The sequence below is a fragment of the Chanodichthys erythropterus genome, chromosome 17 (assembly GCF_024489055.1).
Source record: "Chanodichthys erythropterus isolate Z2021 chromosome 17, ASM2448905v1, whole genome shotgun sequence".
NCBI classification, from domain to species: Eukaryota; Metazoa; Chordata; class Actinopteri; order Cypriniformes; family Xenocyprididae; genus Chanodichthys; species Chanodichthys erythropterus.
In genome coordinates this window covers 32,240,503-32,362,234 of record NC_090237.1, presented here as the reverse complement: position 1 = coordinate 32,362,234, position 121,732 = coordinate 32,240,503, and the positions used below count along the sequence as shown (strand labels likewise).

Genomic DNA, 121,732 nt, shown 5'->3' with positions numbered 1-121,732 from the left:
TCCCTACATAGTTAATAGCATTAGCAGAGATCTTTTTTTATCCTTAAGAAACTTTTAGTTATAATTTAATTTAATATATTTAAAGACAAAAACACAATTTGTTCAGTAAACCACTGTTTAATTTAAAAAAAAGAAGAAGCAATTTTATTTTTAGTTTTCTCTTTAGCGTTTGTTTAGTTTTATGTTTAGTGATTCAAAACCGAGGTACGTACCGAACCGTGAGTTTTGTGTACCATTATACCCCTACCAACTATGGTCGCAAGTTCTGATGTTAGTTCAACGTTTCTGTTTCCTGAAAACATAGTCCCAACGAACACTCAAAAGAACAATTCCTTTACCAATTGGTGATTGCTATTTTTTTCTCACAAAAAATCCAAAGACCAAGGAAAGATGTCAAGATTATTAGTGAATCACGACCAATAAGATTTTGGACGGTTCTCACAGTCGTATGACTTTAGCAGACTTGGAATGTAGTGCACAAATTGTATAGATCACTTTTAATACACTTTTATGGTGTACTTTTTGAAGCTTGAAAGCATCAGTCCCCATTCATTGTAATTGCATGGAAAAAAGAAACCGGCACATTCTTCAAAATTTCTCTTTTTGTGTTCCTTGAAAAAAGTTTGTAATACACATTTGTTAAAGTTGTTAAATGAACAAATGTAACAGAGACAAGATAGTAATAGCTGTGCAAGTAAACCTCACTCCCCTGGTCTCAAGAGGTGTGCTGGCGACTGACTCTGGAGACTGTGGTCTTTAGCGTCCTTGTTAGCGCGCCCGCATCCCATGCCAGAAATCTCTCGGAACGTGTCGAGTAGGACTGATTACATTTGGTGCCGTGACCCGGATGGGAGTGGGGTTTAGGGGGGTGAGTGTAATGGTGGCAAGCTATTAAGAGCTGTGCAAGTAAACCTCACTCCCCTGGCCTAAAGAGGCGCTATAGCGACTGACGCTAGAGGCTGTGGTCTTTAGCGTTTTTGTTAGTGTACCCGCCTCCCATGCCGGTGAGGCAGGTTCGAATCCTGCTCAGAGCAGGTAAAGTAGGACTGGTTACACAAACATGATCCTACATTAGAGAGAACAGATAAAGGAACATTATTCTCCTTTCTTTGCTTTAAGACTTTATCGTGTCCATCACAATGTTGTGCATTATGATGTTTCACAGGCCATTTTGAAATGTACCTTTTTTGTACCTTCTATTCTGATGGATTTGGCTTTTGGGCTTGTGCTGAGGTTTTCTGTTTGAACAGGACATCATGGTGTTTGTTCTCCAACCTTTGCCTATGGTCTCAAGCTTTTCCAAAGATTGATCAGGACGACATATAGACAAGTTTTACTAGGAATATTTGCCTTTTTCAAAGGAAAGCCACCCACCAGCAACCTTCTGTGCAAGCCGAGGCATTACTGTACTCAACACACTCAACAGGAAAACACAGGCTTTAAAGGCAAGTTTAGGATGGACATGTCATTCAAATGAGGTAAATACTTTGTCAAAACAGGATGCCAACTAATAGTTATATAGTATAGGTGGTTAAATGTTGATGCAAACGTGATTTTAACATGTACTTACACTTTTTATGGTGGTTCATCCACATGTTGTAACCACTCTACAAGGATGCTAATATTAGCATGAACTGACAATGCAGTAGTGTAAACGACTTACAAAACTTCAACCTGCCGTCTTTACCTTTGCCTTCTCAGTCATGTTTTTGAGAGAAAAGATCCTCATGCCTTCATCTCAACTATCCTTGTTTACAGAAATTTCCAGAATGCATTACATAAGAACTGCCTGTAAACTTGACGCCATAGGTCTCAGTCATGGCTGTTTATGTCCCTCTCCTCTGTACAGAATGTATCATAAGTCTTCCGGTTGCTCTAACCCAGATAATATGCTTAACTGCATTCATGTGGACACTACTGAGGGCTTTTGCCCTACTTTGTAGAGACCTGGCTACATAATATTACACTGACAGGTTTGCGAAAGTACTACAGAACATAACGTTAGCATTTTAAGTTAGCAACGCACTATCATGAGTACCTCACTTCTTGAAATGAAAACGCAGGACTCTACAGAGATTTCTTGTGTATTGTAATACATTCAGGGTCTACAGCGTCAAAGCCATGGTCTCAATACAGGAAGTTCTCTAGTCATGTATAAGAACCAGAAAGTATTCAAACTGCACCTGTGTTTATCTTCCCTGAGTGTCCTACAACAACTTGTATATTAGGTGGATCATTTGTATGTATATATGCATTTGCATTCTTGCTGACGTTGAGGTAAAAGTCTGGATTCTATCTATGGGAACAGTAGATAGGAAGTCATATTGTTCATGAATGTTCCATTACTTAATGTCTTTAGGGGAATATATTTTATTTTATTTTATGTCCAAGTGTACTTAGTAGTGCAGCTATTGGTGATTACATTTTTGTGAGTTACTCAAATGACCATGGATGATTTTCATAAGAACATAAAATCATTATTAGTTTACGTTATTCAGCCTTAACATTTGTGCAAACAGAGAGTAAAAAATGGCTGTTGCCATTACAAACCATGATGGCTGATACCACTGAACTGGTGAATTTTATTTCCTGCTCATTCTCAGAGTATCATTACCTCGCGTCTCAGTCAGAGATCTAGCTCAGGTTAGGAAGGTGCGTTACAAATGTCATTTCACAGTACATAATGTAAACTAAATGATACATTTGAAGGTTGGTGTCAATGGAATATCAGACTTGTAAATGCATTTCACTCATAAAGCAATTAATTCGAAAGCTCTGAATGAAATATTGAAATATCAAACCAACTACCTGTCTGCAGAGGAACATGCTATCCTGTTCCTTGGGTGTCTGCTTGGATTATATTCATCTTTAGGGTTAGCGAATGAAAGGAAATGTTCAATCAACTAGGTTGTGAAATGCACTGATATTTTTTTTTCCTTTTTTTTTTTTTATGTGTGTGTCCCATGGACATGATTTTGGAATTTCTGAATGTTTCTTCGTATTCTTAAAGGAATAGGTCAGCCAAAATTAACATTTACTCACTCTCATTTAGTTACAAAATCGTATGTTATTTTTGTCCACAAAACATGAGTTTTGAAAAATCTTACCCTTGTGAAAAAGAAGTGCACTTAATTGTATTGGATGTGCACTTGTAGTGTAGTGTGCTTTAAATTTTAAAAGTATATTTAAAAAAAAAAAAATCTGTAATTGCAGAGAATATAAATAAACCACTTAAGTGTACTTAAATAAAAGGCCACTTAAGTGTACTTAGAGAGTACACTTCTGTTACTATTTTTCTTAGCATACTCAAGTGCAATTTTAAACATTTTACTTTAAAGTTAAGTGCTGACAGATCGATTAATCGCGTCTAACAAGTTTGTAAATGTGTATGTGTGTGTATATATATATATATATATATATATATATATATATATATATATATATATATATATATATATATATATATATACACACTCACACACACACATTAAATATTCACAAACGTTTGTTATATGCAATTAATCGTGATTAATCGATTTGACAGCACTAATTTAAAGCACATTTTAAATCATTTGAACAATCTTTTGTCATGCTTTAAAGAAGTATACTTATTTAGATGTTGACAAACATATTAAAGCACATGTACTTGATTATAATTTAAACTATAGTGTGTTAATTATTTAAAATTGATATATTTGAAATAGCAACTTCATATAAATGTGTAATTATAAATATATTTAAATTAATGACATACAACTTTCAGTAGAAATGACAAAAGTATATTTTAGTTTACCATAAACATTTAGTTTGTCAGTACTTTCGGCAGTAAACTTTAGCTGTATTTCAAAGACAATAGAATGATTAATTTATATATAAATATGTACTTAAGTCCTACTTAAGGGAAAAGCTTTAATGCATTTTCGTTTAATTGCAAATAATATGTCTGAAAACATAATTCAGTTCACAAATAAAGTATATGTTTTTTTTTTTTTTTCCATAAGTACTCTTTCATTGCTAATGTGCACTTTTTCACAAGGGTATGTAGCGTTTTCCCATACAACAGTTTATAGTGACTATAAGCTGACTATCTCCAAAAAAGATGTCAAAGCACCATAAACATCATAAAGAGTAATACATATGACCATGTTGATGATATGTTCCAAGTTTTCTAAATCCATACTATGAACAACCATTGTATGGACAAAAGCTGCATGAAGACTTCACAACTCTTCTTTTGTGTTCTGCAGGACAAAAAAGAACAGCATGCGAGTTTGATACAATTTAAAGGCCTGTTCACACCAAGAGTGATAAATATAATAATAACTATATTAGCGTCCACACCAACGCACAATATTGTTCTGTTTATTCTAAGTGCATGCTGCAGTTTTGTCGTCTGCCACTTTAAATGTCCAAGCTCTTTAAAGCAGAATGGATTCTGATTGGCTGTCAATGTTTTCGGGAAAAAATAGTTCTGAAAGTGATTCAAATGGTATCGTTTCTCTGTGCCGTTACTGTTATAGTGGTGTGGACTCTGCTTTTCTTTTATCTTTAGAATGGTTTTTAGATCTACATCTTTATCGTTATCACTATAATTATTGTCCTTGGAGTGAATGGGCCTTAATGGTGTATAAATAATGACACAATGTTAATCATTTGATGAACTGTTCCTTTAAATTGAATACAAACACAACTGTCTGTTATCGTATATTTAAGAGAGGATTGTACCATGATTGTGTTACTGAAATGTCCTCTTGTTTTTTTTCTCTTCTCCTAATTTGTGTTGTACAGCTTGTATGAGCTTTATGTGTGATCTGTGTTACAACACGTTAATGGAAAAGCATGTCTTAACGCTGTGATATACAGTAATTTATTTGATTCAAACCTTGTTAGTGTAGCTAATCACTGTTGTGATGCATTCAGAAACTCTTTTGATGATTTTGTTGCACTTTATTGCACTTTGGGTTTATTAAAAGATCATGTAAAAGCATCCTGTTTCTTACTTTTAAATGAGCTGAATGTCAGCTACAAGACTTTTGAAGGAAATTAATTATTTTTAGTCTGTTAAAGAGTCATAGATATGAACTATATTTCACTACCCAGTTAATTTAATGGATAAAGGCTGCATTGTTTCTCACTGAATTATGTTTCACCTGGAAATGTCACATAACTTTCTAAGAACACGAGCAGTGGAGCTTTAATCTCGATTCATCAATCTCTTTTAGATATGAAATGCTGAATGATATCAATGGGCAAGGGGAAGATAATGGTGGAGTTTCTTTCTGCTGCGATGTTGTTCAGAGTCTGGAGGTATCGCAGCTGAAGAGCTGATGGAGACTCAGCCATCACCAGAGACGCTTCCTTCAGGGCCCGCGAGGCGTTCATCTCACCCTCAGCTGCAATCACCTACACACACATACGAAAATAATACACTTGAGCCACATGTGTCAAAAGTTGTGTCTGATATATGGATTTTCCTCAGCGTAATGTATTCATCTCAGATATAATATTTGATTGTAGGGCTGTTATTTAAATTTCCTCTAAACGATCCCTGAAGGCCCTTAGAGCCTTGAGAAATCTCAATCATAATAAATAATTTAAGGGGGAAGTGTGTGTGTATTTTTTGTCATATAAAAGTAATTTTTCATATCCCAGTTTATAAGGGGGTGCAAAATAGCGCCTGAAAACAAAATGAAAAAAAAAAAGTCACCAAAGAGGTGCTTAACCTTTAGAAAATGTTGATCGTCAACCTCAAAAGGTCTAACTATAAAATACATGTTTTATTTTTGGTCACACTTCATATTAGATGGCCTTGTGCTAACATTAAATACCTACAAGACAATGGCTTTACAATATGTAACTGCATGTTATTTAACTACAAATGTAACTTTTAACAAATTTAAAAACAAATTCCCACATTTAGTGCTAATGAGTTTGAGGTATGGTTGTGTTTAAGATAAAGAGTAGGGTTAGGCTTATAATTATAGGGGTTAGAGTTACGGTTACAGTTGTTAGGGGTGAAGTTAACTGTAACTATATGTTAATTAAATGCAAGTACTTTAAATGTAATTACAACGCACCATTGTATGCAAGTCAAAATCTGCTAGGGGTAATAATGAAACAGTTTTAGAAAGTGATTTTCACTATTATTTACAATAGGATCTGCATTTGCATGGGTTTAAATGAAAGATCTTTGTTATAATAGACAATAAAAACAACTTTGTGCATCAAAACCACTCCTTTTCTTGGTAGGCTAAAAGAAAAATATGAACTTGATTTTTAAGTCAATTAATTTGTGCCAGCTGAATGTAAACATTTTTGACAAGCCAAACATATTAGTCTCAGAGTAACTATTTATTTAAGCCACGGCCCACAAAATAAACTTAATTTCATAAAATAAGTATAATGAACTTCGAACATCTCCAGCATGTTTTATAATTACCCAAAAATCAAACAGTTCTCCCCTCACGCATGTTATCATGTCCATCAAAAAATCAGGTTGAATGTCGGTTGGAATATTAGAACTAAAAACATTGACACACTCATAGGCATCAATCACTTCACTGAATACTTGCTAAGAAATAAATAATTATTACTACTTTACGAGTAGTAATTCCATTTTCAAATACACATTTAAATACCACAACATTGATGTATATCAAAACAAAATGTGCTCAATACACGGTAATATATTCATTAGGACCATGCGAGGTCACAGTGCTTTATCGCCGCCATTTTTGTGCCCGGTCACAGCTGAGTGATTAGTTTGAGTACGAGGTCTCTACGGAACAAACATTTGTGGATGTTTTCAAACTGGTGGGTGTTTATAAATCATGCAATGAAAATGATCCCCTTCACCCTACCCACACTCTGACGTGGGCAAATCAGGTAATGCTCTCGATGATCTGGTAACACCTATTACTGTCCTGCAGAGACCTATACTTTATCAGTTTCGATCTATGGTCATTACAACTACCAGAGGAAGATCAACGAAACACTCCCAGAAGGTTCACACAGGGTAACAATATATTATGCTGCTAGCTGTAACAACAGTTGTCAGAGAAACCCAGAACTACAATTTTATTAGAACTCAAAGGAGTTAGATTGGCAGAAAAAATGGTTGGCTTCAATGAGAAGGGACACTGGCAGCCAAACAGCAATGCACAACATTAATAACTACTGGGACTGTCATTTACATAACATTATAATGAGAACACTATTGTAATAAAACATTGTGAATTCAATGTGTTTATTTGTTGTTTCATCACGTTGTTGTGTGAAGAGCTCATCTACTTCAGGAGTTAAAAATTCTGGGGTGCGTTTCCCAAAGCAAACTATGGTCGCAAGTTCCGCAATGGGACTTACGACCATAGTTGGGTAACGATGTTTTCGGGAAACTCACCTCTGATTAGCACATAACTTAGTTCAAGCTTGTGCATTCACATCATTTTGTGCAGATATAAGTCATAATATTAAATTTATGTAGTATAAATATCTGATTAATCTCATATAGTATGCGTTTTGTTGAGGTAAATAACTTTAGCTTCAGCACAAGCTCTCAAACGGCAACGCAAAACATTAATAACTATGATTGGGGCTGTCATATGCATATCTTTAAGGATAATTTATGATGTACGCTGCCACTGTTTGGTGTAGATTGCATATTTTTGCTAAGACAATGCATTGCAACAAAATAAGGCTTTGTGGATCTTAGTTTCCATTATTTGTACAACCTATATTAAATGTTGTGCCCTTTATTTGGGCAGTATTGAGCTGACTTTCATAATTGAATACCAGCACAAGAAGCATTAGAGTTGGTTGTGGGAGTCTCACCTTGGCACGGGCTTCTCGAGTTGCTTCAGCCTCTGCAGCCATGGCTCTCTGGAGCTGGAGAGGCAGTTTAACATCCTTTATCTCCACTCGCTCCACTTTAATGCCCCATACGCCAGTGGCCTCATCCAAGGCGATCTGTCATCAAGATGATACAAAGCTATCAGGATCCATGAGTACGATTCAGCCGTACAGCTGAAGCATCAGTTTAACAGCAAAGAAATAATCCTGGGCTGTGTTCAAAGTTGCCTCCTATACCCGTAAACGCTGTACTATTTGCTCATTTAATATTTAGCGATTTTTTTAAGCTTTTGCTACTTTTCATTTAGTCGGCATGAAGTTGTGATAGTGTTTTCTTCTCTATTTTGATGTATATCCAAGTGAAACAGTTTGTCAAATAGGATCAAATGTAGGACGGGACTTGATTTTGTCCATGGGGAATTGATTGGATTGTTGTGGTCGATCTCATGTGAGTGACCTGGCATACACATAACACATTATCAATTTATGTTTTCAAATCCAGGATTGTTAGGCTGCATAAATTAGGTCAGCCAGAACCGGGAACACTTCCTATAACACCAGATGTACTCGTTACATCAGAAGAAGAATGGCATCTACTCTAATATTAGTCTCTCTGTTATCCCGGGCCGCATCCAGGTGAGATCGAGGACATGTGCCTAGACATGACAACAACACAGCTCTGAAGTGTCAGCAGAGATTGTGTCAACTCGATCATCCACTGTGAAGGCCTCATCAGCACGACAGCTCCTCAACAAACTATCCCATAATGGCGTGATGAATACGATCTTCGACTAAATGGAACTGGAATAAATACTTTGACTGTTGCGAACCCAATCGGACTTATGAAAGCTGCCTGAATCATAATCAAGCACTGTTCGCTGTTGGCCAGAGGAGAACTGGCCCCCCGTCTGAGTTGTCTCGCCCTCGCACCAGTAAACATGTGGTCAGAGAAGAGAGTTCTTGTACCTGCATGCTGTTTGAGATGCCCTCTCTGTCAGACAGCAGCTCAGACAGGTTCTTTGTGCCCAGGACGTTTCTCAGGGTGGTCTGTGCCAACAGCCGTGTTGCGTGGTCTGAATTGGACACGTTGACCACGGAACAGATCGGGTCAAAGACACGAAAGTAAACCACTCCATCCACACTCACGGTCACAGAGTCCTTCGTCAGGAACTGTTCTCACATAAACACATATAGATACTCATCTTGTCATATTGATCTAAACCTTTATGAATGATTTATTCAGATTTAGCTTGCCAAATCGTGTTGATTTAACATTATATTGGAATGACTGTTTTATTTGGCAAACTTTGGGTTGTCTTAAGGGGTACATACCTGTAAATAGTTTTGGGGGTAATGCATTACAAGTAATGCGAGTTATGTAATCAGATTACTTTTTACAAGTAACTTTCCTCAGAATGAATAAAAACAGTGAAATGCAAACCTGCTATTATTAAATGTAAAATCACACAAATATACTTTATGTATTTAATCTCACTTTATTAACCAAGGTCTTTGCTGCTGACCTTTAAAGATCCAAGCCCACATCGAGCACACTAATAAGTAAACATTACTTTGAATAAACATTACATTTGTTTTTCATTTTTTTGTTTGTTTTCATTGTTAAAGTCTGTTGAACTTTCTTCTCCTGCATCCTATTCTTCTGCGATCAAGAATGGCAGCACAGCTGAAAGCTTAATTTGCATTTTCTTCAGCCTGAGGCTTATTTCAATTTTGGTGTGAAAGGCCCTTTACATTTGTCAAAAATAGAACTTTGCTTTTTTGCTATTAAAATGTTTTGTTATTTTCCATTTGAGAAAATGTAAAGCAAAAGTAACGTAACATTACTTTTATAAAAAAATCAACTAAGTAACACACTTTTTAAGGGGGTAACACAATATTGTAATGCATTACTTTGCCCAACACTGTCTGAAACCCTCTATCAGAATATATATGGTGCCATTGTTAACTAAAAGTATAAAAAAAAATATTCCTTTATTGAAATAAAGCAAGATTTCAAAGATCAACAGTATTTCTCAAAAATCGCTTACTGCACCTTTAAAAAAAAAAAAAAAACTATACTGAAAATTTGTAATATTGCCTAAAATAACTGAAATAAAAGTAAGTACTAAAATTACTAAATAAGCTAAATTGAAATATTTAAAAAAAAATACAAAACAAAACAAATAAAACAAATACCTCTTACCTCTTGAGCAGGAATATCAAATGTCACAGTTCTCAAGTCCACCTTCCTGAATGTATCAGTGCATGGCAGCACAAAGAAAATTCCTATAAAATAATTGTATAAACAATATTCAAACGTAGACAATTATATATTTAAAGAAATATGAACAGGGATTTTTTTCTATTAATGAATTATTACATTATATAAATATGTACAGTCATGTGAAAAAGAAAGTACTCCCTCTTTGAATGAACAACAACACATGACATATTACATAGTGTCATTTTTTATTTAACAACAAAAAAAGCCAAAATGGAGAACACGAGTGAAAAAATAAGTAACACCCCATGATTCAAAAACTTGAAGTTATCGTTTTCTTATGTCTTTATCAGTCTCTCACATTATTGTGGAGTAATTTTTGGCCCACTCTTCTTTACGACATTGCTTCAGTTCATTGGGGTTGCGGGCATGTGTTTATGCACAGCTCTTGCCACAGCATTTCCATCAGGATGAGGTCTGGACTTGACTGGGCTATTGCAACACCTTGATTCTTTTCTTTTTCAGCCATTCTGCTGTAGATTTGGGATCATTGTCCTGTTGCATGACCCTAAGCTTCAGGACAGATGGTCTCACATTTGACTCAAAAATACTTTGGTATACAGAAGAGTTCATGGTCAACTCAATGACTGCATGGTGCCCAGGGCCTTGTGGCTGCAAAACAAGCCCAAATCATCACTCCTCCACCACCGTGCTTGACAGTTGGTATGAGGTGTTTGTGCTGATATGCTGTGTTTGGTTTTTTACCAAATTTGGCGCTGTACATTATGGCCAAACATCTCCATTTTGGTGTTTTCTGTCCAAAGGACATTGTTCCATAAGTAGCTGTGTGGTTTGTAGTTAGGGGTTTGTTCAGATGAAACATTGCAAACCTAAGCCGTGCTCTTTTTAGACAGAAGAGGCCTTCTCCTAGCAACACTTCCAAACATGCCATACTTGTTTAGTCTTTTTCTAACTGTGCTCTCATGAACTTTAACATTTAACATGTTAACTAAGGCCTGTAGAGTCGGAGGTGTAGCTCTTGGGTTTTTTGCAGTATCTCTGAGCAGTGCACAGTCTGACCTTGGGGTGAATTTGCAGGGATGTCCACTCCTGAGAAGACTGGCAACTGTCTTGAATGTTTTCCACTTGCGAATAATCTTCCTCACTGTAGAATGATGGACTTCAAATAATTTAAAATAGCCTTTTAACCCTTCCCAGATTGATAGGCAGTAACAATTGCTTCTCTAAGATCATTGCTGATGTCTTTCCACCTTGGCATTGTGTTAACACACACCTGAATACTCCAGATGTCACGGCTATGTCATGTGCTGTTGTTCATCTTAGGTTGTATTTACCTAATTTTAAGACATGCTAAGGACAAGATTATTATTATTTTTTTTAATTATGTCCTGATATGTAAAACCATTGAATTCAAAGAGGGTGTACTTTCTTTTTCACATGACTATATTATTTAACAATTTTGATTCCTTTGATTAATGGGACCCAGGTGTTAAACAGATTCCAATATGCTGAGACTGAAAATGAAAACCTTTTCATACCAGGTCCTTTTGGTTTCTTGTCCACAATACGACCTAATCGAAAAATCACGGCCCTTTCATACTCCCTCACAATCTAAGAATGAGCCAATGAGTAAATTGTATGTACAGTCAGTCATCATTTACATTGATGATAATTACTGTGTTGAACAAGACATTGATTTGTTTATGGAAAATCTATCATAACAGTCTTCTTAAAACACAACATACCTTGATGCACATAAAAATGGTAATAGGAAGCAATCCAATGGTGATAATGATGGCGATAAAGATAATGAACCAGCCGAAGCATCCCAGTGATGGTGATTTATCATCTGAAAGACATGGAGCCAACATTTTGTGGGACTTTCCATGCATGGTTCAACCTCGATTGTTTTTAAAAGCATAAGAGGCACAAATTTGTGGGAGATCAATCAATCAAATATGGAAACCTTTCTACAGCATGATGGAAATACAATGGGAAATAAAAAAAGTTTAACAATATTTATTTCAAACTAGCTAACCCTTTCTACTTATTACTTATTACCCTTATTACTAACAACACTGTTACATTCTGTTGTTTTGTGCATTTGATTTTTTTCCCCTGTTTGAAAACCTCCTGAGTTGGATAATGAACATTTTCTGAATCTTTTGTGTCTTACGTCAGTGACCTAAAATGGCTACAAAATTAAACGTATAGCTGAAACACATTTAAACTTTATTAAAGAAGCCTCTTGCAGGTTTACTGGCAAAGGTTGTGATACATAGAAACCAGACAATGAGATAATGCCCTGATAGTTTAATCAATGGGATATTAAATTTCTTTTTATCCCTAGATTACATGTCAGGTAAACATATCAAATTCCACAGAGACACTCCTGCTGACTTATCACGTGCTTACGATCACGCATACAATCCCTCACTGCATGTATTAGTATCACGGTCCTTAAGAACTTAAGTCATGTACAAAATTGACATAGACATTATTTGCCATGGAGTATTGTTATGATACAATAAATATAAACCCCTTTTTTTCATTTTATTGACAGTTTTGTTAATTATTACAATTGCAGTTAAAATAAAAAACATATTTTAGTAATGTTAGGAAATTTTTAACTAAGATTTTACACAGGCATACCTTGTGTTATATGTCTGCCACTCTCAGTCTCCCGGTCTTGAACCCGGATTACGGTGGTCATCTTGAGGAGCGACACAAGCATAAGATGTGTTATGGCAGATGGCAGGTAACAGAAGCTTTTAATGTGTGCTCATCTTCCCATGAGGGTGTGTCCTGCCTCCCGCTAGACCACAACACTGGAGGAGGGGAGCATTCGGACTCATTTGATATCTGTGAATGCCATGAACCTGAATATTGTGTGTGGTGCAAAGTTATATTTTATTTGATCAAATATTTTTATCAAATATTGTTATTGTTTTAGCTGTAGTGGGAGATTTATAATTCAAAGATTTCTGCACCATCACAAGGCAGGAAATCTGGGATGTGTAATCACATATCATACCATCACACATGAAAACTGTTTACATAAGAACAGATATGACCTGTGTATTATGTCTGCTAAACTAAAATTCCAAGATCATATTTTTTGCTGTAGTTGTTGGTTAAAGGGGCCATGACATGGATTTTTTATTTTAATTTTAATATCTTCCTTGAGGTTCAATTATAATTCACTTATAATAAGTTATTGTTGCATATATTATATATATATATATATATATATATATATATATATATATATATATATATATATATATATATATATATATATATATATATATATATATATATGGAAAAAATGTTTCCATGAGATGCACCCTAAGGACTGTGGATAGATCCCAGGGCAGAAGTGTAAGGGGGCAAGGCAGATTCAGTCTTTAGGTCTTTAAGGAACTTCACAATTACGCCTTCCAACTGATTGAGCAGCAATAGGGGCGTGGCGCACCATGATGGCTGCCACATACACTTTGAGCGTAAATGGGGTGAACAAAAGGCTACCTTGGTTCCAAATGCTGTAACTTTTCATGACTTTATGCTATCACCACAAAATTTGATCCAGATGCAGCTCACATGTATGGGAACTTCACTAAAAAACCTTACTACCTTATTTCCTTCCTGAGTTATTGCATGTCAAATAAGAAAGATATGTAAAATTATAATAAAAAATTACAGTATATATTTGTTTTATTTTATCAGCAGTTTCTCAGCAAGAAAAAGTCCAAATGTAATAATTTTTTTCTCTAAAATTTTCAGAAGTTTTCTTTCAAACTATACCTACCTTTTGACTCTCCTTGCTTTATAGACTCTTTATTTTTGTGTTATGTCACTCAGAAAAAGAAAAAAACAAAAACAATTGAGAATATTATAAAGTGTTACCAAACATTTATATTACTAAATATTGATACTATTACTTTGTAAAATATAAATATCTCTAAATATTTAATAAATAAATATTACATTTTTAAATAATTAATTTAGAATTAATTAATGTTTGTAAAATCATTGAATGACATTTATTTGGCATATGAGGCACTGCAACATGAGTGTATTTTATGTCAAAAACATTACAAGCGTAGCAGGAAAATACAGTATTGTTTGTTCACACATTTATCACACAAATGACTATTTAACCTTCAAAGTTGTTCAGATGAATAAACCAAGACCTCATTATAAGACAAACAATAAAAGCAGAGCTTTGGGTCTCTGGAGAACCGAGTGTAACATGCAATCAAGAGCTACTCACCATAGAGACAGGCACAGATCAACTCAATGGAAACACTGAGCCACCATTACAATATATGTATATGAATTTGGCCATTATGACATACTGTAAGCTGTGTCCTGTACTTTATTTCAGTTTTTGTTTTTATTGATTTACAGTTAATAACTTTAGTGGTTCAACTTAAACTTATTTCAGTGTATTTGCCAAAGCAACATTTGTCTGTCTAGTTTCTTAAACTAATATTTATATTTTATTTTATTTCAGCTTTATTTCAATTAACACGTTTTAAAAGTTTTCGTTAACAAAAATAACCCTAGCTTGGAACATCGATTTTCAGAGCCATTTCATTAATTTAAATATTCTTTCTCGCACATAAAATATTCAAGATGCACATAATACACTTAGGTGGATAAAATGTCCACAAGGCAAGTTCTCAATGCAACTGAAAACTCAAGATGGGATTAAAAATTTTCTGAAAAACTCCAGAGACTGAGAGATGGACTCAGTGATCAAACTGTTGCATCATGATCTTGCGACTGACTTCATAGGCCAAAAAGAGCGCTCCATTGGCAGGAAAAGTTCGGATCATAGTCGGGGTCAAACCAGAATACAGAGGTGCCACTCCTGTAAACAAGACACCAGAATATAACATGCTGCAATCCAAGAATAAATTGTTTTGTTATATACTGAAACCATTAATTGTTTAATTGTCTTTCATTAAAATATCAGCACATGCATGTTCAATAATAAACACAGACCCCCCCCCCCCCCCCCCACATTGGGGTATATTTTTATAAATCATTCATCTATCTATTAACATCATTTTCTCAAATTCATGTGCCCTTGTAATCTTTAATCAAAATATCTTCCTCTCCCTCTTGCAGCTCATCTCTTCTCTTCTCTGATGACGTGTTTACTGGTTTGAGGGTGGGACAACCTGTCAGTCACATGAGATCCACCAATAGCAAACCACAACCATTCAACCATCAAATCAATTCCCCATGGATAAAATCAAGTGCGACTCTACATTTGTTCTTGTTCGAGAAGCCATTTCACTCAGACATACACTTACCAGTCACTTTATTAGGTACACCTTGCTATTACTGCTAGTACTTTAAGTGGTAGAACTGCGGGACAACTGTGATTGAGGTAATTTTGTCTTAAATTGAAAGACAAATTATTTTAAAGATCAAAAACATAAAAAAGTACTACGAACTTAAGAATCAGTAGTTTCAAGTAAATCTACACAAAAAGTACAACTCGCTAGTATTGGGTTGGACTCCCTTTTGCCTCCAGAACGCCCTTAATTCTTTGTGGCACAGATTCAACAATGTCCTGGAAACATTCCTCAGAGATTTTGGTCCATATTGACATGAGAGCATCACACAGTTGCTGCAGATTTGTCAGCTGCACATCCATGATGTGAATCTCCTGTTCCTCCACATCCCAAAGCTGCTCTATTGGACTGAGATCTGGTGACTGTGTAAGCCATTTGAGTTTAGTAAACTGATTGTCATGTTCAAGAAACCAATGTGAGATGATTTGAGCTTTGTGGCATGAGGTGTTATCCTGCATCCATCAGAAGATGGGTGCACTGTGGTCATAAAAGGATGGACATGGCCAGCAACAATACTCAGGTAGGCTGTGGTGTTTAAACAATGCTCAATTGGAACTAAAGTTCTCAAAGTGTGCCAAGAAAATATCCCCACACCATTATACTACCAGTAGCCTGAACCGTTGATACAAGGCAGGATGATCTTTTGATCTTTCATGTTGTTTACACCAAATTCTGACCCTTTCATCTGAACGTCGCAGCAGAAATTGAGACTTATCAGACCAGGCATTGTTTCTTCAATCTTCTATTGTCCAATTTTGGTGATCCCATGTGAATTGTAGGCTTAGTGTCACCAGTGTGTCTTCTGCAGCTGTAGCCCATCTGCTTCAAGGTTGGATGTGTTGTGCGTTCAGAGATGTTCTTTTGCAGACCTTGCTTGTAACAAGTGGTTATTTGAGTTACTGTTCCCATTCTATCAGGTCTAACCAGTCTGTCCATTTTCCTCTGGCATCAACAAGACTCTTTAAATTCTCTGTAAACCCTAGAGATGGTGGTGCATGAAAATCCCAGCAGATCAGCAGTTTCTGAAACACTCAGACCAGCCCGTCTGGCACCAACACCCATGCGGCAATCAAAGTCACTTAAATCAACTTCCTTCTTCATGTTGATGCTCAGTTTGAGCTTCAGAAGCTAGTATTGACCATGTCTACATGCCTAAATGCATTGAGTTGCTGCTATGTCATGCCATGCCATGCCGATTAGATATTTACTTTGACGTGCAGTTGAACAGGTGTACCTAATAAGGTAGCCAGTTAGTCTAAGTCACAATAGGGAATTAAAGACTAACACAAATATATTAAGATATATTACAGATAAATGATAATTTTGTATATCATGCCATTAGCCCAGCAACATGAAAGCTATAAATTCAAATCAACAGTTGACTTTTCTGTGCCAAGTGTTTGAGTTTCCCAAATTAGCCACTAATGAGGTTCCAGATCACAGATAGGATGTTGGCTATGTGTTGCTATGTTTTGAAACAAGGACAAATGCATAAATCTCACCCTCATTTCGTAAAATTCCCATAAGAGTCTTGAGGAAGCCTTCCTGTTTCCCTGCTAAAGACAGAACCTGGATACGAGACTTCACACAGTCTATGGGGTACACAACCAACCACAGGCAGGCTCCACCGAAACCACCGCTGAACATCAACGGCACGACACCTGTCAGAAACACACGGATCGTGAGGAGCATATCCTGTTAAATACACTGAAATAAGTGAAAAGGCTGTGTCATTTATTTAAAGTGCATTTTATATTGGTCTAGTAAATAATAGTCCCCATCAGTGGTCACATTAACCGAATATATTCTGTCAATTTATTTAGCACTGACAGAAACATCTGAAGGTCGTCCGTCATTTTGACCACTGCTGCTTCTGATTGCTTTGAGGGAAAAGCTGCTCATAACTGCTGGTCTAGGATCAGTTTTCTCTATAATGATAGCATATTGGTGAAACAGTTTTGGTGTTTGCACTCTTGAGAGCCCAAAGGTCTCTATTTACAATGTGTTTTGCAGCGCTGAGCAATCACAAACATATCTGTTGATTTCTTGAATGCAATGGCAACTCAGACGTGTCTAAGTTAGAATCCACTCACTACTCAAAACGCCTGAGTTTTTGTCCAGTGCTGAGCTCTGCATGCTCGCAAATCCTCTCTGTATAAGCTAATTTATAACAAACTGAGACATTACGTAGGCTAAATAAGAGATTCATTGTGCAGTCAGGTTCATTGATTATGGCAGAACTTTGTGTGATCTCAATGAATTGAAATGAGTGACAGCTTTTTAGTGATTATAGAGGGAGAGCTCTTTGTGCACTTTCTAGGCAATATATAATTCAGAATTTGAATAAAACGTTTGTTTTGCTGCATTTATTTATGGTAAGAAAACTAAATAAAATTGACTAATAAAATTCTTTAAAAGTGAAACCTTCACATTATAGCTAATTTAGCTTTTGTTTGAAATTAAAAATAATTATATTGACCTTCATTATATAACATTTGGCTTGTTTAAAGAATCAATATTTAAAATATATATATATTGATTAAATTCGGTAGACTGGAAAAAATGGGAAAACGTAGATTGTCTGATTTACTCATTCATATTATTTGTGATCTACACATCAAAGTTGTGTTTCCTTCTCCCATCTCCCACACAAGAAAGAATGTTATATGAGTTTGGAATGACATGAAGGTGAGTATAATGTTCTTCCTGTGGGCTGACCTATGTGCTCTTTGTCTCTGCCCATGTGGTGGGCAAACATGGAGCGGCTGAGTTCATATCCTCCAAAGAAACAGAAGTATCCAGGTATCTCACGGACTATAGTGGTGGTGAGACCCTGATAGAAACCCAGAGGACCGTTTGTCCACAGCACATTTCTCACAACGGACCACACTGTGCTGAAAGACAGAGAGGAACTTCAACAAGATATGTCAACTGTAAGTGGTAGAACTGCAGGATAGCTGTGATTTTAAGGTCATTTTGTCTTAAATTGAAAGTTCAAAAGCATAAAAAGTACTAAGAACTTAGGAACAGTAGTTTCGAGTAAATCTACACAAAAAGCCACAAAACACACACAAACAACATACAAAACATCACATATCTCTTGCAAATGCCAACACTTCATTCAAAACTATTTTAAAGGTGCTGTAGAACGTCTTTTTAAAAGATGTAATATACGTCTTGTTGTCCCCTGAATGTGTCTGTGAAGTTTCAGCTCAAAATACCCCATAGATTTTTTTTTATTAATTTTTTTAACTGCCTATTTTAGGGCATCATTAAATATGTGCCAATTCAGGCTGCGTCCCCTTTAAATTCTCGTGCTCTCTGCTCCCGGAGCTCACGCTTGCCTTAAACAGCATAAACAAAGTTCACACAGCTAATGTAACCCTCAAAATGGATCTTTACAAAGTGTTCGGCATGCAGCATGTCTAATCGTGTAAGTACAGTGTTTATTTTGAAGTTTACATTTGATTCTGAGTTTGATAGTGCTCCGTGGCTAAAGCTAACATTACACACTGTTGGAGAGATTTATAAAGAATGAAGTTGTGTTTATGAATTATACAGACTGCAAGTGTTTAAAAATGAAAATAATGACAGTCTTGTCTCTGTGAATATAGTAATAAACGATGGTAACTTTAACCACATTTAACAGTAGATTAGCAACATGCTAAAGAAACATTTAGAAAGACAATTCACAAAAATCACTAAAAATATCATGATATCATGGATCATGTCAGTTATTATTGCTCCATCTGCCATTTATCGCTATTGTTCTTGCTTGCTTACCTAGTCTGATGATTCAGCTGTGCACAGATCCAGACGTTAATACTGCCTGCCCTTGTCTAATGCCTTGAACATGAGCTGGCATATATGCAAATATTGGGGGCGTGCATATTAATGATCCCGACTGTTACGTAACAGTCTGTGTTATGTTGAGATTCGCCTGTTCTTCGGAGGTCTTTTAAACAAATGAGATTTACACAAGAAGGAGGAAACAACTGTGTTTGAGACTCACTGTATGTCATTTCCATGTACTGAATTTCTAAGAGATTAAATTAGGTATATTTACACTATAAATAGAAATGCAAGAGCTGTTTTGAGTTTTGAGTGACAGGTCTAATGTAGAGAACTGTGTTTAGAATATTGCAAAAGGTTGATTCTACAATTGCAAACTGAGAATAAAGCAGATAATGTGCTTGCAGTTTTGCAGACTTGGTCTAAAGATTAGGTATATGAGTGAATAGTTTCATTAAGTGGGCCTCAAGTACCACTTTTAGTGTCTTCATTTACTCACCCATTTAGGTCAGCATAAACCTGAATTAATTTCTTATTTCTGTGGAACAGCTAAAAAAGGGGGCGGGCACTGTTATACTCTATTGCAAAGTATTTTTGCATCATGGTAGTATTGTACTGTACATTAAAATATTTGATTTCTGATTTCAATTGAATGGAAAAAAAAAAAACAGTTTAGTCTGAACACTGTTAAAACAGAATAAACTCATTTACTTAAAAAAAAAAAAAAAAGTAAATATTTCTAATAATGACCAAATTATTTGATTAACCCTGTATCATCCCTTTCAAAATGGAAATAAAGTTACACAACATGCCTCATTTCTCATTTTCAACTACCAAAACATCCTCTGTCCAAACAGACCTTTTCTGTCCACTGGCAATCTTGCCGGATGCCTCCATTTCATGCATTGCCTGCAGTCGACATTTAACCAGTTCAGTGGGGCATAAAGCCAGAGAGGAGAAGATCGAGGCAACAGAACCTGAACAGGCCTTCTGAAAATCACTGAAAACAAACACACAAAGTTATTAATATAGTTCATCATTTCATGTCAAATCAAATGTAATATGAAGGACTGCATTTGAATCAAGACTATACTGTCCGACCAAACTAAAGTAATACTGACAAAATATATACATACAGTGTGTACGGAAAGTATTCAGACCCCCTTAAATTTTTCACTCTTTGTTATATTGCAGCCAAAGGGTCTGAATACTTAGGACCATGTGATATTTCAGTTTTTCTTAAATGCAAAAATGTCAACAATTCTGTGTTTTTCTGTCAATATGGGGTGCTGTGTGTACATTAATGAGGAAAAAACTTAAATGATTTTAGCAAATGGCTGCAATATAACAAAGAGGGAAAAATTTAAGGGGGTCTGAATACTTTCCGTACCCACTGTATATACACAGTGCACAGCATAAATAAGTACACCCCCTCTGAAACTTCTGAAAGTCAGCAATTACTCAATTACTTAGAAGACATGTCGGGGTTCTTTAGAGATATAATGCTCCAGCAAGTCTGCTTTTTCAAAATTATTCAGGAAAATAAGATTTTCTTATCAAGGTGATAAAATGTTGTGTAGCAAAAATGAGTACACCCTCCTAAAAGTTACTAAATAAAATGAAATTAAAATTTTATGGTGTAAGTTTAAGGCAATGTTTGATCAACAGGTAAGTATGTTGAACCAAAACATTTAAAGAGAAGTAATTTTTTGACAATTAAAAGTGTTATATAGCCCACTGAATCATTCTCAGACTTAATGCTGACAACATTGGAAGCATTTGGGAGAGAAATGTCAGGAGACTTATTTCTTAGCACAAGAGAGGAGAGTGGTTCAAGAGAATTACCAAATCATTGTTTTGAAAATATAGCAAAAGTAACAGAAAAAAAAAAGGACTTGAAAAATCAGGCCTTCATTTTAAGCTTTCATTTAGTGATGAGGGATTTTTTTGCTAGACAAAGAGCAGGAGAAATACCAAGTGAGTGTCTCAGAGCCAGCAAAATCTATGAAAAGAGTGACTGTTTATCTCACAGAGTAAGATGCAGCCTGCAGAAATGACATGCATAGTTATTGTTCTCACAGGAATTACCTACTGTAGCCAAAGCACAATAAGGTCAGTTAGCCATTTCCAAAGCCCATATTTACAAAATATAGATTCTGTGAATCAATTCTCTGGTCTCATGAGACCAAATCAATCATTTTGGATCTAACAGCATCCATTGTTCTGGTGTTGCTAGAGGAGGAGTACAGTGAGAAGTGCCTGGTTCCCACAGTAAAGTTCTGTGGTAGTAAAGCTCTTATATAGGGATGTATGAGTGCTGACGGTGTGAGGGAGTTGTGCTTTATCAATGCTGTCATGAATTCCCACACCACTGTGTAATTTAATACACAAACTTGAAACAGAAGATGTTACCCTTTCCTCATTCCCAGCATTGTTGGGCATTTTTTCAACATGACAATGAGGATATGCATTCTCCCAAGGTGAAAAAACTTCTGTGGACATGTATTGCACTCAATCTTAACACTCTTGAGCGTCTGTGGGGGATTCTGTAGAGACGAGTTGAGCAACATTCCCCATTAAAGATCAGGGCATTTAAGGAGCTCATCATCCAGGAGTTAAACAGGACAGATGTGACAATTTGTCATGAACTTGTACACTCCGTGCCAAGAAGGGTCAGGGCAGTATATTCAAAATTATGGAGGGCATACTAAGTGCTAGAATATTATACATTTGTACTAATTTCTGCAATCGTTAATTTAAACTAAATTGTCTAATTTACTTATTTTATGGCTATTAATGGCATATATTTCTCAGTTTTTATTATGTATATGTTTAATTTTAGTTTGAGCATTTTAGTTTTGCCATCTTTCCATAAATTGTATTAATGATCATAAAGAAAAGACATCTTTTGTATTTGTTCAGAGGGGGTGTACTCATTTATGCTTTGCACTAATTATATATATATATATATATATATATATATATATATATATATATATATATATATATATATATATATATATATATATATATATATATATATATATATATATATATATATATATATATATATATATATATATATATATATATATATATATATATATATATATATATACATACAGTGGGTACAGAAAGTATTCAGACCCCCTTAAATTTTTCACTCTGTTATATTGCAGCCATTTGCTAAAATCATTTAAGTTCATTTTTTTCCTCATTAATGTACACACAGCAACCCATATTGACAGAAAAACACAGAATTGTTGACATTTAAAAAAAAAAAATCTGATTTATTAAAAAAAGAAAAACAGAAATATCACATGGTCCTAAGTATTTACACTTAAGTATTTACATTTAAGTATATACTACACCTTAATTTGAGTCCAGCTGTGTTTGATTACACTGATTGGACTTGATTAGGAAAGCCACACACCTGAGCAAATGAGAATCATGAGGTCAAAGGAACTGCCTGAAGAGCTCAGAGACAGAATTGTGGCAAGGCACAGATCTGGCCAAGGTTACAAAAAAAATTCTGCTGCACTTAAGGTTCCCAAGAGCACAGTGGCCTCCATAATCCTTAAATGGAAGACGTTTGGGACGACCAGAACCCTTCCTAGAGCTGGCCGTCCAGCCAAACTGAACTATCGGGGCAGAAGAGCCTTGGTGAGAGAGGTAAAGAAGAACCCAAAGATCACTGTGGCTGAGCTCGAGAGAGTTGCAGTTGGGAGATGGGAGAAAGTTGTAGAAAGTCAACCATCACTGCAGCCCTCCACCAGTCGGGGCTTTATGGCAGAGTGGCCCGACGGAAGCCTCTCCTCAGTGCAAGACACATGAAAGCCTGCATGGAGTTTGCCAAGATGGTGAGAAATAAGATTCTCTGGTCTGATGAGACCAAGATAGAACTTTTTGCCCTTAATTCTAAGCGGTATGTGTGGAGAAAACCAGGCACTGCTCATCACCTGTCCAATACAGTCCCAACAGTGAAGCATGGTGGTGGCAGCATCAGCTGTTTTTCAGCTGCAGGGACAGGACGACTGGTTGCAATCGAGGGAAAGATGAATGCGGCCAAGTACAGGGATATCCTGGATGAAAACCTTCTCCAGAGTGCTCGGGACCTCAGACTGGGCCGAAGGTTTACCTTCCAACAAGACAATGACCCTAAGCACACAGCTAAAATAACGAAGGAGTGGCTTCACAACAACTCTGTGACTGTTCTTGAATGGCCCAGCCAGAGCCCTTACTTAAACCCAATTGAGCATCTCTGGAGAGACCTAAAAATGGCTGTCCAACAATGTTTACCATCCAACCTGACATAACTGGAGAGGATCTGCAAGGAGAAATGGCAGAGGATCCCCAAATCCAGGTGTAAAAAACTTGTTGCATCTTTCCCAAAAAGACTCATGGCTGTATTAGATCAAAAGGGTGCTTCTACTAAATACTGAGCAGAGGGTCTGAATACTTAGGACCATGTGATATTTCAGTTTTTCTTTTTTAATAAATCTGCAAAAATGTCAACAATTCTGTGTTTTTCTGTCAATATGGGATGCTGTGTGTACATTGAGGAAAAAAATGAACTTAAATGATTTTAGCAAATGGCTGCAATATAACAAAGAGTGAAAAATTTAAGGGGGTCTGAATACTTTCCGTACCCACTGTGTGTGTGTGTGTGTATATATATATATATATATATATATATATATATATATATATATATATATATATATATATATATATATATATATATATAATATATATATATGCAAACTATGTACACTACCGTTCAAAAGTTTTGGGTCAGTAAGATTTTTTTAATGTTTTAAAAGAAGTATCTTCTGCTCACCAAGCCTGCATTTATTTGATTAAAAATACAAACAAAAACAGTAATATTGTGAAATATTATTCCAATTTAAAACAGCTGTTTTTTTATGTCAGTATACAGTAAAGTGTAATTTATTCCTGTGATCAAAGCTGAATTTTCAGCATCATTACTTCAGTCTTCAGTGTCACATGTTCCTTCAGAAATCAATCTAATATGATGATTTGATGCTCAAGAAACATTCATAGAAGTGACAGTTAACATATTACAATGACCTTTATACAATAAGAGTGGGAAATGTTTAAAAAAATAATATAATTATTTATATATATATATATATATATATATATATATATATATATATATATATATATACATGATATAGTAAATATCATGGTTATAAATATGTAATCAAAGCACCATGGTAATCTATATCAGTGTACCATAGCATTGCCATCTGATCCCATTAGCAACTATACCATTTACATAGAGGTAAACGAAAGAATTCCCTGTATTGACTTTAAACGTAATGTTTATGGAGTCAAGAAAAGCGCTCTGAACATGCAGGCAGTGGGTCACATGACACAGCTTGTCCTTGCGGATTGAATTGCATCATGAATACTGAGTGGACTTGTGAAACATAAGCACATGAGAATTACTGTATGTAGCAAAAGGGGGAAGACAAGTGTTCAACGCTTTAACACATACCATTTAAATAACATAAACCGCCCACAGGTCTAATAGAGCTTCATGTTTTCACTGTATCATGACAGTTACTCCAGCTTATGACAAGCACTAATGTGGCTGTTTCTTCAACTATGGCAACTCTTGGTCCTGTGCACTCTTGAAAATTCCCACAACAGTATAATTTCCACCTTGACAAATTATATATAAAGTGGTTATATAAATTATATAATTATGTGGTGTAAATTACATTTTTAATTGTTTTTTAAATATTAATCACTCTTTTGTCTCGCTAAGGCTAATTTCACAGCTAGCATGTTATGTTATCCTAAATACACACAATTAAAGGTACACTATGTTTTTTTCTTCAAAATGAACAAAATATAAATAATGAGTCAATATTTAATTCACTATAGTAAGCAAAACACCTAAAAACACCCCTTAACCTCATAATTTCAAACAATAAAATTAATTTAAATAATAATACCTGTAAATAAAACTAAATACTTACGAACGTTAGTACCTGTAACGAATGCTGACTCATGGTAAGATCCATTTGCAAGCTTTATTAAATGTGAGCATGGTCGTACAGGCAGGGTTAAACAGGAATAAACAGGAATAGCAAGGGACAGGCAGAATCGTAGTCAGGATACAAGCAAGAGGTCGAGGCAGGCGGCAGACAGGGATAAACAGGGTAACAGTCCAAACGGTAACAGGCAGAACAGACAGGGAAACGCTCAGAAATGCTACAATAGTAAACAAGACCTCGCGGTGAGGTGGTGTGAGTGAAAGTCCTTTATAGTCCTGTTAATGTACTGCAGCTGGGTGTGGTGATTAGTGATAGTGATTGGTGGAGTGAGTGCAGGTGATTGGCAGAGAGGATTATGGGTAATGTAGTCCGGGAACTGACAGGAACAGACGGTGATCATAACATAACGCCCCCCTCCCGGAAGGCGCGTCCTTGCGGCGTAAAAGGAACAGCTAGGGAGGGTGGGTGGGTGCATTGGGACCTGCATGCAGATAGGAACAGTGTCCCCAATGCAGGTCCAGGAACTCAGGCAGCCACGGAGGGTCAGGAGCCACGGGCAGCCACGGCGGGTCAGGAGCCACGGGCAGCCACGGAGGGTCAGGAGCCACGGGCAGCCACGGTGGGTCAGGTGGCTCGGGCAACCACGGCAGGTCAGGAGCCACGGGCAGCCACGGCGGGTCAGGTGGCTCGGGCAACCACGGCAGGTCATGTGGTTCGGGCAACCACGGCAGGTCATGTGGTTCAGGCAACCACGGCAGGACAGAGTCCGAAGATGAGCACGGCGGGTCAAAGTCCATTAATGGCCATAGGGGTTTATAATCCACGGGCGGCCCTAGCAGTTAAGAGCACGCTGATGGTTGCGGCCGTGCAGGGTCCCCACCCACAAGCTCCCCACCCTCTGGTATATGGCCCCCCCAAAAAAAGTTCTTGCGGAAATCAATGGTGGCCATAGTCGATTCGTGGACAAAGAGCTTGTGGGGAACCGGCAGGGCAAGTAGCACAGTTTCTGGAGCGGACTCGATGGTTGGAACATCCCCTATGTTCCTTGACACCGAAGGGGCGGCCATCTTGCCCGTGGGCACTGACGAAACAGCCATCTTGTCCATGGCATCCAGAGAGCCGAGGTGCGTTGCAACCGGCGAACTTGAGAGCGTTGCGACCGGCGAACTTGAGAGCGTTGCGACCGGCGAACTTGAGAGCGTTGCGACCGGCGAACTTGAGAGCGTTGCGACCGGCGAACTTGAGAGCGTTGCGACCGGCGAACTTGAGTGCGTTGCGACCGGCGAACTTGAGTGCGTTGCGACCGGCGAACTTGAGTGCGTTGCGACCGGCGAACTTGAGTGCGTTGCGACCGGCGAACTTGAGAGCGTTGCGACCGGCGAACTTGAGAGCGTTGCGACCGGCGAACTTGAGAGCGTTGCGACCGGCGAACTTGAGAGCGTTGCGACCGGCGAACTTGAGTGAGTAGCGACCGGCGGGCTTGAGTGCGTAGCGGCCGGCGGGCTTGAGTGCGTAGCGGCCAGCGGTGCAAACGGCTGCTCTGAGACGGCAGCGGGCCGTTCTATGACGGCAGCGGGCCGCTCTGGGACAACAGTGGGCTCGGGCTGGCAGACTGCTCCCAAGTCCTTAGAGCTCAAGTACATCCTCCACGCACACATGACAGCCAATACATAAAAAGTGAAAACAGCCCTCTTGGCCATGACAGAACTGACAAGGAGAGAGGGCTGCTCTGGAACAACAGCGGGGACGTGACGTGACTCTGGGCGATCAGCGGAGACGTGACGTGACTCTGGGCGATCAGCGGAGACGTGACGTGACTCTGGGCGATAAGCGGAGACGTGACGTGACTCTGGGCGATCAGCGGAGACGTGACGTGACTCTGGGCGATCAGCGGAGACGTGACGTGACTCTGGGCGATCAGCGGAGACGTGACGTGACTCTGGGCGATCAGCGGAGACGTGACGTGACTCTGGGCGATCAGCGGAGACGTGACGTGACTCTGGGCGATCAGCGGAGACGTGACGTGACTCTGGGCGTTCAGCGGAGACGTGACGTGACTCTGGGCGTTCAGCGGAGACGTGACGTGACTCTGGGCGATCAGCGGAGACGTGACGTTGCTCTGGGCGATCAGCGGAGACGTGACATTGCTCTGGGCGATCAGCGGAGACGTGACGTTGCTCTGGGCGATCAGCGGAGGCGTGACGTTGCTCTGGGCGATCAGCGGAGACAGGACGTTTTGTTGCGGCTGCCATCGTATGCGTGTTCTCGGGTGTGGCAGTCATTACGGGATTCACCATGGTGTCGGAATCCTCCGCGACACCCACAGTAAAACGCGAACCAACAGTTAACAAGGCAAAGTCCAGGAATTCCACGAACGACCCTCGGGGACCATTGGTGAGTACACAGTTTTTTAGTGGTTCGTTTAATCCATAAACGAAGAAGTCAATGAGGGCACAGTCCGGCAGATCAGATGAATGGGCAATATCCAAAAATTTCTGGATATGTGCCTCGAGGGTACGGTTACCTTGACGCAAGCTGACGAGACACCATGCTGGGTCCATGCTGAGGCTGGACATGCTCAGAAAAGCTGCTGGATCTTGGTATGGCGAGGTCTTCTGTAACGAATGCTGACTCATGGTAAGATCCATTTGCAAGCTTTATTAAATGTGAGCGTGGTCGTACAGGCAGGGTTAAACAGGAATAAACAGGAATAGCAAGGGACAGGCAGAATCGTAGTCAGGATACAAGCAAGAGGTCGAGGCAGGCGGCAGACAGGGATAAACAGGGTAACAGTCCAAACGGTAACAGGCAGAACAGACAGGGAAACGCTCAGAAATGCTACAATAGTAAACAAGACCTCACGGTGAGGTGGTGTGAGTGAAAGTCCTTTATAGTCCTGTTAATGTACTGCAGCTGGGTGTGGTGATTAGTGATAGTGATTGGTGGAGTGAGTGCAGGTGATTGGCAGAGAGGATTATGGGTAATGTAGTCCGGGAACTGACAGGAACAGACGGTGATCATAACATAACGCCCCCCTCCCGGAAGGCGCGTCCTCGCGGCGTAAAAGGAACAGCTAGGGAGGGTGGGTGGGTGCATTGGGGACCTGCATGCAGATAGGAACAGTGTCCCCAATGCAGGTCCAGGAACTCAGGCAGCCACGGAGGGTCAGGAGCCACGGGCAGCCACGGAGGGTCAGGAGCCACGGGCAGCCACGGAGGGTCAGGAGCCACGGAGGGGCAGCCACGGAGGGTCAGGAGCCACGGAGGGGCAGCCACGGAGGGTCAGGAGCCACGGGCAGCCACGGAGGGTCAGGAGCCACGGGCAGCCACGGAGGGTCAGGAGCCACGGGCAGCCACGGCGGGTCAGGAGCCACGGGCAGCCACGGCGGGTCAGGAGCCACGGGCAGCCACGGCGGGTCAGGTGGCTCAGGCAACCACGGCGGGTCAGGAGCCACGGGCAGCCACGGCGGGTCAGGTGGCTCGGGCAACCACGGCAGGTCATGTGGTTCGGGCAACCACGGCAGGACAGAGTCCGAAGATGAGCATGGCGGGTCAAAGTCCATTAATGGCCATAGGGGTTTATAGTCCACGGGCGGCCCTAGCAGTTCAGAGCACGCTGATGGTTGCGGCCGTGCAGGGTCCCCACCCACAAGCTCCCCACCCTCTGGTATATGGCCCCCCCAAAAAAAGTTCTTGCGGAAATCAACGGTGGCCATAGTCGATTCGTGGACAAGGAGCTCGTGGGGCACCGGCAGGGCAAGTAGCACAGTTTCTGGAGCGGACTCGATGGTTGGAGCATCCCCTATGTTCCTTGACACCGAAGGGGCGGCCATCTTGCCCGTGGGCACTGACGAAACAGCCATCTTGTCCATGGCATCCAGAGAGCCGAGGTGCGTTGCGACCGGCGAACTTGAGAGCGTTGCGACCGGCGAACTTGAGAGCGTTGCGACCGGCGAACTTGAGAGCGTTGCGACCGGCGAACTTGAGAGCGTTGCGACCGGCGAACTTGAGAGCGTTGCGACCGGCGAACTTGAGAGCGTTGCGACCGGCGAACTTGAGTGCGTTGCGACCGGCGAACTTGAGTGCGTTGCGACCGGCGAACTTGAGTGCGTTGCGACCGGCGAACTTGAGTGCGTTGCGACCGGCGAACTTGAGAGCGTTGCGACCGGCGAACTTGAGAGCGTTGCGACCGGCGAACTTGAGAGCGTTGCGACCGGCGAACTTGAGAGCGTTGCGACCGGCGAACTTGAGAGCGTTGCGACCGGCGAACTTGAGAGAGTTGCGACCGGCGGGCTTGAGTGCGTAGCGGCCGGCGGGCTTGAGTGCGTAGCGGCCAGCGGTGCAAACGGCTGCTCTGAGACGGCAGCGGGCCGTTCTGTGACGGCAGCGGGCCGCTCTGGGACAACAGTGGGCTCGGGCTGGCAGACTGCTCCCAAGTCCTTAGAGCTTACCAAGATCCAGCAGCTTTTCTGAGCATGTCCAGCCTCAGCATGGACCCAGCATGGTGTCTCGTCTCCGCTGATCATTACGGGATTCACCATGGTGTCGGAATCCTCCGCGACACCCACAGTAAAACGCGAACCAACAGTTAACAAGGCAAAGTCCAGGAATTCCACGAACGACCCTCGGGGACCATTGGTGAGTACACAGTTTTTTAGTGGTTCGTTTAATCCATAAACGAAGAAGTCAATGAGGGCACAGTCCGGCAGATCAGATGAATGGGCAATATCCAAAAATTTCTGGATATGTGCCTCGAGGGTACGGTTACCTTGACGCAAGCTGACGAGACACCATGCTGGGTCCATGCTGAGGCTGGACATGCTCAGAAAAGCTGCTGGATCTTGGTATGGCGAGGTCTTCTGTAACGAATGCTGACTCATGGTAAGATCCATTTGCAAGCTTTATTAAATGTGAGCGTGGTCGTACAGGCAGGGTTAAACAGGAATAAACAGGAATAGCAAGGGAGAGGCAGAATCGTAGTCAGGATACAAGCAAGAGGTCGAGGCAGGCGGCAGACAGGGATAAACAGGGTAACAGTCCAAACGGTAACAGGCAGAACAGACAGGGAAACGCTCAGAAATGCTACAATAGTAAACAAGACCTCGCGGTGAGGTGGTGTGAGTGAAAGTCCTTTATAGTCCTGTTAATGTACTGCAGCTGGGTGTGGTGATTAGTGATAGTGATTGGTGGAGTGAGTGCAGGTGATTGGCAGAGAGGATTATGGGTAATGTAGTCCGGGAACTGACAGGAACAGACGGTGATCATAACAGTACCTCACTCCACAGAATTTTTTTTTTTATTCATAACAGATCAAGAATTTGATTGAAACACAAATTAGGCTATAGTGGCATTCATTATAAAGCAGAAATGAATTTATTTAAAGCAAAACTGAATTGGGCTCTCATTCGGGAAGAATCCAAACATTTCCATATTCGTGATGTAACATTTATTAGTTGCTGAACTACTGTTTATTATGTAAAAAAAGCTTTCTATTTCACTCTTGTTTCAATATCCACGTAAAACATCATCCTTCGCATGCGCAAAAATGTATTTGGATGGGCGTTGAACGTGCCGACTGGTACAGATGTACTTGGACCATTAAACTGAGCAGTGTTAACTTTCTCCGCATTTAGTTTGCTGATAGATGGCTGAAACGTAAAGTTAGCAATGCTAGAACTGATATTTTGCGCCAGCGTGTGAGTGAGGCGCCCGTGCTATCAATTGGATTTAATCAAATAAAAATAAATATTTTAATATAAAGATAAAGAAAATGAATACAAAGCGTCAAATGAGCATAACCCTACTTGATGCAGTTTTTCTCTTTTGTTTTGTCAATCTGTTAAAAATTTTAGTGATATTTCATGTAGTCCTATTTTTTTTTTTTTTATTCCTTTATAGGCTATGTTTTCTGTTCTCTGCACGCATCTATTCTAATTAAATTTTAATTTGACATTTTAATCGTGTCGTTTAATGGTTAAAGGAAAATAATCTTAATGTTCACATATCAGTTCTCCACAAGATTTATTATGCTGCACGCAAGTTCCCGCTGACTCAAAAACGTGCGTACACGAGCTGAGACTTGACGTGAGATTTGATCGTAGCTACCGCTTTTGCGTGGAAACGAGCATGCGCATAGTTTTCTGGCGTACGATCATTTGATAAATGAGAGCCAATGAAAGTTTGACAAGAAGCAGCTAAATCTCCAACCTCAGGGGACAACCCGTTTGAAAAAATGAACAGAGGAGAGTCTGCTGAAAAAGAGAGAATGCGACAGAGCTCGTAATAAAACAAGAATCAACACTGTCTTGGCTTTTCAGAGATTTAAAATGTCATATTTCATATATAATGTCATTTTTCATATATACATATATATATATATATATATATATATATATCAGTGTTGTTTTAGTATTATTTATATACTATTATAGCATTTAATGTTTTGTATTTACTTTTATTTTTATATTTTTAGTTTTCATTTCAATTTTACTTTAAGCTATAGTAAAATGGTTACTTTAGTTTAGGTTTTTTTATTATTATTTCTAAGTATACTTAGCTTTCATTTATTTTGATTTCAGTTTTACTTTTAGTATACTTCAACTTATTTCAGGCAACACTTTTAATAATTTAATTTAATTTTCAATTACAAATATATATATATATATATATATATATATATATATATATATATATATATATATATATATATATATATATATATATTTATATACATATATATATACCATTGAGTCACAGAGGTTGAGATTCACTCTTCACTAATTCTGGTGTCTCCTTGGTAAACAAGCACACTAACTTAACAAAAAAAAAAAAAAAACTTTCCATGACAAAATTGGTTGGTGTAGTTGAAATGACTATAAAAAATTTAATCTTTTTCACACACACACACACACAAAAATAAAATAATAAAATTCACTATTTGCTTAGATTTTCATAGTTGTTAACATGTAATAATTTGCATTTTTATCATGGATTTTTCAAGTGCCCAAAGTTTAACGTTAAAAATACCCCACCTGAGTTCTGTGCCTCGGGCCACTCCTGAAACAAAGCGCACTACATTCTGGCAGAAGCCGTAGCTCATGAAGAGTACAGCGTTTTCAGCAATGTTGGCTATGAGGGCAGGTGTGGTGCCCTGATACAGGCCTCGCAGTCCAACCTGTTTGTAGACGGACACGAAGCAGTGGACAAAGCTTCTGTACAAGCCGGGGAAAGTCTGCATCTTCACCTTGGCTGTATCAAAGGGCTGCCCACTAAACACACACGCAATCCCACCTTACAAAGACAGAAGAGATGAAAACAGAACATGCACTGCAGAAAATGCTTAGATGTTTTCAAATAACTGATTCTGCCTTGTTCCTTACTGTAAAAAAATTCCCATCATCATGCAAAATTTGTGCAAATCAGCCTGTCAAAATGACTCTTTTTTGTGTAATCGGTCAAATAGGTTTGTAAAAACGATCCATTTGAACAATTCACTCACACACTGAATCATTTTCAGCAGTACCCACAACGCTTTGGGATACTTTATAAGGCAGAAAACAAGAAGAACACAGGATCATCACAGAATGTTCCCAGAGAACGTGTTTCCATACTTTTTTATGTAAACATGCACTAGACTGATGTCTTTTACCATTGCACTCGTGCCTCTTTTGTAATCTGCTATTTTATTTAGGTGCGCAGTGCATTCTATGTCGATGACGTCAAATGGTTGCACTTGGTGAGCTACTGGTGCTAGATATTATTTTTATAAAAAAAGTTTTGACCAGCAGGGGTCATCAGCGTGTGGCATTTCGAACGCTTCGAAACAGTGAATCATTTTGCGAATCAATTGGTTCAATTGATTCAAAGCTTTAAAAAACTTTGTTTCTCCTATCATTAATATGATAGGAGAAACAAAGAGCTAACTGATTCTGCCTTGTTCCTTACTGCAACAAAATTCCCATCATCATGCAAAATTTGTGCAAATCAGACAGGTGGAAAATACACTGGCAGCCTGTCAAAATGACTCTGAAATGAAAACTGGGATTTTGTTGCATGTTCTGGATCTGACATGCATGCAACATCCCATATATTAATAAATGAACAACAAAGGCTGTTACCACATGCTCCGGCTGACAGATCAATGACGGCTTGAGTGACAGGATGTGGCGCCATGGTTAACTTCTGCTATATTGCATCACTTCCTATGGAGACATAGTGCAGAAAAACATTCTACTCAGATTTGCCCTGATTATTATACAGTGGTGTGAAAAAGTGCTTGATTTTTTTTTTTTTTTTTGCATGTTTGTCACACATATCAAACAAATGTAAATATTAATCAAAGATAACACAAGTAAACACAACATGCAGTTTTTAAATGAAGGTTTTTATTATGAAGGGAAAACAAAATCCAAACTCACATGGCCCTGTGTGAAAGTGCTTGCCCTCTAAACGTAATAACTGGTTGGGCCACTATTAGCAACAACAACTGCAATCAAGCATTTGCGATAACTTGCAATGAGTCTGTTACAGCGCTGTGGAGGAATTTTGGCCCACTCATCTTTGCAGAATTGTTGTAATTCAGCCACATTGGAGGGTTTTCAAACATGAACCGCCTTTTTAAGGTCATGCCACAGCATCTCAATAGGATTGAGGTCAGGACTTTGACTAGGCCTCTCCAAAGTCTTCATTTTGTTTTTCTTCAGCCATTCAGAGGTGAACTTGCTGATGTATTTTGGATCATTGTCCTGATGCAGAACTCAAGTTCGCTTCAGCTTGAGGTCACAAACAGATGGCCGGACATTGTCTTTCAGGATTTTTTGGTAGACAACAGAATTCATGGTTCCATTTATCACAGCAAGTCTTCCAGGTCCTAAAGCAGCAAAACAGCCCCAGACCATCACACTACCACCACCATATTTTACTGTTGGTATGATGTTCTTTTTCTGAAATGCTGTGTTACTTTTACGCCAGACGTAATGGGACACACACCTTCCAAAATGTTCAACTTTTGTCTCGTCAGTCCACAGAGTATTTTCCCAAAAGTCTTGGGGATCATCAAAATGTTTTCTGGCAAAACTGAGATGAGCCTTTATGTTCTTTTTGCTCAGCAGCAGTTTTCGTCTTGAAACTCTGCCATGCAGGCCATTTTTGCCCAGTCTCTTTCTTATGGTGGAGTCATGAACACTGACCTTAACTGAGGCAAGTGAGGCCTGCAGTTCTTTGGATGTTGTTGTGGGGTCTTTTGTGACCTCTTGGATGAGTCGTTGCTGCTCTCTTGGGGCAATTTTGGTCGGCTGGCCACTCCTGGGAAGGTTTACCACTGTTCCATAGTTTTTGCCATTTGTGGATAATAGCTCTCACTGTGGTTCGCTGGAGTCCCAAAGCTTTAGAAATGGGTTTATAACCTTTTCCAGACTGATAGATCTCAATTACTTTCTTTCTCCTTTGTTCCTGAATTTCTTTGGATCTCAACATGATGTGTAGCTTTTGAGGATCTTTTGGTCTACTTCACTTTGTCAGACAGGTCCTATTTAAGTGATTTCTTGATTGCGAACAGGTGAGGCAGTAATCAGGCCTGGGTGTGGCTAGAAAAACTGAACTCAGGTGTGATAAACCACAGTTAATATATGTTTTAACAGTGGGGGGCAAGCACTTTGTCACACAGGGCCATGTGGGTTTGGGTTTTGTTTTCCCTTCATAATAAAAACCTTAATTTAAAGTTTACAAGTTTACTTGTGTTAACTTTGGTTCATATTTAAATTTGTTTGATGATCTGAAACATTAAAGTGTGACAAACATGCAAAAAAATAAAAAAATCAGGAAGGGGGCAAGCACTTTTTCACACCACTGTACACGTCTACCATCTTTCAAATAGTATACACCTCACTATAGAAAAAAAAGATCCATTAATATAATAAAAACATATTTAAACCAGTTCAAGTGACTACAATGGTTTTATTATAAAGAGACGAGAATATTTTTTGTGTAGACATGTCGAATTTTTGGCGCACATGTAGAATTAATGTAGCAATTCTATTAGAATCAGAATTAATGTGGAATCAAAACAAGGATGCCCAATTCACAAATGTATGACCTTTTTTGTGTAATCGGTCAAATAGGTTTGTAAAAACGATCCATTTGAACAATTCACTCACACACTGAATCATTTTCAGCAGTACCCACAACGCTTTGGGATACTTTATAAGGCAGAAAACAAGAAGATCACAGGATCATCACAGAATGTTCCCAGAGAACGTGTTTCCATACTTTTTCTATGTAAACATGCACTAGACTGATGTCTTTTACCATTGCACTCGCGCCTCTTTTGTAATCTGCTATTTTGTTTAGGTGCGCAGTGCATTCTATGTCGATGACGTCAAATGGTTGCACTCGGTGAGCTACTGGTGCTAGATATTGTTATTTTTATAAAAAAAGTTTTGACCAGCAGGGGTCATCAGCGTGTGGCATTTCGAACGTTTCGAAACAGTGAATCATTTTGCAAATCAATTGGTTCAATTGATTCAAAGCTTTAAAAAACTTTGTTTCTCCTATCATTAATCAGAGCTAAAGTGGAGAGAGCAAAGACGCAGGTTTTTAGTAATTTTTATGTGTCCACAGGCATCTTCCCATTCTTTTCTCCACCTCTTATCGCTAGGAAAGCAGTGACTTACATCACTATGATAGTGTCGCCCTTCAACTGAAAATTACAACCAGTTGCAAAATGTGGCATCGTATCAGTATTTCCGAGTTGTGTTGCAGTAAAAATAACAACAGCTAGCACCAATAGCTCACGAGTGCAACCATTTGATGTCATTGTTGTACAATGCACTGCACACCTAAACAAAATAGCGCCCCCCATTGTCCAAAATATGAACAAAAGATGTGGATTTTTAAAATAACCTTTTATGGGTTTTCTACTACATATTTCAATATGAGACATTATTTATATTATATTAAGCCATACAAGTCTTAATACCCAGGGTTCCCTTTGAAAACAAACAGTCTAACCCACTCTAGTCTAGATCTTGCAAGTGACTTTTTTAACAATATCTAGTGATGGCCGATTTCAAAACACTGCTTCAGAGTGTTATGAATCTTTTGAGTCAAATCAGTGATTCGGATCGCGTATCAAATCGCCAAACTGCTGAAATCATGTGACTTTGGCGCTCTGATCCACTAATTGAATTCGTAAAGCTCCGAAGCTTCAAGAAGCAGTGTTTTGAAATCGGCCATCACTAGATATTGTTAAAAAGTTGTTATTTTGTTTTTTTGGTGGACAAAAAGTATTATCGTCACTTTATAATATTAAGGTAGAACCACTGAACACACATGAACTGATTTAAATATGTTTTTAGTACCTTTATGGATCTTGAGAGAGGAAGTACCATTGCTGTCTATGCAGGCCTCACTGAGCCATCAGATTTAAATAAAAAATATCTTAATTTGTGTTCCGAAGATCAATGAAGGTCTTACGGGTGTGGAACGACATGAGGGTGAGTAATTAATGACATTAATTTTAATTTCTGCGTGAACTAACCCTTTAAATGGCACACTCATTTACCGATTACCTACACCTAATGATCATGTATGAAAATACTTACACATAATTTGTTCACTTTGAAATCAAAACTCAATGTTTTGAGAAACAAATACATTTATTTTGTAAATATATACTGAATATGCATTCAAGCCAAGTCATCTCTATTTCTGTAGCGCTTTATACAATAAGAATGGTTTAAAAGCAGCTTCACAATAAAGAAACAAATACAAATTTTCCTGCAGTCAATAAGTGTCATTATTCAGCTCAAGTCAGTTCAGTGTTGATTCAGTTCAGTTCAATAAAAATGTTATTTATAGCCTACATTGTTCCACATGAAAAATACTATAGTGATTTATAAAAAATACTATAGTGTTTTTGAACCATACTATAGTAAATTGTAGTATACTGTGTGTATATATACAACACTTTGTTAATGAATGCCACAGCATACTGTAGTATTAACTATAGAGAACTATAGAGAACTACTAAACTGTAATACAAAAGTTCAAACAAAAGTTTGGAAACACCCTAGAAAAGTGGGGTTTTGGACAATATTGGCATGAATCCTTTTTAATTTGTGGTAATTTTGCACTGATAAGGGACAACACGAACTACGAAAACATATTTTATTACATAAACAGTTGATACATAGAAAAAACTTAAATTTTCAATTCATCAAAATATCCACCATTAGCAGCTATCTGATCTAAACTGGGTTCTAATTGGTTCATTGTATTCTAAACTTAATTGGCAATCATTGTTGAAGCTATTAAGGCGTGCTGACCCAAAAATCTTTTACAAACCTGGGCATGTCTGACTTTGACATGTATATATTGCCATTATTATGTAATAAAAAATTATTATTGCCAGTCTTCAATGATAAGTAACTTTAATGTATTTGCACCAAAAAAAAATGATAAGGATTTATGCTGATATCGTCCAAAACCACACTTTACCAGGGGTGTTTCCAAGTATATATATACAGCTATGGAAAAAATTAAGAGACCACTCCAAGTTCAGAAATCAATGTTAAGTGGTCTCTTAATTTTTTCCATAGCTGTATATATATATATATATATCACACACACACACACCACAGCAACTATATAATTACCACAACAAATTAATTCAAGTACTTTAGTATGGTTCAAAAACACTATAGTATTTACTATAAATTACTTTATTTTTCATATGTAACATTTCTGAAACACTTTAGTTGGACGTTTGGTAAATGTTACTAGTACTTGTTTCAGAACATTCACAGAACATTCAAGAGTTAAGTTCCCAAAATGATAAAACGGAATGTTCGCATGACGTTTTCATAACTTAATGGGAACGTTCTTACAACATATTTTTGTTAGCTGGAATTAAGCAGCCGGAGTTTTGAGAGAGATAAAAAGAGAGACAGGGGAAAACATTTTGACCATTAACTTACACGTACGCCACAGAACATTACATAAATTGAGTGTCTCGGTAAGACGAGGATATTTATATCTGACCTGCGAGATCTCTATTATTAGCCCAGACTTAATCTTTAATCCAGATTCAGAGGGAATCCCCTGAGCGGTCAAGAGTCCCTTTCTGCCCAACACTATCTGAACTTCCTCATGTGCCAACATTCACATGCCAAGATCACAATGTCTTAGCAACATTAAACTCAGCTGTTGCAATCTTACATATGTTCTGCATGATGATCACACAGTCCAGGTATTCTCACTCACTCACCCGCCCTTCCTCGGATCTCCGTCTGTCCTGGCAGCAGGCAGACACTATTTCCAATAATGTTCAAGAGCCTCGGAACGAAGCGTCCTGTGAAAGAAGTATTCTTACTACTGACGAAAAACATACCTGAAGCCGGTGTATACGCACACTTCCTCGAACACCTCCATAGGTGTGTACATGCCACACACGCAAGGGCAGGGGTGTGTGTTGCTCGACATGCGGGGGCTTCTTGGAACCTGGAAAGAAGAGAAAGCAGACTATCGTGTTGCTGTCATATCCTGCAGAAGTTGTTGACTCAACATCAAGATTGTGACACAAGGTCACTTCATCAAACGCGATATTCCCAGTCAGAGAACAAATGCCAGCGACACCGAGGTATTTTAACCACTAGATGGCAGGACATCCTTGAACATAGCGCCAGTTATCCTAAGCATATGCACAAACTTTGTACAGATTAAGATGTGGTCCTGAATTCTTACAAACAATAGGGTACAATATGGTCTTTTGGTAAGCTATAATGTAAGAATAACATTCCACTGGGACAACCTTTTTTAAAATCAATATAATTATGCAAACACATAACATCATGTAAAATGATTCCAAATTTCATCTCAGATTTTCATTTAATAATCAATAAAATAAAAAAATGTCACTTATACTTTACAAAAGTATCATGTGTTTTTGCATATTTATTAAAAAGCTATAGCCTACTGCAAATAAAAGTAAATATTTGTATTTATAGTAAATACACCAAAATAAATGATAAATATGTACAAAAAAAGGTAAAAGAGATAAATACTGCATCATAACGGTTCGGTGCTTTCCAGGTCTGTTCGCATGTTATACACCAACAAGCTTTCCTTTATTAATATAAAGCATCATATTTTAGTAACAACCGCTGTGATCAACGAAAACACATTTATTGAAAAGTTGCTTTAGTGTTTATGTTTTTCTATGTCTTTACGCTAATATTTCGCTTAGGCTACTATTACAATAGAATTAAACGAACAAAAAGAACAGTGTTTCTGTTATGTCCGAGCAATATAATGTATCTAGAAGCCATGTGATAAAACAAAAAACGAGAGAGTATTTTCATAATATCCAAACTCCGTGAAAGTTTGTTTACTAGTTTCACTGGACGAAAACACGGCTTGTTTCGCTTTCAAAAGCGCTCCTGTGATTGGCTGTCGGCACTTGTCAATCATCTACGGGGGCGGCGTCAGGTGACATATGATAGTGAGTTCCAGTAAGCGCACTTAGAGTTTTAGTACACAGACATTCAACAAGCGACAGCAAGAGGACTATCACATACTACTGGACTGGACTGGATTACAAAACTTCATAACAACATAAATCTGATGCCGTTCAACCCACACTGTGACCTTCAAGTCGTTTTCAATGTAACCAAGTCAGTTTAAAGTAGGAACTGCATTTCCTTTCTGTTTATTGTTTCGCGTTTCACGTCATTTTTTTTTTTCTTTTGACAATCATATGTGACATTTTAAGAGGCAAACAGTATTGCTGGTACCATGGCTGACGCAGCCCAAAACCAGATGGTCGAGATCGACCCGGACTTCGAGCCACTCTCCCGACCCCGCTCCTGCACTTGGCCGCTCCCGCGGCCGGAGTTCCCTAACCCCGCCGCCGCAGACTCCAACACATCTTCCCCGGCTCCGTCCGTCAAGCAGGAGCCCTCCAGCAACACGGACTTCATCAACAACCTCAGTTTGCTGGAGGAGAATGAGGACTACCCCGATCAGAAGCCTCTTATGCTGTGCGGCGATTTCCAGTGCCAGGAGAACTGCATCCACCAGCAGCAAATCCCGAGTCACCCGCAACAGGTGCCCGTGCTCTCCTCTCCAGTGGCCGCTGCCGCTGCAGCCGCCGCCGCCGCGCAGCGCAAGAGCAGCTCGTCCCGACGCAACGCCTGGGGGAATATGTCATACGCGGACCTGATCACCAAAGCCATCGAGAGCTCCCCCGAAAAACGGCTCACCTTGTCTCAGATCTACGACTGGATGGTGAAAAGCGTCCCTTATTTTAAGGACAAGGGGGATAGTAACAGCTCCGCTGGTTGGAAGGTATTTATGTTTTCATTTTTGCTCTGTATACTCATGCGTCAGTCAGTTGCGCCAGGAGTTTGGGGGTTTTTGCGCGGTCATCTGTTTAAAACAACTTTTATAAACGCGTCTTGGTTACCATGGTTCCCATTTAGTTGCGCTCCCCTCCAGCTGTTTTGAAAACAAAAACGCGTCTTGTGTGAACGCCCCCCTGTCATGCGAACTTTTGGGTATTGCTTTTTGCTGTCTCCAATGGCCTTATAACTGGGTTGCAGGGCAGATTTTTGTGCATGCTTCACTTATTGTTTTAGGATTGTCATGGGATTGTCAATAGTCTCCATTCATTGTCGTGTAGGACAGATGATTGCCTCTCATTACAGACAGCACATGGTGAGGTGGTTCGGTGCAGTCAATAGTTCAAGTGCTGACCCATGTCACATGACAGGTCCCGAGTAACAAGTGTTATAGATTCCTGCGGACAGTGAGGATTTGTAGGATTTTTCCACATTTCCAGGTAGAGGACATTGGAGATAGGACAATATCAAGACTTGGACACAGACCATTGCTAGACCCCCCTGACCCCTAAAGGTGCAGTCACATTAACAAAATTTCACGGGCAAAAAGGTGAACTGTCAGTGGTGTAGCAAAATGCATTATGCAGCACACTTCATACAGAATTCACTTTCAAAATGCTTTCTTCAAAAACAGCTTTCTGTTGGTTAACACAGTGAATCAGCTACCAACTTTACCAACTTTAACTTGTTGTAATCTGCGTGTGGAAATCCTTTTCACTCACACGGAATCACCATTTGATTTAATTCCTATTTTGCCTGCAAAAATTTGCTGAGCAATGGTAAATGTGACTGTACCTTAAAGCCCAGACTATCACAACACCCCCTGAAACTCAGATCATAAGACTTAGACCAAGACTTGACCTCTCGATGCCCAGATCCAGACAGTTCATGTTCATGCACCGAAACAGAGAAAATAAAGCATTTATCCAACTGTTGAGGCAATTTATGACTATTTTACGCACATTTTTGGTGAATTGGTGGCCAACTTGTATGAATTTGTACATTTTCATGCAACATGCTGATGGATGGGTTTAAGGTGGACATCATACTTACTATCAGACTTTTTTCTAAAAGTATGTTTACATACAAATTACATCATACAAATTCATATGAATCACTACCTCATAACTAAAATAGTTGTTTTCTCATGAGATCTGGTTGAATTTATCGCAACAGAGAATCGGGTTTTCTCCATTTTTTGGAAAAATTGAAAGTTGGAATTCATACAAAATGTATACGAAATCAGCACTTCTTAGCTAAAAAAGTTTTTATCTCATGATATCTGGTAGAATTTATCACAACATTGATTAATCAAGAGAATCAGGTTTTCACCATATTTTCAATTTTAACCAATATTTTCAAAAGTTCGACTTCATACAAAATTCAAGCGAAATTGACACTTCTTAATTAAAATAGTTGTTTTCTCGTGAGATCTGGCTGAGTTTATCACACCATTCATTAATAAACAGAATCATGTTTTTACCGTATTTAAATTTTTCCAAAAATTGAAAGTTCGAATTCATACGAAATTCAAGCGAAATCGACAATTGAATTTATTGCAACATTCTTTAAATCAAGAGAATGAGGATTTCACTGTATTTTCAATTCTTAACTAAAATAATAGTTTTATCATGAGATCTGGTTGAGTTTATCGCAACAGAGTATCAGGCTTTCACCGTATTTTCAATTTTTCCGAAAAGAAAAATTAAAAGTTTGACTTCATACGAAATTCATGCAAAATTTACACTTCTTAACTAAAATAATTGTTTTCTTATGAGATCTGGTTGAATTTTTCGCAACATTCTTTAATCAAGAGAATCAGGTTTTCACCACATTTAAATTTTTCCAAAACAAAAAATTGAAGAATTGAAATTGAATTCATAGGAAATTGACACTTTTTATCTAAAATATCTGGTTGAATTTATTGCAACATTCTTTAAACAGGAATATCAGGTTTTCACTGTATTTTCAATTTTTCTAAAAAGAAAAATTGAAAAAATTAAAAGTTCGAAATTGACAATTCTTAACTAAAATAGTTGTTTTTTCGTGAGATCTGGCTGAGTTTATCACAACATTCATTATTAACAGAATACGTTTTTTTACCGTATTTAAATTTTTCCAAAAATTGAAAGTTCGAATTCATACGAAATTCAAGCGAAATCGACAATTGAATTTATTGCAACATTCTTTAAATCAAGATTTATTTTAATAAAGGATTTCATCGTATTTTCAACTTTTCCAAAAAAGAAATATTGATAATTGAAGTTCATACGAAATCTCCACTTCTTAACTAAAAAAGTTGTTTTCTTATGAGATCTGGTAGAATTTATTGCAACATTCATTAATCAAGAGAATCAAGTTTTCACCGTATTTTCAATTTTTCCAAAAAGAAAAATTGCAAGTTTGAATTCATGTGAAATTCAAGCAAAATCGACAATTCTTAACTAAAATAATAGTTTTCTCATGAGATCTGGTTGAGTTTATCGCAACAGAGTATCAGAGTATTCACCGTATTTTCAATTTTTCAAAAAAGAAAAATTGAAGAATTGAAAGAAATTGAATTCATAGGAAATTGACACTTTTTATCTAAAATATCTGGTTGAATTTATTGCAACATTCTTTAAACAGGAATATCAGGTTTTCACTGTATTTTCAATTTTTCCAAAAATAAAAATTGAAAAAATTAAAAGTTCGACTTCATACAAAATTCAAGCGAAATTGACAATTCTTAACTAAAATAGTTGTTCATCCATTCATTAATAAACAGAATCAGGTTTTTACCGTATTTAAATTTTTCCAAAAATTGAAAGTTCTAATTTTATACGAAATTCAAGCGAAATCAACAACTGAATTTATTGCAACATTCTTTAAATCAAGAGAATGAGGATTTCACCGTATTTTCAACTTTTCCAAAAAAGAAATATTGATAATTGAAGTTCATACAAAATCTCCACTTCCTAACTAAAATAATTGTTTTCTCATGAGATCTGGTTGAATTTATTGCAACATTCAGGTTTTCACCATATTTTAATTTCTCCAAAAAGAAAAATTGAAGAATTGAAAGTTTGAATTCATAGGAAATTGACACTTTTTATCTAAAATATCTGGTTGAATTTATTGCAACAATCTTTAAACAGGAATAACTGGTTTTCACTGTATTTTCAATTTTTCCAAAAAGAAAAATTCCATTAAATAAAATGAATTATGAAAAAGAATTTTAAGCTGAACTATCCTTACTGGCACTGTCAATAAAAAAATAAAAAAATAAACTGCTTTAATGGGGTAAATAAAGATTTGGGGTCATGAAAAGTTGAAGGTTTTTTTGTCATTTTGTTCATACACTGGAACTAGAGTTCGACATAAGCAGTGACACATATCTATAAGACTGATCTTTGTCATGGTTATGTGTCATCAAGACTCTGATTCTAGCAGAAGATATGTGATAAGGTGGATCCCAATAAATAGGCTTAGGTGACATGCTTGTACCACCGGTATTCCTGAACCACCCTGGCAACTGGAGAAACAGGAAAAATGTGGTTTTCATATCCATGGAAACCTCTTTGTTAAAGTTGGGTTGTTAGGTGTAGTGCATCATCACACCACACGCTATTAATATCCGCAGGATTAACTGTCAATACCCCTCTGATGTTTGCCAAGTATGCGAGCATGGCGGTCTACGCGTGCAAGTAAAGATCCGTTCAACCCTCTGATTTATTTGTGTGTCTGTGTGCCAGCATTCCACAATTGTCATGCTTTTGTGCGTCCGTTAGGGTGGCGTACGCATCGATGACTGGATTGATGACTCTCTTACCTCTGATGACACATGATTCTTAGTAGCACGAGCAGCACTCAGTGGCATTCACGTTGTTGTCAGAAGCACATCTGATAAACCCAATGTCAAATCTGTGTGTGTTTGTGTTGTGGTTGTAAAACCGATATGATCTGTTGAATCTGTGCCGTGATTGGATGCTCAATACATGTGACTTATAATCAGGCAATGTTTTTGAGAACCACAGGAAATTTCCCGCAGGAATTATTCAATTTTATTCTGATCTCATAAACAATGTGGCGCTGGTAATGATCAGTTTAAGGCCCTCTCGGGGGCTTTACACGCACATAGCTTTGACCACTCCAAACCAATGTGCTGAATGGAACAAGAGGCTGAGAGCAGTTGAATATCATCTGGGTTTGAGTTGTTTTAAGTTATCTGAAAGAGCTAGAGGCATACGTCATTTCACCTGAGGCCATTTCTGTTGGCAAATGACTGATATCCATGAATGTTAATGAGTTTAAGGTTACCTTGTTAGTTGCACTGTTTTTTGTTGACTAGGTTTTAAATGGGCTTAAAGTGACATACTGGCATTATATAGTGACTTTGTCAGGTCACTTGGCCATGGTGTCTATCCTGGTTAATGCAGCTTTTTCATTTACCCTAATGTGTGTGTTTGTGTGTGTGTGTGTGTGTGTGTGTGTGTGTGTGTGTGTGTGTGTGTGTGTGTGTGTGTGTGTGTGTGTGTGTGTGTGTGTGTGTGTGTGTGCATGTGCACGTTTGATGTAAACATGAAATATGATATTTCAAATTTAAAATAGCTTTAAAACATACTAAACAATGTTTTAATTAAAAATGCAGAATGTTTTATGTGATGGGTAGGTTTAGGGGTAGAGGTAGTGTAGGGAATATAATATACAGTTTGTACAGTATAAAAACCATTACGCCTATGGAATGTCCTCACTTTGATAGCAAAACAAACCTGTGTGTGTGTTTGTGTGCCAAACAGTAACAATATTCATGCCCTACAGTGTGACATGCTCCACTTAAATTATTTATTTTAAATATTTTTAGCAGTTTAATTATTAGTATGATTTTTTAATATAATAATGATAATAAAATTAAATGATTGAAATATGTAATAATAATAATAATAATAATATTTTTTTTCATAATGTATTATTATTTTAAACATTTTAAATTAAATTTGAAATAAACCATTAAACAATTATTTAATAAACTCTAAATTTTTATTTAAGATAATAATTATACTGATAATTAATTTTCTAATTTATTTACATTTTATTAAATCAGTTCTTTAATTTAAATGTAATAATAATAATAAATTGATAATAATAAGACTTTAATTAAAAATAGTTTTTTATTTTATTGAATTAATTTACTGCATGCATGGTCTATTTGTACTTTTAAAATTAATTTGTCATATTGCATGACCTTTAAAATGAACAGTTCTAGTGAAACCAAAACATTGATTAAAATTTATGAAAAATTTTCTTGTTTGCATTTATGCTAATAATTCATTTTAAATTATATTAAAATAAATGTTTCATTTCATTTTTATTACTGCATGGTCTATTTATACTTCTACATTTTTATATATTTATACTATTTATATCTATTTGCATGACTTTTGAAAATTAAGTAGTGAACATTAATTAAAATTTTCTATATATAAATTTTATTCCAAAATCTTGATGCTGGAAGAAAATGAAAAAAAAAAAAAAAAAACTCTGAACTGTGATAGAGGTTTGCAGGCACCTTCCTCCAGGCAGTCAGTTCTCTTGGGGAAGACACAGGGATGCAGGCACTTTACTTTTTTGCCAGCTTTGTTCTCTCCAGAGATCTGTATTCACACAGAGAAAAAAGGCAAGGGTGAGAGGGGGAGAAATGTATCAGCGCTGCTCCTTGCACGCTCTGATCGTGACAAGAGAATTGAGTCTTTGACAGCCCCCTAACAACCCTCAGTGCTGAATCATCTGGCTAAATTGTCAGTTCGTGAAGCAGAGAAGAGCTCTTTATTGCTGTAGTCTGGGCTTCGGTCCAGAGGATAAAGCAACTCTTTTTGACAGAGTAACTTTCGGCGGTTAATGTCACACCTCCAAAGGGTACATTCTTGAAGCCAGGTTACCGTGCTCAAGTCACCTTTTATCCCGTTCCCACAATCCACTGAAAATCAGTGTCAGTTAGTCTTCAGCATTGATGTATTTTTTTTTGTAACAAGATGTTGCCGAACTTTGGCATGTGAAATTTACATAATGTTCAGTAAATACTAACTGAACATCAGTTAAATGGTCACATTGGTTGTTTAGTGAAGGAAAAACAGTTCAAAATGAATACCAGACGCTAAATACACATTCCTTTAAGATAAATCTCATGTTTACTGACTCTTAAGCTTCAGCTAAATCAATGTTTTTCAGTTTGGATGCCTGTTTTAATATAATATATATAATAATATAATATAAATAAATAATTGCAAATAATTATTTTATGTTAAAGGTAGCATGAGATTATTAAACAAATGATTCACTGTAAAACAAACAAACAAACAAAAAAACGGGAATTTTCTGGCAGCAGGGGCGCCAAAAAATGTCAACATAAAAATACTGTCAGAAAAAACATAGATAAACTGTAAAAAAAACCCCCAGTAATTTCTTATCCTATAATTACTGTTTATTACGGTAGTTCTACAGAAAATCTCCTTATAATCCCATAAAATCTTTTACTTTTAACATATATTAATTGTTAGAATACAGTCTCTAAAACACATACAATTATATGTAAATTATAATTTATAAATGAATAATATAAGTTATTAAATAAATGATTAATATATTATTATATCATTAATACGTTATTAAATAATTAAATAATACATTATTAAATAAAGTTATTTATTAAATAAAATATTAATAAAATATATTATTATTATTACTCATATAAATTATTAAATATATTATATATATAATTCTATAAATATAAATTTTATGTATACGTATATGTACTTTATATTCAAGGAATATATATATATATATATATATATATATATATATATATATATATATACAATTTTTATTTAATATAAATAATTATATAAACAAATAAAATCTACAAAATCCATATAATATAAGATATTTTTCATTTATTTAATATTTTTTATTTAATTAATATTTTTTACATAATATTTAATAAACATTTATTTATATATAATAAATCAAATATAATTTATCAAATAATAATAAATACAATTAAAATAATTTAATTGTCATTATATGTTCCATTTTAAATTCTGACTGTAACAACTGTTGTGATATCTGATAACAGACATGTTTAGACATGTTGTGTTTTCAGCTTGTTTCATCCAGCTTTTAGTGAATGAAAAATGTCCTCTACTAATAGTAAACAAACCCTAGTGAGTCAGCCATCTCTGAGCAGCTTGACATGATCGCTCATCTCTTTTCCGCAAAGAACCTCCAGAGCACATCATTTGCCATCAAGGGACATTTGTTGAACATATTTCAGATTTCAAACCAGATCATCGCTGTGTTTTATTACTTATTTCGGAATGTTGACTCTTCTGTTATAAAAAGCACATGCACTAACAACTAGTCTGGTCTAGTTTGAGTTTTCAGTCTAGTTTGAGTTTCGTTGAAGGTCTCAACCCATGTTTCAATTCAGAATAAGCACATTTTGCACATGTGTCTGCTGGTTTCTGCAGTGCTGTGCTCTGGTGTAAAGTCTTTCGTGAAGCCCCTGTGGTGTATATCATGTGTCTGTGGAGTGGTCAACTCTAGTGCTCTTGCATGTGTCGGGTTTGAAAGGTTACACGTGATATGAGGTCTCTGAGTGTTTCTAAACAAACATGCCTAGATGGTTCGGGTTGATCTGTGCTGTGTTGTTCCTCCGTCTGCTCTTGCTATATCTATGAAACATACGTCACTCTCGCAGTGTAAATATTTGATGCAGGTTGCTGTCGCCAATCACTTGAGCGCTCTTTGATGTCCACAATCGATTTTCCTGTCCTGTGGTTCGTCACACTATCACTCCTGTGATAAACCCTCCTCCAATCAACAGACAAACCTCTTTCAAAACAAAGACCTCAGTTCAGGTACAATCACCGCAGCCATCTTTCAAACAGTTCTGCTTAGTGATATTCTACAAAGTTTTTGCAGATGTGAGACTTTGATTGACACATGTATAACTATATCAAGTAGCGACCAATATAATTTGAGATTTTTAAATATGCTGGAATGAAAGTAACAATTGAAATAATAATAATAGTAATAATAATAATAATAATATAACTAGAGAGTGGAATGACCAATAGTGAATGAGATGTATAAATATGCTGGAATTAAAGTAACAATTTAAATACTACTACTACTACTAATAATAATAATAATGATAATAGTAGTATTATTACAACTACACTGTAAAAAGAATTGTTTGTTTAACTTAAAAAAGTAAGTTACCTGGTTGCCTTAAAATTTTGAGTTCATTGACATTAAAAATTTGAGTTAATACAATGAAGGCGATTGATTTAATCAACAGAAACTTAAAATATTATGTTATAACATCCATCTCTGAACCACATTAATTACCTAAGTTGATTGACAAAAGAAAAAAAAAAATTGATAACAAATCATGAAAATGATTTTTTACAGTGTAGAGAGTGAAATGACCAATAATAGTATATGATATTAATAAGTACACTGGAATGAAAGTAACAATTTAAATAATAATATAACTAGAGAGTGGAATGATGGATAGTATATGAGATATATAAATTCGCTGAAATAAAAGTAACAATTTAAATAGTAAAAATAATAATAATAATAATTATTATTATTATTTATTAATATGGATAATATGTGTTCATTAGAAAGTTAACTCTGATTACTAAAATTTTTGAAAAAAAAATAAGTGAATAAAAAAGAAATAAAATATTTGAAAACAAAAATTAAATGTAAAAATTAATGTAATTTAATATTTTAAGTATTAATATTTTCAAGTCAATACTGTAGTATTCAGTCAGTAATAAAGAACACAGTTAGTTAGTTTTTTTTTTTTTTTTTTGCTGGTTCTCCTAAGTTTTTAAGCACCAGTGCTATTAAGTAAAAAAAGTTAATTTCTCTATCAAAAAAAAAAAAAAAAAGAAAAAGAAAAAAAAGATGGAAAATCTTTTCATGGCCAATGAATTTTTTTTTTTTTTTTTAAGCAAATGGGTTGATTCCGATACTGGTTGCCTTTTTTTTCTTCTCTTTAAGCAAATTTAATTGTTCTTTATTTGCTCTATAACAGGCCAAACTGGTCTTAAACATCTGTAACATCTTAAACATTTTAAACAAAAAAATATCTGTATCCATTTAAAATTAGAGGCTCCACTGCATTTTATGAACAGTTCATGAACAGTTGTTTTTGTGAAATTATGCTACATAAAACAGCAGCACAAACCAAAAAAAGCAGACGGACTGAATGAAAATATAAATTCACTCTCTGACAGTAGGTGGCGCTTATGGAACAGCAGCGATATAGCGTTTAGTTGATTACCGCTGTTCACAAAGTAGTGCTGCGCTTATAAACACTATTTATACATAGATATGAGGAAAAGAAAATGCCATCAAAACTTTTCTGAAGACAATCAGTTCCCTTCAATCAGTTCTTATAAATCCCCACCCCCAATTCAATATTTATATTTTTCTTCTTCTATATTTTGCGCATTGTGAACAGTGAGCTTGCTGTGCCTGGTACAGTATTTCCTCTGCTGGCGCATCTGCGTTCTCCTCTTTGCATCAGACTTCAGAGTGTGTTAACGTCTCGTAATATTTTCACACAAATTCCATTTTTGGGATATGATTTTTGTGCAGTTTGTGTGCAAGTCAGGAATGGAACAGAGAAATCGGTTGCCGATCGTGAGTTTAGAGCAAAAAACGGCCAGTTCCAGTGCATCTCTAAAAAACAGATCGCACCACAAAAATTATTTGCACTCGCACAAATGCACCCATATATATTTTGAGGTCGCACAGACTAAATGTCGGGAGCATATGTGACCCAGTTGGTCGCTATTTTGAGCCTTGAATATTAATTACATAATTAACTAATCAGGTATGTTAAATGTATCTTTTAATTTTTTTTTATTGGTTTGAATGATTCTTTAACTGAAACAAAAAATAAAGTTCACTTAATGGGTCTCATTCATGAAACACGAGCAGAACGAATTTTTGTTTAAATCGTGTGTAAATTGGTTCTGGTGTAAATTTTCGGATTCATTAAAATGTTCGTATTTTCCAAATGTTAGTTGGTACGAAAGAAATCTACACCTGCTCCCAGCCACGCGTAAATAGTGCGTTTAACATCCGAACGTTTTGCTCATTAATAAGGCTGCATTTTAATTCACCTTAATAAGGTACATATTTACACAGCATTTTGAAAAAATATTATATATAGTAATTACATACGTTTTTTTTTTCTTTTTACTTTTATAGTGAGAGCCAGTAATAGCGTCTGCAAACGGAGCACTTTAATCAAATAATTAATTGATTTCAATAGGGCTGGGCAAACTAATGGCCCCCTTTATTGTTATGGAAATTGTTTCCTATAAAATGGCCAAAATCCTTTGTTTGGTGTCATAATAAGATGCCTATATATAGTTGTCAGTCGGATTTAATGGGCGGGATTTATGGTAATTGAGAATGAGCGTGCACACGCGTCCCATTTACGACTGATTGGAATTCATTAACACACACACACATTTCACTATCACTTCTGACGTTTACGAAGTATTTGTGAATCAGAAGAAGAGTTTTCGGGAAGGTCTCTTTACGCGCAAATCACTCACATATTTACTCGTGTATTTACGAATGTTTCATGAATGAGACCCAATAATCGATTAATTAATCAAATTTATTTAATAATCAACTCTTAAACAAAAACATTGAGTTGTATAAACATTTATATTGCACATAAGGCAGTTGCATAAATATTAATTTATTATTATTATTATTATTATTATTTAATTTATTATTATATGCCATTTTTCAAATACTTTTTTAATTGCGGTCACAAGTTGGGTTCCAAAAATCTGCCACAACTGCTTTCTGTCATGTTTTCACATTGCCTCCTGCTCTATTACTGCGAGAAAGAGCAGTTAATTCCTTGAAGAGCTGAGAACATTAGCTGTAATATCATTCCAAGAATCACATATTTTGGCTGAAGGAAATCTGTGTCTTGCTTATGAAGCTCCTGCTGGGACAGTGCGGTTAGCCCTTGTACTTCAGTACGAAGGATACATGCATCCGTCCAAAAGCCCTGACCTCCCTTCCATGCTCACCTCTTTCCTTGCCTCTCTTCCGGTTGTCCTGTGTGCTTACACATGGGCTGCTACACTCAATCAAATATGACTCTGCATACACTGGGTCGTTTGCTGTTATTTTTTAACTGCGAAAAGCCAAAGCGACAGATAGAGAGCTCCTCAGTCATCTCCTCAGGCTCTGGCTGCCTGACACGCGCTTTTGCTGGAGTTCAGATAAGGCGACACTCATTAAAGGTTGCATAATGAAACGTTTACTGGAATCCGAGAGCTTCGGGCCAAAGTCTGGTGCCACTTGTTAGTCAGTGGAACTCCTTCAGTGGAGCGTGAGTGAGATGGGGGCGTCTCTGCCTCTCTTGTGCACTAACATAACCTGCCTTTCCCAAAGCAGACCCAACAAACTGACGTATAAGGGCCGGTGGACATGTAATTTCAGAGCACATTCTATTTCAGGCTTTAGTCTTGCAATAGACCTCTTTTAACCTTTCCCTTCCTCCTGTCAGCTTGAGGTATCACTGTCCTTTCAGTCTACACCCTGTTATGGTGAATGTTTGAAATGCTGAATCACTATTCCTGGCATGCGAGTAGTAGTGTGTATGCAAGTGCATACGTGTGTGAAGGTGTTGTGTATGAAGAAAGTGCTTTTTGAAGGCTTGTTTGGTTTACTTCAGACTCTTTAAAGCAGGGGAATCCACTCCTGCTCCTGGAAGGCCAATGCCCTGTAGAGTTGAGCTCCAACCTGCCCCAACACACTTGCCTGGAAGTTTCTAATGATCTGGAAGACCTTGTTTAGCTGCAGCAGGATTGGACACCCCAGCTTTAAAGAGATAGTTCTTCCAAAACACGTTTATTTTTTATGATTATTTTCTTACCCTCATGCCGTTCCAAACCTGTATGACTTCCTTTTTTTTTGTGGAACAAAATAATTTGTTATTTTGAAGAATAGCCCTGTCACTATACTGGGGACATGGGGCTGTCAAGCTCCAAAATGATTTTAAAAAAGCACCATAGAAGTGGTCCACAGATCCACAGAATTGTATTTCAATTTGATGAGTTTGTGTGTGTGAAAGAGATTGAATTAAATTTTTCACTGAAGGTCTTGACAGTTCATGAGACAAGTACCAACATCTGAATAGGCAGCTAATAATTAGAGTTGGATTTTGAATTCAACTAAATGTTCAGTGAATCAATTCATGTAGGTAAAAAAGCTCTTGGAATGATTCCGGAATCGAACCGATCTCTTCTCTCATTGATTAATCAACTCAGTAATCCAGTCACAACGGTTAACAGCTGACTGGATAGGAAGATTTTCAGTGAATAATGACTTTTTTGTCTGTCACAAATCTATTGTATGGCTTCAGAATATAGCAATACAAGACTAGAAATAAGTCTATTACAAGTCACATATTATGGTCCTTTTTCATCATTTTGGAGTCTGGTCATCATCTTTGTACTTCGGTACCAAGTAGGTACTGTTTTAAAAATGTGACGATACCAGCATTTCCCCCTAGCATTTTGAGCGGATATCTGTTGAGCGGATTCTTAAACACCTCTGATTGGCCATTGTGTTCACGTGTTCAACAGATATGTCTGTGATTTGCTACAATGATCAACGCTTCAAAAATATATTGTAAATAGACATCTTTGATGCTCTTCTTCTAGCGCTTACACAGCCAATCAACCTCCTGGAGGCCCAATGTTCTGCAGAGTTCTGCCCCAGAACACTTGCCTGAAAGTTTCAAGAAATCCTGAAGACCATGATTAACAAGTTCAGGTGTGTTTAATTAGGATTTGAACTAAACTCTGATGGATAGTGGCCCTCCAGGAGCAGGACTGGACACCCCTGATTTAAGTTCATGAAAACATGAAAAATGATTTGGCTTGACATTTTATTTGCATGGAAGTTGAGATTACCAACCTGACCCTGTATTGCTTCAATACTCTTGTTTACATCTTTGCCCTCAGAGAACGCAAGAAGAACCAGAGACAAGAAGCAGAGATTTATGTTGCACCCTTCTCCAGACTAAACATACCACTGACAGAGAAAAAGGAATTAAACAAGAGCAATGTTTGATATTCTTCAAGTACTGTGGGATCCAAGGGACATATTAGCAGGGATTGAAAAAAACATTCTGCAGATTTCTGCTCTCCCGCAAGTGCTTGGTGGTCCAAAGAAATGGGGCTAAAACAATTCATCGTCATTATAGAGTTTGTTCTCAATAGCTACACAATTTCCAAATGGAAAGAAATTGTCAGAGCCTGAACTCGCCTCAAAGTTTACTAACAGTTGTTCTTATTCCATTTGTCAACAATGAGCTTAGGCAACGCAGTGTATTTCGAGCCACGTTACATAGCGATCTGAGTTCCCTCACCTATGATGTAAGAGTGCACTGTGGTAAACCCTTCCAAGTAGGACAGTTCCGGCAAGTCCACAACAGACCTTTAAAACCATCTGCTGAATTTAAACTGGTTGAGGAGGTGGAAGGGGAAGTATTTTGGGGCTCGACAGAGCCAACAGGGGTTAGCATGCCTCTCCCTACACCCTTCTGTGCCCATCTGCCTGTCCGGGCAGGGTGACAGGGTGGCGTAACTGCCCTCGCTGTGGTCAGAACACGCTGATATCTTGGCGGACCGCTGGCTGCAGCCCAGGGACAGAACATCGCATCCTCATGATTCAGTTTAGCAGGGCTGGGGATTGCATGAGGTAACAGGCCGCAGAGCTGCATGTTGGCAGGATTGCTGTTTGGGTTGCAACATGCTCCTCCAACCCCATAACATATAAATGCAAGGAGAAAGATGGCAAATATTTGGACATACATGATGTCGGACAGTTTCACCACTGATTATATGTCCCAGCAGTGATGTAGACGTTTGGAGCCTTGGGCTTATTATAAGGTGACCAGATTTATGAAATGAAACCCGAGGGTATGTTTTAGTCCAGCAGTCAATGTATTGTTCAAATTTCCAATCTAATTATCTATAAATGAAAAAAAAGTGTTGAATACTGTGATGAGGTATGGCATATCGCACTTAGTTACACTACTTTCAATAACAATAATGTGCACTTATAAAATATAAAGACTTTTCTGAGAGGTCCGTGTCCAAATCTGCCAACTTTCCTAGTATGTAAAAAGCAATAAGTCAAATGAACATGCAGTATTCACAAAGCCATAACCGAAAAGTACCCGGATAACCTACTGCTTCTGATGATATGCATCCAAATGACACTTCACTGTCCCATGAAGCCATGGGAGAATTGTCATTATTCATTAATTATATTATATTATATTTATACAACAGTTCTTTCTGGTTCTCAAATCTGATTGGCTGAGAGATCTTACCAAGAATAGACCACCAAAAACAGGAACATCTGGTCACTCTTGGCTAAACCACAAAAATAAATGTAGGCTTCTCCATCATTATTTAGGTAGAAAATAACTTAAAGTTTGTAGCTGTTTTCCGCTTACAGCTCTTTCTACAATGTTCAACATGGTTGCGTGACTTCAATCACACAATATTCACCTACAGCTCAAAAAACTCCAACTGAAGGAATTTGAACCAACTGGATTGTTTTTCCTTCTCTTTGCTAGATTTAAGAGCCCATCAGATGGTGAGGGTAGACATACTGGACCATTTAAAACCAAATAGTCTTGGGGAGTGAGTCAGAGTGAGTCACGGACTTGTTTGCTATGGCAGTAGGTGAGCACGGCACCAGCATAAGAAACTCATCTACTCCATCTTTACTGTAAATCAACGCTCTCGTTAAAGGGCTCATGTCACGGGAAACAAGATTTTCCTTGATCTTTTGAAATTAAAGAGTCAGAAGATACATAGATACTTTTCTAATGTTCACAATGCTAAACTTCCTCCCCAGTTCACCTGGACCATTTATTGAAAATAATAAATGGTCCAGGTGAATAATAAGAAGTAGAAATGTTTCTTGAGCATCAAATCATCATATTAGAAAGATTTCTGAAGGATCATGTGACACTGAAGACTGGAGTAAAGTTATTTTGAAATTGTAGAGATATTTCACAATATTACTGAATATTACTGATTACTAAAATGCAATCTTTACATGTGGCTTTTTAAAACAGAAAAACTCTGATGCTCTTTTTGAACTTGTATATAGGCACTTCTATGTGAATGTAGGTCAGCACAATATTATGGAAATATAATTGCTGTATAGGTATGGAGAGCCTAGCCGTGATGAAATGAAAATCGCTTTGTGCACTTTGCAGGGAGAAATTATGTTTGTCATTAAGCAGCGCTCCTTCAGAAGAAGACTGAGCCGTCACGTCACATTTCCTGTTAGAAAGAAAAGGTTCATTTGCTGCTGACAGATAGATGAGGGAGTGAGACTGATAGCAGCGATGGATGGGGCCACCAAGACTGATCACAGGGGCTACCACTCAACATGCTACATTTTTCGGGTCATTTTTGTCCATGGACGTGAAAGAGAGAAAGAAATATGTGTCTTGATGCCAACATTTGTGTGTGAGTATATTGTAGCCGTCACTTTTATGAGCCCGCCGGCTGCCGAGGCCCCAAACCGCAGGCATTACCCTCTCCACTGTTGTGCAACTCTTGCCCTAAAGTGATTATACGTGGTGCCTGTTAGACTGGCCCCACTATTATGACACATAGACTTACACAGTGAGCGGCTTCATCTCTCACATACATAGACATACCTTGCCACACAATATTCAAACGCTGACCCACTTCTGTGCCGAAAAGCATATTGAGTATTTTATCTCGATTCTGTTTCAAGATTGCTAGATAATATGGATGTGTTAGCTTTTTATTTTCATCAGGCTCACACTGTGGGATATCCTTTGACATCATTTCCATATCTAATATGATAACGCTTTCATTTACCAAGATCAGCATCTTAGTTCTGTTTAACACATTTTATAAAACTTAGTGCAGAAAATGCACAAGAATTATATATATATATATATATATATACACACACACACATACAAACTCACCTGCCACTTTATTAGTTTATTTTAAATCTCACTTTATTTAACCCTCTTGTTAAGGGGTTAAAGGGTTAGATCTTTTTGATGAAATCCTAGAGGTTTCTGACCTCGACGTGAACAGCTTAGGAGAATGACAGGGAAGAATTGTTGAATAAAGTTATTTTTGTTTTGTTTTTGCGCATAAAACATATTCTCCTTGCTTCATAACATTAAGATTGAACCACTGCAGTCACGTTGACTGTTTTAACCATGTCTTTAATACTTTTCTGGACCTTGAAAGTGGTAATTATGTTGCTATCTATGGGGGATAAAAAAACTCTCAGATTTGATCAAAAATATCTTAATTTGTGTTCTGAAGATAAACAAAGGTCTTGGCACAACATGGGGGCGAGTAATTAATGACAGAAATTTCTAACCCTTTAAGACAGTTCTGAAGGCAAAAGGGACTCCAACCCTCTACTAGCAAGGTGTACCTTAAGTGGCCACTATATATATATATATATATATATATATATATATATATATATATATAATAAAATTTCCTTTTTTATTTAGTAACGCATCACGAGTGACCTTTCCAACATGATTACATAATGCGTGGCACATCGCAGAGCAGTGCAAGATGAGCATTTGTGGTAAGAAAATGACCAATCATTTTGTGAAATAAGACCATTTTTCCTCAGCTGGGATCGTATAGAGACCTTTGAAGCTGCATTAAAATTGCAATTTGGACCTTCAACCCATTGTACCCCATTGAAGTCCACTATATGAAGAAAAATCCTAGAATGTTTTCCTCAAAAACCTCAAAAATTTCTTTTTGACTGAAGAAAGAAAGACATGAACATCTTGGATGACATGGGGGTGAGTAAATTATCAGGAAATTTTAATTCTGAAGTGAACTAATCCTTTAAACCAGTCGTCTCAAACTCAATTCCTGGAGGGCCCTGCACAGTTTTGCTCCAACCCTAATTAAACACACTTGATCCAGCTAATCAAGGTCTTCAACATTACTAGAAACTTCCAAGCAAGTGTGAATCTGAGGTGGTTGGAGCTAAACTATGCAGGGCTGTTTGAGTTTGAGACCACCGCTTTAAACTGATCAAAAGTGATAGTAAAGACTTTTACATTGTTACAAAAAGATTTGAACATTAATAATCAGAAATATTTCTTGAGCAGCAAATCAACATAGACTGATTTCTGAAGACTGAAGGTAGTACAGAAGTGGGTCAACCTTTAAATCTTGTATGTGGAAATGTATCAAGTATTTCATCTTGATTTTGTGTCAAGATTTCTTGAGAATATGGATGTGTTAGACTGTGGGATTTCCTCTAACATTATTTACATATTTGAAATCTGTGTCTTTTTTGCATACAGACAGTTTGTGTATCCGGTTTAACATCGACCTGTGACTGTAAACTGTTTTCTCTGGCTCTTTTGAGCTCTGCGTGTGTGGCGGCTGTTTTTGTAATTGTGAATTCCTGTGTTGAGGCCGAGCCAGTTGGGCAGATTAAACGTGTGCCCACATGTGCTCTTCGTTTGTTTCAATGAATCATTCATGTCGTGTTGGCCTGCCGACTCACTGAGGTCGATCACAACATAGTAGAGTGAAAACAAGTGGCGGGATTTTTAAGCCTCTTCACTCTGTTTTGTTTTGTTTCTGCATGATGTTGATGTTTTGGTGAGAGCGAGGTTTCCATGCGTCAGGCTCTTCCTGTCACAGACGCCGGGGTTTCTGTGACTCATACAAAACTTGGAGTGAAAAGCTGGATCGACCTCTCAGTGAGATTTGTGTCTGGAGATCTTCATATCATGGTGACTGTGATTTGCATTAAATGTTGAATACAATCCAAAAAACAAGTTCAAACTGCTTCGTTCTAATATGATGAATAATTATTTACATATTAAAACAAGAGATGAAAGAGATTTTAAGACATGAAAGTCTGAGACCTCTACTAAAAAGGTTAAACTAAATTATATATATAATGTAATTTGTATATAATATGTCTTAGACCTCTAGTAAAAAAAGGTAAGCAAATTTCTAAATTAAGACTTATTAAATATGACATTTTATAAGTGTTATATTTTATAATAAGGATATCACTTATTAGTTTTTAATACATGTGTATTAAATATTAATTCATTATTAATTTAAATAATAGATTATGTAATTCATATGTAATATTATACTAATTATTCTAGATATTATAATTCATTATAATATTGTAATGTCTTTAGTAATAATTTATTACTAAAGGTAGGCCTATATTGTAAAATATAAGTAGAATTTCTATCAATAGAGGACACTTCTACATCCCGTGTTCACATTAGTCACAATACACCCATCAGTTTAAGAAGTTCTCCTCGACTTTGACAGGAAGTAATCATCAGTGTGAATAAAGTGGAGGCTCTGTGGCCGTGCGCTGGTGATGTCATCACTGAAGAAGAGAGTGCTGACTCTGACGCCACATGAGCGGCCTCTTCCTGTTCTCCTGTTTCCTCTAAATCACCCCCCAAGCCTTCCTTTCATCCTTCCCTTTCTCAGCCTCTTTCCTCTTCCACATTCCCGTCTCCCACACGGAACCTTCGGAATGTTAAAGCAGTCGCAGTGGAATCTGCATGATAGGGCTTTTGGTCGACGCCTCGTGAAAAAGCCAAGAGGGATCGAATTCAACATGCAATTAGATCTGGCCTCTGATCCGCACACGTCTTAACTCGATCTGAACCAGTACCGCTTACACTGCTTATGTTACTACAAATCATTGTATTTAGACACTAAAGCCATTTATTCTTTCACTCGCAATTACTGAATGATCAGTCACATCAGAGACAGCTCGTAAACTTTATAGGATGAACCTCGCTAAGACATGACCTCACATTTCACAAGAAATTTCATTTGCTGTAAGAGAAAATTGTACCTTTACGATATTTCACAACAATTAAGCAAATTTTCCCTCCTAAGTTTGTTTTATGCCCATTATTCTCAAAGTTACTGTAATTAGTTATTTACTCATTAAAACATTACTGTAATACAGTGTTTTTTTTTATTTAAATCAGTGCTAATTTATTATCTATATACACTTAAAAAATGAAGCCTTTTTTTAAGATTTACGCATTTCAATTTTTATTAAAATTCCATCAAACTGAATTGAATAATCCTTATGTATTGTTCATATAATGAGTAAAGAAAACTAATGACTAATGACTTTTCAACAATATCTAGTGATGGCCGATTTCAAAGCACTGCTTCGAAGCTTTACGAATCTTTTGTTTCGAATCAATAAAGAAATTTCAAAAGATAAATTCGTAGATTCGTTATTCAATTCCATTTGATGGAATTTTACCATTAATTGAAATGCGTAAATCTTAAAAAAAAGGCTAATTATTTTTTTGAGTGTACTATTATTGTGTATACATATTTTAAATTTGTTGTTTTAAAGTTAACTAGGTGTTTTTATGTTGACTTTTCATTTTAAGTTTAGTTTTAGTAATTTTGTAATGTACTTTTGTCAGTTTTGTTTCTATTTAGCTTTAATTCATTTTTATTTCAGTTTTAGTTTTTAGTAATTTTAGTACTTCATTAGTACTTAGTACTTCAAATTATTTCAGGCAACTTTTCTAATTTATGTTTATAGCTTTATATATTTTTTTTTTTTACAAAAAAAATTACTTCTAGTTAATAGTAACAACTCTGATTTAAATATGCATCTCTAATGTATAAATACTAAATCATTATTGTTGTTTTTTTTGTTCACATTATTTTGGTGGAAAATGTCCTTAATTGGTGTGGAAAAAATCTTAGGCTTCATTTTCTCTAAGCAAAATATAATTTCTCTAACTCATTCTTTTGATTTGGGATGAAATTTGACTCAGACATTTCTTAAAAGTCTGAGACATTTACTCTAATTGAGTTTTCTTACGTCAATACACGTATATTTCACTTTGTTTGAGTTCCCCATAAAAAAAAAAAATAATGATGTACAAAGAACTGAACTTCCTAAATTTGCCACAAAAAAAAAGAACAAAATTAAATAATGTCTCCAGTCCGAATAACCCACATCGTTGATTTGACCACTTCCTGTTGCTGAAAATAAGTGTTCTCCTCTCCTCACTGAATACGCTTTCTATGCCCTCAATTCCCCTTTTGGTATATATTTTTTACATTCTTATACCATGAAGTACATCAAAACATACATGTCTACCTTTCAGTTTAAATGCCTCTCATGAGCTTAGACAGATCCACTCATACAGAAGGCATCTGGTATGATTTCACAAAGCAGACGAATCTATTCAACACAAACCAAGCGTTGAGTAATTACTGTAGGTAGATTCTTTTTTCCGTCTTACACATATAGTGGCATGACGTACGTAAGCAACGGATTGTTAGTCATTTATTTGCGCAATAACACATTCATTGAGTCTATTGTCCTCAGCCGCCTATTGCATAGTTCTGACTTGCTTTATATCTCACCGCCTGAATTTTTAAGTGATTGTACCAAAAAAGGTATTTGTGAAACAGCAGCATTAGCCTCATATTTGATTTATGAGTTGGATATCAAATAGTGCTCACTTTCAGAAATGCACTTTATTTAAACCCTGCAGGCCAACCACTCACAGGTCAATCTTGTGTGACCTCAAGTGAAGTTCAAGAACCGTCAACTCTCATTTAAAGTGAGCGTGTGTCAGAGATCACCACTCTTGATACCATTAGCATTCTTCTCAGCCTTGCTCAGCATGAAAATAGTACGCAATTCCAGCAAGGCTGGGCACTGCTACCAAAACAACCCAAATTTGACAAATTAGTTGAACAGTTAAATTTTAACACCCCCACTCTAAACTGTATTTCTTGGTAAAAACCTTTCAGTCCAGAGAAAAATTAAGAAATGTATTAAATAACGGATTATTTTGCATACTAGCATACTACATGTACTATTTCTACCCATAAGATTTTCGTTCATCTTCGAAACACATGTAGATATTTATAATGAAACCTGAGAGATTTCTGTTCCTCCATCAAGAGGCCATTTACCCAAAACTCTGATGCCTCAAAAAGCCCATAAAGACTTTGTAACAAAAATCATAAGATAGTAAGCTAGTATGCTATTCCAAATTCAGCCAATAAGTGTAGAATTTAAAAAAAACAAAAAAAACAACGTGTGATATTACTTTCGATTCATTTGTTTTTGAGGACGGTCAAGTTGGCCGCATTACTTAAACAGTTATTAGCATTCTCACTGTAAACTAAAGTTGTGTCCCAAATGATTCAGTATACACTCTGTACTCAACCGTGTAGTGTATGCATTTAAAGAAAGCCGCATCGGTTGAGTGTAGGGCTGCAACAAACAATTATTTAATATTCGATTAATTAAACGATTATTGGAACGATGGCTTTGATCGATTATTCAGCCTTTTCAATTAGTTAAAGGGGTGGTTGATTATGATTTAAATTTTAGACTTTTTTAACTTTAATGTTGCTGTTAGAACATAAACAGCATCTATAAAGTTACGATGCTCAAAGTTCAATGCAAAGGGAGATATTTCCTTTTAAAGAATTCACTGTTTAAGGACTACAACAAACGACTGGTAGGGACTACAACAAGCTTTTTCCTGGGTTAGTGACATCACTAACCCTAAAATTTACATAAATCCTGCCCCCGAGAACATGCAACAAATGGGCGCGTTGGTGTAGTAGAGTGTTGTTGCCATGCCATCATTTTACGTAGGACTGCTTCACAAACGAGGTTCAATTCAACGCTGGATTTGCATAAAAGATTAACATGCCGTCACATGCTATCGATGAGTTGAATCAACTTCACAGCAACTACATACATTTATCACTAACCATTCAGAAACGTCCGGTTGCATTCTAAAAGTTGTAACTTCTTCCTGAGTCTCTCCATCAGTGTCCGACTCCGGTTTGAACAATGTAAGGCTGAACACCGTTACTGACAATCCTCATTTTGGCTGCGTGAGATTCTCCAGCTTTGTTGTTGTTGAGCAACTGAAGTGCAAGCTGTTAAAGCTCTGCCCTCTTCTGGAAAGGGGGCTGGGATCAGCAGCTCATTTGCATTTAAAGGGACACAGACAAAAACGGTGTGTTTTGCTCACACCCAAATAGGGGCAAATTTGAGATATAATAAATGATCTATGGGGTATTTTGAGCTGAAACTTCACAGACACATTCTGGGAACACCAGAGATTTATATTACATCTTGTAAAAGGGGCATTAAAGGTCCCCTTTAAAAAAAAAATCACTTCAGCTTTTGAAAATGTCTTTTTAATGAACTTCGAGCCAACTGAATAGACCAATCTCTTTCAGGTTTTCTGTCCACTTTAGAAGTCATCAATAGTCCAACTGCTACAATGAATGGTTTTATTATTCATAACCTTGCGATTCAATTATGATATAGTTAATTCAATTCAACATTGATTCATTTGGATATATATCAGGTACAGAACATGTACATTTTTCTCAAGGAAAAAAATCTCTCAACTAATGCTGTAAACTATACAGGGAACTCAGGCAACTGGTACATTACAACAATACTAAAGATTAAAATCAACTGATTTGTATCAGTAATGCAGTTTTAAAAGGAGTACAAATATGAATATGTAATATAGTGCATATATTTAGAAAAATTGTCCTCTCTAGAGTTAATTTTGCTAGCTAACTCTTAAGTTTATTGTCACTGAATGGAGGTAAACGTAATGTCACGTGACATTGTTTCTAGCTTTTTTATTGATGTCTTTCCATGGTTAAAACATTGATTGAGCAATTACATGAAACATATTTAAGTAAGTTGTACTGTACCTTTCAACATACCTTCTGATGTTCATTCGTGTTTATTTCATGCTGTGACTAGTAGTAAAGAAGAAGAGAGGTTCTTCCTCTTCAAATGTGCCGCTTGAACTGAAGCGCTATCTGTCACATCACATTAAAGAGCCACAAAACCACATTTATTTGAATTTCATAGTAAAATTGACAGAATTTAAAATGGAGGCTTTGTTTCATATCAAAGTAACCTGCAATGTCTTGTCTGTTGGTGCGTTGTCAGTGTATTTTCCCTTTTTTATTGATATCATTCACTCCCCCCACCTCCATTTCCTGCCGGTACTGAGCCTCAAATCCACAGCCTTCAGGTTACGTTCAACTCTCAGGTTAAGTTCAACTCTCTAACCATTAGGCCACAACTGCCCCAAATTTTCTTTTTGAACACACTACTCATTATTTACAAAAAGACATAGATTAGTGCACAAGTACGCAAATTGGGATGCACCTTATTTCTTACTAAAACCTTTTAGTAAAGCCACCCACGGTTCAAGGTTGCGTGACATTTACATCTACGGCTCAAATAAGGTCTCTTGCGGCCTGGCTGCAATAACACCCTAGAGGCAGACATCTGTCTGGCTACACTCATCTACTGTACCGTAGCCTAGCTGTAGCTAACACTCAGACCCACCTATGAAACCCCACCTCACCACAAAGACATGGAATAGTGTGTCTTAACCACACAGAGTCTTTATCCAAGCACAGAAAAAGACACTTTCTCCTGAGCACACTCTAAAATATCTCCTTCCCTGATGGCCACAAACGTGGCTCTGTCCATGCACAGTGCCATTCTGTACAACTGTTGGCTATATGGATGCTAGTACGATACATGCAGCCCAGAGGATGCAATTAAACATCATCTAAGTCACTTAAGTAGTTTTAATGTTTGTTAATTGCGTAATTTGGGTGTAGGAGCAGTACACATGGCAATGTGAAAGTGTAGTATGGTGTAGTTTCAAGTAGGGGAGATGTACTGTAAGATATGCGATGTGAACCAAATATGTGATATGTGGTTTAAAGTTTGCAGGAAGTAATCCTAAACTGTCATCATGTTCATATAGAATATTAATATATAATTTAGTTATTCTTGGGTCAGTGACATGATGTTCATTTTTTGTCTAATAATATATTCAAAAATACATTAAAGTGCCCCTATTATGCTATTTTAAAGGTTCCTAATTTTGTTTTGGAGGTGTTCTACAAAAGGTTTACATCCATCCAAGGTCAAAAAACACTTTAATTTTCTCATAATTTACATTGCTGCATCACCTCTTTTCTCACAGTATCTAAAACTGTTCGGTGAAGGATTCGGTCTCTCTAAACCCCTTCTTTGTAAGAGCAAACTCTGCTCTGATTGGTCAGATGACCCAGTCTGTTGTGATTGGTCGACTGCTTACAGCGCGTGTCAAACGAAGCGCCCTATTGAATTTGGGTATCCTACTGCACACCACAACTGCAGGAATAAGTAGTATGGAAACATTTTGTTTATATGTAGCTCAAGACACTAATAATAAGTTGCTTTTAATGAAGCATCAGATAAATCACAAATTAGTCGTAAGTAGTCGTGGATCATGAAGCACAGTGAATTTATTGAAGATCAGTGTTGAAGGTCAGTTTTGAAGGTCAGTCCCCCTTTATATTTTATTTGCTTAGTAATTCCATTCAAAAATACAAGTTGGCGCAGGGCCTTCACTGCAGAATCACTATAGCAAACCACCACTAAAAGGTCACGTTGATGCACTTCCTGCCAATGAGAGAGCATCCGCAACCTGCAAAATGTGTGAGAAAAGAAGTGTGAGAGGTGTTATATCTATTTCCTTCTGAGGCCGCCCACCATGGCTCTGGCAGCTCTCTCGGTTTGATTCATCACCTGCTCTTGACGACGCCAACCTGATTCACCGGGTAGCCTACCTCACTTGACACCCCATGGCCAAACCGCACTTTTCCACCAGTGAACTGCAAGCATAAGTAAATATATATTGAATTTCATAAAGAGGCTGTGTTGTTTGTGCGCTGCTAAGAAAGGTCACTTGGATTAGCGATGGAATCTTCTCCATTGACGTTGAGGAGAGTCCTTTGAGACCAAAACAGGGCCTGTATTTATGACGTTAGCGTATTTTCTGTCGGAACAGCTGTACAAATGCTCAAAGGAAATGACTTTTAGATTTAGGCTCTTAAAATATGGTGTGCACTACAATCATGGAAGTTCATTGTTAGCAATGCTGTTTTTATCTCCGCGTATGCCTTCAGAAATCATTGTCGTTTGTTGGACTTACTCTATCCTATTTTCCTCCCTTTCTCCCACCTTTTCTGCTATCGGACGCCTGTGTTTTGATAAGGAAGCGTTAGCTCTCGAACATGTCCTTTTCGGGGCAGTGTGTGCTACTTGCCCTTGTGAGGTGGACTGTGGCTCCAGTGTTTTTGCGCGGAACGGTGATATTAGCTGGATCCGTATCAGTGCTAGCCAGTACTTCCTGCTCTAATACAATGGAGAGGAAGTCAACTAATAGTGCTGCACTCGACGACTGCTATGCTCTTTGAAACCCTGTGTTAACCTTTCCGCCATCAATTTGTATGCCACAACATGGCCATTGGGGTCATAACATACACCCGGTGACACTCACGTGTACACAGTATGCAGATATGCTACAGGCGAGGATGGTCAACTAGCTGACATTATTACAAAGTGCACCTTTTAAAAGTGTACTTAAGTGTGTTAAGAAACAGTCATGAACAGTACACTGAAGTGGCCTTTTATTTCAGTAATATTATCTCCGAGTACAGTTTTTGAAAATATACTAGAAGTGCACATTAAAACCAATCTCAGAAAGGGTGTTAGCATGATGTGCTGACTGTCTAAATTAGGGTTGTCAAAAGTACCGGTACTTTGGTACCAAGTTGGTACTAAAATTTTTAAAATGTGACAATATCAGCATTTCCCTTTAGCAATTTTGAGCGCTGTTGAATGGATTGGGACTACATTAAACACCTCTGATTAGCCATTGTGTTCATATGTTCAACAGATATGTCTATATCAGCGGATCCGCTGATATACACCTGCTTTCAAAACGCTCCCGTGTATCTATGTAAGCACTCAGTGAAGAGCGTCAAAGACGTCTATTTACAAATTTTTTTGAAGCGTTGATCATTATAGGCAATCACATTTTAAAATTTTCAGTACCAACTTGGTACCGAAGTACTGGTACTTTTGACAACCCTAGTCTAAATGTAGCTAATTGTTTGTGGTTAGCAGAGTTCACATTAACTTTTCCATTTTGAAAATATGTGGGTTTACACATCATTAGAACCAATCTTTCCTTGTTCCAACCTGATAAATAGTTCAGACATCTGTAAGACTGGACCTAGAGTTGCTATTATGCCTTTGCAGGCTAATTCAAATCAGGCTAATAGAGGCTAAACTGTAAAACCTGGAGCATGAACATGATTTATGCAAAAACTAATTAGTTGCTAGTTTACATAACACTAAAGGACTGCCTAAGGAAACCACTGTGGTGTATCCTAGTGGGATTTTGCTATCAAATAATGAAGAAATGCCCTTTGGCAAGTGAAAAAGTGCTTGGCTAATGCTCAGCTATGCTAGCTGATGGATATTGTCTGGGTTGTGTGTACCCAGAATCTTTTTGCAGATGTTATGAAAGAAAATCGCCAGCAACCCTTCAGCCATGGCAGACCGCCTCGTCTTTTCACACAACTTATCAAAGCTCTCTGCCTCCATGCAACAACATCACTTGCATGAGAACACATTATCAAGCACCCAGTGGCAAGTGAATACTCAAAATAATTTTCCTATTGTCACTGTGAAGCTGCTTTGAAACAATATGTATTGTGAAAAGCGCTATATAAATGAAGATGACTTGACTTGACTTGACTAAATATACTTGTGTTTTTTTATCACACACACACACACACACATATACCTATATACTGTATACATACACACACATATATATATATATATATATATATATATATATATATATATATATATATATATATATATATACGATAATGTCTGAGAAGGTACTAAGAACTTTGACAGCGTGAATTGCATCACTTCACTGCCAATCACAACTCCTCTCCCGTGGCCTCATTGGATAATGAACTGTCTGTCAGGTGTGCATTTTGGAAATCATTGAAAGTCCCCATACTTTTTGGCTACTGTTTTATGATTTCTATGAATTCGGACACTTTGCCTACTATATAGTAGCATGGATTGTGTCTTTCGCAACATCACATATGATCTGGTCTTCATCTCCATTTATAATATATTTATTTTGGAGTCTTGATATGTTGCCATATAAAGTGCATCCGAAATTGCATACTGAGTAGGTACTACATTAGATAAAGAACTTTCTTCACAACCGCTGTTGTATGCGTGTAGTAATTCATATACTACATCCACCATGTTGACATGTCATGTTATCTTTGAAATCAGTTGCGTTGCTTCTCTACTATCTCATCTTCCATGGTCTTATGGGATGGAAGAGTGTCCATCGGATGCTCGCTCAAAAATTTCGACAAAAGTAGTAAACCATCTGCCTCACGTTGTGTCATGAAGGATTCAGACACACTCTTCATGCATAGACCTACTGCTTTTGATATTCTATATAGTATGGAAGTACACAGTTTCGGATGAAGGGATAGAATTCTAAAGAAAATCAACTATAGGTGTCCTCGATAAACTCCTGATGTTAAAAATTTTCACTGAGGTGGAAGTTGAGAAGATGACTTTGATTTGAATCGCTCACATCATTTCAACTTATTACACTCTAAAAAAATCTGTAAAATAGGGCACAGTGTACTATATTAATTTGACGTAATTTTCCGTATTTAATTTTTACAGGTGTTTTGAATTTTGATCTTTATTACGTTGTGTTTTAGGGTTAACAGAAATGTCTGTAAAATTACTGGATAATAAGCTGCCAGTACTTTTTATTTCACGGATTTATTTTTAACAGTGTATATTGAATTATATTGAAATTCCCAATAAAGTTGCCACCAATTTACTCTGCTTTGCATGTTAATTTTCCATCAGTATCTTGGTAATTTATGTGGAAAGAGAGGTATTTCGAGGATACCAGCAAAAACGAGGTTTCTTCCAGGAAAAATCGAACAGAGAATTGAGAAAATTGGATTGAGAAGTTGCACACTGGGAGCTCTGTCTAGCAGGTTTCTCTTTGCCCAAAATTCAATTAGTAGGAGCTGACATCATCGCGTGACACAGGTTTTCTTTTGTGACGGCGGGCCGTTGCAGCACGAGTGTGTGATCAACTGGCTCATGAGATGATGGTGTGTCAGAGTGGCGTGTTTGAGGGAATAGGGGGGTGGAAGTATGAAGGAGAAAATTCAGAAAAGAAAATCCACTCATGTATAGATGGTTACAATCAAATTAAAAGTGGATTAAAATCATTGTGATGTTTTCAGCTAAATCACTGCAAATAAATTATGAATATTCAATATATCGGCCAAATTTCGCTTTTTTTTTTTTTTTTTTAGTTTTATTATTATTTTTATAATATGCTATTATTATTAAATGTTTTTTTATTTTACAGTATAGTTGTATTATTTCAATTGTATTATATTTCTATAGTGACTTGTTTATTATAATTAAAAAAAATAATAATAAAATGATGTTATTTTGACCAATAGTCATGTTAATTAAGAAAAAAAAGTTTTTTTTGTCCTTACCTTATCACATGCCTAAGATTCGTCTGTGAAATATTCTTTCAGTATATTTTAACAGTCAGTACTGCCCAAACCACTGGTTCATATTTACACCACTTTCTTCAAAGGACCACCTTCTGTTCAGGGATTTCCTCTTGAACTGTCACATTTCCTTAGTTGCCTTTCCTTGGCAACACATTGCAGTTGCCAGGTACGTGAGGATTGTAATGACGAATGTCATTTCCACCTCTGCGGATGGTTTTTAATGAAAGCAGATATGTAAATACAACAGGACGCCAGGCGCGTCATATTTCCCCATCCGCCTCTCCCTCGCAAGCCGTTTAAGAGCTCCTTTATTGACTTTCAAAAGTAGGCCAGCGCGTATTACCGTGATTGTGCCCTGTTGGCTAAGATAGCTTATCAAAGTGCAAACACAGGAAATCAACACAAGCTCGAGGAGACACAACTGTCTCATGTGCACATTACACTCGAATAGGTATTAAGATTTTCTTTTGGCGCAGCTCGGGATTGGCTAAATCACTAGGCCCAAGTGTGGCGGTAACGAGTGTGCTAAATATATTTAATTTCACAATGCCTTGAAGGCCGACCGATTCAGGGATAGTTTGTCAAGCGCACTAAATAAGATTGGACCAACCTGGAGGAAATGGGACGCTAAATCCGTTCTCTAACACCAGCATGATCCAGGGTTATAGAGCGTGATCTTTATTTGGAAGGAAAACGAGCCCACACTGAAGTCTCGTGTTCAGCTATTGACTCGATGGATTGAGTTCAGCTGGAGTCCAATATTTCATTTCCCTGGAGTGGAATCCGAAACAGAGAGACAGACTAGAGGCCTGGCGAGACCTCAGCTGGAGCTGGTTCTGATTTGGGAAACATTCTGATCCCATGAGTCAGGCGGCCCCACAGACACACATTCAGGCCAGAGTCAGTCACGAAGGACTTGGCAACTATCACTCCAAGCTGGTTTAGTGTCCTATTCTAAAAAGGCTTTGAACATTTCACACCTTTCTGAAAAACACCAGCTATCTTAAGAGTAATACTCCAGGTTATTTACAGCGTAACCAAAAGCCAATAAACTTTTTTACTGCAGAATTAATAAAAGTTCATTTCTGCTTTTGATCTCTCAAGCCTATTTGTCTGCTAAACTTACATTGAAAGTGTATTACTTTAAACTAGGGGTGCGTCTCAATCAGCTCCCTATAGTTCAGTTGTCAGGGCACTGATCTGGGCTATTTTAAGGGCTGTTTCAATTGCAAAATCCTTCCAGTGCATTGCAACGTTCACTTCCTGAAATGTCCCACAATGCACTGTGAAAACCAGGGAGCGCCGATGTTCCCTTAAAGGAAGTTCTGAATTATGAAACATAAATTGTGCGAGCCAACTCATCACATGCGATAGATGTTTTGAAAAAACAAACCGTTTTTTAATTATGTTTCAGCATAAATATAAATTGCTCGACATCTGATTGAGATGCACCCTAGGTGTTTGAATACAATATTATATTGATATCTGGGTTGCAAAATGATAATATTGACGTTCGTTGTGTATTTACTCATTTCTTTTCATAGTTTTTTTTTTGTTAGTTTTTTGTTTACATCACAAAGCCAATATTAAGCAGGGATCCCCAAATATGATAATTTCCTTGGACCTCCTTGTTAAAATTTTAAGACAGCTATATTTTGACACTCATTTATATTATGTGAGAAAAACAAGCAAATATGATGGTATAAAGACCAAATTGGGTTACAATTTTTTAAGGTGTCGTTGTTACAGTGTAAGTACAGAGTAATATTAATTAACAACATGTACTTACTATAGGGTTAGGGTAGGATTGGGAAGGGTTTGGTTGAGGGTTAGTTGCATGTAATTATGCATAATTTGCTGTTATTACTATGGTAAGTACATGTAACATATTTAACAAGGACACTGTAAATAAAGTGTTACCAATAGTTTAAAAATGAAAAAAATAATTAACATTTACATTAATATTATAGTAGTATTGTACTAAAACCAAAATAAATTATTAAAATAACTGGAAATATCAGTAAAATATTAGTTTTAATATATTTTTTGATGAAGTCTTCAAGTGTTATAATGCTTTACACAATAAATATTGTTCCAAAGCAACATTTTTTCATGGACCTCCTAGATTTCTGGTGTAGCACATCAGTGTCAATAATAGAAAAGAAAGACATAATTACTGCGTTTTTACTTTTATCCTTCCAATTTGCACAAAAACCTTTGCAGTCTAGTAACTAGGATCCGTACGGACACAATACAATTGAAATCACAACATTGAAAAATCACAATCGATAATCTCAATTTTGTTTGATTAATTGTGCAGTCGTAATGAAGAAGTTGCTGATATGTAGCCCGATTGCTGATGACTTGATTTAAAAAGTGGATTTTGTTGAATTTTTCTTCAGCTTCAGCACACCACTGACGGAATTTACAGGAAATGCGCGACAGGAAGTGGCGAGCACAGTATGCCTGCATACTGTGCAAATCTAAGAGAAGATTGTTTCCTTGTTAGTGCTGAACTTCTGACACCCCTACTGACCTGACTTGGCACATTAGGAAACATTTGCCTCTTTGTGTCTGTGTGGATTGAGATAGAAAAAGTTGGATTGGTGTTGTGTATTTCTGCTCATCGGAATCTCTGTATGTGTATGTATGACAGGAAGAGAGAGTTTGAGTGTTCACTTTAATGTGGCAATAAATCAACGTCTCCTTCTCTGCTGAGAACAGAGATATACTCATGTGGGTGTCTTATCTGTCCCTGTCTCTTTATAATCTCCCAGTGTGACTGCATACTGGCGCTGTTCAAAGGCAAAACCCGCGCCCCGTTTAAACCAATAATAGGTACCAATGGCATTGAGAGCTTTGCAGGTTAGTCTGGGGAGAGCTGAATAAAAAGCCAAAGAGCTGAACAATTTTCATTTTAAAATGGACAGAACTTGGCACGGATATTATTTTTGAGTTTCCACACTTGTTGCCAGCTCAGGGAATTCCCTGATGTGCTTTCTGGTGGAATGCGGTTGCATAAGAAGCAGAACTGTCAATCGATTAAACATGTTAATCAAATTAATTACATGATATTCTCATCAAGGCTGCATTTATTTGATCAAAATATAGTAAAACAGTGATATTGTGCATATTATTACAATTTGAGATTTTTCTATGTAAAAATGTTCAAAAATAATTTATTCCTGTGATCAAAGCTGAATTTTCAGCATCATTACTCCAGTCTTCAGTGTCACATGATCCTTCAGAAATCAATTTAATATGATGATTTGATGCTCAAGAAACATTTCTTATTATTATCATGATAAATAAACAAAAATAGTTTTTGCTGCTTAATATTTTTGTGGAAACCGTGATCATTTTTGTTCAATATTCTTTGATGAATTGAAAGTTCTAAAGAACAGCATTAATTTGAAATGACATTATAATATTATATAATATAAGTAAGCAATAAGGTACGAGAGGCTGTGCTGTATCGTGAATAAGTCACAGCTGAAGGGTGTTGTTAGGCCTGCAACCCCTTCAGCCGTGGCTTATTCATGATATAGCACTAGCCTCGAGTTCCTTATTGCTTTTATAAAACGGCTACCACACAATACAAATATTAAAGCCAAAAATATGTATCAATGCAACTTTCATGAAGTAAACTTTCACTAAAAAGCCTTCCTTCCACCAGAAAAATAGTCCCTGACCATGAACAGCAACAGAAGTTACATTATTACGCCATTAGATGGCGGAAAAGACTGTTTTTATGAGTGAGTCACTCAGTAGCTAAGACTTTTATATTGAAAAGACTGAATTGTTGTGAACACGGAACAAGACGCAACTGACAAATGCTTTGACTAGCGCTGTCAGTCACGGGAAAACCCCTTAACACTAGAAATACCAAGGCAGTCATTTTGACCGTTTTAAAGATTTGCAATGTAATAACTTTGTTGAAATAAAACCCATATAACTACAGTTCCATGACTTTTCTTAAATTAATGTAAATTTTATTTTAACATTGTTATTTTATTAAAATTACAAAACACAAAAGAGTTCTGAGTATTTCTACCTTGAATGGCCATAGCGGTCAATTTGACCGCACATATTATAGGCGTTGTATCTCCTCAGCGCTTTTTCCCGCCATTAAAGATGTGCGTAGCTGTTGCCTAGCAACCTTTCTCTGGCAGTTTTGTATGCTTTTGCTAAGCTAAAACTTAGCTTTACCGTCAAAATGGCAACAAGAAAGAAAATGACTGTCACTGAGGTTTTATTTTTGCTTGAGAACATTGATGATGCAGAGTCTGATGGAGGAGCAGAGAGCGATGTCTCTTGGTCTCTTGACAGTTCGTCTGACACTGATTCTGAGAGTGATTCAGAGATTTTATCTGTCCTAATATAACAGAACTATTTATTCATTCTAGATTTCATTAGAGGCTGCATAAAATTGTTTCCGATTCGTGTGGTCCAAACATTTCCGATAATGCTAAAGCATTGTAAACTCCAAAAGTCAAAATGTATTGAATAAAGACAGATGTAATCATTTCCAAAATTCACAATATGTTTTTATCTAACGAAATATTCTGCTTCATTTTATATTTGTTGACATTTTGACTTTCAAAAACAACATTTTAACTGCGGTGAAAAACTTTGATCTCCAGCTTGCCGGATGCAAATTGCGGAAAGCAAATTGTGGCATGCACTTTTGTGGGAGGTCTAGTACGTTAGCTCTTACACAATAATATCACGAACATATTATATTATGTATGCTTAAATTACCCCACATTTTTCATAAAACATGACCATAGAAGCTTTGAAGTAAATATAACATGACAAAAATGACATTCACTGCTGTCTGGTATGAACAGTCAAAATGACCGCTATTGGCAGTTCTAGTAGTTATAGAATTCCGGTAGTGCTAGTGTTAAATATTAAAAGGACAAGATAATACATTGGACATTTAAACAGATTTTTTTATTATGAACATAGGACTGACCTGAAGAAAAATGCTAAATCTGAATGCAGGTAATAAACTCACTCACTCGATCTTTGTCTCACAAGAAACTTCTACTGTTCTACATAATACAGTAAGCTTCAATGAACAACATCAATTGAGAACATACGTTGCTAAGAGTGGTTGCTAAGGGTGTTGTGTAGTGATACACAGGACCGTTGGGTGAAGCGGTCATAGACGTGTTTTATCGTGAATAAAACACAGCTATTGACCAATCAGAATCAAGAACAGGAACTTACCGTTTTATAATATAATATAATATAATATAATATAATATAATATAATATAATATAATATAATATAATATAATATAATATAATATAATATAATATAATATAATATAATATAATATAATATAATAGTTTTAATGAAGGGATATATGTGCAATTTCAATTTCATTTCATTCAAGTAAATCTACCTTGACTAAGGGCTATTATGTCAAAAATGGATAAATGTTTAATGTATTTACTAGACTTTGTTACAAATGAGCACAGTATTATGTGTACTCAAGAAGCAAGTAACATGACGAAAACAGTCATTAAATACTGTCATGTCTGGTTGGGGGAGAACAATAATAATTGAATATGAAAGTTGGTATGACATCAAGCGCAACACCACCACAGAGTTACAGTATTTGTGAAAGCATAACACATCATGTTAGCATATTAGCGGCCATGGGAGACGTGACACCTCCTGAAAGGCATTAGTCAATTTTATGTGATGACTCTGTAATTTTTTAAGCCAAGTGAGATTACCTTCTATTTGCAAAGTATTTAATTTAAAATTATGCATTAGCTAATGGGTGTGTAATATACAAAGCATTTTTTTCCATGGAATTATCCACAAAAGTACCTCACGATGTAATGTTGCTGTTTGAGCATGAAAAAGTCAACGTTCCTGTCATTCCTGAGGAAGTTATTCTCTATATCGGTAAACGCTATTTCTGAACTCCCTGAAACGCCTCCATTGTTGTCAAAAAAGGGATGAGGCCCTTTGATTGAGTTGTGTTAGCAGTGTGTTAAGGGGCGTGACACGATTTCCAACCACAATCGAAGCAGTTGACCAATCACAACACACTGGTCCAGCCGGCCAATCAGAACACATTGTGCTCCTCAGAAGGAGGGGCATCATAGAGACAGGAACTAAACAGGGGTATGTTCTTGTACAAAGATGTACTGTAACTCGTTGCTTAACTACCATAGTATGATGCATCGTTGAAGAAATCAACTAGCTAGTCACGTCTGAAGGCCCGGACAGCTTAGCTTAAGCCAGGATTAGGACTTTGTTAAATTAGGATATTTAAGCAGCTTTTATAAAAATGCCTTAGATAGAAACATTACTGTTGTGCATCTTGAGACAAAACAATGGCACTGACATATTTTAAGATATGTCAGTGCAAGTTATATTGAGACAGATCAAACATGCAGTTTAGTGTGGGACTAGCTTAAGCCTGGTCTGTGAAACTGGGGGTATATGTAAATGACATGATGTATAATTCAAAATAAAATATATAGATTATACTGTATGTCAGCTTGCTTATTTTGCTTCAGATAAGGGTTTATTAAGTCCACATGTCATGCAAACAAGAAACTATGCTTCTAAACACAGCTGGAGAGCTGTCGTTCCAACCACACAACTTTGCAATACTATGAATGTTCGTTGGAACTATGATTTCAGGAAACAGACTCGTTGAAGTATGCTGATAATTACAGAACTTGCGATCATAGTTGGCTAACAATGCTTTTGGGAAAATCACCCCAGAGCATTACTGACAGCCTGGGACGAGAGGTGCTGCAACAAACCTGTGAAAAATATTGGGTTTTTTTAACATCCAACCATGTAAAACGTTTCTAGTAGAGCCCCAAAACAAAATCAAGACATTGTAAAAGGGCTTAATAGATCCTCTTGAAGATTTTGATCATAACACTAAACTTAAAGCTTCTTTCCAGGTCTAACCTTTTGAAACGTTTGGATTGGTTTCCACCTGACTGCTTCAGTTCTGGGGCTTGGGTTATACTTAGTATGTGTGAGACCTGCTGAGCTAGTGATGAGCTAATGACAGGTCTGGGCGCTCTCTCTGTCTCCTGCTAACCACACTCACACATTCTTGACGTCTGTCAGCAGAAAGCAGCGCTGTCCCAACCAGACATGACCCAACACGAGGCCAAGGCTTAAAACGAATGCATAATTAGACCCTCGTATTATGCTGGACTTCGTGTTTTGAAGATGTGAATGTTGTAAAGGTGCTTAAGTGTATTTGTTGTGGCCTTTTTACAGCCTCTGCTTTTCTAATGCACAGGCGTCACAACATTCGCTGCCCCACGGCTGCAAGAAACTGCTTTGAAGTCTTTTAGGGACAAGATCATCTTAGCACACTTTGTGCTATTCCTCAGTATTTTCTGACGTCTGATTATCAAGTGCTGGCTTTTGTCCAGAAGAGAAGCTCCCACATGTGGCTACATGTGAGTCACACCAAGCTTCTCTTTGCCGTTCTTTCCTGGGGAGTTTTCCATTTTAGAGCTCAGAAGACCATTTTAGTGACATTTTAATTCTGCTTAAGAAGTTGCTCTTTGCTTTTTCAGGCCAATAGGTTCCCTCATCACATTCAAATCAGACTGCGAAACTCACAAATCAGCTAAAACATGATTTATTTTGCTGTTATGCTGAGTCGCCAACTTTAGAACATTGTTCCTGAAAAATCATTTGCTTGAACCGGTGTCGGTGTAAAATAAATTCTTTGGCCCTGTTTACACCTAGTATTAATATGCGTTTTGGTCCATAGGATCACAATTGGACGAGGGAAACACATACCCATTTCCACCTGGTATCTTTTGTGCAGATCTTTTTTTTTTCAGATCTTTGGATCTAATGGACAAAATAAGCTTGCACAATTTACATATGAATGCTCCCAAACACGGAGAGCATCAGCTTTTGTTTATGCTTTGAAAGCCGCAAGACCACGGCAAACGCGGTGAGTGCATGTTAGAAATCAGGAATGGTAGGAGAACATTGTGTTTGGTACATTTTTGTCTTCAAACCAAACTTTGGTCTTTCGTCAAAGTTTATATACCATCTGGCTTGCATGCTTTCTATAATGTTTACCAAATAAGTCAGTAGGCGGAGAGTAGGCGATCTTTTGCGCTATTTGAACACATTCGACCACATGAGCATTTCCACTATGAAAGCAATCAGTATTCGGGTCAAATGCAGTTTCGACTACCTCTGGAAGTGGTGAATTATACATTCATTCCTGGTTCACATAGCATTCACACTGTCATTTTTAAGACTGAACAAAGTAAAGAAGCCTATTAGTCAAAGTTGTTTAGCCACCAACTAATCAATTCTGAAAATGTGTTATATTGCACATCCCTAGTTCAGATTAAGAACTGGTTTTTGATTCCCAATGCTGATGCCTTCAGTGAATCTTGGATACTTAGAGATGGAATGAGAGGGGAAAGGAGGGGTCGTAGCCGTAGAACAGTGTTGCCTTTCAGGCTCCTTGGAGGAAGGGATTGAAGTAAGGAGGGAGAGAAATAGAAATGGAACTCTGTGTCCTTGGCTTGTGGACTGGCCCGAACACATGACCTCCATCTGCCTGTGCAGCTTACAGTGACACGCACTCAAACACACGCACTAATGTATGTTAATGTGTCGCAAAATCACTCGCATTTTCACATACAACCAAATATATGACCGCTCACTTAAGCCAGAACTATACTCTTCACAAATATGCAGACACAAATGCTTGACTAGAAAGTGTGCATACTTTGGCAGAAACCAACATCAATACTCAAGCGGGCTGTAGAGTTACCTTGAAGTAGCTGCACTATTGAACTAGATGTGCTATTTTTCAGGTAGCTAGCTATAAACATGTCAACAGTTTAACTGACTTCAACTAACTTTCTCAGAAAGACTGTTGGTTGAAAGATCCACGTCACTCTGTCAAAAAAAAAAAACATAAGTGTGTATTGTTACTGCATTTTGCCTATGACCAAAATCAAATTGAAAACTGATATCAAATCAAAGTATTTAAATGCAGTTTCTCTGTTCCATTGTTGGCTTAGTTGGGTCAATGACAAATAACACCATGTCTACACCAGATGCAACTATTGTTCCAGATCCATTTGTACTGTTGTCAGAAGTCACGCAAGCTCTTAGAGTACATCAAACATACAATGTGGCATCATTTTCACGCCATATCACACCACATCCAGTGTAGACAGGATCACTGACTATAATGGGTTCTCTGTTTTGTTTTGTTTTTTGGCGTATTGTGACGTGCTGCTCACGTCCGGTGTAGCAGCATGACGTACTTTTGAGGTTTTGAGGTTTTTGTGCTTTTGACGATTTTTTTGGAGATTCATTTCAAGACTTCTCTGTTTTTGTGTTAAACACAGAATAGGTGTGTATAAAATGCATTTTCAGTGTATTTTTAAAAAAATGTATTGATCAGGACAAAAAACAAAACAAAACAGTGGAACATCATTAATCCAATCATTGTGCCTTTGTAGTGCAGGGTAAAAGAAGACAATTTTTAAGCCGATGCCTACTATAGCGCCCCTTGTGGTGATGCTGAGAATGCAGTGTGTACTTTGTGTCGCGTTATGAACACATTTCCAAATGTAATGACACTTGTACCCGAAGCATTTGAACCCACATACCCAAATATGTTATTTCTTTAATATGCAGGTTATTTTCACCCTAATCTTTATGTATCCCTTGTGGCATGCCAATCAACAGCATGCTATGCTAAATAACACAGAATATTCCTTTAAAGATGTTCTCTGTAACATTTATACTTATCAGGCCATGAGGCTTTAATGGCTTTGATTTATACATTTAAGACATGTCTAGATGTCCATTATTTAAGGGGGCAATGGAGTGGGCAGTTGTTGAGCTCTTGGGTTTGTATCTGTGGTCTGTAGCGCTTTGTTTATTCTTTTGGGAGTGAGAATGACTGTGGCTGGATCTGGTGCCAAACAGAAGTCTGCCAGAGGAGGAGTGCAGTGGGGCAGCTCTCTCTCTTTCTCTCTCCACCTCCAGCTCGGCTCTGTGGCCTGGCATTCCAGTCCATTCTGCACACACTCACATGCTCAAATACACAACCACTGCTTCCTGAAAGACAGGAAGTGAGGCCGGCTTCCTGTGACAGTCTTCTTTCATGTGGTCACTTCCTGGTGTTTGGCTCTTGCTGTTGACTTTCTTCATTGTTCCTGCTGCAGGGGCTTCAAATCATGTGTATGTGAAATTAGTACTTTGAATATGTAATAGCAGTACATGCTACAAGGGTATGATGACATGTTTGTTAGGGTTCCCACGGTTATAGAAAACTTGGTATGAAAGTTGTGTTTTTAAAGACTTGCCCAGGCATAATCTAATAATTAATAATAATAATTTTCAATAGTCAAGGAAAAGTAATGGAAATTGTTATGCTCAGCTTGGCTAGAAAATGCTCATTATCAACACAATCTATATAAAATCATTCTGAAAAAAATCTTATTCAGCAATTACAAATGACTATGGAAATGTCAGTGATCAAAAGGTTTGAGGACCCTGGTTTGTTCACTTACAAAATCCTCTACCTGAGCATTTGTAAAACATTTTGTGTTCCATGGGGGGAAAGTCTTATATTTCCAGTGCCATGAGAAAAGTGAGTTTGGACACAAATGGACTGACAAAATATGATTTTTTTTTTTTTTTGGAAGCTGCATTTAAAATATACATATACACTCTAAAACATGCTGGGTTAAAAAAACAACCCAAGTTGGGTTGAAAATGGACAAACCCAGCAATTGGGTTGTTTTAACCCAGCGGTAGGGTTAAATGTTTGCCCAACCTGCTGGGTAGTTTTATTTAACTCAACTATTGTTTAAAAATTACTGTATTGCTTAATTAAAATTAACCCAAAGTATGTTGGAAATGAACATTTATTAATGTTCAATGAATAATTATGAAACAATAAACATTTACTAAATTGCTTATTAATAGATTTATATTAATAAACTATTAAACTATTCAATTTATATTAATAAAATATTAAAGCTTATTAATAAACATTCACCTTTTGTCTATTATTGTTGCCTCTAATTGCATCTGGGTTCATTTTAAGCTAGCCATATAGCAATTTTTAAACAATAGTTGGGTTAAATAAAACTACCCAGCAGGTTGGGCAAACATTTAACCCAACCGCTGGGTTAAAACAACCCAATAGCAGGGTTTGTCCATTTTCAACCCAACTTGGGTTGTTTTTAACCCAGCATTTTTTAGAGTGTACATATTGCTCAGAAATATTGCTGAAAAATACAGTGTACAACTTGCATAATCTTTTTGCTATGGCCAGTGTTGTGCTCCATGTAAATGAAAACCTGAATTTCCAATTAAATTTGGAAAAGTACAATAGTTTGCCAAACTACTTCCAGATACAGATGCATGACCTCAGGCAAAGATGGCGGCACCCAGGAAATGTTTAAAACATAATGTAGGCACTTTGACACATAGATACATTTTATATGGTCATAAAACTTGTTTAGCAAACATTTGCAGAGATCAGTGTGCTAAACGTGGAAAACGATTGTTTCTGTTGACAGTCACACACCTGCAAAACAAATGCATTATCATTTTATTTCTTTAAACATCATAAATCAGTGATATAAAGTAAGAATATCTCGCTTTGAATGGAATACAGCATAACACCAAGTTACTACAAATGTATTTGTAATTCATTTTTGGCATTTTAGTCATTTTTATTCAGATAGTACAGTTGCATAGACTAGATATGAAATGATTGAAAATTGACGTTTTTCAGCACTTTACAATATACCATGCTGACAGTAAAATATATACACATTTCCACTGTAGGTCAACATAATGATATGATTCATTTGCATAGATGACACATTGTGTTCGTACTCAAACATAACATTCCAGAAATCGCTCCTTTTTTATATAATGTCCTCTCATTGTGGTACTGTTGTGGTATCTGTGGAATGGCAGTATTGTTGTGAACCCAAGATTATAGGATCTTCATACAAGAGTGATGGTTGGGGTTTAGTATCCACAGACAGGAATGTGTATTGGGACACTGTAGTTCCAGAAGAGATAGTGTATTAGCGGGCTAGCTGTGATTACGTTTGAACTTTGAACACAGTGATTAGCTGGAATGTCGAAGTTCCTGTGTTCTGCCGCCACTAATACATCAACTATTGTCAAAACAGGCTAAAAATGTGTCAATCGGGAAGGAAGCCGCAGACCTGCACACAGGATGAGCACGCTTTGATATCATTTGGGTTCTAGGCTGTATGTTCTCAGAGTGTTTTTGTTTCAAAATGCTCCCCATCCACACTAGCGTTTTCAAGCATTTTCCAAAAGTTCCTCATCCATCCATCCATCCATCCATCCATCGGAAAACGCTAAAATCACCTTACTGCGCATGCGTAAAACATAATAAAAGCTCACTGAGATAATACAGAGAGACCAGACATAATAAGGTTCTCAAGGTACTCCAAGGTACTACGACCATTTTATTAGCAAAATATCTCACCACTTACAGGAGTGTCAAGGTCGCACTCAATTGCCATTCCATATTTGGTTTAAAATGCAGTTGCCTTCATGATTGCCACAGGAAAGCAATTGTGAATACTTTTTCTGTCATCTTTGAAGATTGTACAAAGTAACATTTATCTTAAGCAACACTGTGAATGTGAAGAGCGCATAGCAGGTACATACTGGTATAAACATAGATATCTATTGGTGCAATATGCATCACAGGGCAAAGAAAAAGATTTTCAAATGTATCTGGATTAATATGGACGCAGCCTCAGAATGCTACATTCTGTCCTGATATTCCCCAGACCCTCGGGGCTCTCATTCTTCCAAACCTCTCCATATATCCATCAGTGAATCCTCTTCTAATGTGGTTGTGGTTAAATTTGTCACGCTATACAAGTTTGCGGACTGGCCAAGAGACATTTCACATGACATGCAAAGTTGTGTTTTAAGCAGTGATGCTGTGTTTTCAGTTCTGCCGTGTGTGGAAAGGATTATAAATTTAAGACAGATGGACAGTGTTATGGTTAGTGGGGTCAGTTGGTACTCTTTTGCTTTGGATTCATGTTGTGCGTAGCTCTGAAGTGCTGTTGATTTTCAGGTTTTGTTTCCCTCTGTTAATTTTGGCACATATAGTGTAAGTCTTCATAGGATATTATCTGTCCAGTCATTGTGACACTTCCCTGTTCATGGACCATGTGATGCAAACTGCCCACAACAATGGCAGGAGCTGTTTCTGATTGGCTGGCTTCACGCAATTTCTGGGAGCCCTGTTTTTTCCGTGCATTTTTGAAAAACATTTTTACCATTTGATCTAAAAGTTTGAATGATTTATGAGGGCCCTATCATACACCTGCGCCAATGCGACACCAACTGTTTTTTGCTAGTTTAAACCTGACGCAGTTATCATTTTCACGTCCAGCGCCCAACGTTGTTAAAATAGCAAATGTACTTGTGCCCATCTGTTCGCCCATGGGTGTGTTGGTCTGAAAATGAAGTGTGTTCAGGTGCATTGTTGGCGTGTTGCTATTTTGAGGCAACTGAAAACGACTACACCATTGACCAACAAAAACCTGGTCTAAAGTCAATGGCTCAGTATTTTATTTTATTTTTTTTATTTAAAGGGCGTGTTACTAATATGCGCTTATAGGTGGGTGCACAGCGCACCCTCTGCACACACTCTGCTTGTTACAAACACAGGGACACACAGAAGCACACAAACATGCCAAATATTAAATTCTCAATTTGAAAGATTAATTTGCCATATTTTGAAGGATGCATCAAGTGTGTCATCTGTGTCTTCCAATCACCCGCAATCCTTTGCACAAAAAAAAAGAAGAATTGGCAGAAAATGAGTCGGCATTGAGCTTGTCCAATTTTATGAAATGTAAGACTAAAAAAAGGCATTATGTAATATAATAATGTAAGATAATATAAATAATTTAATAAAGTATTTTTTTTCCAAATGAATGTTTAATAGTATTTTCAATATTAATTCACTTAGATCTGTGTGTTTCATTGTGAGCATGTTACAATGACCATATGTGAAACTGCTCCACTATAGGATTAATGGGTCAGATTTAAAAGAAAATAAAAATCATGTCTCTGCATGTGCTTCATGAAGCATTTTAGTTCACAAACAACCGCAAAGACCATCTTAAGCTGCCATCACATCCTGTAACTATCCATTAACAACTCTAAATTAGACATAGGAAGCATTAGGCCAGCATTTCAAAAATCCCCCATTTTCCACCTCTCTAGGGAAAATGGTCCTAATGATTGAGATCACCATGACAACGTAGGTAATGTGTCTATGCCAGGCTGAATGTTTACCCATGTTTGCCAGACATTACGGTATGTGAACTCTTCAGAATGATAGAAAAGTTCATAATTATACTAGACTAAATTCGCCCTAGTGCCACAACTATTTATTGGCAAGAGTAGAATAGCATGCATAGAAATGGCTGCTTTGGCTGGTCATTAAAAAAGGTTGCTATTTAAGTGATTTGTTGCTAATTAAGTCAGAGCATGTGGCGATGCTTTTTTATGTTTTTCTTTGATCATTTTGGTCTCCTGTAAAGGAACAGATAATAAAAACCAAAAATGTTCTTGGAACTTGCATGTCACTATTTCGAAAAAGTTAGTTTTTTGGAACAATCCCCATCTTCCATTGTTCAGATAAACAGGTAGTCTTGCCGCAAACACATCATTGGTTGAGAACAGAAGTTGACAGGCCAAGCCACTCAAACAAACAAAGAAATATTTTGAAAATGCCAGTATTTATGCTCTTATAGTAAATCAACTTATGAATGGCTTACTCATAGTTGCGTTTGCATATAAATCTGATAGGGGACATGTAACCTTTAATACTTTCAAATCAATTGATCCACATTCAGAGGAACAAATTCTTTCTCTTGTACACAAATTGTATAATTTAAAATTGATACTAGATAAAGGGTAGTATACGTAGTCTAAATGTGGTCTAAACTTGAGGATTATACTTCAAATAGGAATGTCCATCCTCACTAAAAATAGAATTATGTTTTTATGATTCACAGCAAAACATTGAAGGGATTCTCCGTTCTATTTGAATGCACCATTGAGAGCAATTTGTAAATATTTGCAAGAATATGTTTAAGAGAATGGCTGATTTTCAAGGAAAACTGTCTCCTTTGAATGACAGAAAATGATACATATAGGTGAAGGAAAGGGTGAGTGGACGAAAGCGGAGGTGAAGAGAAAAGAGAGTTTAATAGAAAACAGCTGCTGTGAGATTTGCACTCTGTTGATTTACCGTCAGAGGGGAATTTACGGGAACGAGGCAAACTCTGAACATAACACTCATACTTTTTCTCCTTCTCTTCTACAGAACTCAATTAGACACAACCTGTCCCTACATAGTAGGTTTATCCGTGTGCAGAATGAGGGGACAGGTAAGAGTTCTTGGTGGATGCTCAACCCTGAAGGTGGCAAAAGTGGCAAGTCGCCTCGACGCCGAGCCGCCTCCATGGACAATAACAGCAAGTTTGCCAAGAGCAGAGGACGAGCGGCCAAGAAAAAGGTAAAAGCTGCACACCAAACCTTGCTGTGATCTCTTTGATAAACAGTGCACACTATCCATGAGTATACAATTCTCACGAGTGGTTCTGTTCATCTCTATATTTATAGCTGGCTCTTCAAGGTGGGCCCGAGGGGGGTGCAGACAGCCCAGGCTCTCAGTACGGCAAGTGGCCCGGTAGTCCAAACTCCCACAGCAACGACGACTTTGATGCCTGGACGGCTTTCCGGCCCCGCACCAGCTCCAATGCCAGCACACTTAGCGGTCGTCTCTCGCCTTTTATTGACGACGAACTTGGAGACTCTGACGTCCATATGGTCTACCCAGGCCCTGGGTCAGGGGCCAAAATGACCTCCACCCTCCCCAGCTTGTCTGAAATGGCTGGTTCTATGGGTCACAGTGGCTCTGAGAATGTGATGGAAAACCTTCTGGATAACCTCAACTTGCTCTCACCTAAGAACCAATCAGTGGGGCCTACAGGAGGCCCTGGGTCAGGATCCAACCAGTCCTCACCCTCCTCGCTGATGCAGACCAGCCCTGGTTACTCCACCTACAGTTCCCCAGGCCTGGCTGCAGTCAACCAGCAGACCCAACAAGACTATCGTAAGTGTCTCTACGGCCAGGCAGGAATGGGTAGCATGTCCCCCATGCCGATGCAGTCTCTGCCAGAAAGCAAGTCCAGTTTTGGTCCCGGTCCAGGAACTATGGGCCAGTTTAACTGCACAGCAGGGCTGCTGAAGGAGCTTCTAACATCTGATGGGGAGCCTGGAGAGCTCCTGCCCTCGGTGGATACCGTTGTCTCCCAGTCAGCTGGAGGTGGTGGATGTATGTTACCCCCTTACAGCAGTGGGCGGAATGAACTTATGGGAGGTGGAGCATCTCATAGCCATGCCCTCTCTCATCCGCACAGTATGCACGGACAAGCCCCACCCACATCTGTGGCATTGAATGGGCGATCGCTGCACCCTCTGGCTGCGATTGGCCACAGCGGTCCCGGTGGACGCCTGGGAAGCATCAAGTCAGCCATGCAGATGCAGTACGGAGGCTCCAGTCATCTTGGAGGTGGGATTCCTTACTGCAGCATCAACAGCAACGGATATGGCCGCAGTCCAGGGATGATGCCCCACCAGCAACAGCAACACATGGAGAAGCTGCCCAGTGATCTGGACGGTATGCCTGTGGAGCGTTTCGAATGTGATGTGGAGTCCATCTTGCATGATACGCTCATGGATGGAGAATCACTGGACTTCAACTTCGACCCCATGGCCACCCAACAGGGGTTCCCGCCTCACAGTGTAAAGACCACCACCCACAGCTGGGTGTCTGGGTAGGACACTACTTTTATTAAACTTTGGGGTCAATAAGATGTTTACAACTAATCAGTATCTAGAGACCTGAAACTTAAAGGGTTAGTTCACCCATAAATAAATATTATTTCAATAAATTACTCACCCTTAATCCATCCTAGGTCTATGACTTTCTTCTTTCAGTCAAACACAATTGGAGTTATATTAAAAAATATTCTGGCTCTTCCAAACTTCATAATGGGAGTGAACTGAAGCCCAAAAAAGCACATCCATCCATCATAAAAGTAATCTACACGGCTCCAGGGGGTTAATAAAGGTGTTTTATTAACCCCCTCATTAACTCATTATTTTAGGGAAGCATTTGGGTGAAAAGTGATTATTGTGGTTGTCATGGGATGTTTTTCCCTATTGTTTATAAATACCTCTTGTAATGTGTTTTATTTTATTTATCTTAATTTTTGTAATGTGTTTTATTTAATTTATCTTAATTTTTACTTATGTAAAGCGCTTTGAGAAATTACTTTTAAAAGCGCTATACAAAATAAAGTTATTATTATTATTATTATTATTATTATGTTCAGAAGTGAATTGTTGCATTTTTGTAAGAAAAATATCCATATTTATATCTTTATAAACTGTAATCAGTAGCTTCCGTGTAACGAAATTACATGGCTCTTGCAACCGCACGAGCCGTGTAATTTCGTTATACGGAACAAATAGGGCTGGGCAACAAGGTCAAGCTCCTTCGACATTTCTCTATAAAAATTCTCGTTTTAGACTAATTTGTGACCAGTGTTTTGTTTTTGCTCTATCCTCTGTGCTTCCACTTTCTTCAATATGTCATGCGTCGAGTCGGAGGTCACTCTTCCGTAGCAACTAGACTCACGTAAGGAAGCTAGTTCTAGATTCTAGTTTATAAATATGGATATTTTTCTTACAAAAATGCATCACTTCACTTCAGAAGGCCTTTTTTTAAGACCCTGGAGCCATATGGATTACTTTTAGGATGGATGGATGTGCTTTTTTGGACTTCAGAATCTTGGTTACTATTCACTCCCATTATAAAGCTTGGATAAGCCAGAACATTTTTTAATGTAACTAAGATTGTGTTTGGCTGAGTCATTATGGGATAAATTTCATTTTCGGGTGAACTAACCCTTTTGAGTAGTTTTGTAAAGCACAACTTTGACACTATGTAGATGACTTAGATATGTGAAGAGGTCTGTTGGACAGTAAGAAAATTTGACATCTTTTTTGTTTTTATTACAGGTAAAAACTTTCAACTGGAGTACAGCAACACTGAGCGGCTGTTCACATGCATCCAAAACTCTCGTCAACCCCTCGTCAGGGAACGTAGCCCCTGTTATTCTTTCGCTTTCTTCAGCAGAGGCGGCTGAGATAAACCTCACACTGCCAAGCACATTGGCTCAGTGCGGAGCTAAATTGCAAGGACGTTCTCCTCAGACATTGGGACTCACGTTCAAACCAAGTGCCAAACCAGGTGCCTGTGCTCCATAGCCAAACTGACAAGCTTTATTTTACTGCCTTCTTCTTGCTGTAGAGAATCTGTGCTCAAATCAGGGCAATGAAATCTTGAGGCCCTTACATCTGCTGCAGCACACACTTACCAATGTCCACACCAATTTACAGGAATGATTTTAAAGCCACATTTTCCATTAAGGGCAAACTGTGATAAGGAATAACCACCTAATCCAAGACCAGGCAGCACACCTCAAGTACATTTGATACACCTCAGAAAAGTGACACCCAAGTTAATATCTCTCTTTCATTCATTGTGTTGTCAGTTCAAAACCCTACCCTGCAATTTTTGATGAGGGTAATGCATTCATGCTGTGCTTCATGGAGACTCCATGATTGGCCTTATTGGGAAGAAGAACTGGAACAGTTGTAGGCAGGAATGACTGTAAATAGATTTATTTAGAAATGGTCCTGCAGAAACAAGACCTTAAAAACGTTAGGGAAATTGTTGCAGACTAGTTGAACTATGTCGCATACAGCACATCATAACACTTTCATTTCTGTCTCGTCAGCATATTTGACGAAGAGCAGATGTACAGTACTACATTTCTAAAGAGTATGTTACTATAAACTGGTGTACAGAGAGTTTACACAATGAAATCAACAATCAGGGCAACATATTTAATGTTGTTTTCTAAACCTGAGAGAAACTGGATTTGATATTTTACATTTTGGTGGGCTTACATGGAAGAATGTTTCTCATCTGAATTGTATACATCTTTCCACATTTCTTGTAAATACATGAAATATATATTGCAAAAACATATAAAGTAGAAATATTTAGTTTTTTTTTTTCCTTTTGTATTATCCTAATTATTCGTATTGCTGTTTATTATTGGCTTCAGATTTATTTGGTTTGAGATTTTTGTTATTTAAAGGAATAGTTCACCCAATATTGAAAAACCTATTTACTCGTGTCATTCCAAACTCATTTATTTATTCTGTGGAACACAAAAGGTGATTTTTTGAACAATGTCCTGGCTGCTCTTTCTCATGTAATGAAAATAAATCAAATCGTCATCATTATCATTTAATGGCGAACACCAGTGGTTCATTCAAATGCATCCTTTGTGTGTCATGGAAAAAAGCATGTCACACAAGTTTGGAATGACAGGAGGACGAGTAAATGATCCCAGAATTTTAATTTTTGGATGAATTACTCCTCTAAGCTGTGTATAGTGTGTTTCTTCAGAGGTTTGGGGTCCTCAAAAGACAAATTTAGCATTTAAAATTAAATAAATAAAATAATCTGTGCATTCCTGCATTAAAAAAAAAGATCAAGAGATCAAAAAAAGATGACCCATATAAGAGTTAAATTTAAAGATTCCATTGGTAAGAAAAATGTGGGGGGGGAAATTGTTGGATTTGCTCTTAAGAATTTCTCACAGGGCCCCAGACACCACCAAAGCCTTTTACAGTGGTTAAAGTAGTTTAGAGCTACAGCGCTAGCAGACTCCATGCCTTCACCACCGTATTGAATCTGTTGCTGTAGTAATGCTACAGTTTTCTGCCTTTAAGAAACTGTAGAGAGTTTTTGAAATAATATTATTTATTTGGCTGAAGGAGAAGTGGTGTGTTTGTATCATTTACACTTGTATCATATTTCTGTTTTATTTCACATCTCTCTCAAATTGCTGGCACTGTGATGTATACGTTCTACAAGTTTGTGGTGATTTTCCAGGTCTGTGCTGCCTCATCTTTTGTTTTTCATTTTACCGAAAATTTCAACAGTTTTGTTTCCTTGCACTACTACAGGTAGACCTTAAAAAATGTTCAAACTGGCAAGCAAAAATTGAAGCATATCTCAGATAATTCATTGAAGACTAGAAAATATGGAAAATGATTTCTTGAGTAGTGTTATAAAACAAACGTTGAAGACATTTTAATGCTTTGGAGAAGACTATGATACATTAGGTTCTCACTGTTGGCCAACTTTTAAACATTAAATGCTATTAGAAGTGTTCTTTCTAATTTGAGGACGGTAACACCGTTTACTAACCAAATGGAATGTGATAGAGCAAAAATCTACAAGTTTTGGTATCTATTCCTATGGCTTTGTACTGTGTAGCCCTGGCCATTGTGAAATCTAATTGGTCCAAAATTCCACTCTACAGAACTCTCTATATAAAATAAAATATGAATGGCTGTGCCATAATTTTCACTTTCAGTATGAACAACAGACAAATTTCTTGTTGCACCTGGTTGGGATACAGTGAGGTTCAGTCGTGGGACGAAAGTCAGACATCTGTTTACTTCACACCATAAAAAAAATATTATTATTAACCTCTGACCCACACTGCCTCACCCAGCACAGGGAAAAGATCAGATACTTTTTACTAATATCACTGTGCCCACCACCATGAACATGCATTTGCTTTGTGAATTTAGCAGGTGACCCCACCTATGCACATCCATGTACTTTAATGATTAGTATGATTATTGTCATCTCCAGTATGTTTTTATCGATGACGAGATATTTGATATTTCATGTTTGATAGAGCTGTGGAGTTAATGTTATGTTAATGTCACAGATGTTAGTTCATAGTTCTGATGAAGTATATTTAGAGTAGAAGATAATTTACATGCAAAGCTTTTTGTACACTGACACTGTTATTCTTGTATTTAGCAGCAGTTTGTAGAAAACATGGACAAATGAAAAGGCAAAAAAAAAAAAAACTAATAATAATAATAATAATAATTGAGACAAATTTGGAAGAAAATGTAGCTGTTTTCTTCAGATTGTGGAGTTTGGACCAATTTTTAATGAGAAAAAAATCCTTTAAATTAAAATATTGCACTTTGTCTATAGATGTAATGTGTTCTCCTAGAGAGACGAAAAAGTGAAGATTATCTATTTTGAAACAAACTGTTACATTTCTTAACTTATGTACAGAAATGATTTGATTCACAATCAAAAGATGATATAACTAAAGGTGCAATTTGTTTATGTATTTGAGAAAGTAATAATCTATAAGAGAAATTATATTGTTAAGCTGACATGCCAATACTGACATATGTATATTATATCTTCATTAATTAAGTTCATCAGCAGAGAGCAAACAGTTTGTGAAATGTGAGGCTACGGAGCTCTGTTTTTTGCTCTTGATGCCGATGTTGTGCTTGTATTTCTGTACAAGAAACATGCTGCCGCTGTAAAAAGCCATGTGTATATAAATTATGTTATATAAAGAAGAATCCAATGTGACTGTCTCTCTTTATTTATTCACAAGGACAAGGGTACTTTGAAAGTTTTGAGGGCTTGTGGGAAATCTTTTTTATTTTCAGAAAGAATAACAACAACAATAAAATACATTTCACCTCACAAAAAAATTACATGTACATATACACATGTAAATTCAACAAATCTGGAAAAATAAATCAATGATGAAGTAGTAGTGATAAGTAAACATTATAGTTTGGCTACCAAGATCAGCATTATGTCAGATAATGTTCCCAAATGTTATGAAACACTCCACTCCTCTCATGTAGCGTATAAGTCAGATGACACATATTCAAGAATAGTTCGATGCCATATTTTAACAGAGGGGACTTCATCCGAGATCCATTGTAGAAGTGTACATTTTCTAGCATTGAAAATTAGGAGATTAAAAAGCCTAATTTATCATGAACTATAGGAGGAGACATTCCCAGTAGGTCAGACAATGGATCTGGAAAATAAGAAACACCAAAAACTTTATTTAGTTCTTCAGAAACATCACACCAGAACCTCTGTATCTTATTACAGAACCACAGGCAATGAATAAGACTACCTATTTCTGTCTTGCATTTGGAACAGGAGAGAAATCAGCTCTAAATCTACTGCACTGAGAGGGAGAAATTTGAGCTCTATGAAGAATCTTCTTGTGGGAAATCTTAAAACCAATGTCCAAAAAGTACAGTACAGGTATGTGACCTCTTTGAAAAACCTGGAAAGAAACAAATTATTATGATTTTGAAAAATGTAACACAAACATAAGTGTGAACTTGTAAAGATGTTCCTCTGAATCAGTAGCCAGACTGTCATCTGTCAGACAAGGTCAGTTGAACCTTCAAATAATCATAACCTGTCTTTCAGATCACATGATCAGACAAATACACTAATTTTATCAGTTGTGGAATAAATTTACAATTGGCCACAAATATGCCTGCGAATATAATATTTCAACAATGGTAACCGAAAACATTTCATGATTGGTTGAATGTAGGAAGAAAGCATTTTTACAAACATTTATGGCAGCTGCCAAAAAAAGCATTACAACATTAAAGGATTAGTTCACTTACAAATAAAATTTTCCTGATAATTTACTCTCCCCCATGTCATCTAAGATGTCCATGTCCTTCTTTCTTCAGTCGAAAAGAAATTAAGGTTTTTGATGAAAACATTCCAGGATTATTCTCCTTATAATGGACTTCAATGGACTCCACTGTTGAAGGTCAAAATTACAGTTTCAGTGCAGCTTCAAAGGGCTTTAAACAATACCAGATGAGGGATAAGGTTCCTATCTAGCAAAACGCTCAGTCATTTTAGAAGTCCAAGTGGTTCCACTTTCGTATTCTTCAAAAAGCTTACGCTGTATGTCCTACGCATTGCCTATTCTACTTATGGAAAAAATGGAACTGGCACTGCGTTCGTTCTGTAAGTAGAATAGAGAAGGTGTAAACTAAATGACCACATTCAATGTCCAGAAAAGTAGTAAAGACAACGTTAAAATAGTCAACGTGACTACAGTGGTTCAACCTTAATGTTATGAAGCGACGAGAAAACTTTTTGTGCACAAAAATAAAACAAAAATAATGACCTTATTCAACAAATTCTTCTCTGCCCTGTCATTCTGTTATGCTATATTCTTTGCAGCGCTTCCAGGTTCTACCAGAGGTGTAAAGAGTACCTGAAAACCATATTTGAGTAAAAGTACTGATACCTTACATCGAAAATGACTCCACTACAAGTTACAAGACACCAATTCCAATACGACTTGAGTAAAAGTCTTAAAGTATCTGATTTTAACAGTACTTAAGTATTTTACCCATGCTGAATGTAGGCTCAAAGATGCACTATACCTCAACACCTGAGAGTCATGCCGGTGAAAATAAGAAACAATTGATTTGTACGATGAGAAATCAAGTTTATTTTCTAAACAACTCAAAATTGCAATAAATCAAGGTCGACACAACAACCTTTTAAATGTCTACAAACTCTCAAGTCTCAGTTAAGCTTGTGCACAAAAAGGCCATAAGTAGACCAATATCCGTCAAAACGGTCTTGTCAATATAGCGGATAAATAAAACAATGTTAAGTAAAATTAAATAGTCAAAATCTACTGTATGTGCTAGTTTGAGCTTCATCACCAGCTGCAGTCATTTCCTCATCTAATAAATAAAACATCTGCGATTCAGCAACTACCTGCTAATGCACTCACATTCACGTAAAGTAGCCTTGTTGACAAGTTTTGGGGGAGTGAAGGCAAAATGCATAAAATATAGTACCTTCAATGCCCTTAGATGGCGATATTGCTTCTTTATATCAGAAACAAACTGCTTCAGAAAAAGTTAGCTGCCATGAAAAATGTAATTTTTTATTGCATCACTCATCACAAATGTAGTGGAATAAAAAGTACATTTACTTGCTCAAAAATGTAGTCAAGTAGAGTAAAAGTTGCCAATATCTTTGATACTCAGTACATCTACAAAGTAGCCAAAAAGATACTTTAGTACATTAACTAATTACATTTACTTAAAGGTGCCCTAGAACTTTTAAAAAGTCTTAGGTGTCCCCTGAATGTGTCTTTGAAGTTTCAGCTCAAAATACCCCATAGATTCTTTTTAATTCATTTTTTTAACTGCCTTTTTTGGGGCATCATTATAAATGAGCTGATTCAGGGCTACTGGCCCTTTAATTCTCGTGCTCCACGCCCACGGAGCTCGCGCTTGCCTTGAACAGTGCATAAACAAAGTTTACAAAGGTAATATAACCCTCAAATGGATCTTTACAAAGTGTTCGTCATGCATGCGGCATGTATGCGTCGGATTATGTGAGTATTGTATGAGTATTGTTATATTGTTTACATTTGATTCTGAATGAATTTGAGGCTATGCTCCGTGGCTAACAGCTAATGCTACACTGTTGGAGATATTTATAAAGAATGAAGTTGTGTTTATGAATTATACAGACTGTGTTTAATAATGAAAATAGTGACGGCTCTTGTCTCTGTGAATACAGTAAGAAACGATGGTAACTTTAACCACATTTAACAGTACATTAGCAAGATGCTAACGAAACATTTAGAAAGACAATTTACAAATATCACTAAAAATATCATGATATCATGAATCATGTCAGTTATTATTGCTCCATCTGCTATTTTTCGCTATTGTTCTTGCTTGCTTACCTAGTCTGTTGATTCACCTGTGCAGATCCAGAAGTTCTGCCCTTGTCTAATGCCTTTCATAATGTTGGGAACATGGGCTGGCATATGCAAATATTCGGGGCGTACACCCTGACTTTTACATAACAGTCGGTGTTATGTTGAGATTTGCCTGTTTTTTGGAGGTCTTTTAAACAAATGAGATTTATATAAGAAGGAGGAAATAATGGAGTTTGAGACTCAGTATATGTCTTTTCCATGTACTGAACTCTTGTTATTTGACTATGCAAAGATAAATTAAATTTTTCATTCGAGGGCACCTTTAAGTACTTTACACCTCTGGGTTCTACATCCGAACTGCGGCTCAGTATTGACTGAAGCCTGTTCACGTGAGCAGCACAACGCATGCTTGTGATGTTGATGCAGGAGCCGGCCAATAATGAGCCAGTGTTTGGACGTAAACACGGAAATGCAACACTGTGCCAACTGCATAACAGACAGAAAAGAGGAAAAATTGTTGAATAAAGTCATTGTTTTTGTTTTGTTTTGGCGCACAAAAAGTATTCTCGTCGCTTCATAACATTAAGGTTGAACCACTGTAGTCACGTAGACTATTTTAACTTTGTCTTTGCTACTTTTATGGACATTGAATGACGGTAATTTTGTTGTTTATAATGAGGGATAAAAATCTTAATTTGTGTTCCAAAGATGAACGAAGGTCTTATGATATGAGGATGATGGGCAGAAATTACATTTTTGGGTGAACTAACCCTTTAACTTCATCCAGACTCTCCATGAATGGACTCATCTGGAGCCGTAATTGGTGTTATCTTTTCCATCACATACTTCTTCTCCCTCACAGTCCACATATACTCCTCAAATGTTGGTGGGTCTTTTTTGAGAGCCATTTTAGTAATGTTTTTTTGGCAGCTGCCATAAATATTTCCACAACATTGTTGAAATACTATATTCGCAGGCATATTTGTCACCCATTGAATTTATTCAGCAACCAGACATATACAATAACAGATGGCTACCTAGATAAAATGGTAGTGGTATTTGTCTGATCATGTGATCTGAAAGATTTCTTAAGGTGTAAAATGACTGTGATCTAAAACTGACTTGGTACAACTTTAAAGGAGCTGCTGGAGATATTTCACTGATAAATCGAAGTTTGTAAAAAGTGGAGCGCTTTGACTTTTCTCACAGAAATAGCCCTCTACTCTTAGTTAGAATGAACTCAGTCACCCCATTTCAGGCTTTGGGTTCTTTCTGGCTCCTCCTCAGCACTGAGATGTGATCGGCTTGGGGGTTTCTAGAGCCAGATGGTCCTGTGGAAAGCAATCGTGTGAAAAGCAGTGGGGATCTTTGTCCTGGCTTTTATAGTAAAGGACGCCAGGAAAAAAAGTGCTTAACTGGCACTTTTTTCTCCTTGCACTTCTCTCCAGGTCTGGGTGTTGGATTTCTATTATGGTTCAGGCTTCCAGCTGGTCCTCGTCACTAGAATGATCTTGACATTATGCCCTGATCTCTCTGCCTTTGGACAACACCCAGCCAAGAGAGTTATCTGGATCCAATATGCATCTCTTAAGATCCAGCAAATGAGGGTTGAAATGCCCAGAAGTGGCTCTGAGTGGGTCAACCAAGGACTTACGTTGGGTTCTGAGAGATGAACAGGTGGTAAAGCTCAGTGCAATATGAGAACTGGCATTTACTACTTTTTCTCACAACTCTCCTGAGTTTTGCCTTGCTTTCCATCTCGCTCCTTTCCTTAGCAGTGTGGTCCAACATTTGCTTTAAGCGGCATGTACTGACAGAGAAGGAGGAAGTACGGGGAGGAGGGATCTCCACCCCGCTGAAGGCCCCTTATGAGCAGGCTCCTGTGGAATGCAGTACATGTGAGTTTTCCGCGTGTGTGCGTAAGATTGGTGTGGACGGCAGCCAAATGTATATGTGGCCCTTACATTACAGAGGGCACAAGGCAAAACAGGTTATGTGAGGACACACAGATGTGACGCTGGTACGATCTGGAGTCATTTAAGGTGGTTTTTCAGGTTCTTTTCAACAACCTCCTGTATTATTGAGTGAACAAAAAGGGTTTCTTCTATTTCAAAGTATTTTTCCCTTGTTGGAGCGTCCCACTTAATTCAACTTACAAATTGAAGGTAGCAACTCAACTTAATCACACTGAGTGTACAAGTCATTTTTATTTTAAACTTGTCTAGTTGAAATTCGTGTAACTTAAAACATGAATTGGTTACATTATTTTGATGGGTTAGAGTAATATAAAAATACGTTGCCATGATTTATTGACCATATAATTTTTTTTTTTTCTTTATTTGCAAAGAGCACAGGCACAGTATTTAAAGGTGATGTGTATAATTTTTTTAATGCTAAAAGGATTTTGCCTATTTCAGTTTAATATGCCGACAACTATAAGCACTTTGAGGTTGATTCGTCTAAAAACATGAAACAGTTTCTGTGGCATCTTTGTTTGTTTGATCTTCCTGACCAGCCCAACATAGCAACACTGACTCGACCAATGGTGTGAGTTTGGGCCGACCAATGGGGGAATGTTTAGGAAACCTGTTTTGAAAACATTATCTGTTTTCAGCCTAGTGGTGCTGAAATTCAGTCATCTTTAACTGTTTAATTCTGGAGATAATGAGAGTGGATCTAGCCAGTGCAAATGTCACCGCCACAATGCTTGAGTGTTCCAGGGTGTTGCGTGTTGCTAGGGTGTTGCTAGGTGTTGGCTTACTAGCAAAAAAAAAAAAAAAAAAAGGAAAAAAAAGAGAGCCCACACTCACTTGAGGCTATAAAAAAAGGCTAACAAAAGCCCACACTCAAGTTCTTATGGCTTGGGTCAACACATGTAAATCCATGGGATTTTATCTCTGTTTTATCATTTGTCAGTCCAATCCACTTAAAGTATTAGCACACTTCTCCTCAACAAAATTCATGATTTGAGGTAGTATTCATATTTGTAGCATAAAAATGTAAAATTTAAGATTAGTAGGGGTTAGTTAGGGGTTTAGTACATCCTCTAAACTTGTGTATGTATAAGCAATAATAGTAGTGATTATTGCTTTAACAAGCAAAACTAATTAAAACTTTAAAGTCCCCATGAAATCAAAAAAACGTTTTTTTTTTGGCTTTTATTATGAATATGTTATTCTTAAAGGGTAGGTAACACACACAGTTTCCGCCAATCTCATGTTAATCTTGAGCACCTGTAGAGTAGTATTGCATCCTTCATATCTCCGAAAGGTCTTTAGTTTTGTCATAGTTGTAAAAGATAGATATGCTGTTCTGACTCTTTCCGAAAAAATCCAAGCTCCTGGAGGCATGCTGTGGGCAGAGATCAAGAGTCACGAGTGCACACAGCGTTTGCGTAGAGATTGTCTGCAAGCTGCAGCATCATTATAAATAAAAAGGGAGCAAAAACTTTCATATTGTTTACATTATATGCACTTGGGCACCGATTGCCAACAAAACACAGACATTTGAAGCGATTTTACTCACCGTCCGTGATCTGCAAATCCAGTGTCGAACTAGGACTTGTTTACAAAACCTTTGTCACCGAAATTCCGGGAACAAACAAACATACACACAAAACTCCGGAAAAACAAACTGCATCTACTGTTCCCTTAACGCTGGGTTCTTTAGGAAGCTGAAAAGGTTATCTTTCCCTCACAACCAAAAAAACAATCTTTTGGTGACATTGTTGAAAAATATCTCGGCTGTGCACACGCTTATCAGGGAGAAAAGCCCATACAAGGAAAACAGGGCCAGTCAATGGGGCCCATCAACTGTTTGGTTACATTTCATCTATGGTCTCATAAATCTGCCACCTTTTTATGTATAATTAAAAAATAATTATGTAAAAAATAAAGTTATTTCAATATCCAAAAAAAAAAAAAAAAAAAAAAAAAAATCCTACTTCTATTTATTACAAGGTTCAAAATACCCATCCAATGTATAAAATGCCTCTAAAGCCAAGCTATTCCAAAAGAGGGGTTTGAAAGTCACCATATGATTTGCGCTGCCGTCTAAGCAGCAGACTGGTCCAGTGTGGTATATATGATGGCAGTCTTTGCATGGACGTCAGTCTGGTGGCTGGAGACGAAACGCTGAAGTGTCTCACACTGCTTCTCCATATGGAGCCAGTTAGAGACTCTGAAAAAGCATTCAGCCCCTAAATTACACATGCTCTGCCAAGAGCAAACGTAGCTAGTGCATTCATCAACCCACTTGGACAGAGAAAAGGATAAGAAAAAAAGAGAAGCATGTAGCGGATTGTGTGAAGAAAGATGAGGCGTCTCAGACTGCCGTCCTCAATTGACTCCCCACTGGTGTGACGATCACCCAACTGGGTGGGAAAGAACTCTTGGAGTCTTGGATATTGACATGTTTCCAATTATTCCAAAGGAATAGTTCACCCAAAAATGAAAATTCGGTCATCATTCTCTGTCTTAATGTCATTCCAAACCTGTATGAATTCTATGTTCCATGAAACACAAAAGTAGTTATTTCGCAGAATGTCCAAGCTGCTCTTTTACATCCAATTCAGTCAAGCCAAAAAAAGAAAAAAAAGACAATAAAAAAAACAAACATAAAAATAGTCCATAATTAGGGTGTTTACACGGCAAATATATGCTTGAAACGGAGAAGTACAGATGACACCATCGTCAATATGATCCCCATTCATACGAATCTGTGAAAATGACTAAAAATACTGTTGAAAATATTCACTTTTTTTATACTTTAAAGCAGTGGTCCTCAACTGGTTTGGCCATGGGACCCACATTTTCTCATGGTCATTAAGCCATGACCCACATTTGAAGGAATTTGAATGTATTCTCAAAAATGGTTGACACACACATACCGTCCCACTTTACTTAACACACGTACAGTTGTGGCCAGAATTATTAGACCCCTTCATAAATATGATCAAAGATGACTCTAAAAATAAATCTGCATTGTTTATCCTTTTGATCTTTAATTTATAAAATTAGCAAAAATCTAACCTTTCATTGAAGGAAAAGAATTGAAAGTGGGGGGGAAATAACATTATGAAATAAATGTTTTTCTCCAAAACACGTTGCCCACAATTATTAGCACCCTTTATTCAATTCTTTTTGCAACCTCCTTTTGCCAAGATAACAGCTCTGAGTCTTCTTCTATAATGCCTGATGAGTTTGGAGAACACCTGAGAAGAGATTAGTGACAATTCCTCCATACAGAATCTCTCCAGATCCTTCAGATTCCCAGCTCCATGTTGGTGCTTCTTCTCTTCAGTTCACTCCACTCATTTCTTTAGGGTTCAGGTCATGGGATGGCCATGGCAGAAGCTTCATTTTGTGCTCAGTGACCCATTTTTGTGCTGGTTTTGATGTTTGTTTTGGATCATTGTCCCGACGGATGATCCAACCACAGCCCATTATAAGATTTCTAGCAGAAGTGGTCAGGTTTTGATTTTTTATCTGTTGGTATTTGATAGAATCCATGATACCATGTATCTGCAGTATATTTAACCGTGGACATGGGGCACTTTTTATCCATGTGTGCACCAAAACCATCTGGTGGGTTTGCTGCCAAGAAGCTCTCGTTTTAGTTTCATCTGACCATAGAAGCTTGTCCCATTTGAAGTTCCAGTCTTGTCTGACAACTGAATATGCTGGAGATTGTTTCTGGATGAGAGCAGAGGATTTTTCTTGAAACCCTCCCGAACAACTTGTGGGGATGTAGGTGCTTTTGATAAATTTTTTTAGGCTTTCTGAGATTCAAGACTCAACTAATCTCTGCAATTCTCCAGCTGTGATCCTTGGAGAGTCTTTGGCCACTCAAACTTTCCTCCTCACCACACATTAGGACGATTTAGACACATGTCCTCTTTCAGTCAGATTTGTAACATCTTTAGTTGATTGGAACTTCTCAATTATTGCCCTGATAGTGGAAATGGGGATTTTCAATGCTTCAGCTATTTTCTTACAGCCACTTTCTATTTTGTGAAGCTCGACAATCATTTGCTACACATTAGAACTATATTCTTTGTTTTTTCTCATTGTGATGAATGATTAAGGGAATTTGGCCTTTGTGTTTCCTCATGTTTATACTCCTGTGGAACAGGAAGTCATGGCTGGCCAATTTCATGTTCATGATCACCCCAGTGAGCTAAAAATTTTTAAATATGAATGGGAATATTCTTCAGAGATATTTTACTCATAAAAAAATTCTAGGGGTGTTAATAATTGTGGGCAATGTGTTTTGGAGAAAAACATTTATTTCTTAATGTTATTTCCCCCCCACTTTCAATTATTTTCCTTCAATGAAAGGTTAGATTTTTTGCTAATTTTATGAATTAAAGATCAAAAGGATAAACAATGCAGATTTATTTTTAGAGTCATCTTTGACCATATTTATGAAGGGGTCTAATAATTCTGGCCACAACTGTATATTGTGAGAATATCACAATATTCACAACATTGATGAATAAACGGTAAAAGGTAAAGCTATTAAATAGCAGTCCCAAACTAGTTTTGTTAATACAGTAAATATTTTATGAGCCATTACACACTTTAAAAAATAAAAGCTACAGGAAATTTTTTAGTTTTCTTAACTTCTTGTAAACTGAACTTTTTATGCAACAACAAAAAACATCTCCTCCAGCTGGTTGCCTTATTTAAACTTTTAAGTTTTCTCAACTTTAAGTTTTTTACAGTGCAGTCATCAAAAATATAGAAAATAAGACAAACTGAAAATAAATGGTAGTTTGGGTCAAGGTTATGGAAACTTCAGATACCATGCTTAATGCACAATACTAACATGAAGTATTAATAAAATATGTAGGCTACTGATCCTGATGAATGATAGGCCTGCATGCAAATTCTTCCCAGCTAACACACAATGTACCAGTTAAGTAATTAAGTAAATAACCTCTGGACAGGAGAGAAATATTTTTCTGAGGTGAGAGACTTTTTATTTCTTAAAGGTGCCCTAGAATTAAAAAATGAATTTACTGTGGCATAGTTAAGTAACAAGAGTTCAGTACATGGAAATTACATGCAGTGAGTCTCAAACACCGTTTCCTCCTTCTTATATAAATCTCATTAATATGTACGGCCCCAATATTTGCATATGCCAGCTCATGTTCAAGGCATTACACAAGGGCAGCCAGTATTAACGTCTGGATCTGTGCACAGCTGAATCATCAGACTAGGTAAGCAAACAAGAACAATAGCGAAAAATGGCAGATGGAGCAATAATAACTGACATGATCCATGATATCATGATATTTTTAGTGATATTTGTAAACTGTCTTTCTAAATGTTTCATTAGCATGTTGCTAATGTACTGTTAAATGTGGTTAAAGTTACCATCGTTTCTTACTGTATTCACAGAGACAAGAGCTGTCGCTATTTTCATTATTAAACACTTGCAGTCTGTATAATTCATAAACACAACTTCATTCTTTATAAATCTCTCCAACAGTGTAGCTTTAGCCGTTAGCCACGGAGCACTATCAAACTCATTCAGAATCAAATGTAAACATCCAAATAAATACAATACTCACATAATCAGATGTATGCATGCAGCATGCATGACGAACACTTTGTAAAGATCCATTTTGAGGGTTATATTAGCTGTGTGAACTTTGTTTATGCAGTGAGAGAGTCGAGAGCTCAGGAGGGGGCGGAGAGCGCAAGCAATTAAAGGGGCCGCAGCCTGAATCGTCGCATTTCTAATTATGCCTCAAAATAGGCAGTTAAAAAAATTAATAAAAAAAAAATCTATGGGGTATTTTGAGCTGAAACTTCACAGACACATTCAGGGGACACCTTATATTACTTATATTACATCTTTTAAAAAAACTTTCGATGACACCTTTAACAAGTTACAAATATAACATTAGAATAATGACTACAGCCTGACAACATCTCATTTGACAGCATATACTGAATCAGGACAATACGTTTTCCTCTGACACACTTTACTTAAACTGCGTAGGACAGAAAATTCAACAGCTCTCACACATCTTTCAAAATTAAAGTCTCGTATCAGTAAAACATTCAGAATTATGCTGTTGTTGTTGTTGTTGTTTCTTTGACTATGACTACACAGTACACACTCTGCGGCCCACCAGTTGAGAAGCTTTTTTTTTTTTTTTTTTGAACTTGACAACCCCAGCCCTCATTCACTTCACTGAATGGAAAAGCACAGCTCGGATATTCTGCAAAACATTGCAATTCATGGAAGAAAGAATGTCAAATAGGTTTGGAATGACATGAGGGTGAGTAAATGATGACAGTATTAACATTTTTAGTTGATCTTTCCCTTGCCGATTAGAAAGCAGTTTTGCAGTAACCCATTCCAAATCACCTCCCACTGTTTCAGCTCCTTAGGGGGAATATTTGGCTGTTTGCAACTTGTCAAAGTGAGAGCTAAACAGAATAAGATATCTAAATATCACACATTACAAAGTTAGCCATCAGCACTGTTTGAGCTTATACGGTGAGGTCTAAATGGTTCATCATAGTGTGCTGCGGGAATAACGTAGGCCAAATCTTTGTAGGCCAAAACCCAGTTCCATCTTCCTGAAGTCAACGGGTTTTTTGAATCTGTTTTTGGTTTAATGCCTGAAATAAGGTCTGTGGTTAATGCAAATTCAAGATATTTTCATGTTTTATTCTATGACATAAATTACATTAGTAACGTAATACCCTGTTGATTTTTTTTAAAAGCTTTTTTCTTGCCTCCACCAACAGCATGCATGCATCCTGCATCCGAAATCACTTCCCTACTATACTCCGATCAGGCATAACATCAAGGCCACCTTCCTAATATTGTATTGGTCCCCCTTTTGCCGCCAAAACAGCCCTGACCCATCGAGGCATGGACTCCACTAGACCCCTGAAGGTGTGCTGTGGTATCTGGCACCAAGATGTTAGCAGCAGATCCTTTAAGTCCTGTAATTCCATGGATCGGACTTGTTTGTTCAGCACATCCCACAGATGCTCAATTGGATTGAGATCTGGGAAATTTGGAGGCCAAGTCAACACCTCAAACTCATTGTTGTGCTCCTCAAACCATTCCTGAACCATTTTTGCTTTGTGGCAGAGCGCTTTATCCTGCTGAAAGAGGCCACAGCCACAAGGGAATACTGAAAGGGAAGTCACCAGGGAATATTGTTTCCATGAAAGGGTGTACATGGTCTGCAACAATGCTTAGGTAGGTGGTACGTGTCAAAGTAACATCCACATGGATGACAGGACCCAAGGTTTCCCAGCAGAACATTGCCCAAAGCATCACTCTGCCTCCGCCGGCTTGCCTTTTCCCATAGTGCATCCTGGAGCCACCCGGCCATCCACATGATGTAAAAGAAAATGTGATTCATCAGACCAGGCCACCTGGTTCTGATTCTCATGTGCCCAATGTTGGTGCTTACGGTGGTGGACAGGGGTCAGCATAGGCACCCTGACTGGTCTGCAACTATGCAGCCCCATACGTAACAAACTACGATGCACTGTGTATTCTGAACCTTTCTATCAAAACCAGAATTAACTTATGGAGCAATTTGAGCTACAGTAGCTTGTCTGTTGGATCGGTCCACACAGGCTTCTACCTGACTCGTTCAGTCCATTGGTCATGGCGTAGCATGAGTCTTCAGTTCTCTTAAGGGAAGTGCATGAGGCTGTGCAGACAGAGTCTCATGGTTGATCACAGTGCTATAACTTAATCTGTTTCCTCTTTTGAAGACTGTGCGGTTAGGAGACTCCTGTTAAATTTCCAGTCAGCACCTCATGTTACATGAACACAACAGCAAAACTAACGACAGCAAAGGTTTTATTTTTTAACTGCACTACTTAAAACAATAAATCAAGTTATAATAGGTGACAAAATATCTGAATTAACTTTCGGGAACCTAAGCGTGTGTGAATCACAATGCTGCATGTGCCAGCAATATTTCATCACTTTGAAATGATGCAGCATTTCTGCATTATCTAAGAAAGACCAGTTCCAAAGAAGGTCATGGAGTTTACACTGGGGAAGTGAAAGATATCTGGCCACATGCTAATAACCATTGAAACCATGTCAAAAAACTGCACAGGTGGCTTGTTTGTATGACTGTAGCTGAGAATTATTTCACCTCATAGCCAACGGTTTCAGAAAATATTGTTTTTAGCCAAATTTAAAGCTGCAATATTAGCATTATGATTGAATGTTTTGATCTCAATCTCAGATACACTATGTGTTTTATATATATAAAAATTGGATTTGTTCAATTTTGTGGCTGTGGTTCTGAAAACTGGTCCAATAAAATAAACTAATAATCATTTTAAATAATAGAATTAAGATTGACATTTTAACACATTCATTAGTATGATTGATATGTTACCCTTAATATGTTCATAAATTCTGTTATGATGGATTTTCCAACCATCAGAGCCACCTTCGTGTTTTTTCTTTTTCACAGCAAGTGCAGCCCTGTTTTTAAAAATGATTGTTGTGAGACTGTAGGCTTGTACAAATTCCCTGTGTGAATATTAATATAAATTAATTACCTAAAATAAATAATGTAAAAATTAATATATATGTATGTATGTGTGTGTGTGTGTGTGTGTGTGTGTGTGTGTGTGTATATATATATATATATATATATATATATATATATATATATATATATATATATATATATATATATATACAGTACAGTCCAAAAGTTTGGAACCACTAAGATTTTTAATGTTTTTAAAAGAAGTTTCGTCTGCTCACCAAGGCTACATTTATTTACAATTTAAAATAGCTGAGTACTATTTAAATATATTTGACAAAGTAATTTATTCCTGTGATGCAAAGCTGAATTTTTCAGCATCATTACTCCAGTCTTCAGTGTCACATGATCCTTCAGAAATCATTCTAATATGCTGATTTGCTGCTCAATAAACATTTATGATTATTTTCAATGTTGAAAACAGTTGTTTATTTTTTTTTTCAGGATTCCTTGATGAATAGAAAGTTCAAAAGAACAGCATTTATCTGAAATACAAAGCTTCTGTAGCATTATACACTACTGTTCAAAAGTTTGGTGTCAGTAAGAATTTTTTTTTTTTTTTTTTTTTTGAAAAGAAATTAAAGAAATTAATACTTTTATTCAGCAAGGATGCATTAAATCATTCAAAAGTGGCAGTAAAAACATTTATAATGTTACAAAAGATTAGATTTCAGATAAACACTGTTCTTTTGAACTTTCTATTCATCAAATAATCCTGAAAAAAAAAGATTGTACACAAATATTTTGTACAATTGTACACATTAAATGTTTCTGAGCAGCAGATCAGCATATTAGAATGATTTCTGAAGGATCATGTGACACTGAAGACTGGAGTAATGATGCTGAAAATTCAGCTTTGCCATCACAGGAATAAATTACTTTGTGAAATATATTCAAATAGAAAACAGTTATTTTAAATTGTAATAATATTTCACAATATTACTGTTTTTACTGTATTTTTAATTAAATAAATGTAGCCTTGGTGAGCAGACGAAACTTCTTTTAAAAACATTAAAAATCTTAGTGGTTCCAAACTTTTGGACTGTACTAATATATATATATATATATAAAAGCTACATTTACCAATATATACTGTATATTATCATTACAGTGCAGCCGAGGCAAAGGCAAGGAAGATGTGGATATAATGCTAGACATATTAACATTTTAATAACAAAAAACAAGGTAATGCAACAGTCCACAGGAGAAAAACAACACAACAGCTTAACACTAGAGCAAAGACAAAAAATACAATGGCCAGAATTAAACTCAGGGCTTAAATACAAAAGATAATGACAAACTCAACCAGAAACAGGTGTGCAACATATTGTTATCCATGGCAACAAATGAGGAGCAGGAACATGAGGAACAATGGAAACAGGAACAGAACACATGAAAACAAGGTGAAACAAACTAAAAGTCCATAAAACAGAACATTTATATGGATGGATGGATGACACAAAAACACATACACTTTAAAAACAAACAAAAATGAAACTCCACTAATTTAAGTTGTTTCTGTCTCACACAGGCAGTAATATGACGGCGAGCTGCACACAATTAGGAGGTAGAGGAGGAAGTGGGTTCTGCACGGGTGCTGCAAACTGATGATTACACGTGAGGCAGGAATGGGACTGATGGGTGGTGCCATGCTGATACCGAGCGCCTGTCTCATGACTCGCTTCCCTGTATTTTACAGCAAAACACATTGGTACACTCATGCTGCCCATGTTGCATGCCTCGAATGAACATGGGCAGCACAAATTAATCGCTTTGTCATACTTCTCCCATTGCTTTATTAGATTTGTGGATTTTATTTTATTCAAGTCAAGTCACCTTTATTTATATAACACTTTATACAATACAGATTGTTTCAAAGCAGCTTTACAGTGATAACAGGAAAATGATTCAGTGATGCAAACAGAGTTCATTTTGGCTGTACAGCAGCTCTGACAGAAAATAGTGTCATTGTTCAGATGAAGTCAGTTCAGTGTTGATTCAGTTCAAAGGTCAATTATTCAATTACAGGTGCATCTCAATAAATTAGAATGTCATGGAAAAGTTCATTTATTTCAGTAAATCAACTCAAATTGTGGAACTTGTGTATTAAATAAATTCAATGCACACAGACTGAAGTACTTTAAGTCTTTGGTTCTTTTAATTGTGATGATTTTGGCTCACATTTAACAAAAACCCACCAATTCAATCTCAATAAATTAGAATACTTCATAAGATCAATAAAAAAAAGGATATGTCAGGAAATGTCAGGCTTCTGAAAAGTATGTTCATTTCTATGAACTCAATACTTTGTTGGGCCTCCTTTTGCATGAATTACTGCATCAATGCAGCATGGCATGGAGGCAATCAGCCTGTGGCACTGCTCAGGGGTAATGGAAGCCCAGGTTGCTTTGATAGCGGCCTTCAGGTCATCTGCATTGTTGGGTCTGGTGTCTCTCATCTTCCTAGATTCTTATAGATTCTCTATGGGGTTCATGTCAGGCGAGTTTGCTGGCCAATCAAGCACAGTAACACCATGGTCATTGAACCAGCTTTTGGTACCTTTGGCAGTGTGGACAGGTGTCAAATCCTGCTGGAAAATTAAATCAGCATCTCCATAAAGCTTGTCAGCAGAAGGAAGCATTAAGTGCTCTAAGTGCTTCAGAAAACACAGACTTCAGAAAACACAGTGGACCAACACCAGCAGATGACATGGCAGCCCAAATCATCACTGACTTCACACTGGACTTCAAGCAACATGGTTTCTGTGCCTCTCCACTCTTCCTCCAGACTCTGGGACTTTGATTTCCAAATGAAATGCAAAATTTACTTTCATCTGAAAAGAGGACTTTGGACCACTGAGCAACAGTCCAGTTCTTTTTCTCCTTAGCCCAGGTAAGATGCTTCTGATGTTATTTTTGGTTCAGAAGTGGCTTGGTACATGGAATGTGACAGTTGTAAGCCCATTTCCTGAAGAAGTCTGTGTGCAATGACTCCAGCTTTAGTCCACTCCTTTTGAAGCTCTCCTAAATTGAAATTAAATATTCTAATAATTTGAGATACTGATTTTTTGATTTTGATGAGCAGCAGGCTGTAATCATCAACTAAAATATTTCACTTTATGTCTAATAAATCTAGAATATATTTGTTTTACTTTTTTGAATTCAATTACAGAAAAAAAACTTTTTCATGATATTAATCTATGAAAAAGAACTAATTTATTGAGATGCACCTGTAGATCAATTCATCTACAAAGCAGTCCTGCAGAAAACAGTGATGTCATCGTCCAGCTCAGTTCAGTTCTCATCCAATAGTGTCAGTGCAGTCAAATCAATAATATTGTTGAATATTAAATGACCCCAACTAAGCAAGCCAGAGGCGACAGTGGAAAGGAACTGTGGCACTCCATCAGGCAACAGAATGAAGAAAAAAACCTTGGGAGAAACCAGGCTCAGTTGGAGGGCCAGTTCTCCTCTAGCCAGCGAACGAACATGGTGTGATTATGATTCACAAGTCAGAAATTAGATTGTGGATAGGTAGAATTCAAATATTTCATCCAGTTCCTTATGCTTGAAGTTTGGATTCATTATGCCAGTATGGAGCCGAAGCTGTCCATAGGGGTCTGTGTGGAGGACCTGTCTGGTTCTTGTGGTCTTTGCTGAGGATCTGTGCTGATGGCTGTCGTGTCGATGAGGCCTTCACAGGGGATTGTCTAGTTGACATTGTCTCTGCTGATATTCAGGGCTGCCTTGTGGTAGTGTCTAGGTGCAGTTCCACTACCTGATCAGGATACAGACCGGATACAGCTGACTACAGTAACCTCGGGATAAACAGAGAGACTAATATTTGTGTAGATGTCATTCCTCTTACGAACTAACAAGTACAACGGGTGTTATAGGAAATGTTTCCAGTTCAGGTTGACCTAATTTATGCAGCCTAACAATCCTTTAATTTATGTGAATTATAAAAATGTGATAATGTGTTATGTGTATGCCAGGTTAAAGAGATGCATTTTAGTCTTGATTTAAACTGTGTGTCTGCTTCCCAAACAATGCTTGGAAGACGATTCCAGAATTTGGGTGCTAAATAGAAGGATCTACAACCTGCAGTCGATTTTGATATTCTAGGTAGTATAAACTGGACAGAATTTTAAGATCGCAATAGACGTGAAGGACTATAATGTGTTAAGAGCTCGCTCAGGTACTGAGGAGCTAAACCATTTAGTGCTTTATAAGTAATTAGCAAGATTTTAAAATGTATTCAGTGTTTAATAGGGAGCCAATGCACTGTTGACAGAACCGGGCTAATGTGGTCATCTTTCCTGGTTCTAGTAAGAACTCTAGCTGCTGCGTTTTGGACCAGCTGGAGTTTGTTTATTAAGCGTGCAGGGCAAACACCCAGTAGAGCATTACATTAATCTAGGCTTGAGGTCATGAACGCATGAAATAACTTTTCTGCATATTCTAATGTTCAGTTAGAAAAATTTTTTGCATTGTAACATTATACAGTTATACATTACAAGTTCACATTTTAGCATTTCAGACTTCATTGTCCTGAAGTCAATGAGTTTTTAGTTAAATATACCCGAAATAAGGTCTGTGGTGAAAATTTGGCTCTACCTTTTTTTTTTTGCAAAAGGTAGTGACAACTAATAACTGTTAGCCTGACTACGTCAGACTTCCTACTTCCGCTCAATTTCATTTCGCTTCTGTACTCAGTCTGATACAGCGTCAGAGCTTTCTGTTTGCCACCGGTCTGGAAACAGCCGGACCAATCAACGAACAGAGGGCGGGCTGAGAGCCGTGACGTAGATGCTAAGCGCCGAGTTTTACATTGTAGGTTAGAGAAATCGAAAACCGAAACGACCGCGGAAATGGAAAACGAGACACGGGATGCAATTCGCTCTGTAATGGAGAACATTCAATTCTTTTTCAAACTGAAGCCAGAACAAGACGAGTGTTTGATAAACATTTGTTTTATCATGTGTTTACAACAGGTTTACAGTGGAAGTTCAATCATTGATTTGAGTTCGATGCATGATGTCTGTGCTTCAATGCGGCTGTACAGGCGCATAACATACGTCATAACTAAACGTCATAACAAAACGTCTGATTGGCTTACGGGTAACCAATGATTTTAAACTTCAGACAAGCGCCCCCTGGCGAGAGAGAAAACACTTCTCTATTATGCCATTCCAGACTCTGTCTACGAAGCAAAGTGAAGTAGCAGAGTCTGGTATTACCAGGCTAAATAACTGTATGAAGTTTAAAGGAAGTAAAGAGAAATGGCTTTTCCATTTACACATTCATAAGAAACTTTTATGCAAACTAACTTGAATTGCATTCAAGCTAAATCTTTTTAGTTTATGCATTCCCTGGGAACCAAAACCAATTTTCTATACTGTTTGAGCTACAGGAATGCTTTTGCCATGATTGTCATTTCCAACAATAAAAAGAACAAAATACATTTGGCTATAAACATTGGAAACAAAATGTTTATATATATGTAATTGAATTTACAGTACACAAGAACAGTACTGTAATTCTACAAAACAGTACTGTACTGCATTTTCTACTTTTAGCTTGCTTCTGCTGTAATTAATAATACAGTATTGTACTGTAATATCAATATTGATTTATTACTGCAATTTTCAAAATAACTAATAATATTAATATTATAATTATATAATATGTAGTTATTACGGTATATAAACTTATAGGAAGTAATATTAATGATGAAAATCAAAAGACTATCCAAACAATGTTCTTGTCAAAAATATGTTTTATTCAATCAAACTATTAAAACCATTTTATTTAAAACCACTGCATGTTCAGTGAATCAGCAATTTACAGGTATTAACTGTTACAACAGAGACACGGAGACTGAAGTAGAAGCAATCCAGTTAAGTATTTATTTACAAGCAGTAGAGCACAGAATAATAACAGGCAGATATAGCGTGATGAGAGATGAATGGGATATAATACTGTCCTTTTCAACTTGCAGATGCAGGATGAGAGATGCAGTTGAGGGAGACGATGGAGACACTCACACACACAGGTAGGTTTGCACACGGGGAGACCAGGAGACGAAGGAGATGAAGGAGATCGCTGGAGCAGGTAGGTAAGTCGTTTGGGAGTCCTTAAGGTAAGCATACATATCACGTAGTGCGAACGAGACCGGACAGTGAGTGTGTGTGAGTGTGGTGGCTTTATGGTGCTGGTGATTGCAGAGTAATGACGTGCAGGTGGCGGTGATTAGAAGGCTGGTGATTGAGTGCGTGGGTACTGCAGTGAGGTGGAACCTGACGTGTCTGTGACAGTACCCCCTCCCACGGCCCGCTCCTGAGGGCCGCGGACCTCGACGCCGTGGTGGTCGTCCTCTAGGTCGTGGGGCAGGTCTGTCCGGGTGATTGGCGTGGAAGTTCTGTAATAGGATAGGATCAAGGATATCATTCTTGGGTACCCATGAGCGTTCCTCGGGGCCACCAACCTTCCCAGTCAACGAGGTACTCGAGCTGACCACCACGGCGCCGGGAATCCAGGATCTCATGAACCACGTAAGCTGTGCCGTCCTCCAGGATGAGTGGAAGGGGGGGCTCGGCGGCTGCCACGTCAGGTTCTGTGGAGGGAACAACAGAAGGGTGGTGAGGTTTTAGTAGAGAAACGTGGAAAGTAGGATGAATTCTACTATACTGTGCAGGGAGTTGGAGACGGTAAGTGACGGGGTTGATCTGCCGAAGGATGGTGAATGGGCCAATGAAGCGGGGACTCAGCTTCTTGCAGGGCAGACGCATCCTGATGTCCCTGGTGGACAGCCAGACCTTCTGCCCCGGTTGATAGACTGGAGCGTCGGAGCGTCAAAGGTCGGCTGTCCTCTTGCGTCTGCGCAGGGCTCTCTGCAGTTGGTGGTGAGCTGAGTCCCATACCCTCTCGCTCTCCCGGAACCAGTAGTCGACTGCAGGGACGTTGGAGGGTTCCCCATCCCAGGGGAACAGCGGGGGTTGGTAGCCGAGTACGCACTGGAAGGGTGTTAGTCCAGTTGTGGCTTGACGGAGGGAGTTCTGTGCGTACTCGGCCCAACCCAGGTACTGGTTCCAGGAGTTCTGGTGGCCGTGACAGAAGGTACGCAGGAAGCGGCCAATCTCCTGGATCTTCCTTTCCGTCTGCCCGTTCGACTGAGGATGGTATCCAGATGACAGGCTGACGGTCACACCCAGGAGGGAGAAGAAGGCCTTCCAGACGTGGGAAATGAATTGAGGTCCTCTGTCGGAGACTATATCTTCAGGTATTCCATAATAGCGAAAAACATGGTTGAATAGCATCTCTGCCGTGGCCATAGCGGTAGGTAGACCCTCCAGGGGTATCAAACGGCAGGACTTAGAGAAGCGGTCTACCACCACCAGGATGCACGTGTGACCGTCAGACTCAGGGAGGTCGGTGACGAAGTCCACTCCCAGGTGTGACCAGGGTCGCTCAGGAACGGGCAGAGGAAGTAGCTTGCCGGTGGGAAGATGGCGTGGACTTTTGGAGATGGCGCACTCCCTGCAGCCCTGCACGTACCTTCTGACGTCGTTGGCCATGTTGGGCCACCAGAAGCGTTGTTTGAGCAACGAGAGGGTCTCATTGACCCCCGGGTGACCAGTGCCAAGTGATGAGTGGGTATTGTGCAGAAGTGGAGTGCGACGTGCCCGTGTGACGTATTGCAAGCCTTGGGGGCAACCCGGCGGAGTGCGTGTGGAGGCATTGGAGGAGGGAATGGTTTCTTCGGACCACTGGATAGGGTTCACGAAGATTGACTCCGGCAGGATCTTTTCAGGCTCTTCGGGCTTGTCCTCAGGGGAATGGATGCGAGACAGAGCGTCAGCTTTAGTGTTCTTAGAACCAGGGCGGTAAGAGATGGAGAAATGGAATCTAGAGAAAAACATGGCCCAGCGAGCTTGGCGAGGGTTGAGTCTTTTGGCAGCCTTCAGATATTCGAGATTTTTATGGTCAGTGAGAACTTGAAATGGATGAGTAGCCCCCTCCAACCAATGCCTCCACTCCTCGAGGGCAAGCTTGACGGCCAGGAGTTCGCGGTCACCGATGTTATAGTTGACCTCCGCCGGGTTGAGCTTGCGGGAGAAGAAGGCACATGGATGAAGTCTACTTGGCGTCCCCTGCTGCTGTGAAAGGACCGCTCCCACTCCGGTGGTGGAGGCGTCCACTTCCAGGGGAGGAGGGGAGCGGTGGTGAAGGCTCTTTTCAGGGTCTCGAAGGCGTTGGTGGCAAGTTGGGACCAGGACAGAGACTTGGGCTGGTTACGGAGTAAGTTAGTGAGGGGACTGACGATGGTACTGTAATTCTTGATAAATCTGCGGTAGAAGTTGGAGAATCCTAGGAATCGTTGGAGCTCTTTGATAGTTGATGGAGTGGGCCAGGACTGGATAGCGGTGACCTTCCCCTCGTCCATCCGGATGCCACTGTGGTCAATGATGTATCCTAGAAACTGTACGGAGGGTTGGTGAAAGGAGCACTTCTCAGCTTTTAGGAAGAGGTGAAACTGTCGTAAGCGTTGAAGGACCTCCGCAACGTGGTGGCGATGTTCGGCCAAGCTCCGGGAGTAGATGAGGATGTCATCAATATATACCAGAACGAACTTGTGGAGATACTCCCGGAGCACCTCGTGAATGAAATCCTGGAATACGGAGGGGGCGTTGACCAGGCCATACGGCATGACGAGATATTCGTAGTGTCCGGTGGGCGTGACAAAGGCGGTCTTCCACTCGTCCCCCTCACGTATCCGGATGAGGTTGTACGCGCTGCGGAGGTCCAACTTGGTGAACACAGTGGCACCGCGGAGATGTTCCAGGGCCGCTGGGACGAGGGGAAGTGGGTAGCGGAATTTGACGGTGATTTTGTTGAGGGCACGGTAGTCGATGCAGGGCCTCAAGCCTCCGTCCTTCTTTGCCACAAAAGAAGCTTGAAGCAGCAGGGGAAGTAGACGGGCGGATGTATCCCTGTTCGAGTGCCTCTTTGATGTATTCCTCCATGGCCTTCTCCTCCGGTAGTGATAGGGGGTAAATGCGTCCCCTAGGCACTGGTTCACCCGGTAGCAGATCGATGGCACAGTCCCATGGCCGGTGTGGAGGAAGTTTGGAGGCGCGCTGCGGGCAGAAAACGTCACTGAAGGGGGCGTAGTCCGGGGGAACATCCACGGAGCGTTTCTCGACAGGGCTTTCGATAGAGGTGGCGTTCATGGAGAGAGACTTGGAGAGTGGAGACTTTGGAACAGGAAGCGCTGGGAAACAGTCTGGAAAGCAGTGATCGCCCCACTTCAGGATTTCGCCCGTGCGCCAAGAGATGGTGGGATTGTGTTGTTCTAGCCACGGGCGCCCTAGAACCACGTCAGCGGTGGATTCCTCCAGAACCAGCAGATGTACCTTCTCCGAGTGCAGGATGCCGACACAGAGTTGAAGAGGTCCCACATAATGACGGATGTTCTTACGGCTCAGGGGTTTGCCCGTGATGGAGTGGATTTGATAGCTAGTCGGAGACGGGGAGACTTTGAGGTTGAGTTGTCGGCAGAGGGCACCAGAGATTAAATTTCCTGCTGACCCTGAGTCGAGGAGCGCCACCACTGGAACAGAGGTGTTTGCAGCAGTAAGGATTACAACAGTAGTGAGTGGTTTCATTCTTTGGATAGAGGGAAAAATTGCACTCACCACGGGCCGAGGAGGACGGGTTGGGCATGTGGAGATGACATGCCCCGGTAATCCACAATATAAACATAAGTTCAGGGTCAGCCTTCTTTGTCTCTCATTTGTGGTGAGACGAGAATGATCAATCTGCATGGGTTCGGTGGCTGGTTCTGGAGAGCTGACGGGTTCGGACCGACGGAGGAGGTTGGTGATGGTTGACTGGCCCTGGTGCTCTAGGAGACACGACTGCATACGGGACCCCACGCGAATGGCGAGTTGGATGAAGCGTTCCAGTCCAATGGAGTCCTCGTATGCAGCGAGATGCAGCCGCATATTGGGTTCCAACCCCTGACGGAATGATGTGATGAGAGCTTGTTCATTCCATCCGCTGGTGGCGGCTAGCGTTCGGAACTGCAAGGCATATTCGTTAACAGAGAGATTACGTTGTTTTAGATTGTAGAGTTTCTCACCAGTCGATGAATCCGTCAGAGGTCTCCCGAAGACCTCTCGGAAGTGAGAGACGAACGCCGAGTAAGATCTGACCACAGGGCCCTTTTGAGTCCACAGAGAGTCTGCCCATTGCAGGGCCTTACCTTGCAATTGCGAGATGATGAACGCTATTTTAGCCGTGTCGGTGGTGTAGAATTGCGGCTGCATCTCCAGGACCAGTTCGCATTGGAGAAGGAATCCGCTGCATTCCTCCGCCGATCCAGAGTAGGGCGCCGGTTTGGCCATGGGACTGGCGGTGAATGCAGGTGAGGAAGCGGTGCTGGCTGGTGCTGGAGTGGAAGCGTTGCTGGAGGAAGATGACGATAGCTGTGGTGTGAGTGCTCGGCGCAGCGTGTCCATGAGCTCTTGAAACGGGTCGTTGGTGCTCATACTGTGAAGTTGTTATGGGTCCGGTCTTCTGTTACAACAGAGACACGGAGACTGAAGTAGAAGCAATCCAGTTAAGTATTTATTTACAAGCAGTAGAGCACAGAATGATAACAGGCAGATATAGCGTGATGAGAGATGAATGGGATATAATACTGTCCTTTTCAACTTGCAGATGCAGGATGAGAGATGCAGTTGAGGGAGACGATGGAGACACTCACACACACAGGTAGGTTTGCACACGGGGAGACCAGGAGACGAAGGAGATGAAGGAGATCGCTGGAGCAGGTAGGTAAGTCGTTTGGGAGTCCTTAAGGTAAGCATACATATCACGTAGTGCGAACGAGACCGGACAGTGAGTGTGTGTGAGTGTGGTGGCTTTATGGTGCTGGTGATTGCAGAGTAATGACGTGCAGGTGGCGGTGATTAGAAGGCTGGTGATTGAGTGCATGGGTACTGCAGTGAGGTGGAACCTGACGTGTCTGTGACATTAACGGCTGTTAAAGGGACAATTTACCCAAAAATGAATTTACTCTCCTTCAAGTTGTTCCAAACCTATATGAATTTCTTCCTTCTGCTAAACACAAAAGAAGATATTTTAAAGAATGTTGGTAACCAGACAGTTGATGGAAACCATTGACTTCCATAGTGGGGGAAAAAAATACTATGGGAGTCAATGGGTGCCATCAATTGTCTGGTTACCAACATTCTATAAAATATATTCTTTTGTGTTTAGCAGAAGAAAGAAACTTATACAGGTTTGGAATAACTTAAAGGTGAGTAAATGATGACAGAATTTTCATTTTTGGGTAAACTGTCCCCTTAAAAATGGTTAGTTCACCCAAAAATGAAAATTCTGTCATTTATTACTCACCCTCATGCCGTTCCACACCCGTAAGTCCTTCTTTAATCTTCAGAACACAAATTAAGATTTTAGTTGAAATTTAGATTTTAGTTGAAATCCGATGGCTCGGTGAGGCCTGCACACACACGCACACACACACTATATATATTATATATATATATATATATATATATATATATATATATATATATATATATATATATATATATATATATATAAAACAGATATCAATTTATCATCACTAATCAGTATTATATATAAGCCTCCCTGCTCTCATCTGCCAATGGGAAAGGACAAAACATCCAAGAATACACATCAATAGGGGAAAAAGATATAAACACAATAGTACTTGTAAATTAAACAACCAAAGCTAATGGCACAAACATTAATTGCCCATCTGGAGAGTTTGCCATCTTTGACCACCGATGTTTGTGATCATGGCACGGCGTTCTCAATGGCAGGACCCATGGTTACACGCATCCATCAGCCCATGAGGCCAGTCAAAAGTCATGTACATATTAATGAGTGTAATGGCGTCTGTTCTGCCTGCTGACCTCCAGTGTTTGTTTTTGTATTAATCGGGAACACATGGCGTTACCTGAACCCTCTCCTCACACTCCAACATGCCACGTGGGTGGCAAAGGATTGAAAACAACACCTCGTAGCACAGCGAAAACAACCGTGTGTGTGAGCGTGTTTCCTTCCCCTGCTTTGTTACTTTACTCCAGCACGCTCCATTCAGTAAGGCTTTCGAGCCACACTCTCAAAATGCAATAACAACACTGACCAATAACAAGCATGTTTTTTAATAACAAATTTATTTGCTGTACTGTAAAGGATATAACTTTCACCACGCCACTCTGCTCTCACGAAAGCCTTTGTCGACAGCCAAACATGTTATTTCCATTTGTGCGTTAATGCTAAATATTTGCATTCTAAGCCAATGAACAAACTTGGAAAAGTACCATAAAGTTCAACAACTGTTTTTAATTAGTGTTACACATTTATCTGAGTTTTTTATATGGATTTTAGATGTTTAAGTGCCATAATAACTTAAATGAGTCAATGCTTGCTCTTTGTGTTCAACAAGGACAGTTTGTTTGCAATTTAACCTACATTGTTTGCTATTTTACAAGTGTTTTGCTATTTTGCAATTTGATTTTCAGAGGACAATCTTGTTATTGTTCTTTAGTCTTTTTTTAGTCTACTTTTCAAAGGCAAAATGTGTACACTACAAACTAAACTACATTAAAATATATTATTTAGAGCCATGGCTGGCTGACTGGAAGTGTCAGTTGAGTATTTTTGGCAGAAAAGACCAAATCAATTTAATGAATCATTTATTTGGACAGCTCATTTAAATGGTTTATTTGAGTCATCGTGCAATAGTGTTCCCAGAAATCTGGCATTTTTATGTGTTATTCATTCATTTGTGTATTGAAATTAATATTTTGTTAAAGGTATCCTACTGATCATAAAACACTACTACTAGGCTTAAGAGATAAAACCAGTTTAAATGGAAGAGATCTCAGGCTGACTAGCTGAAGATGTTACTGTAGCTTTACCCATTAATAGATAGGTTTACCACTAGCACATGCTGATGACATTTTATTTTAACTTGCGTCATGCCTACGATTCAATAGGTGTGATCCTTGTACAATCTACAGGTGCTGGTCATATAATTAGAATATCGTGAAAAAGTTCTTTTTTTTTTTTTATTGTAAATTATTTTTAAAAAAGAAACTGTCAAAAAAATACCCAAACTTTTATTCTAGATTCCCTACATGTAAAGTAAAACATTTCAAAAGTTTTTTTTTTTTTTTTTTAATTTTGATGATTAGAGCGTACAGCTCATGAAAGTCCAAAATCCAGTATCTCAAAATATTAGAATATTTCCTAAGATCAATCAAAAAATGGATTTTCAAAACAGAAAAGTTCAAGTTCTTTAAAGTATGTTCATTTGTGCACTCAATACTTGGTCGGCAGCACGTATTACAGCAAATGACTTGCTCCTAGCACAAATTACAGCATCAATGAAGTGTGGCATGGAAGTGATAAGCCTGTGGCACTGCTGAGGCACTACTGAGCCTTCAGATCATCTGTATATTGTTGGATCGACTGTTTCTCATCTTTCTCTTTAAAATATCCCATAGATTCAGGGGTCAGGCATGTTGGCTGGCCAATAAAGCACAGTAATATCATGGTCAGCAAACCACTTGGAAGTGGTTTTTAGACTGTGGGCAAGTGCTAAAGTCCTGCTGGAAAAGGAAATCAGCATCTCCATAAAGCTTGTCAGCAGATGGAAGCATAAAATGCTCCAAAATCTCCTGGAAGATGGCTGCATTGACTTTGCACTTGATAAAACACAATGGACCAACCGCAGCAGATGTCACAGCCCCCGAAATCATTACTGACTTCCGAAACTTCACACTAGACTTCAAGCAGCTTGGATTCTGTGCCTCTCCAGTCTTCCTTCAGACTCTGGGACCATGATTTCAACATGAAATGCAAAATTTACTTTTATCTGAAAAGAGGACTTTCGACCACTGTTCACTGTCCAGTTCTTTTTCTCCTTAGCCCAGGTAAGATGCTTCTGACGTTGTTTCTGTTTCAGAAGTGGCTTGGTAGTCCTTTTCCTGAAGATGTCTGAGTGTGGTGACTCTTGATGCGCTGACTCCGGCTTCATTTGACTCATTGTGAAGCTCTCCCAAGTGTCTGAATCGGCTTTACTTGACAGTATTCTCAAGCTTGTGGTCATCCCTGTTGCTTGTGCACCTATGCCTACCCAATTTCTTCCTTCTAGTCAACTTTGCATTTAATATGCTTTGATACATCACTCTGTAAACAGCCATCACATTCAGTAATGACCATCTGTGACTTACTCTCTTTGTGGAGGGTGTCAATGATTGTCTCCTGGACCATTGCCAAGTCAGCAGTCTTTCCCATCAGTGTGGTTTCAAAGAACAAGAGATACCCGGAATTTATACTGTAGGGATGGTCATTTAATGAAACTCAAATGTAAATATTCTAATATTTTGAGATACTGGATTTTGGACTTTCATTAGCTGTACGCTCTAATCAACAAATTAAAAAAAAATAAATAAAAAAAAACTTTTGAAATGTTTTACTTTACATGTAGGGAATCTAGTATAAATGAAAGTTTCATTTAAAAAAAAAAATTAACAATAAAAAAAATGAACTTTTTCACAATATTCTAATTATATGACCAGCACCTGTACATGTCATACCCAAGTTTATTAGATCCATGTCATACAGTGTGATTTGTAATGATCTTATAGGATTCCCAAAATCCCATAGTCTGTAGCAGGCATTAGAGAGCTACATATGGTAATTTATCTGTTGAGTAATAAAAATGTCACCTCTGCATCACTTTTCCAACATTTCAAATCCCTCAGTTCTCACCATCTCCAAAAAGCCAAGCCAATGTTGATTCTTGTTTTATTAGGGGCTGTCACATTCTCTTTTTGCCAGCAGACTCTCCTCTGTTTGCTGTTTGTTTAAAAGAGATGATTCTCCGCGAGGTTTGAGATTTAGCTGCTCCATGTCAACCTTTATCGCTCACTCTTGACAACTAACCTCTGCCTCTCCCTACTTAAAAGTGTATATACAATCTAAAAATATAAACTTTTAATAGGCTTACCGTAGTGAATCTGGGTAAGACAAAAACATGTTTTGGACGAAGGATTGATTGACTAATTATACAAAATTTTGTAAATTTTTTAACAAAAAAAGTAACATAGTGTGCCTTTAAATACTGCTTTTTATGAACATGCTTTTAGGGAACTAATATATGTTGTGAAAAGAAGTGTGTTTGACTGTATTGAACGTGCACTTGTAGTGTACATCAAATCTTAAAAGTATATTTTCAAAAAACTTGCAGATAATATAATATTAATTAAATAAAATGCAACGGGAAATCAATTTCAGACAGGCTAGCATAAGCAAGCTAGCATTTAAACCATTAGATCCCACCCTCACTTCAAAGCGCTCTCCAAAGTCACGCCTCCTTCACAACCAATGAATGCACACTTCAGAGTCTGCAAAGCGTCACACAGTTTGGGAATGGCCACTTCCTGTTCCAACATGACTGCGTACCAGTGCACAAAGCAAGGTCCATTAAGACATGGATGAGCGAGTTTGGTGTAGAGGAACTTGACTGGCCTGCACAGAGTCCTGACCTCAACCTGATAAAACACCTTTGGGATGATTTAGAGCGGAGACTGCGAGCCAGGCCTTCTCGCCAACATCACTGCCTGACCTCACAAATGCGCTTCCAGAAGAATGGTAAAAAATTCCAATAAACACACTCCTAAACCCTGTGAAAAGCCTTCCCAGAAGAGCTGCAAAGGGTGTGCCAACTCCATATTAAACCCTACCGATTAAGAATGGGATGTCATTAAATTTCATGTGCACGTAAAGGCAGGTGTCCCAAAACTTTTGGCAATATAATGTACATCATATACAATATTCACCCACAATATTGGTATTTGTACCCAATTTTTTCTATCCCTACCCAAAAGATGTTCTTGTGCTCACAATGGAAAAGCCGCGCCCCGCACATTGACGGGATTGGTTACTTATTTGTCATGGTAGGAAACAGGGGTGGTTTCAAACTGTGTTTCAAACTTTGGTAAACTGCAGTTTTAAAGAGAAAATTCTCAGCAATGACTGATGAATTTGGACATGTTTTTTTCTAAAAGCATATTAAAACACCATATACATGTATAAACAACATTAAAACTTTCTTTAACGGGGGTCTTTAAGATTTTTTTTTTTTAAGTTTATTGTTTAGGTAGTTAGTACTCTTTTTAAAAGAGGGATGTACTAGATGCATACTGTTCCACTGTGAACCCGTTGTGATGCACAAAAAAAGAAAAAAAAAAAAGGGGGGGGGGGGTTAGGTTGGGTTTGGGGTGCGGTTTTGAAATGATATTAAATGTATATTTTCCTGCAGGTTTGGGTTAAGTCAGGCTGTTTTAAATACAGACGAAGGAGTTGTAAACAAAAAGCTGATCCAATGAGAATTTGAATTTGTCTAATGCTCAAGAAAAGGAGAGAAAGACGGAGCACAGGGCCAAACAATTAATCCTGGAGAAATATGTTATGTTGGCTCCATCTCAGCCCATCTGCTGTGAGTCTCTGCCTCCTCAGCAGATTTCTGGAGCAAAGAGAAATAAGCTTTGAGTCGCCCACTACTGAGACACACACAGGTGCTTCAAGACTAGAGCTTAAGAAACTGTACCAGCACTCAAAAAACCTGATCCATCTTTTTCAGCACTAGAATTATTCAAACAAACATATCAGAGAAGCAAAAGCCATGACCTGAGTCTGTCACAGCAGCTGAACATGACAGGAGAGATGAAGGCCTCTCAGATACTTTCATTTCGTTTGAATAGAAATGTAAAAATGTTTGAGCTGTGTTACACAACATTTTTGGCTGATGTAACACTCAAACTTAAAGGGGCCATGACATGAGAAATCAAATTTGCCTTGATCTTTTGACATATATGTCTTTGTAACGTTAAAACATTCTGCAAGTCATCCTCATTAAAAACATAGCATTTATTTAAAGGTGCCCTAGAATTAAAAATTGAATTTACCTTGGCAAATAACAGGAGTTC

General features: G+C 38.0%; 2 protein-coding genes across 8 annotated transcripts; one reads left to right on the top strand and one right to left on the bottom strand.

The window, feature by feature from the left end:
* Positions 1-3,685: 3,685 nt before the first annotated feature.
* stoml3a (stomatin (EPB72)-like 3a) lies at positions 3,686-39,626 on the bottom strand. Of its 7 annotated transcripts, XM_067364484.1 has the most exons (10): positions 39,340-39,626; positions 38,667-38,776; positions 32,311-32,569; positions 20,082-20,251; positions 11,836-11,942; positions 11,629-11,701; positions 10,052-10,134; positions 8,815-9,018; positions 7,831-7,965; positions 3,686-5,403 (listed from the first exon to the last, which is right to left on the bottom strand). In XM_067364484.1, exons 1-10 carry the CDS (start codon positions 39,345-39,347, stop codon positions 5,209-5,211), a joined length of 1,344 nt encoding a protein of 447 aa, XP_067220585.1. In that variant the 5' UTR covers positions 39,348-39,626; the 3' UTR covers positions 3,686-5,208. The 7 variants fall into 7 exon arrangements, 4 of the variants coding, with proteins under 4 accessions (XP_067220585.1, XP_067220582.1, XP_067220584.1 ...); XR_010892116.1 differs by lacking the exons at positions 3,686-5,403; positions 7,831-7,965; positions 8,815-9,018; ... (1 more) ...; positions 11,629-11,701; positions 39,340-39,626 and adding exons at positions 12,743-12,918; positions 13,899-14,966; positions 16,962-17,120; positions 18,178-18,353; positions 33,397-33,480 and having other exon boundaries at positions 11,853-11,939; positions 20,111-20,251; positions 38,667-38,782; XR_010892118.1 differs by lacking the exons at positions 3,686-5,403; positions 7,831-7,965; positions 8,815-9,018; ... (1 more) ...; positions 11,629-11,701; positions 39,340-39,626 and adding exons at positions 12,743-12,918; positions 13,899-14,966; positions 16,962-17,120; positions 18,178-18,353; positions 33,397-33,480 and having other exon boundaries at positions 11,853-11,939; positions 20,111-20,251; positions 38,544-38,681.
* Positions 39,627-39,811: 185 nt separating this feature from the next.
* Positions 39,812-90,955, top strand: foxo1a (forkhead box O1 a). The gene is made up of 4 exons (XM_067364480.1): positions 39,812-40,621; positions 84,722-84,913; positions 85,021-86,237; positions 87,487-90,955. The coding sequence occupies exons 1-4, from the start codon at positions 40,070-40,072 to the stop codon at positions 87,488-87,490; spliced, it is 1,965 nt and encodes a 654-aa protein (XP_067220581.1). The 5' UTR covers positions 39,812-40,069; the 3' UTR covers positions 87,491-90,955.
* The last annotated feature ends 30,777 nt before the right edge of the window (positions 90,956-121,732 follow it).

Coding starts and splice junctions, on each gene's coding strand:
- foxo1a (XM_067364480.1), top strand. CDS start 40,070: ATGGCTGACGCAGCCCAAAACCAGATGGTCGAGATCGACCCGGACTTC. Junction 40,622..84,721: donor ACAGCTCCGCTGGTTGGAAG/GTATTTATGTTT, acceptor TCTCTTCTACAG/AACTCAATTAGACACAACCT. Junction 84,914..85,020: donor GACGAGCGGCCAAGAAAAAG/GTAAAAGCTGCA, acceptor CTATATTTATAG/CTGGCTCTTCAAGGTGGGCC.
- stoml3a (XM_067364484.1), bottom strand. Junction 9,019..10,051: donor TTGATATTCCTGCTCAAGAG/GTAAGAGGTATT, acceptor ATGTGAGAACAG/TTCCTGACGAAGGACTCTGT. Junction 5,404..7,830: donor CTCGAGAAGCCCGTGCCAAG/GTGAGACTCCCA, acceptor ATGTGTGTGTAG/GTGATTGCAGCTGAGGGTGA.